This window comes from Aythya marila (genome assembly GCF_965140915.1).
Source record: "Aythya marila genome assembly, chromosome: 2".
NCBI classification, from domain to species: Eukaryota; Metazoa; Chordata; class Aves; order Anseriformes; family Anatidae; genus Aythya; species Aythya marila.
In genome coordinates, this window is record NC_139043.1 from 116,198,463 (window position 1) to 116,342,641 (window position 144,179).

Consider the following 144,179-nt stretch of genomic DNA (forward strand, 5'->3'; position numbering starts at 1 on the left):
AACCCACCCGCGTAAGACAGGTTTTTTAACTGCATTTCATTACTTTGTACTTGCTAATTACGCACAAACTTTTCTCAGGGCAAATGTGAATTACACTGAAATGTTACAGTGGAGATGCTGTTCTAGGACTTGGAGGAGAAAACAATGATATTGACACAAGATATTATTTATAATTCATAAAGTAAAAACACCACAAAGTCGATTTATCCTATCTTGAAAATAAGCGTGGCTGGCTTGCCTTGGCATTTACCTAACCGCAGGATATCATTAAGCTGTAACAACTTTCCAGTCCACTGCTATTTTCTTCAATGTCTGCTCTTTACAAACCAGTAGCTCCCACTGAACACACATACTGTTAAAGACTGCTCTTTCCATGAGCCTGCTAAGTAGTATTAAAATTGTATGGGCTCCTTCAGCCAGCGTATTGTGCTTTGCACTGACCTTTACATTCCAAAGTAATTAGCACAATACAAATGAGGAAAAAAAAAAAAAAAAAAGAGCCCAAAACATTCTACTATATAGATTAAAACTGATCACAAACGTTATGCATTCTTCCTGATTAAAAAGAATAGCTGAAACAGAAAGCGATCAGTGATCATCTATCTCAATGTCATCTTCAAACAAGTTTGCTCTAAACAGAGCACACACAAGTATTCTGCCTTAAATGGTATCAGTATCATATTAATGACAATAATAAAAGATTTTCTATACTAATCCCACATTTTCTATACTTATCCCAAATCTTTATAAATGATCTTAAAAAAATAAATAAATAAGTCAAGAGCAGTGATGATCTACCACAACAGAAGACATCAAAAAGATGGTCAGGACAAAATAATTTTAAACCCCAACATTCTCCTGTGCGTGTTAACAGGATTATGTGTGAGGAGATACCTTCCAGCTAAGGATCCAGAAGCCAGAAGTGTTTTCTGAGCAGCAGGAACCTAAAGCCTTTCAAACAAGAACACGAAGATGGCACTTCTTTAATACCTTTTCTCACACCACCTTTAAGAGGAATAAGCCTGGGAGAAGTGAAGCACCTGTTGCACAGATGTGCATCCAAAGCTCACTGCTGAGCATGTTCATTTTTGGACTCCGGTAAACAAAATGAAGCAAGAAGGGATTTTAGGCACCTATGGTTTCTTTTGGATCTACTTCTTGGACTTCACCCTTCTCCTGCAAGAAAGAAACCGTCCTCTTTACTGCAAAGACCAAGAGCGAGGGGTGAAGCTGCTACCATGGCTGTAAGGTAACATCAGGTGAAACAAACATTTTATTTGAACTCCTGCTGGATACACCTACAACAAAGAAAACAATATTGCAGTTCTAGCTCTTTTAATAAAGTCCAGATGTAATTTGGTAAGTACAGACAGACAATTACCGTATTTTCCTCAAATAGGAATTTTCTTGCCTGTCACCAATGTGCATAAAGATTAAAGGACAAGCAGCATGAGGAAGATCATGCAAACCAATTTCTGCCTGTCCTTTATATATTTTTGAACATATATATATATATTATATACATATATAACATATGTATTTTGCTTTGAACAGAAACAGAAATTTAGGTCTCGTCATCCAATTTGCAATCCTTTTTATCATAATTTTCTGGACTTGTTTCTTTACAAATGCACCCAAACACAGCACTGTCCAAAGTACTCATATCAAACAGCTGTGATTAGTTTGCTGCTCTCTTAAACAATATTTTTTTTAAATAATCAATTATGCATCTAAATAACTTCTGAAGAAGCATTCTTGCCAAAGTTTCTACACATAGGCTGAAAATAAACCCATTCTGCTAATAGAAAAATAAATGTTTTCCAGATTAAGGAAGGGTTATCAAATAAGTTCAATTAAACATTTTTATACAAAATTATGGAGGAAACTTTGAAATGCTGAACAATGTTCTGCCTAAAAAGTGTTTAGATCCATAACTAAACTTCATTTTAAACATTTTTCCTTTCAACAGAAAAGCCACTTTTTCTTCCTTGAACGAACTGACTGGAAAAGTTTGCTCTATGAACTATTTACCAAACACTTATAGTCCCGCAAAGCTCGGGTGTTGTCACACTATTTCAATCTCATGTTAAGACTGCCTCCATCACGCAAAAAACTACCCGCCAGAAAATTCATTTGTTTCCTTTACAGTCAATGAATTTATTCTCCAGGGACTGCACATACTCTCCCCACCCTTCCCCACAAGTCCTATATACACTGTCAGGATGGACCTCCTCAGCCCCAGGCTTTGATAAATGAGATAACGTAGCCCTAGGTACAGCGTGAGATCTCCATCTCTTCTAAAGACGTTGACGTGTTCTTGTGGAGAGTGCATCTGAAAGTACTTCTAACCTCCTGCACTGTTAAAAAGCAGGCTGTAGCAAACCAGTTTTTCTATCATCCCACATATAGAAAAGGTTGTAGTTTTAAAAATTTATTCTTGCCTGCAGGTCTACGATTTACATCAGATATTCAACATCTCAAAATTCAGTTCATGAACAAAATTAATGCCATTCATATGACATGAATTTAATATTAATTTCCCAGCCATTTTGTCTTGTCATGAATTGGTCAGCTTGGTGTCAGCAGGACAGGCCACAACAAAATGGTTTTGCTTATATACAACGTGTAAAGCAAAGTTGGTTTTCGAGCACAGTAAGGAAAAGTGAACAACCAAATCAGATTTAACTGACTATTTTAAGATATTCCTAGAAATAATACCTACTGATAACATCTAAAATACATGCTTTGGGCAATAAAATAAATTGCATTGATCAAAGCTGGTTGCATAAACAAGCTTAACCAATCATCACAAAAGAGGTTACTGCATCCATTAATAAAGCTCCAAAACCCATGACCACAAATTTAGTCCAAGTTAAGAACTGGTATGTACACACCAGAGATTTAGTTAGCAAGCAGGTTCAACATAATTAAATTCAGTAAGGTACCTTGACTCTTTCCAAAATTAGTGAATACAGCAGCAAAAAGTAAATTCCAGTCTTCCAACCGAGCAAATGTGGAGAGGTAAAACACGTATTGGAAGAAGGTGTATGCTTCAGAATGTAATATATATATAATATACGTACACACACACACACACACAGTAAATACATCATTCACATAGGGAAAAAAAAAAAAAAAACACAAACTGATTACCAAAATTTTTAATTGATAGAATTTTAATGTGAACTTACTTATAAAAATGAAAAAATATTTTAACATTCACCATTACAGTTGAGCAACCTGGCCCTACCGACTATTAGCTATAGGAAGGCATTTAAGGAAATGTTGGTTGTGTCAAACCAAAGGCTAAATTCAGGCATGTATGCTGCTTTGAAAAAAAAAAAAAAAAAAAAAAAGGAAAAGAAAAAAAAAGAAAAACAACTCATTTGCAGGAAGCTAGATGCTTAGCCTAGTTTTAAAGCTAATTACAAAATCCACTTTCATACTGGTCCAGATGTCTTGACAATTTCTTCTTCTAACAGAACTGTCAAAAGAAAAGAAACTTTATAAGGTCTTCACACAGCTTATTTCTAAATCCTTGCAAGAAGAAACTGTAATATGACTGTTACATATCCATAGTTAGGATATGGAAATTACTCGTTAAAGCATTTGCTTATATAATACAAACATTCCTTCACTCAAGCATTTTATAGAGACTTCCATAGCTGCCACCTTACAAAGGGTTTTAAGGACAAATGCACTTTTTCTACATGATGCCTCAAACAACTTCTAAGCTTCATGAATTATTTAGATATCTCAGAGCACAGATTTGAACTGTATTCAGTAACAAGATGCATAAAAGAAGATGCATAAAAGATTTTTTTAAGCCATAATCTTAATGTATGCTATGCAACGTGGTTCTGCGGAGCTGCAGCCTTCTTAATATAGACTTACAAAATGAAGATGTCTTGCTTCGTATTGCAAGCCTTCACATCTTAAGTACTAAATTTTAAAGGCTTTCATTCCAATAACATATTTTGCCACTTGATTGGACCACTATGGCTCCTGAGAAGGTTTTTGATTTTGTTGTTGTTTGTTTTATAATCCCCATTTCCCAATCTTAAAAAAAAAAAATTAAAGCAAATTATCACTGTCCTACACTTAATCTGACACAGGAATATGGCAGCAGTTCTCTCTTTTTTATCCTCGTTCTTTTTAGAGTAGAAAATACAAGGAAAAAGCAACACAAGGTGTAAAAAGGCCTATTCCACCCATCAAACCCACCCATCAACAGAGATTAAAAACAGTAGGAATATCTTTGGGTGAAGAATGGGAAAACACAGTGACTAACTTGCCACTTTTCTGTATGGCAATGGATAGTACCTAAATGTCACAAGGTCTAAGTCAATATCCTGATTTTTTAGCCACCCCCAGCTAACCACTTGTGTGTTCTCAACACCTTCAGTCAGTTTTCCAACCTAACACTATTTCACAATATCAACATATAATACCATTAATGAATTAAGAAACTACCACAAGTCAATAGAAACTCAGCTGTCATTTACTGTAAAACAGAAAATTAAGCACAGCCTGGCTGTCTACTATCAGATATGCAGAACAGTCTAATAGTCTTACCTTCCATCTGTTTCCACATTCATTACAGACAACAAATGTTGTCATAGGTTCATCAGCACTGCGTGTTTGAACCTTTAGCAAAGGCAAGAGCCAGAGCAGAAAAGGAAAATTAGTACGTTCAACTTTTGTTAGCATGTGTTCAATGCAAAGGTTTAAAATCAAAGTGTAACATTAAGTAAATACATTTGGATTAAGAACATGAGTTAACTTTTTTTGTACCCATTGAAGACTTTTTGTTTGATTGGACTGCAAAGTGATCATAAACTTACGTTTTAACAGATTTAGAAGCACTAAAATACCTATTTCAACATCAAAACTGTTCATATTCTTCTAGGACAAAAAACTGCAGTAAAGCAGTTCAACTTTATGTATATTTACAGATACAAAGGCTTAAAAGTCTCCCAATAAAAACACAGCTTTGTTTAAAGCAACTAACATAAAATACTAAATTATAAACATAGCTGATCCTGTAATCAAAATTACACACCCTGCAGCACTGCTAAGCAGATTAAAGCACTTCTTGTGCATATATTAAAATAGAAAAAGGTTGCAGGAACAACTGTAAATCAGTGCCTAAAATTAGTCAAATGGCAGGTTATATACATGTATTCACTTCCTCTCTTAGAAATAAATGTTTATACATTACAACCAGCAAATTAGTTCTCATCCATATAAAACCAGATTATTAAATGTAATCAGAAGAATTAGCAAAAAAACAGGATTGCAAAGAAACTGGCATTTCAGTCTATATAAATACTCAGCTTAGATTTAAATACAATCTTTAGTAAATTAATAGAAAAAACATTCTTCGTGTAAAAACATCTAAGTAGATCCAACTGTCTCCATGTATTTCGTAATTTGTTAGTATTTTGTTAAATGTTCATTTTGTAATTAAAACTTTTCTCTGACAATGTTTAGATGTACAGGATTTCAGCTTTGAAGAAGGAAAATGAACAGTCTCAATAGCCACGTACCTGGGTATATGTACAGTTCTTCTTTTTACACTTGCCACACGTAAACAGATCAGTTTGGGTACCTCCTGTTTTAGCCATCTGGTGCTCTCTGATAGCTTCTTTGGTCAGATTTTTGCGCATTTCTTTCAGCTCATCACTTGCCATTTCCTGTTATAGACAAATTGCAGACAGTTTACTAGGGAGTTTTTGTTTTAAAGAAATCATCACTAGCATGCAAACCACACAATTCCAAACGCACATACTATTTCTTATCTAGAATCCATGAATAACTGCTCTATCAAAGGGCAAAGAAATTCTACAAAGTATTGCTTTTACAAAACTTAAGTTGGAATGTTTCAAAGAACACAAGCTACAAAAGGTGTAATATTTTTTTAATGCAGCTGAAGTTCAAACACCTGGAAACATTTATATGCAAACACATTTCTGAAGTTCAGAAGTGTAACAGATACATGGTAGGAGAGGATTTAAAAGGTCTCTTGAGGTAAAGAAAAAGGCCCTCTCCCTAGGTTAGATCTTTGCATAACTATCTCATTGACCTACAGATGATAGTGACTGCAGGAAGAATTTACATATTTGTACAGAGAAATACAACTCTGCCATAATTTACCGCAGGTTAGCAGAAGTCCAAAAATCTTAGTATTTCTCGTTTAACCTTGGAAGTATGCTTCCCAAGCTAAAAATTGTACACCTCATCAAGTATGCACCTCAAAGCTGTTTGCTAAATTGCACATTCCCTTATTACCCTTATTATTGTATACCCTACAAACCCTCTGTTAGATGTACAGTGGACGCATCTCCTGTCATAACAACAAACCTTGTGTCAAGCCTGGATGCCAGGCAGTAACTCACAGAAAAAAAAAAGTCCAAAAATCTGCTACGAAATCAATGCTATCAGGAACACAGGAGGAAAACAGAAAGGAACAGAAGTGTTGTTCCTCACAAAAAGAAAAAAAAAGATCATTTTTCAAACAGGCACAGGATCTGGTTTTAGATAAAATGTTTTTCCATCTGAAAAAAGAAAAAAAAGTCGTATGCTAAATTTAATACTTTTCTGTTAGCTTGAGAGCCTGGATTGCCAGAGACCATGTTTCCTTTTCAGAGTGACTTCTACAAAATATGATTCCAAATAAAGGCTCAGACCGGATTTCTTCTTGTGCTGAAGCACGGTCATGGTAGGACAATGTAAACAGTAATGCCTATTACTAATAATTATCTGTCACCTAATAAGAATTGAACTAATACTTGAAGAAATTTGGAACTTTTTTACTCAGGCTTTTCTTCTTCATTCAAGGCATTGTATCTAAAGCATGTAAATATAAATAGATATTAAATTACATCAGTAGCTTATTCCTATTGCAGTCAATAAAGAAACTGCAAGTTTAATGGTTTAATGTATGTCAGAGCAAAGCTCAACAATGCTCTCCTACCACCACACAAATTTTTTGATACTTTTCCCAAGTTCCTGGCAAAACAGATATTAAACCAGTGCCTACACTCAATGGGGGTAGCTCTACTCAAATGGAGATGTCTCATAATACTGCACAAACAAGCCACCTTCTTTAATTAATTGCTTAACAACTTCTTCTAGTAAGTTTTCCTTTACTTTAAGCATTTTGTTGGGTAAGATTATGTAAAAGCAAACTTTGCTTTGCATAAAACTTCACATGTACAGCTAGTTTCAAAATATTAACTGAAGAGCTCATGTTTACTGTTTGCTTTTTTTGTTTGTTTGTAAATCTTGTATTAATGTGGTTTGACTTCAGAAATCATCTTTTTGATAGAACAGGTTATTTTAGCCATTACATTTAAAATCTTAGTCCAAGACATCAGTTAAAACAAAGAATGGGCAATGGATAACATGAAACATATTTTTGTGCATATTTACATACACATGCATGTAGAATAGAAAAACTCAAAATATGCATTTAACTTACTGCTCTTTACAAGTTCCTTTATCAGCATTCATTTGCCCTGGCCTTGATATAAAGCTTTATAAAAAGCTATTCCTTCAGATCAAAACTAGTCATGATTTTCATTACTTGATTATAAATTTAATTTCTTGTCAGTCTCCATAATACTCCTTTATACCTACCTGATTGTGGCCAGTATAAGGAGGGTGAGAAGTAACAGAATCCAATACATACAAGCAGACGTACAGAACAGAAATCAGATATTAACCATGCTTTTATTTTCCTTTCGTATAACATCTAATTTTTTACTTCAGACTTCCTAGATTTGTTTTGATTCATAAATATAAAGACAGCGAGCATCTGAACAAGAATTTCTATTAAAGTGCTCAAAGTGTTCTTCCAATAGCATAAATTTAATTTGATTCAAAGGGCAATTCTCCTAGCTTCTTTACCCCATCATTTATGTTGTCTTTCTATTTATTGTGAAGAGTTTCCTTCAAAATCATTTCAAGTAATCTGTCAAATTTGAGATAAGCTTTGACTCAACACTGAAAATGCCAAAAGGAGAGGGACTGATTTTTACCAGTGTCATCCCATGCATAGGGGTATAACAGCAGAGGTTAGTATTTGCAAAACAAATGGCAAGACAGACTACCACAGATGGTAGTATTACATATCCAGAAGCATGAATTGGTTAACAGCTTGAAATCACTAGCCAGATATATTTATTTACATCTTCCTGAACTTAAGCTATCACTGATACGTCACGTGGCCCTTCAAAAACTACCCAATATTCTGTGCTTCACAGAACTTGCAAACGACAGCTTACCTGTCCCATGACTCACAGAGAAAATCAGATGTTTAGGAACCATTAACATGGTTAACACTTCCGTTTGCTCTGCACCAATAAAGCCCTGTATAATTCAAACTGTGAAAGCCACAAACAAGCCATAGCCTCTCGAAGTACAAACACCTTATATTAACTGCTTCTGTGGCCAGGACATAAGTCCAATAGGGAAACAGTTCAAGACATATGGTTTACTTACCTCTGCTGTCATTTTGGCAAGCTTGTCAGGAGGTATGTTCCCACATAACACATTTTTCCTTAGGTTTGGATTCTTTGCATCCTTGAGATTTGCTATTCTACTTCGTACCCTATTTTTGTATTTCATATCAGTGTTTTTAAACTCCTGAAAAATTGGTGCTTTGGATTTAAGGAACAAAACATTAGCAAGTAAAACAGAGTGCTAAAGAATATTCTTTTTTGGGGGCAATCTTTTAAAGCCAAGTCCTTCCCCCACCTCCAAACAACAGTTCCTTTCCTGTTCAACAAAGCAGACACTAGTTCACGTCCTGCCAAAGCATAATTGTAATTTAGCACAGTTTGCAAAATGTGAATTTTGTGGTAATAGAATTTTAATCAAAATTCTCAAAAATCAGCCTTAAATTTAAGTCCATCCTGAGGATCAATTAACTTCTGTATGAAAAGTAAGAATAAAAATCGTACACATAAAAAAAAACTACAGGTTTTAAGGTATGTGGTTTAGGCTGTGGTATTTTTTTAAACACTGAATTTCTGAACTGATGTGTTAAACACAGTTTGCTTGTTTTTGTCCTAGGTTAAATAAAATATTCACTATACAGATAAAATAAACTAATTTTTAAGATTATCAATGTTCTCTTATCCTAAAGCACAACAAAGGATATCTTCTTCAATCTGAGAACCCAGCTCTTCCTCATCAGCACCAATAGCAATGTAATCATCTGAACACAACAAAAAATAAAATATTATTTATTAGCACTCTATGATCTCAGCAGTATTTTATATCACTGAGTGCCCATTCAGAACATCAAAATAGAACAAATTATGAAACAAACACAATGAATTTTCTTTTTGATACAGAAAGTTTCATTTACTAAAAACTTATTATCTCGAAACTTTACTTCGAAGAAAAATAAGTGAAATGAAGAACAACAAAAGATTTTTAAAAAGCTTAATAGCCTTATATCTTTCACACAAAAATTTCTGTCTAGTTGCAAACACAAGTAGTAATAAAAAACACTTTGCTCTACAGAAGAAAAAAAAGTCTTCTATTAGGCTCAGAATCTACCCATTTCCAACATGCATCTGTGCAAAAAATAGGTTTTTATAAAAAGAAAATATTCTTTATCAGGTCTTATCAATTCTTTCAGTCCACACAACAAAAGCCACACAACATTTGGCAAGCAATATAACAATATTGTAATTTTAAAAAATGCAGAGCTGCAAAGGGTCGGAAAACATGCAAATTAGAAGAAATAAACCATAGCAATCTTGGTAACATTAGAAAAAGAATTCTTGGAAACCTAGATAAAATTCCAACTACATATAATTATGAAAACTAAGATGCTATATGCACCTTTCTGGTTACAAATGTTTTTAAAGTCTGTGAACTACAGATACAGAGGACCATAAATTCAAGGTCTTTAGTTGGCTTTGATTAGTGTCTGTGTTGTAATTTATGTTCTTTACTTTTAATTCACAAAAGAGTGAAAAGAGTAAAAAAGATTACTCCAGAAGTCTGCTTACACTGTGTCAGCTTCACCTAAGCTAACAACAGAGAAAGAGGAGGTGGGTCATAAGTTCTGGTAGAAGAGAAGGACCCACAAGAAAGAATTCGGGTCATTCTGAGTAGTCCAACTTTTTATTTGCCAGTTTAAAGACACAGAAGTGTACATGATGGGGAAAAAAAAAACACCACACACACACACACAAAAACAACAGTAACAGTCAAGCAATTTACAGATGCCCATAAGGCATGAAAGCTGAACAATGCAAGAATGCTACTGTGATTGTATCAATGAAACTCCAAGGTTAAATCAAAACAAAAAGGCAGCCTTCAGAAATTGGAACCTGAAGGCTCACAGGACTGGAGTAAGAAAGGCAGTCATGAATAAAGTGCCATTCAGTCACAGATAAGACAAAAAATAGCAGCTTCCATTAAAAGATTCAAATGAGGCATTACAGAGGAAATAACTTCCTGAAAAGAAGGTCCACTCTAGGCAAGATATCAGTTGAACAGAAGCTACAAAATGTCCCATATCACCAGCAACAAAAAAGCATTTCAAAACATATCCATACTGCCAAGGCTACCCAGTTTCTTGCAGCTTGGGTGAACTGGCCTACGGGTATTGGGCATAAAGAATACAATAAACAAGGACAGGAGGAGAACAGAGTGGGAAGGACTGAAATGAAAAAGGAAATAGTTAAACTTGAAAATATGGTCTACAAAGCTCACCTCCCGTTCTGAGAGCTGCAGAGAGCATTTCTCTACATTTCATTCGTACAGAATCTGAAGTGCTTGGAGCTCGGGGAAAAGAACGGATGAAAGAATTTGAGGAAGCACTACCCTCCTCCTTCCTGCTGCTGGAATTGCTAGTTGAACTGCTAGAAAAAGGCAAGAAGAAAACTAGTATTACATATTTCTTCCCTTCTTCAGGTGACTTTGTTCTGGGGCAAAACACAGATCTTTTGCTATACCCATTGATGATATTGAAAAAAATAAAAGAGAATACAGGTCACTTTCTAAAAGCTATTTATGGCTCTGGAGGCAGTAAAATTTTAAAATGTCTTTAGAATGTTAGCTAGGGTGTTTCACACAAGAGAGACAGCAGGTATTTCATTCCATGATGTGGTAAGTTTCAATTCTCAGTTCTCTACATTAACATGAAACCATTTTTTCCTCATGGAACTTTGCTTTATAAAACAGTGAAGAAATACCATTCTAATGTTCAGTTTGCAGCGAGTGCATTGCATTCACTCTACTTAGCATACTGAAGTGGTACTATAGTGTAAGGCTGCTTTTGCAAACTGTAAAACTGTTTTCAATTCACTTTGGGACAAATGATTAGAAGTTAAATTTCAATTTGAAAATGGCACTTGTAAACAGATTCACTACAAACAGAAACACACAGGAAAACTAGACTTGTTGACACTATTTTGCAAATGCTCATTAGCTCCTCAAGCGTCATTTACATGGGCTCATCTTTCTGACAACATATATTTTGTCTCTACTAAAAAAGGTGTAGAACAAGACTGTTTATTAAACACATAAGCTAACAGACAAAAGTAGTATTCTAAGCCTCTAGCATATGTAATTACTGCAAGGTCGTAACTGAAAGTTGTTTTACAGTTCTCAAAGCTCAGTGCTAAGATTGAGAAAAGAAAGTATCTGACAGATAAAACAGAATAAATAAACAAACAATAACTAGTCTGGCCTTATCTTGGCCTGTGTCTTTTTTTTTTTTTTTTTTTTTTTTTTTTTAAATATGCCAGCAGCTCTCTCTAATACGACAAATTTGGGCCACAGTTAAATATATATACACACTGGTTGATTTTGCAGGTTAAAGCCAATTTATACTGAGTGAGATTATTTGTCTTCAAGAACTAAGTACCTTTCTTCTCTTGCTTCAGGGCTGTTTTGTGAGGAAGATGCAGACTCCTTTTTCTTTTCCTCAGAATCTTTATCAGTTGAAGGTCCATCTGGGAATACAAAACATGAGAAATTTTTACTCGATAACTGATTTAAAACAGTGGCAGAGTATCTTTGATGGTTTCTTCTGAATCAGTTAGAAATGCTATCAGCTCTCACTCTCTGACTTGACTTTCTCTTGCTGAAACAGCTTTCTACCCTCAACACCCTCACCAACCCAGCAAATGAAATATATGTTAACACTTAGATGCTTCAGGTCAAGACCAATATCTGCTTAAAATGACAGTGAAGACATGATGAAAAGGTAAACTTCTACAATTTATTTTTGCCAATTCTACTGCATGAGATACACAATAACTACTTAAATAGAGACTTCGTTAAGTCTCTGAAGTTCATCTCCCATGTTTTAAATACCAGTTCCCACTAAATGCATTTAATTCTTTTCAACTATATTCACAGTTTCACATTCTGTTCAATTATATTTAAAACACTGAATGAAAGGAACTGTAGGGTAGAAGCTACCTATGGTTGCCAAAAAAATACAGAATACAAAAAGTTTTTGAAGGAGTTTTACAGACGTGCACACAGTATTTTCTGTGATAGCTCTTGGAATATTGTTTAGAAAGATTTAAAGTTGCCTTTCCCCCACACAGGATGTATTTAATGATGATAACATCACAGAAAATAAGAACGGTCTTTTATTAAAAAGGGCAATCACAACACTGATCTGCAGCCTCGTGAACACCTTTTTACTGTAAAGGGCAATTCAGAGTGGCTAAATCAAGCTCCAGCTTTGACTTGCTTTCAGAAAGGTTGACTCTCTCCACTAGGTAGAGAGAAAGATTCGTGTCACCCACCTAAAGCTAGATTTTGTTAATTCCCCTCTGAGCCCTCATAAATCTGGCATTATACATCTGACTCTATAGACTGTTAATATTTTGATTACAAATATATTTAAAAAGAACTAAAACCAGATCAAAATAGGGAAATTTGATAAGGCTTAGTCATTCCTGTCAAGATACCCCAAACCAGGTATCTACACCTTTGCTTAAGCATCTAAAAGTATCCTAATTTCCAAAAGAACCCCATCTCCATATGTCTCGTGGGAGCTTAGTGGTATAGATCACAGATTCAGGTCTCTTATTCGAGCACTTAAAGCACACATCTAATATTCTGTCTCCAGCTGCCTCAAAAAATAGATGCCTACAAAACAGTATGGGAACCAGGCAAATACACAAAATACTTCTCCAGAATATTCCCCCAGACTTCAAGAACTTAAAACTTTAAAGATTTCCTCACTAAAATTCACTAAGCAAATGAGGCTATAAGCTGAACAGATCACAGACGTTTTCTGCTATGACACCCAAGGTGCACAGAGAAAGGAAACAAAACCCATTTTACCATGCATATTGACATGACTACTCTCTATGGCAACAAACAATACTTAATTTAAAAAATATTCTCTATAAGCATGCTGTCTCATTTACCCTCATCTTAAGTACATGATCATTTTTGTCAGAGGTTTTAAGACAAACTGACAGATCAGCAGGTACCCTGGGCTACGCATTTCCCCCAAGCCTCAGGACACAAAGTATTAGAACAAGTCCAGAGGAGGACCACAAAGATGAGGCTGGAGCACCTCTCCTACAAGGACAGGCCGAGAGAGCTTGGGCTGTTCAGCCTGGAGAAGAGCAGGCTTCAGGAAGACCTTACAGCAGCCTTCCAGTACCTAGAGGTGGCCTAAAGGAAAGCTAGGGAAGGACTCTGTGTCAGGGAGCGTAGGGACAGGGCAAGGGGGAATGGCTTTAAACTGAAAAAAGCGGAGATTTAGATCAGATGTTAGGAAGAAATTCTTCACTCAGAGGGTGGTGAGGCCCTGGCACAGGCTGCCCAGAGAAGCTGTGGATGCCCCATCCCTGGAGGTGTTCAAGGCCAGGCTGGATGGGGCTTTGGGCAACCTGGTGTGGTGGGAGGTGTCCCTGCCCATGGCAGGGGGGTTGGAACCAGGTGATCCTTAAGGACCCTTCCAACCCAAACTATGCTATGGTTCTGTGATTGGTGAACATTAGCCCTGATTGCTTCTTTCATTTATGAAGGGCAGAGTATATGTGAGGCAGAGGGTTAAAGTAAGAGGTAAAAACATGGCTCTTTCTACAACTGCAGACCAGTCTAACCAAGTATGTCTCAAACCAACATCAAACTCCACCAGCCAAGACACCTGGATGATCTTCAACAAATATGTATTCAAAACTACACTATCTTTAATCTCTTTGAGAAGAGTTTACACAGATTTCACAGATATCTTTTATTAGAAATCTTTTCTTCGTTTCTGTTTAGTCCAGCTTCAGTAATCTGAAAATGAAGTTAACAATATTCTCTGCTTAGTAGAAATACTCTAAGCCATTCACTTTTATCTATTGGGAAGTACCAAGGACAGGGGATTCAGTGTCAAGCAGCATTTATTCTTAAACTCACACATGAGCAAGGACACTTTATTTTATTAAATATTGTACTGACAAAAGAATAGTATGCAATTAACAGCTTGCTAGACAGCATTTCAACTATCCTTTGGGGAGAGGACAAAAAAAGTTAACCTTGAGAGACTGAAGTCTCTTCTAATTAACTTATTTTACATTCAGTGGTCAGACTCAAGAGCAAAGGGAGAATGACAGCTAATGGAAACTACAGACAACCACAGAAATTCTAACAAAGAAAGAGGGAAAAACAGACTTTCTGTGTAAGACATTTAAAAATTCAAATGAGAACATGATTCATGTCAGGAAATCTATAGAAGCAGAAAAATATTAAAAATATTTAGAGAATTTCAATTATAATTCTAGGTCACTTTAAAGAGGCAAGATTATTTCTTAAACCATTCAGCTATTAAAACTTACCCAAATTTCATTTTTAATTTTTAATTTTTTTTTCAGAAACAAACTGAAATCGTCATCACTTTTAAGAACGAAAAGCATAATTTCAGTTTTAGCTACTGCAGCTTCAGAAGGCCATAAAAAAAAGTTTTTTTTCCTTGTTTAAATAACGTGAAGTAATTTATACTAACGCCTAGTTAACAGGAGGTTAGAGTGAATGGGACTCCAGTCTACAAGAAGTGAAGGAAGAAGGACCTAGGGAATAACAGGTCTGTCAGTCTGACCTTGGTACCAGGGAAGGTCATGGAGCAGACCACCTTGTATGTCCTTACACAGCACATATGGGACAACTGTGCCCAGTGATCAGATGCAGCCAGCATGAGTTTATGAAAGGCTGGTCCTGCTTGACTAACCTGATCTCCTATGACAAAATGACCTTCTTAGCAGATGAGGGCAAGGCTGTAGATGTTATTTATCTGAATTTCAGTAAAGTATTTGACAGCATCCCACAGTATTCTGTGAGAAACTGGCTGCTCACGGCTTGGACAGGTGTACCCTGGTACCCAGGTGTGCTGGCTGAAGAACTGCCTGGATGGCCAGGCTCAAAGAGTCACAGTGAATGAAGTTCAACCCAGATGGTGGCTGGTCACCAGTGGTACCCCCCAGCGCTGGCTTTGTTCAACATTTTTACCTGGATGAGTACACCCTCTGCAAGTCTGCACATTTTAATCTGGATGAGTGCACCCTCTGCAAGTCTGCAGACAACAGCAAGTTTGGCAGAATTGCTTGAGGGTAGGAAGGCTGTTGATAGGGACTGGCCACATCCAATTACACTAGATTCAAAAAGGCTGATTGCCAGGTCCTGCACCTGGGTCATAACCCCATGTGGTGGTATAGGCCTGGGGAAGAGTGGCTGGAAAGCTGCCTGGCAGAACGGGACCCGGGGATGCTGGTCTACAGCCAGCAGTGGTGGCCATGAAGGCCAGTGGCATCCTGGTTTGCATCAGAAATAGTATGGGCAGCAGGACAAGGGAAGTGATTGTCCCCTTGTACATGGCACCAGTGAGATTGTACCTTGAATACTGTGCTCAGTTCTGGGCCCCTCACTAAAGGAAGGATATGGGGTTGCCCGAGCATGCACAACAAAGTTGGTGAGGGGACTAGAAACAATAGTTATGAGGAGCTGCTGAGGGAACTGGAGAAGAAGAGGCTGAGGGGAGACCTCATCACTCTCTACAACTACCTGGAAGAAGGCTGCAGCGAGGCAAGTGTTGGACTCTCTTCTCATGTGAACAGTGATAGGACATAAGAAAATGGCCTCAAGTTACGCCAGGGAGGTTTAGATTGGGTATTAGGAAGAATTTCATGGAGAGGGCAGTCAAGCTTTGGAACAGGCTGCCCAGGGAAGCAGTGGAGTCCCCACTCCTGGAGGTGTGTGAGAGATATGTAGACGTGGCACTGCAGAACGATGTTTAGCGATGGGACTTGATGACCTTGAAGGTCTTCTCCAACCTAAACGATTCTATAGCTCATACCTGATATGTAAATTAAGAGATGTTCTAAAACTATTTTTGCACTTGATATCCTATAAAGACACATACTATTCTTACCTTTAGTAAACACTATTCTTGAACATTCTTAGATTGTCATTTAGGAACTTGTTTTGTCAATAACAGTTTTTCAAATACAATCAGTACGTTTTTAGATGCTCTTGAACAACTTTACCTAATGACAGCAGTAACATACCTGTAAGATAGTCCTAGACTGTACCAGCTTGTTCCAGCAGAATCAAAACCAGATTTGAAATAATAGAAGATAGTATGCACAAATTCCATTGAGCAATACACTTCTGTGTAGTCTGGCTGGCATTATCTTAAAAACATTAAGCACTTATTAAGTATGACTAAGCAATTTTGTTCTAAGATATATATATATATTGAAACAGGTATTTCAAAATGTTCTTGGACCCATTTTTAGTTTTTTGGTATGTGTTTTGTTTTGTTGTTTGTTTTTTTTTTTTTTTTTTTTTTTTTTTTCCTGGAAATATATGATCAGACTTGTGGTTACTGACAAGATTATTGTCCAATCATTCTGCAATTTCAGTCCAGATCACAAGCTTACTGAAGTTAAATTTACTCAGTTAAAGGTCTGGACTTTATTTTTTTACTGTATACTCTTAGAGTTCAGTGAATAATTATTTGTGATAGAGGATGTTAAATTTCTTAGAGATTTTTTTTAATGAGGATAACTTCATAAAAACCCTCATAACCTAAGTGGATACAACATAGGCATCTGTATAACATACTCTACATACTCAACTACTTGGCAAAACAATAGCTACTTGCAAATTCTACGGTATGACTTAACAGTATTTCATTCTGAGAACTGAATTTGCTTCTTCATCTAAGTTGTGACCAACTAGTCTGTGTGGTTTAACGTTTTTATAACAACATCTGAAAGCAACCTTTCACTGTAGTTCATGCAGTGACTCACTTCAGACAATGCCCGTGAGCCCTCTGCTGGGCAGCTTCTGACCCTGCTGAAAAAACATTTGTAACCTGCCATGGTTTCAGGCGAGCCATAAATATCTCTTAACACTCTGGTGATTCACAACCTTATTTTGATTTCTTCTCTGTTCCCCATGCATCCTTAAAACACAAGTTCCAAAAGCATTCAAACTTAGGTAGCACATGCACCCTGAACAGTCAAAAGATTCTTTCCTAAATTCAAAATGTCATTTATAAAAATAACTCACAAAGACTTCAGATCTCTGAGTACAATGCTTGGTACGATTAACAGCTGTCCGCTTCTGTTGCCATCTTTGATCCATACCATTTTACATGCACTATAAACAGCACAATCGAAAATGATTTCTCAAGCAGCTCAACATATGGTATTTCGTATTCTTCTGAGAAAGTCAAAACTAATGATAAAACAGAATAAGAGCACTTTGTAAGATTCCCACCCATGCTTCATGCAGCCCAGATACCCTATCTTCCAGAGTTATGACACTAAGTTCTAATGAACACTGAGCAGTGAAATAAGAAGTGAAACATTTAACCTACTGTGCTTTCTTATATGGTCTACACAGGAGAATTTAACTACATCAGTTTTTTAATATAAGCAGTGTTGTATTTTCAAAATTTGTTTGATTTTATATAATAAATGCACAATCACAACTGTAGCAAACCTAGCACCGTAGTGTACATAGAGCAATATCTGCCCCCGTAACAAAAGTTAGAGAATAAACAAAGGTCACATACCCTCTGCCCCAAGAACATATTCACTTCTGACTGTTGTCAAATATTTGCTATTTACATTCCAGTTCCTCATATTGTTTCTGTTACTGAAAGGGTTGTGAGGCATTGGAACAGGCTGCCCAGGGAAGTGGTGGAGTCACCATCCCTGAAAGTCTTTAAAAGACGTTTAGATGTAGAGCTTAGGGATATGGTTTAGTGGGGACTGTTAGTGTTAGGTCAGAGGTTGGACTCAGTGATCTTGAGGTCTCTTCCAACCTAGAAATTTTGTGATTCTGTGATATTTGACATCACCTGATGAAAGCAGTCTTACAGTAGATTTCACAATTGTCTTAATCTGAATGTAGCAACCATCAAAAGCAGCAATCCCACCTTTCCCCAGCTGCATGTTACTGCCCCGATCCCTGTGCAGGAATCGGGAACTGTAAAAGGGCCGGATCAAGAATCTGACACAGCTGAGATGTAATCCAGAAGAACAAGACGTTTAGTTTACAACTGGTCAGTTCCCAACTCTGACCTTCTGGATAGCCACTTGAGCACTAGTCTTAGCACAGGAAGGAGCAAGAAGGCACCTCTGCAAAAGGGAGGTCAAGACCACCTCTTTCAGCAGCAGCCTACACTCAGATTGACCTACTGTCATCAGAGTCCTATTCCAGACTTCTATAGCAAGACCAGCTTCAGAGGTGGAGGAATAATAATTCCTGTGTTTCACAATGTTTAAACAGTTACATATCAGTCAGCTATAGTAACAATATATTAAAACAAATTTGACTGACTGAAATTATGTTTAAAATAATGAAACAGAAACCTTTTTCTACTGTCTTAACACATGAATTGCAATTCCTTTGCTCGAAGGACAGTGACACCCAGAATGCTTAGCCAGTGCAAAATGCAGTATCTGGGAGAATTCCCAAAAGTTAAGAATTCTGTGGAAAACATTTCTTCTGCTTTGTTGCCTAAAATAAGTTGCACTATCAGAAATCTTTAAAAAAGAAAACAGTAACAGAGCCTTTCTTTTCTTTTTTGAATCATTTATTACATATTCCTTACTTACATGAATAACTTGAGAGCTAGGTCCCCTCAGTCCAGCTGCTGCTTTCAAGTATTTAGAGGAGGTCAAGTTAATATGCAAGTCTATTGCTGCTTTTACATATCTTACCATTTTTATGCATCAGACAGTTGGACTTCAATCAAGATATAAGTGGAAATTTAATCAGAAGTACATGATTTCTAATTTTTACTGGTGACTTCTGATCAGATCCTTTATGAAGTGTGCATTTAATTTATAGTAAAAGTCAGCATGATTTTAAAAGTATTTTGGTAATACTCAATATGCTGGTAAAATTTAATTACTACTACTAGCCTAACGAGTGTTATCTAACATTTTAAAGATACGTTAAAAAATATCTGTGGTATAGAAGTTGTGGCTTCTTATTAGGGTATGTAAGTTGTAGAAGATTAGTTAACACTACATAAACTGTCACCATTTGTCCATATTTACATGCATATACTGACAAAGGGATATAAAGTCATTTTTACCACATTTACAAAAGGAATAATAAAGTATTTAATAAAATACTTCGTAATTGCCAAAATGAGGCTGACAAATGAGACTAACGGAGTTGACAAAATGAGGCTGACTGAGGCTACCCCTAAAATGGCAGCCAGGTATTTAGCATATTTTTCTAGACAGAACATTGAATATTTAAATCAGGAGAAAATAAAACCTGTTTCCTGTTTCAAAATTTTAAGCTTCCTAAAGCTTAAAATGGAATCCAAAGAAATTAAATTGAGTTCAACCCAGTGTTATTAGCAAAAATAGCTCAAAGATACTGCTTCAGATTAGAGTCTTTTCAAACACATTAGAATTAAGTGCTACAAGGCATCCTTGAATAACCATCTATTAACAAAAAGGTTTTAATAACTGTATTCATTGCTGTAATGGAAATTAAACAAAAAGTATTAACTCATTAATCAGTAAGTTATTTAAAACTATTAAGGTTTTAGAGAAATATGTACCATCGGTAAGTTATAACAGAATTTTAAAGGTGTTGTTTTTTAAACTGTTTTTTCTCTTCACATGTCACTTTATATCCAAACTTCAAAGTCTCTACACTTTCATATGAGTTTTGCACAAACTCTTCCGAGTATCTGTTATATTTGACAAAGGAAATAGTCAAGAAAAGGTTCGTTAGTTTTTAGTACTGCAGCACAGTCACTCTAGCTCAACAGCAGGCAATGAGACTTCAGAAATGAGTCATGTTGCAGAAGTTGGTTTCCTACTGTTTGTCAGCCCTAATCAAAGTATATTAACTTTGTTTCTGAATACATTTTCACAGTAATGCACCGGTGATAGTCAAAGAGATTAAAAAAACCCACTACCTTCAGACAAATAGTTTCAATACTTAAGTAGAAGCACAAGTATATCTGAAGCAAGGAAGTGGAAGGATTTGCATCAAATCTGCATATAGCTGAAACATTAAAACAACAAGTAAAAAAAAATAAATAAAAGTTTGTGTCACCTTACCTAACAATTTCTTCCAAGACTTGATCAGAGATTTTGCTAAAGATGTAACTTCTTCATCTGTGCTTTGCTTGCGTATTGCATTCACTGACATTCCGATTCTGGTAGACTGCAACAGAAATAAAAACATACACTATGAAATGTGACATTAAGATAATTAAACAAATATAAATTTCTATGAAGTTGTATTTGGACAACCGTTTTTTTTTTAATAAACTTTTTTTGTTTGTTTTTAAGAATATTAGGATGAAATGCTGCAAACCTTTACAGAACTTCTACATTTTACAGTGAAGCACAACAGTAACATTTGTATACATCACGGAAGTTTGGGGGTGAAGAGGAGTCATCAGAAGATTCCTGTTCCCGAATCATTAAAAAACAAACAAACAAAAAAAAAAAAAAACTCTACAGAACTACTTACCTAAACTAAGTATGGCATTCAAGCCATCTAAGAAAGTGAAAACCTTATATAAATTTTAATATTATAAAAATATTTTAGCAAAGGTTCTAAACTCAAAATCTTATTTTTCTTTGAAGCAATGACTGTATTTATATTTTGGCATGAGCAGAAGGTTGCTAACTGCTTCAGCAACTTCATATTCTTAGAATTCCCATTTACTGGCTATGGAAGAAGCTGTAGTATTAGTTGGGAGTGGCCATGTTTTAGGTTCCTAGCAATTTTAGCAATATTGAGATTCCTTAAAACCTTAAGCACAGAGGTTTCTGCTTTTAGGTAGAAACAGTAAGAACTGCCCACACTTCTGAAAATGCCACGCTGGTGACAGGCTTTAAAACTTCGGCACTACTGCCACCTACAGGGTGAAGATGAGATTTATTTACAATCCATTCCTTCTAACAATTAGAATTTTTTCCTTTTAAGAGCTATGATTTGTGTCCTCGTGAACATTACATTTAGATTAACAGCAAAAGAAGCTTCACTTCAGAGTATTTTCAGCTAACATGTTAATATAACAGAGTATTTCCACATTTTTAGTTTTGGGAAAGGAATAAAGCATTTAACAAGACAAATAAGCATTTTGCTACGATTTTGTATTTTGATTGATGAGTAAATTTTTAGATTGTTCTTAAGATGCTCAGCTTTGCTGCATTTACTATTTGGCAGACTCGTTAAATATAATTTATTCTATGTACTTTTGAAATGGTTTGTCATAGACGTCTTATCCTTTAAAGGAAAACTTAAATCTTTGTGTTACACTAAAAATGGAAATGATTTGTTCCTGTAAATTACTCCTTACAGCCCACACAAAACACTTCTTTGTGCTCCACGGATGTGCTAAGTGATTGGAAATGTACTGAAATATTCAGCAGCTAAGGAAGCACATCAAAATCTCAGGTCTGAACATGAGTGCTAAGCATATTTTAGACTAAAGAAAACAGATGGCTACTCACTTGTATAAAAGATTTTTTCAGGATGGACTCTGCACACTCAGACTAACAGAAAACACCAACTAGATGCAGCAGCTCTTCCTCTTGCTTTCACTTTTCCCCTTCTGTGGTTGAGCACTGAGGACAAGCTAAGGACTTCACTTACGGGCTGGCACTTTGCATTTTTTCCTCTACTTTTGACTGCATGCTCTTTTCATGATATGCTTTAGCCATCAGCAATTACATCACACAAAGGCCTGACCAGAGCAGTACTGACCAACTGCCTTGGCATGTTAAATATATACTCTGGTCATTATGTTCAGACAATAAAAATAACATACATTTGGAAATCCATAAAGTACTTGTCATATCTGAATGAGAAAAAAATGTACCTACAAAAAAAAAAAAAAAAAAAACCTGATAACTGGGTATAACTATGGCCTACTTTTATCAGAAATGGGAAAGGACACCAACCTACATTTTTACTTAATGTAGAAAATCTCAAGTAAAACTCAAATTTAATTATTTTTTTTTCTCTGATCACGAGCAGAACCTATGCTGGTAACTGTCTAAACTCTCAGTTTTCTTGAAGTAGTATGTAAACTCACTTCATTTATTTTCAACACATGATGCGGCCTCACTTAAAAAGACAGGAAGGTATGATCTTCCTACCTATTTGCCTGAAAACTGACACAGGTAGTCACAAGAGGTTATTGTTGTATTCTCCAAATGACCACGCTTCAACTACAAATCGGCTGTCAGCATTTGAAATTCCTCAGTTTTCCAAGGAACTGTTACTGTGAGAGCCATTTTAAGTGGAAGATTGGTACTTCTGTCCAGTCCAATTTAACCTGTGAAACTGAATCATCTCTGTGCCAGTTTATAAACATGCAGGTCTCTGTATGGATCATTCTTCTTCACTCCAAATTCCGAAGCACTCCTCTTTTGCTTTTCTTTAAGAGGCTCAGACTTCCATAAACATCTGTTTTCACCTCCAAAGCATTCAAGCTGTAGGCCAAACAGCCTACACAAGTCACCACAGGTAACCTATACGTGAACCCGAAACAAAGCATACAGTGGCAGCCAAAATGAAAGGAAGAAAGGCAACCACTGAGGCAAGCACTGGTGGTACCAACTTTAAATTGTATGAAAGTAATAGGACAGAGAATCTGTGAGCACTTGGACGAAAAGAAAGCCAAATTCAGTCCTAGAGAATAACTACCAACAACCTCCCAGGTCTCCACAACTTGCCAGTGGACTGGCGAGTCATTAACAAGGACCATAGATCATGGCTTACTTCTGCACAGGGGTGTGTGCATGTGTGCATGCGATTTCCAGTAAAACCTGTTGGTTAAAATAAAGGCTGTCTCTCTTTAGCTGCAGCACTACCCACAATTAGCATCAGAGAAACAACGTCTTTAATATTGTGCAGCTGCTAAACAGATTTGTAATTCTAATCCCCACATAAATCACGTGCTACAAAGGCTACAGGCTCCTTGCATAGCTCAGCTCAACAGCTGTTAAGGAAGCACATTGCCTTGCTCACACATAACTTGTTAGATATGACAGATTAGTGGATGTAATCCCTTCGTTTTCCTGTGGCAGAAGTCAGGTAAGAAAGGCCAATGACACAAGCACAAACCAAAATTACTGCCACGTACCTTCCTATTCCTTGCACTTGTAAATTGTCAGAGGATCTCCCCGGTTCAGACTGAACTGCCAGTCATGTCACAAGAGGAATTGTCACTCCTTTTATTACAAAGGAATAATGAAACTATCACATCAGTCTGCGGTGAATTTCTCAGAGTAGTCCATTTTTGAGCAGTTTTCAAAATGGGCATCAAAGTATGATTTTCATACTTTCTTGTGCTTCATCAGTCCAAACATAGCAACAGATATCTCAACCTACTTAGAGGAATTTAGAGCTCCCACTTTCTCACCATCATTCTCCTTAACATCAGCACACTAATGACCCACCATTTCAACTGGTGCTCCAAGTCCTCCACTGTTTAAGCAATTTTGGGAGACCAACAAAGAAACATAGAACGGATGTTACATATTGATAAAACTCTCAACAAAAATAATATAAATTTGAGTTTAAATGAAATCTTACACAGCCAAAAAGCATCTGGGATACAGCAATGGATACTTCAGAAAAACTTCTTAACAAAGCTACAGTCAGTCTACTAAGCAAGACTAAAATAGCTCATCCCTTTAGACTTACTACTAGACTTACAGAGAAATCTTCTTTAAAAACTCATATGGTGTCCCTCAATGCAGATTAAAAACAACCTGTCATTAGAAATATTATTCCACTTTAAAAACAGGTACCTGTGATGTGGATGGAAATAAATAAGCTTCTTTCAAATAGAATAAAAAACAAGACAGGATTAGTATGCAATCTATAGAAATTAAATCAGGGCCACACAAGTGCCCCAGAAGAGAGACACTTGAGTTTATACTCATCAAGATTTAAAAGTCCCCTCTGTTGATAACACTAGTAAGAAAAGTTTTCATTGCAACTAAAAAAGAATGAGTTATCTGAAGGGATGCAAGACACAGACTCCTGATGGCTCTTGAACAGGAGACGTTTATTGCCCTTTTTCACTACTACATATACTATCCCCATAACCCCACGTGCTGTCCAGGCACCCAAATCTGTCATACAATTGATGTCTGTATAATGCAAAATAAAAAAAGTATCAAATTAAGTTCTAAAGTGACTGGACTTATGTATATCCCTACGTATAATTGGTTAGAGACCCTCAGACAGGCACCTTGAGCTGGTCAGCAGTTAGCCACTGCCCCAGAGCTGTTAAAGCTCGTCTTTAACACTGTAGCCAATTTACTTTATCTCAACCTTGCTCAAGCTTTTGTTTCTACCACTTGTTTCCTCACTATCTCTAATTCAGGGACGTGTGAAACAGCATGGAGCCACCTGCTAATTCCTTTACCAGTTATCTACTTGTACATTCGTCAGATCCTTCAGGTTAAAGGGTAAATAAAGATAGCTCTGCTGTTCTGTGTCAAACTACTCCTGGTCTCATTCATCATACCAAGCACATGAGATTTGCAAAGCAGTATTTACATACATAAAGAATTTATGGAGCACTTACACAGGGATTTTTCATTCCAAAGGGGAAATATATACATATAAATATATATATTACACGAATAGCATTAATAAGATTTACACAAAGAAACTAAAAAAAAAATAGGGTTGGAGAAGGTGTTCTGTTTCTTTGTTTTAGGAACAAGGTTGGACATAGGGAAAAAAGTTGCAGAGTTGTATCAGCCATGCTCATTCATGCATAAAGGTGAAACTTTCAAATTCCTATTTTTTGTGGCAAATGGTTTTATTGATAATGTAACCAAAATAAATATATTTTACAAATATATAGGAAAGACTGATGCTGCTACAGATACTTTTATCTTTGTAGCCAATTCTTTATCTGCGGCCATTGTCACTTAGCAAAATGATACTTTTTAGTCTTTTAGAATTTAAGTGACTACCACAGCAAAAATCAGGTCTTCCACTTAGCCATATTTGCAAATTTTCATAGAGATTGGTAATACCCAGTTAATTTGAAACAGAAGTTAAACACTGCAGAACTACATGACAAACTTTGAAATTTGACATGTAAATGAAGTTCATTGACTTATTTTTTTGAAAAGTTTACAAAAGTAATATACTATGTTAGAGATGTAGAGATAAGCAAAATGAGAGTGTACGCCTGCAAGTGTGAGACAGCACCACACCTGCATAGAGGAGCAAAACCGGTACTGTAATTACCTTTATAACTACACTACTCAGAGTTAGATGGATAAAAAAGGAAATGATCAAATACAACCTACCTGAAGGTATGAACTACTGTTCTCTTCACTTAAAATCCAGCTACAGAACAAACTAGGTAAAAGGAGGAGCTCTAATCAGGTGCATTCTCCCTTACAGAGAGGGAAACGCATCACATTTCTGGTAATAAGAATCTACAAATGTAAGTAAAGCAAATCTATTAGCAGTACTTTTCCTTTGTCTGTAACTACATTCATTATTTTTAACTCAAAAGATGACCTTTAAGAGTGGAAGCTAAGTCTTAAATGCCCTGAATCAGGGTGAAATCAGACTACTTATCCAAAATAACAGATTCTTCAAGTGCTTTCTCCACGGGAATCTATTTTAATTAGCGCAACCTTCCAGATTTGCTGGCCTCACCTTCGTTATTACGGGGTTAATTTTTGCAGCATAACAATAAAAAGTCATACCTGTAATAATTCAAGAGTCATGGGAATATTCTTAAGCTCCTTTAATAAATCAAGAGCTCCAGCCTGCAAAAAGGAAAAAGAAACAGTCAATTTAGTAGCAATGAGGTATTTTAAAAATAGTATCAACAACATACTCTTATGTGCCTTAAAGGTCCCAGACTGGATTCAAACCATCAGTTCCCAATTTATCCATGGAACAATTCTGGGCCAAGGAATGTTCTGCTTCACAAACTAAAAATTAACTCAGATTTCAAAGTATTCACCGAAAGACTAGGGACGTTTCATCCCATATAATTCAAATGCCAGTCAGAGCATCCTGTAAATTGCCACTTAACCAACACACACCCTCAACAACAGGCATCCACAGGCACATTTTGCTTAACAGCATCAGAAACAAACCAGACAACAATTGGTAATCTACAACAAGCTCACCTGCTGTTTTAGACAAGAATTTGAGTTGGGAAGCTCTGTACAGCCCGTCAATAATGCAGCTCATTATAACTCACTTTCTTAACTGTATTTATAGTGATGTGGTAAAGACATAAAATTACGCTGGTTTAAAAATGACAATCTGATTACGCTATTTGACTAGACACAGGTTTACTGTCCCCCATAGAAATGACAACTGTGTATGCATGTCTGCTAACTAATGCCCCAATTAAAAAGAAAAAAAGTTGAGCAAGTCTTGCTTTCAAGTCTTATTTTCAACTACTGACCTTAAATATGAATTCAATGAAATATACATACTAGACTGCATAGGTTAGTGCAGACAGATAAGAGTATTTAGCCTACACCAGACAGGCCAAGCATCAACTTTTTCCAGACTGGAAGCCAGAGCCCATCCTAATGCACTAGAAACAACTGAGCTAATGCTTTTGTTTATTATACAGCTGCCATGCAGTTTTCTTTATTCCTCTTCCACTGCTAAGATAAGGAAAGGTATAAATTAACATTATGAAAGCACTAGTTTCCTAGATAGATGAGTTCATTTCAGAGATGATACTCTTAGCTGATCTGCTAAATATTGATGACAATCTATATACACAGCTGCTCTAACAATTTGTTCATTTGTGATGCTGGCCTCACTTAGAAGTTTTCATAAATGCAAGCAATAGGCTTCCAAATTTCCTCACTCAGGCAAATCTCTGCACCATCCACTCCTTGCTACACATGCGTTGGCAGAGCACAGCAAACTCCCAAAGGTTAAGAAATGCTTGTTGTTATTCAAGTGCATATGGTTCTGTACCTGTGACCTAAGAACAGCAAGAAGGCGAAGGACTTCTCATATTAGAGGCCACTCTGCCCAGACTAACCCCATTACCTTATTGCCTTTTTTTTTTTTAAATAATAAACAAAAATCGCTGAGGTTTAGAAACCAACTCCACACAATTTCCATCTTTCCATTCTTTGGAAATCCATCCCTTTCCTTACCTCTCTCTCAGCTCATCCTATTTTATTTACTTCTATATGCATTTTACATATTCACAAAGTATGTATTACAACATGCATTTTGCATCTTTTCATTTGCATGGGTCTTTGTTTTTAACTTCTTCCCAACCAACTTCTGACACCTGTTGCAAAGGAACTCACGTAATCTGCTGCTGCACCTGCACGGTCTTCCAACTTAACCGCTAAAGATAGCACATAAAACAACCACCAACAGGCTGAGTAAAACAAAAGTGGCATTTTAAAACTCACATCCACACAGGCACACGTTCAGATGCTTTCAAATGTCTACTACAACCTTTGTTTGTTTGTTTCTAAGTGTGTGACAGCAAAGAACCATCTAAAACTAAAAAATTCAGTATTTCCCACCTCACAGAAACCCAATTCACTCATAAAACCAAAGCTTTAACATTTTGCTGTCCCAGGAAAAGAGTCTAATTTTTGAATAAAAGTTAAATAAAACTCCCCCGGAGGACTTTTAGCAGCAGTGGTGCAAGGCCAGTAAATCTCATGCTGTTTTCAGGTGCTGAACTGAGTTAGTATACTAATCCATATCTTTCTCTAAACAGTCATAAGCGTGTTTGTTTGTTTGTTTTTCCCCTGTGCAAACACAGATTGAAGTGAAACAAACCTATTACCTTTACAGCTACAAAAAAAAAAAAATCAAATTCAAGAAAATTTTCTTAGCCAAACAAGCTACAAAAAACAAAACGTCATTTTCAAAAATATAATCAGGTAACACTTACCTCCAAACCAATTAACTTATTAGCAAACTGTACACAGTTTGTGATTGCAAAACAAACTCAGGACAATGTAGTCTGGTACTGCAGTCAGCTTAACAATGATACTGTAATACAAAGTAGGGATTATAGCACTCTTTTTAACTCATCTTGCAGGCAAAAATGTCAAATGGAATATATTTCTAATTGTTTTTCCAACTGTAGGTATCAAAACAATTCCATTGTTCCCAGCCTAAATATTTTCCAAACCTATATATTGAGCTGTTAGTTTAACAGGCCATGCAACAAATCACAAAACAATGCACTCTCTGTCCAGTACCTACATTTCATGCTGTTTTCTGTACTAAATTGCCAAAACCTCTAATGCACTGGTGTTTTCTAAGCCTTAACTCTTCTCTAGTCAATTGCTTCAGGTGTACTAAAAACTAGATGCATTAAATTTAAACCAAGTCCAAACTGTATCAGCGACTAAACAGATTTTCACAACCACTTTCCTTATCATAAAGTCGGACATCCTCTTCAACCCAAAGCAAAGTGGATGCTGTAATTCCAATTTTTCTAGTGTAAGACTGCCCTGCTTTAAACACTGTTACAAACATTATTACAAATCCTTTTTTGCAAGACATTTCTGTAATTCTATAGAAAGTGAAAGGTAATGCTCCAGCCCCATTCCTATTGGCTTCCAGTTTACCTGACCTTTAATCTACAGCCTTCATAGACCACTCCTTTCAGCTTCCCTCAGCTGACGAGATCACAGCAGCAGAATGATGTTCTGTATGTATATTTTAAAGCTATGCTTCAGGCTATAGAAAATGGAGTACGTTTCTGAAGACAACAGGCCTATATACATGTAGTTATAGATCTGTTCCACTTAGGGAAGCAAACATTTAATAACATGGACAACTTTATTCCTAAACTTACTCAACTGCTGCTGTTTTGTTTGTGTGTTTTGTTTGTTTGTTTTTTTTTAATCCATGGGTGCAACCTTATCTTTCATAATCATTCATTAAAGTAACTCAGTGAGAGAAGAGTGTACTTACATACAACAAAAGCTATAGGAAGGCCCAACACGCATTTTAACGAAACCACATTAATTTTAGAGGAGTGGTGATATCTATTCCCAATATGCAATCAATACTTGAAGTAACAGCAGAAATATGCATCTCATAGTGTGCTAAATACAACGTTGCTCGATTATTTCGTCCTCCAAGAACTGTATTTATCGCTTCAGTAAATAGTTGTGAAATCCGCACAGCTGCAATTAAAGCTTTAGTCAAGGCAAGTCACCAGGAACCTGACTCAGGAAGGGTGTCTGCACTGGCTGCCTTTTCATCTCATCAAAAGAAATGCCAAACAGGGCTCTGTCACAAACCACACGGACACCTCTTGTATGCGAGATTGAGGTGTCTCTTGCCAACTTCAGGGTGAAAAGGTATCAAAGCTTTTCTTATTGATGGGTTTCATCAAATCGTTCTCAAAGACACACACCAAATACAGAGAAACATAAATAAGTGTTTTAGACTTGAAAACAGGTGCTTGGCAGCATAAGGAAACTGTCTAAAATTTTCCTGTTCATGTTGAGTACAAATGGGGAAAGGAACATATGAAGTTGTCAGGAACATGATCGTCTAGTGTGTGCTTATGTAAGAGCACATTTCCCAACTCAGCTCCATCTTTGTGAGACAACAAAGTACCTCCGTATAGAAATTACCTCAGTCACTTTGCTAAAGTTAGCATTTTAACTGCAGAGAAGGACTAAGTCCAACCAACACCTTACAACTGACAGAGACCAGCATGAAAAGCACAGAGAAAGAGCTGCCGAGTTAAATACCGATGCACTCCCTCTCCTAACACCCAGCTCAGGGTCGCCACCACAGCACACACACATGCTTTGGATAGCTGATACCCTCTCGGTGCTGGGCTTCGCAGCATCCGACCCAGGCTGCCCCCATGGAGATGCTGTGCTGCCCCTACAGCTGTGAGCTGCCTGCACCGGGTTACCTGTGCTGCAGCACCCGCCTGCGTGACCCCAGCTGCTGCTAAGGATTACAGCCCAGACCCTAAAGCCTCCCGCATCACCACAAAATGCCCGGCCGTCACTTAGCACCTACGGTATTGCCCCACTGATGCTCCCCAGCACCAGCAGTTGTTTCCAGATTATCAGGGAGGTTTTTTTTTCTTCCTCTTGTCAGAAGTCTTCCAAACAACACCGCACAGACTGTACTTCACCATTGCTCCTCCTGCGATATTCAAACATTTTGCAGTCTGTATGTCTTTATCACAAAACCACAGAATGGTCTGGGTTAGAAGGGACCTTAACGCTCCCTTAGCTTCCTCCCCTTGCCATGGGCAGGGACACCTCCCACCACACCAGGCTGCCCAAAGCCCCATCCAGCCTGGCCTTGAGCACCTCCAGGGATGGGGCATCCACAGCTTCTCTGGGCAGCCTGTGCCAGGGCCCCACCACCCTCTGAGTGAAGAATTTCCTCCTAATATCTACTCTAAGTCTCCCCTCTTTTAGTTTTAAGCTGTTCCCCTTGTCCTATCACTGCACTCCCTGAGAGCCCCTCCCCAGCTTTCCTGTAGGCTCCCTACAGGTACTTGAGGCACCTGAGATACATCACAAAATGAACCACTGCTCCAACTTCAGAACTGAGAAAGTGAGACCACAAATCCTTTTGTGCTTGTGAGTAGGAGGGAAAAAAGAAAAGGAAAAGCTGTGAATTAGCACATCCCAGAAAAGCCTGTAGACTAGTTTCATAAGGGTATGAACTGAGATGTGAACACCTTCAGTACGGGAAGGGAGAGGACCACAACTCCAGCATCCACTAGCTTCAAGCCCCTGTCCTTGCCGCCAGCTGTTACTGAGAGCACCCGGTGCCGCTGCTTGCTGTGAGGAGATTTGGGACACGCAGCAGGACACACACAAACCTCACCAGTTTAATGCAGGTGGTGCTCCCATAGATGGGTAAGCATTACTAAAAGCGTTATTGGTAATTTATATCATCTTAGAGAGGAAAAAGTCGTTGATGTGGCTACTGTATGGTACTAAGAAGTTGCACACAGATAAGTTTTGAATTAGAAACATTGAATTGTGAAGGTTGGAAGAGACCCCCAAGACCACCTGGTGCAGCCACCCCCTCCCACCAGTGCCACCCACAAACCCTGTCCCCAAGCACCACGTCCAGCCCTTCCCTGAACACCCCCAGGGACGGTGGCTCCACCACCTCCCTGTGCAACCCGTCCCGGTGCCTGGCTGCTCTTTCTGAGCAGAAATGTCTCCTCGTTTCCACCCTGAGCCTCCCCCGGCGCGAAGGGGCCGAGGCGAGGCCGGTGCCGGCGCCTCACCGCGTTCTTCTTCTGCACCATCTTGTCCATCTTCTTGGCGATGCGGATGATCTCGTCCTCCGTGGTCATGGCGTGCCCCCGCCAGGGACGCCCGCTGCCGGGGCCGCGCCGGGGCTCGGGGCTCGGGGTCGGGGCACGGAGCCGGAGCCGGAGCCGGTCCCGGAGCCGGAGCGAGGCCGCGGCGCTGCCTCCCGGCCCGCCCCAGCAGCACCAGCGATGGGCGCGGCGCCGCCAGGCAGCGCTCGGCGAGCGCCGGCCGCGGGAACCAGGCAGCGCTAAGGAGCGCCGAGAGAGCGTGTGTGTGGAAAAATGGGGCTGGGGGGGGACGTTTCTGCCCCCAAGCAACAGGCAAAGCGCAATGAAACGCGCTCCCGGGGTGTGCCGCCCCGACCCCAGGCGCTGCTCGCGGTGGTGTGCCCTAAAGCTTCAGCTCAGCGCCTGCCGAGGGGTTGGTTCAGGCACGAGGTGCCCCAGCCGCGTCAGACATCTTAGGGCTGCGCCGCCGCCCTCAGCTGCCAGCCCCGCTGGCAGCGTTCAACCTGCCTGGCTTGGAAAAGACGTAAAGCCCTCCCTCCCCGTCACCGAAAAGGCCTTTTAAAAAGCCCATCTTTTCTATAACATAGAGGATTTCAGATTTTAGAACAGATTCAGGGTCAAGAACCAGTACAACTGAAAGGCGGATGAGGAAGAAACTTTTGCGTTAGCCACATACCACACTGTAATACCTCAGCTCCTTCCCAGTGTTTCAACCAGCCTGAACTTTGTATATGGTCGACTGAGATACACAAAGTTTGACATAAACGTGTAATATGTACTGTCAATTTCTGTTCATGAATGTCTTTTTTTTTTTTTTGTAGTTAGGAAATAAAAAAAAAAAAAAAGCAAACCACATCATTGAATCACAGAATTGTCTAGGCTAGAAGAGACCTCCAAGATCACCAAATCCAACATCTGACCTAACACTAACAAGTCCTCCACTAAACCATATCACTAAGTTCAACATCTAAATGTCTTTTAAAGACCTCCAGGGATGGTGACTCCACCACTTCCCTGGGCAGCCCATTCCAATGCCTCACAACCCTCTCAGTAAAGAGGTTTTTCCTAATATCCAACCTAAACCTCTCCTGGTGCAACTTTAGCCCATTCCCCCTCATCCTGTCACCAGGCATATGGGAGAACAGACCTCGCTACAGCCTCCTTTAAGGTACCTGTAGAGAGCGATAAGGTCGCCCCTGAGCCTCCTTTTCTCCAGGCTGAACAAGCCCAGCTCCCTCAGCCGCTCCTCGTAGGACTTGTTCTCCAGGCCCCTCACCAGCTTCGTCGCCCTTCTCTGGACTTGCTCGAGCGCCTCGATGTCCTTCTTGTAGCCAGGGGCCCAAAACTGAACACAGTACTCGAGGTGCGGCCTCACCAGAGCCGAGTACAGGGGGATGATCACTTCCCTAGCCCTGCTGGCCACACTGTTTCTTATACAAGCCAGGATGCCGTTGGCCTTCTCGGCCACCTGAGCACACTGCTGGCTCATATTCAGCCAACTATCAACCAATACTCCCAGGTCCTTCTCCGCCAGGCAGCTTTCCAACCATTCCCCTCCCAGTCTCTAGCTCTGCTTGGGGTTATTGCACCCCAGGTGCAGGACCCGGCACTTGTTGAACTTCATGCAGTTGACCTCAGCCCATCGGTGCAGCCTATCCAGATCCTCCTGCAGAGCCTTCCTACCCTCGAGCAGATCGACACACGCACCTAACTTGGTGTCATCTGCAAACTTACTGAGGGTGCACTCAATCCCCTCATCCAGATCATTGATAAAGATATTAAAGAGGACTGTCCTCAGTACTGAGCCCTGGGGAACGCCACTAGTGACCATTTAACTACTTTCACTGTAAAATCAAAGTGTTTACCTCAAGAAAGCAATCAGAATATCCACACGTTACATAAAGATTACATGCAGCTTATCCCCTACTAAGATTCAGGATGGTGCTTATGTGTGCTTCTGGAAACTATTATTAGTAAACCGTCAAATGCTGTGGGTGCATTTGTGGGTGAGGGCTGGAAAACACCAGCATTTTGGAGAAGAGGTAAGATAGGCATTTTCCTTGAGCTGCCACTCAGACTACTGACACTGCAATTACACGTCATGTACTTTGCAGCAAGACTGACTTAAATTCTGAAGCCACATGAAGACAGGAGGTTTTAAAGCACTTCTGCATGATGCTGAATGAACAATGGTCGCAGCATCTGCCAGTTGAAGGGTCTAGACATACACAGACATTTGAAGCAATAAAAATAATTTGGGAGCTAGACAGGATCTTCCCAGATGGTAGATCAAGGGCGTGAATTGGATAAACATACTGAAATCTTGTAGCTTTTTCCTTTAGTATATGCTCAAGGGAAAAAACAAAGTTACCAAGAAACCTTTAGAAGATTACCTTTGCTTTCATGGACAGATTTTGGAGAAAAAAAAAAAAAAAGTATCAATGCTCTCAACATTTAAGGGTTTGTGACAGTTCAGGTGTAGTTCATTTTGTCTAGATGCACTAGCCTAGTACAAGTAATAACTAACTCAGATTAAATTAGATGCTAACTTCAAATGAAAGGTGTTACTGTTTTTCTCACTACCGTATCAATGATAAAAACAGTACATGGCATGTTAGCAGCTGAGAGCTATTGCTATGCTGTATGGTAAACAAGCTTGTTTGTGTTCTACAGTACGTGCAAAATAGGCCAGAGACAACACTATCAGAAAACCAAAAATCTCAAATCTGTCAGTATGCTTAGTTCAAACGTATTTAAGTTCTGAAATCAAGTCTTCCCATATTAGTCTATCTAAAAACAAACAAACAAACAAACAAAGAAAAACTTTCAATACCTTATTCTTTGGAAATGCAAGGAAAGTTCTAAAATGCAGATTAAATCTTATTAACATTCAAAATGTATCAGGTAAGGAAATCATAAATGTAAATCAAATGTGATGTAGCACTTACAAGGGGCTGCAGCAGGACTGTAAGGAGAAAGCAAATCATACATTTAACATCTAAAGTAATGAAAGGAGCATCAGAGAAATATTTCAGTAGGGAAATCAAAGACTAACCAGATGGTAATGCGTATCCTTTTCTGCAAGCATCTGCATTAAAAAAAAATGCAGCTCACATAACTGATTATCATTCTGATTCTGTAGCACATAGTACAAATAAACTGAACCACTGCTAACAAGATTCTGTATATTAGCTGCTCTGTCAGCCTTACTGACAGTGATTCTTTATTGAGAAGAAAAACACAGCACGCTCCACGGTTGTTCTTTTAGATGACCCTTTAACAAGAAACTTTGTACAGCATCAATTTCTTCTATAATGTAACATTTTAACTCCAAAGAATAGGAGAGGGAAAAAAAAAAAAAAAATCAAAAGTTAAAACTATGCAACCTTTCTGTTCAGAGCTTCTTTCTCCTAAATAACACATTGGAAAGAAGAAATAGCATACCACTTGTTGCAATGCATTTACCTGTTATAGCATGTTTTCACAGTTCTTTTGTGACATTCTCTAAAAAGTACCGTACGTATGCTGCTGCGAAGAGACAGTCCCTAATTCAATAGTGCTTCTCATTTGCTGGACTGCAGGACCTTCCATAATGTCAAGATTTAAGAGACAGAAAAGGTTCTCCAAAGAGAGGGTGCACCTGTGAAACGTTGCAGACTTCTGCTAACTAGTCTCTTTTGCTATGATACAACATAGCCAGAAATTAAGGGGGAGGATCACAACAGTAGCACACAAAAAATTTGTAGCTATGGATCTCTAAACCCCTCCTCCACTTAAAGCCTTCCATTTTCAGGACTAATATTTCATATGAGAACAGCTCCTCTAATTTTTGTTAGCACATCTACGGAAAATGTAAAATTCACAGCATTCCAAAAAGTTTTATGTAACCACAAAACATACTCATTGTGCCCCTCCTCTTTATTTGAACACTTCATAAACGGTGGTTTCAGTCTATCAAAACAGAACTGCAATCGGTCTGCATCAGCCAACTGACCCTGTTCTTCACAGAGGAAAAAAAAAGATTAGTACAAGATTCAATTCGTAACAGGAGCTGTAGCAACTGGGAGTTGTGATTTCTCTTATCTGTGAGATTTTCCTCCAAACTTTCGGAAACAGTAACGTGCATCTTGAGTAGTTATTTCTATTGTTCTTCAACAAATAGGGTTTTTGAATTCCTTGGACTAGCCAAAGGTTATAATGGTGTGACCTGAAGTTAGACCAAGCGCCCCTACTAGTTCCAAAACACGATTTATATACTTTTTGATGACAGGACCTCCCCTTGTTTCCCCACTGAGTGGGCAATCCAGGTTCACCATCTCAATACCACATTCCTTTTAAAAACTCTGATGTGTCCCCAAGGGAAAACCACCTTGCCTACACAGAGAAACTAAACCTCTCACGTTGATGCCTGAGGTAAAGCTGACTACACCTCTGCAAACTGGCTAGGAGTTTTAAGTTTTACAAGTTTTGCAGATTAAAAAGGAGGAGGTTGTTCTTTTCCAGGAAATGGAACTAAGAGAAAATCGTTATCTACTGATTTACTTCGTGGATGCCAATTAAATTATGGAAGTACTTCATTTAAATCAGCTTTAATAAGTTATATCAAAGGCATGTTTCACTCAAGGAGAATTAATAAAACTTGCTATCCTAAAGGCAACTGGTGGTAACGTGAGAGTGGCAATCAAAAAAAAAAAAAAAAGTCTTCAGAGAATCCCATTTATAGGTTAAAGAGTTGTCATGCTGAGAATTTTGTCACTTTCTTCATTTACCACACCAATGGTCTCATACCGTGTTGGATAAAGTTTAATTCAATACTACACTGTAATTTTTTACTATGCTAATTCTAGGCAACTTTTCTCCTCACAGCTGTATTGCTACTGAAAAGTATGCCATGGCTGAAAGCAAATGGGCACTGAAAACTAGTCAAAATTTTTCATAAACTGACAAATTACTGTGTATTATTGCATTTTTATTGTTACCAGCTGTATTTATATCCATAAGTTGCCACTGACTATTCACATATCTGCCTCTAATACACATTTCCATACATTAACTTCAATGTACCCCATGTGAATGTGTTGGCATCACTCCATGCTGTGCTGGGTCTGTCTGGGCTGGAGTCACCTTTCCCTGCAGCATCCCACACAGCGCTGTGCTCTGCACTCGTAGCTGGAACAGCACTGATATCACTCCAGTGTTGTGTCTATTGCTGCACAGTGCTGGCACAGCATCAGGACTCCCTTCAAGCCCCCAGGAGCCAGCAGGCTGGGAGTGGGCAAGTGATGGGGAGGGGACATTGCCGGGGCAGCTGCCCTAAACCAACCAAAGGGATATTCCATAACACCTGATGTCACACTCAGCAATGAAAAGGGGGCTCCTGTGGGGTAGGGGGCTGTCCTCCTGAACAACCACTACACATTTTGAGGCCCTGCTTCCCGTTGATGGGAAGTAGAGAACATTTTTTTTTTCCTTCTCTCTGTGCTTCCTTGAGCTCTTTGTGTTGTATTTTCTCCCCCCTTCCTCTTTGAGGAGAGGTGAGAGTGAGAGAGCAGTTGTGGTGGAGCTCGGCTGCCCAGCTGAGGAAAACCACCACAGTCCTTTTTGGCACCCAACGCGGGGCTCGAGGGTTGAGATAACAGTAGAATTGATTAAGGTATTTACAACTAATATAATGCTAGTCACAATGTTGGGTTTTCTGTTAATATTTTTGTGCTGTATGTAGTCCGTTCTCTGTTCTCTTTTTTCCTCTACATCCGATCGGAGAACATGTTGAAATCTGTGTTTGGTTTCTTTATCATGCTGTGCCTCCAGTTTCGTCTGGTACTCAGGCCTTGCATTGTTATCATTCTAGGCTCCTGGAGATTATCTTTTTGGAAATATTAAGAATTACACTGCCTTCTTTTTTTCTCCCCTAGCAGTCAATCCATGAATAGTATCAGGGGTGGTGCCTTCTTCTTTTCTCCTTGGGGGCTAATTGCAGCAGCCTTTGAGTATTTTGGCTACCCTTGGTCGGATGTTATCCTATTACTAGTTCCAGTGTTTGTCTTCCTCCCTGAGGTCAAACAATTTATTAAGAATATCATCCAAGGACCTGCCCCGAGACAAAGTAGTTGTGGGTGGCAAGGTGTGTGGGGGGATTTGGGCAGGTACCTGTCACGGTTTTCTCCTCTGATGGTTCTTAACTTCACCCCAGAACAAGTGCAAAATCCAAGAAAACTGGTAGAGCGTTTGAAAGACGTATGCCCTGACCCTGGCAATACCAGAGAACTCCACCAGCTTGCTGCACTCTGCTGGGGTCTGGCTTATGCCTCTCAAATGTCAATTCACACTGCCCAGCACCCTCAAGGAGACAGGGAAGTTCCTGAATTTGATGACAAGATCACACACACTGTGACCACCCCAAAGGACCAACCAGCTACGGTATCAGTCGCCCCTACAGTCAAGACAAAAACAATGGAAATGAAGTAAGCTTGTTGAGTAAGGGAAGAAGCTCCTCCTAAGGACGAGGGAGAAGATGAAAACCACCACATATGCAGACAAGCAGACATTTAGTTTCTTCAAGCTGCTTGAGGGAGGTCTACTTTTACCACATGAAGACACCATTTGTTCTCACGTTTCTTCAGCTAAACTCTTCACAGTATTTCTTCCCAGATAACCTCCATGTTTTCTCGTGGGAGTGCCTCACACTGTGTATACCGCTGTTCTGCCTCAGATTTCACAGTCAGCCTAAGGAGCACGTAACCCCTGACCAGAAAACTGATTCTTTAACAAGTATATAGAGTGGTACGTATGCTAAACATAACATAACTTCGAAGGGTTCCCTGACACTGCAGAAGCCCCAGGGAATGGTTTAACAGCACACAGAGAGAAGACTTTGGCTCCTCAGTGTCCTACAATAAGGGCACTGGAAAATATTTTAATTTCCTCTACCTTTCAAAATTACTGCAGATTCCAAGGAAGCAAGCTGAAATAAAATTAATAACCTAGAATATGAAAAAAAATAATAATTCATGTTTAGCATTCTTCTCAAAAGCAAATCATTACATGTTTTGTTTGTTTGTTTGTTTTCAGTAACTATGAATCATCCTTTTGTATTACAGAATCATGCATCCATTACTCTGCAGTACATTTGCAAGAGGTCTCCACGTGCCTGTTTCACAGCACATGAAAGCTCGACTTCTTTCAGGTATGTACGGAAAAACTCGTTAGTACTTTCCCAAACACTGATTGATATTTATTTCACAATGATAAAAACTGAAAGATTTTACATCTTCCCTACTACAGAAGTAATTTTCAAAGTTGTGTCCTTATCACAAACTAAATTACATGTTAAATGTTTATATTAAATATAAATGGCTTATACCTCATAACACAAAGAGCAAGTGTTCAGTATTTCTTTATAAAATTTAAGATATGCAGGCCTTGTACATATGGCTTCATTAACATATACAGTTTGTTATTAGTCGTATCCATTAACAGAAACAGTGCCCCTACTTCCAAGATTCAGCCTAATAATTTTAATGAAGTTCAGTATACCCCATTAGAGAGAACATGTTTCAATTAACAATTCTAATACCAGCGATGATGTACAGTACTTTTTACCAATCTACTGTGTTGTAATTGTACACAATAGGAAGAGACCAAATCATACAGCCCTCACCACAGTACATTTACTTCAGGAATGGCTGGAAGATTTGGCTCACAATACATGATTCAATGTGTTTAGTTAAAAATGGGGAACATCTTCTAAAAAGAAGTCAGAATTCTGATGTCACAAAACTGCAGTCAAACTTAATTTTGAATGTGAAATTAAAATGTATTGGGGAGCTCGATACCCACTGAAATAAACTGATCTGCAAGCAGGACATTTTCACCTCAATGCTTAAACAGGCATTTTTAAGGCATCATCCCATTTCAATGAAGTTCAGCAATGCAAAAATAGAATTAATTCTTGGAGATTTTCAAGTCGTAGTTTCCGAGAACAGGATCTTCATATTTAGAGCACTGACAGCCCAACTTCTCCATTTTAATAGACTGTTGTGAAAATAAACACACTGGGACAAGCTATCATTCAGCCTAAAAACACATGCCAGCAAGGACATCATGCAACAACCCCAGCATCAAATCATGTCAGGTAGTGACTAAGTTCAGCTAAGAGATCACACACAGCTTTCCAATGAGCTGGGAAGAAAAAAAAAAAAAAAAAACTAGAGCTCAGTATACATACACTGCTATTGGAAGAAATGGGGCAGGCTTCAAATACATCTATGAAATTTCCTCTGGTTTCTGGGCTCTTTAGAAAACCCCATCTACAACATACACATCTCCCCTGCAACAAAGCATGAGGAAGGACTCTTCTCAGAATAGGAATTCAGAATTAAGTCATGACATTTGCTTACATTTACTTTGGTAACACAGCTCTTTGTGGATAAAGTAAGCAGCAAAACAGTATGAAAAAAACAAAACAAAACAAAACACATTGTTATGCTAGCTGAGTATTTAAACAAAGTTGTCATATAAAGCGTTTCTAAAAGAACATTTCAAAGCATCATGGAGACAATAGCTGAAGCTGATCTAAGTTTAAAATGCAGAATTGCTAGAAGCTGACTTTGAGCTGTGAAGCCCGTGCATAAAACTGAGAAAAGAGTTAAGCTAACAGAATAAAGCTAAGACCAATCTCATTTTAACATCTTAGGAATATTTCTTTTTAAACTAATCGCAACATAAGAAAAAAATGTGAAATGTGCAGACTACATAAGAGATGAACAACAGCAGCTGGACATTGTTATCAATTCACAAACAGGACACAAAAATAATAAAAAAGATCAGAAGGTTATGCAGAAGTTTGGAAACAAGACAGTATTTGGGGAGTAACTTAGACAACAGGGGAGTAGGAATCAATCTGAAAACTAAGGGAAATAACATACTGCTTGACTAAGAAGTTTGCAATTCAGCGGGACTGAAAAATTAGCTAATGCAATTTGGGAATGACTCCAAGCTAGGAAATACAGTTTTCTGAACACAACTTTGGCACAACTACAAGAATATTATGGTTTCTTCAGTGAAAGAAATTAACTGAAAGACAAATTGGCAAATACATAGAACAGTGACTGAGACTGAAAAAAATAATTAAACTTCAAAGTTAATAGACTCCTCAGCCATGCAGATAGAATTTCTAGAAGTGTCCCAATACTGTTCAGAAAAAAAAAAAATAATCCTTTTCAATTGAGATATTTAATAATCCAGAGAAACAGGATTAGAAAAGAAAAATAGCTTCCTCAAAATGAAGTGCACTACGTATGAAGAAAAGTAATGAAAACTGAGAACTCAGACCAGGTGAACAAGCCAGATTTCTGGCAGCAGCTATGTCAGAGGGATATACATACATAATTCCTGATTTATACATTTGTACTGGCAGGTTCCTGTGATGTAAATCCAAAAACACTGCAAGAGGACTGCCTGATTAAGCTGGGCGAGTAGAAAGTACCTTATCTACAGGTATGAATCACAATGCTGACAACACAGATGCATCCAAAACAGGAATATTCTTTGCTTGCAAACATATTTCAGTATAGAAGATTGTTAAGCAGCTTATTATGTAGTAAAAAGCATAGTATATTTTTTTTAATATCTCTAGTGTGGTGATGGCCTCTAAATGCTACAGAAGAACAGCTACTTCCAGAAAGTGAATTACAGCTCTTAACTACAAAAAGCATGCATTGATTTCTGTAATCCAGTGTGTTCTAGAACTTTATGCTTCTAAAATAAGAGACATTCTATATCTTGAACATTTTTTTGCCTGTAGTAGGTCTCCACATTCTTAGGCTACATTGATCCAGGGAAACATACAATCATATATTTGAAAATAACATTCTGTTTTCTTTTCCAGAAAAAATCTCAAGTTTTGAAATGAAATAAAAGAAAGTATTAGACAATAACAATTTAAAGTTATCCCAATTCCACTGGTAGTTCCACAAAAGAGAATCTAAACTGGTCAATGTCTATGTTACAAATGAGACTTCAACAATACACAAAACTAAAAACTACATGGCTGCACTGTTTTCAGTTAGTTACTCCAAGGCAGCCAGAAAAATCAAAACTGTATGCTGGAATCGCTCATGTAAAATATATCATGAACATTTCTACATAAATGAAAGCTACAATGACTAAAGCATAAGATGAATGTTCAATATCAAAACAGGATTTTTTAAATGAAACTCATATTAACCTTATGCACTTCTTCAGAATTCTGTTCCAAGTCAGTATTTGACATCATTTTATAGTAATCTAAAACAACTGGCAACAAGACAGCAACGAATGATGGTGTAACAAGTACTGAGTCCCTTCATAATGATATAACTATCAGTATATACTTGTATGAAAACAGTTAAAAATTGTGGTGTTTCAAATACAGGATATACCTCTACTGACTAAGTCTTTCTAGGAGAACCACCCTTCTATCTGGTGTAAGAATTAACATTTAACATTTCAAGGTTTGTCCTCAGTAACATTTATTCTACCACCATATGCCCACTGTTACATACTTTTATACATTTGTTGTGTACTTTATGCATCCATTACATAAACAAAATGTTTTAATTTATTTTCAAAGAGTATTAAGAACAAACATGTCTCAAACATACTAAACTGGTCACATTTATGTTGTTCACATAAATTTAGTCTTTGATTACTTGTACAAATGGTTCAAAATTTTGCAATCAAAAGTCAGGCATGTCTTTAAAATAGTATGCTCAGTTTACATTCTATCATTGTTACCTAGCTGCCTCATTCTTACAATTTCATCAGTGGATGATCAATACTAAAAAGATTATCATTTCTCGCACGTGTGTATTATTTAATCCTTGTCCTAAGTATAAATTTGCAACACAGTAGTAACACTGTAGGTACAGAAGTAATGCTTCCTATCAGGCATGTGAAAAGATTAACGCTCTACCACAGTTGATGCTGGTGTATATTATGTAGAAGGCTTCTCACGTATCATTTCAGTCTACGGGAGGTAGATGTTTGTCTATGAACTGTTTTACATCCATCATCTCCTGTTCAAAGAGAAAGGTATGCATTAGTTGAAGTTCACTACTAATATATTTTCAGCTACACGAAATAAGGTTTCAAAAATTCAGTTATTGTGAGCAGCTGGGCTAGAAATACTGAATATTCAGTTAGTTACTTGATATGTTTTTACCACTTTGCACACAGCAAATCAAAGCAGGTAACTTCAAGGCAATAGATATAGCTTTGCTTGGAAGAGGTTAAAGCCAAAGGAAAAGGACAAAGGCCACCTTTTTTCTCTGTGAAGTTGAACAAGCAATCTACATATTAATCATCAAGTAATGCGAACAGCACCAGGCTGAAAATGGACTGGCTTTGAATGTAGCTAAGGCTGTAGGTTCGTGCATACTTTAAACCTCTGCAAGTTAACGGTGGTGTGAAAACCCAGCAGCATCTCCTCCTAGCCAAACAACTTTACCTTCATGATACTTCCTTTCTTAAGGAATGAAAAGCAACACTGTGAAACAGACTGGGAAACCAATCCACATAAGAAATAATTTAATTTTTATTATTACTTTTTTTTTTTTAAACCAGGGAAGCTCCTTCATAGGAATACGCAATATACGACAGTAGCACTTTATGCAAGTTTAGAAAATGCATGACTGCCCCCCCGCCCCAAAGAAAAAAAAAACACATCAAAAAGTACTAATTGTCATAAGAAAGAACACATACATTTGCATGACAACCCAATGCTATTACTGTCTAAATGTAATAAAACTGCATAAACCTCCCAAAGAGATGCAGCTATCCAAATTTACAAAGTTACTGCTGCTGAAAAATGGAAGACCTGTTCGTTGCTGCCTATTCTGTTTTTTGCTCCTACCATTGTGTGGGTTCAGATGCTTCAACTCACTAAGGCAGCAAAAGTTAAGCCAGCAGCTTTTACCATTTTAGCAAATTCAGAGGGTTCAAAGAAGTTTCTGATCAGCTCCAGAGCTGGTGCAGGAAGAGAGGGCCACAAGGTCAAGAGCAGAGGAAACTAGCCCACCCCATTCTGGCAGCAGCAAGCCATTACATCAGCTCAACTGCTTGCTGGGCCAGAACCATAAGCACAGATTTTGAGGCTGCCTCTTTCAAAATTGCAACAGCCCCCTCCAAATTCCTCTGATGTCTCCAAAACCATCCACAGAACGTGCACTTCTCCCCAGAATGCCAAGCTGTACTGATGCTGTGAGAATTCAATCTGCATTCCATTGTGGTGATTACTTTAATAAGCAAGCAATAAAAATTAGGAAAAAAAGTGTTTTATAGACCAACCAGCCTAGACCCAAAAATAAAGTCTTCCAATGAAATCCCCAACAGTCATATAAACATTTCCCTGGGATGTTTTTTTTCAGCCAGGCATTAACCTATTCAGTAAAATAAGTCAATAGAACCATGCACTTTTAATTAAAAATAAAAAATAAAACAACCAAAAAATTGTTTGGAGGGAAAAATAAAGTGCACAACTAAAACATCGTACATTAAGAAAATTACCTCAATACATGAGCTATGCATCATGCCAGAGTAAGTCCTGAAGGTTACATTGGCTGGATTTATCATACTCTTTAGCTTCTCAACAGTAAGAGAACCAAACATTAAAGGAACAAGTGGGTCACAGTCCCCATGGCACTGAAGAACGGGAATCTCCTTGTTGACACCACTGATAGTGCCCTGTCCGGAGTGAGATTTAAAGGGGGGGAAGAGAAGAAGGAGACAGTAAATGAAGTAAAACTAACATATTTGAGATAAAATTACCCCAGGGCACTACTCCCTGTGACATGACAAAGCAAGATGAATTCTCAAGGAAGAACATTATGAATAGCATGCAAGTTCCCCATGAAGTACATTCTATGCCTGACCACCCACCCATTAAATTCAACAACAACAACAACAACAAAAACAGGGAAAACACACCTGCATGTAAGATTTAGGCACTCATTTCAAAAAAGATCTTCAAAAAATGTGACTTCTAGACTATAGTAAAACAAACTGATACTTTTTTTTAAATACCTAGTCTTAAATAAGACTTGCAGATGGAATTAGTCGCAAATAGAAAATTCATCTTCAAGGAAAATCTTGCCATATCCTGTACGTTTCCTCCGAATGTTATTTTAAGCAGAGGTAGCTACTGAGTTCTTCCTCATTTTCCCAACTTGCCTAACTCTAAACCTGCAGTGCCCTATTTCACAAACTTCGGAGCTATCTAAGTGCAGGCAATACTCAGTAATGACAGCCACTAATTCCTGCACGAGATACAATCTTCAGATATACTAATTTCACAACTGCAGAACACCTTAAGAAAGAAACATAAATACCTGAGCAAAGGAAGTTCGTAGAGGAAGCCAACAGCTGAGGGCTACAACACCTGCTAATTTTTGTTGTGTTGTAAGAGCTGTATATAATGATAAAGCACCTCCCTAAGACAAAAAGATTAGTATTAGTATGGTGAAGGTAACGTTCCTTTTCATGTTTCTTTCAAGATCTTCAGTTTCTCCTTTAAAGAACTTTTTCCATTCCAATTTATTCTTCCTCAGAACCAACAGTAAGAGCAATATCAAGTATTCTTATACACAAAGATACAGATATACAGTACACTTATTGTATTTTCCCCCCACTTCCAAGCCCATGTGATCAATTCACAAGTAAAACGGCAAATTTACCAGAACTAACAGATGAAACTTAGACTTCAAAGCTAGACATGAATAAAAAGCACTACCACTCATGACAATATCATCATTATTTTGATATTTTAATTCTCTTTCACATAGACAGTTGGCATATAGACCCAATTGGTCTATAGGACATTGGCCTGTTATGATATTTTAGAAGCCGCAATGGTCGAAATATATTTCCCAAACAAATCCAGACCATGAAATACCTACCAAATTGAAGTTAAATTAAAAATACTACCAAGATGTTCAAGAAAAGAGATTTTCAGGCAACACTACAACAGACTTTAAACAGCCTATTCATTTTAGGAGCTTTTTCCCACATGTTCATTTTTCAGTGAACAGTAATTATTTGCTTAACATGAACAAATTAATTTTTTCAGTCAAAGAGAAACCGACACTTTAAAGTTTCAGAAACACCTATCATCAGCTTTTCAGTTTGAGTTTGGATTTCCCACATTAGGGTAGCTAGGTTATTTCCCTAGAAAGAGACACAGTTCTTTCCAACCATACCTTACCTGAGAAAAGCCTCCCAGAATAATTCGATTAGAAGGAATCCCATTTTTTACTTCTTGATCTATCAGTGCTTTAACTGCAACACAAATAAAGGCCAGTAGTGAAAATGCATTCCACTCTGTAGGAAGTCTACAAGAGAGGCTACAAGACAGTCTACAAGTTGGCATCTCCCTGATGACAACAGAAAGCTAACAAAAGGAGACTTTCATCTGCTTTGCAGTAAGAATTATCAAAAAATCTAGGACATGATTAAAAAAAAAAATCCAGTGCAGCTATACAATTTCCAAAGAGGAAAACATGCAAGGAAGTCTTGCAAGTTTCCCTGCTAGGGAGATAGTATCCTCTTCTAACTACCCAGCAGCACAAACGGAAGACTGTTCTAACTGCTATACTATCCAGAGGTTCTTAAAAATAACAAAAAAACAGCACACTAGCTCCCATGTACATTTTATCATCAAGAATATGAAGTGTATGAAGTGTTTATACTGATGAACTACCTACTCACTCATGAAGTTTAAAAAAAACATGCAGTTACCTAAACTCAAATCAGCAGTAACGCAACACATCGTATTACCTTGCCCAATGCTTTTGACTTTGTGAATCTGTAGACTGTTTCAGACTAATGATCAGTTTCAGAATACAAAGTAGTACTTTTAAGACCTAAAAAGCGTTCCTAAACATACCATTCTCTGCTGCCTGCTTGATCCCAGCTTCATCTTCTTGTGAATCTGGAGAAAGTCCAATGATATCAAACCTTACAAAAACATCAACAAGAGCATTACTCATTAGAGCATCCATTCCACTTCCTTAAAATACAAATAGTAAAAATTAGATATTTTCCAAACTAAAATGCTTTTTTCCTAACAAACTTATTTCCTAAGAATCGTCCATAGTTCACAAGAAATTATGGACAATCTGTGGATGTAGATAAAATGCTAGATCTAGTCAAAGTTGTTCAGAGTTTTGCTACCTTCTGTAATTTACTGCAGGTTCAGCAGCTCAATTTTGGTTTTGTTCCAAAAACATCAGCAGTCATTTCAATTTAATAGAATCACTGAATCATCACAGAATGGCTTGGGTTGGAAGGGACCTCAAAGACCATCTAGCTCCAACCCCTCTGCCATGGACAGGGATGCCACCTACTAGATCAGGTTGGTCAGGGCCTCATCTAACCTGGCCTTGAACACCTTCCGGAGATGGGGCATCCACAGCCTCTCCGGGCAATGTGTGTCAGTGCCTCACCACCCTCTGAGTGACAAATTTCCTCCAATCACCTCCCTTGACCTGCTGGCCACTCCTCTGTTGATGCAGATTTAACAGGTCTGTGTACAACTTCACAGTTTTATGTACAAAATTAAAATACTGATTGGAGAAATATACAAAAAACAAACACAAGTTACTTGAGAAAAAAATAAAAAAAGGTAAACACGGACTGGTTTAAGTCCATTTAAATCTATCAAAGTGTTTCCACTTTCTCTTGAGAGTGGATGTTCTAAATTTTCTAGATGTTCTACTGCCACACCAAATATTGCTCACTAAGTAGCAACAGTATTTTCATTCCAAATCTCCACTACCGTTGACTACACACAATACAGACTATAGATTATACTTCTAAAATAAAATGGTTTTCAGCTGTTTTCTTAAGACATGCAAGTTAGTCCTGAGGAGTAACCACTACCACACAGGGAATTTAGTGTCGTCATGAAAGCCTTTTTAAAGAAGGGAACTGAACCAAAAAAATTTGATACTTACATCCAATTAAAACTAGTCATTTAGGTTGTTCAGGATTTTTAATTAAGAACTATGAGTTTAAACCTCAAGAACTGTTTGCAGTTTAACAAAGTACTTACCACGATGGCATAGCCATGTTCATGTTTAAAGAAACTGGCATAACTGGCCTAAAAGTGAGAACAGACAGAAGTGACATCAGGTATACAGTGGAATTTGGTAATACAGATGCAGTTACACCATTAAATTATATATCTCTAATTCTGTCTCACTTTTAAACCATAATTAACATTAGCTACCCTGTAGCATCTCTTCAAGAAATCTCCCTTGAAATTAGTGACTCCAAGTGTTTATTATTCAGGGCTGACTTATCACCCTCGATGGAGAGGAAGCAAAACACTGATGGGCTCCTTTATATATGTATACATGCACACGTAAAATCCACACATATATATGCCTTTTAGTTATTTCTAAATTTTTTTTGCAGTTCCACAGACATTCTCAGTGAATGAAGGTACCTTACACAGCAGCAAACCTACAGAAGCAGCGAAATGCAGCAGAAAAGGCCAAGTCTGGCCATATTTGCTTCTCTCAACAATAGAAGCTATTTAAGCAATGCCTGACTCCTGCAAGGCTCCTTCCACCCTTGTGCTGCTGCATGGCATCATCTCAGACAACTTCATGCCAGGGATCAATACCGGCTGCACTTTTAATCTACTGAAAGGGAGGAAAGTAAATTCTGTGGGGAAGACTAGAAGATGACAAAGGGCAAGTGAAAAGAACAGCAGATACTGCTGAGTCCTTTTGGAACAGCTCACTAAAGCCTGGTCACGCAGTAAAATATATAAATAATTCACAGCCCAGTAATCAATTGATACACACTGAAATATCATTTACCTATCCTCCCTATCACTCCTGCTCCGCATCTCCTAAGACTGTTAGAGCAGAAGACGACGTGATTTTTGTGTTAAAATAAATTCAGAAGACAGATAGATCTTAATGCTTTGTTTACTGACTCCTGACCCTGCTCAGAAGTATTTCACTTCTCAAACTGCATTATTTGCTGAAAATATGAATACGAATATCCTGTTAATCTTTGAAATGTGCTGTACATCATATGCAAATTGCAGCTTCTATACACACACTTGAGTTTAAGATTTGCATTTACATAATGTGAAGCATTTCTAAAGGTCAATAAATACAGAAAATCACTCCTTGTTCAGAATGGCTTTTAACAAATGACCGTGGGGGAGGGGTCATTTCACTCAATGCAGTGAAAGCATAAAGTCAAAAACAATTCTACTTTATACATAAAACTGTCCAATTATTTTTTCAGCCTGAATTAGTAACAAAAGGAAAACATGAATAAAAATGCAATTTTGTCCTGAAGTAAATAACCTGGCAGTTCCTAAAATTAACAGCATCAAAATTATTTTGAATGTTTTCAGTTAAAAAAGAAAAATAGAGACATACAAATCCCATTTGACTTCATCATCTGTGCAAGCATCTTAAGATGTAACTCTACAGAAAAGGCAAAACAATAAAAGTCACAAACTTACGCATGTGGGCAAATGTATTTTACATGGGGGCTTTTGATACCTGCAAGTGCTTCTGACCACCCATGCCTGTTAACGAAAAAAAAAAAAAAAAAGCATGTTAAATGTCATTTATGTTTTAGCTTAGCTCTCACTTCTATGTTGCTGCAACAGCACAGAGCAAGTACGAGATATGCTGAATTAGGTCAGTATTTTTAGAAAAAAATTACACGTAGTACAGTGTGCCACAAATATCTTGCAATACTAAAAAGGTTTATTCTGTCTCTGAGTATTTGTTGCATATATACAACCAGGGACACTATCTAATTTGAGTACCAGAGCTGTGGCACTGCTGCAGAAATGTCACTCTGCACTATGCAGAGCCTGCTCCTCACCTGGCAAGGTTTAACAACTTTGGCACTAAAACACACGAGCATAGGTATGTACTGCTTCTGGACTCAGTGCTGGCCCACAGGCCACTGTGCTGCTGCTGTAGAGCTAAGGCAGCTTTTTTCACAGGCAGCTTTGCCATTTCTGAATCACATCTCTTGGTGTGGCAGAATAGCAGATTGACACCTAACCTAGCTCCTTACAGGGTCACCTAACCGAATCAAACACATTAACTTTGGCTTAGCTGGAACGCTCTCAGATTCAGGCAGTCCTGAACAACGCTCCACATCCCAGGTAAGTTTTCAAATCTCAAGCATGTGCTGCATGAGTGCACAGAGCCTGGGATTTGCATAGGACATGAGCTGTCAAGCTTCCTACAAACCAGGAAACTGAAACTCGTAATTTAAATAAAGAGTTCTGCAAGACTCATGCCAGGGCTCATCTAGACTTGAACTATACTGGACCCAAACCTGAATCCACGCAGCTTTCCCAAACGTTTAGTAGTACCCGTATTTCCTTTTTTCCTGATTTTTCTCATTTTATAGTATTTACTCACACAGTAAACTAGGTAACAGAAAAGTTGATTCTAAGCAGCACACATCTATAACAAATTCATCAGTGACACAGCTGAACTAACCTGTCCAACAGCAGACAAGCCATAACATCTTTTAATTTTAGTATCGGCCTAAGAAGTCAACGTATACTACATGAAGGTAACGAGGTTTCAAACACAGGGAGAGCATGGGCATTTGAAGCTCTGTCTGTGCTTGTCAACCTTCTCCCTACCCATGCTTTTACATATACTAGTAACAAATAGTGGGTGATCATCTTACTTGCATAGTATGTTCAATAAACCACAAAATAACCAAATAAGAACCTAAAGGAGATATATGACTGAGAAGAACTAGTTAGATAAGAATTTGGGAACTTTTTTCCTTTAGCCAAGTATGAAGACTATTGTGACTAATTTGAAAAACTGCACTGTATACACATTTACACTGTTTAGAACAATCTTCTATGTCGCACATTTTCTTCAGATTATGATGAGTATGTACAAATCCTTGTGCCACTTATATAGAAATGAAAGAATACAACCTCTAACATGTCAGACATCTCAGAGCAAGAAAAATAAAGTTGGTAAAATTGAATTCAGCAGTTTAAAAATTCACATGAAAAAATCCAAGTCAGTTTAAACTGCAAGAATTTTAAAAATCTTTATTATGTCTTTTCAAACAATTATTTATTTATTTATTTTTTATGTCCTATAACTTTTTTGGGGAAAAAATGGCAGTATGTTCAAGCCAGCTTCAGCTAATCTAACCTGCAGCGGTCTAGAGGAACAACACAGCAAGTCGCCCTATTTCCACAGAGGTGTTACAACTTCAGGAGTACGTTCTGGTACACTCAGAGCATTTGCAGGCTGTGTGGCAGCTTTGTAACTAAAACAGAAACGTCACATTTGCATGAGGAAAACTATTTATGTTAAGGGGCAAACTTTTATGATTTTTCTCCCCTTGCCAAAATCATCAACCGAATTCGCAAGGACTCTAAGCCAGAAGACCCAGAAGATTCTGCAACCCCTCGCTGAACATTTGGTGCCAAGATGCAGGAAGTAACTGCAGCCTCAGCTGCGTCCTACCAGCAAAGAGGAAGAGGGATAATTCAAACCCGGTGACGAATTACCAGTCAGCACAATAAATGAGAGCAAACATCTCCGCTTGTAAAATATTGCCAAATGCACAGACTTAACTCTTTTTAAGTTACTAAGTGTCCAAGTTACATAAGTTTCAGTTCTGACAGTTGACTGGACTTCTTTTTTTTTTTTCTTTTAAAAAAGCTTATTTTTTTAAATTTAAGCACTGTCAATTTCAACCTAGGGGTGACACTGAAGTTCTGGGTAACAAAAAAAAGAGTTCTTAAAAAAACCAAAAAACTATGTAGTTTTGTCCATAAAGAAAGCACAATTGACACAGCATTCACAGTAACTATTTCCAGTTCCCAGGTGCTTATTCCTTTAAAATCCTCTAGAAAAACAAAAAAAGTTTCAATAGCATGTTAATCCAATGGCTTTAACGCTAGAGAAGAATGAATGCATGCTTGTATCCTGCCACACACAAGCCTCAAGCAGGAACATTACACCACTGCTAGACTCCTCCCAAGGACTCCCTGCTCTTCTTATTTCCATTCCAGCATGGAATTTCCAGGGGCAAAGGAAACCAGGTGTTTTATTTCACAGCCTGCTTGTTGTTCAGGGTGGAGGGTTTTATTGGTGGTGCTTTTTGTTTTTTTCTTCTAAGAGTGTTAAGACCATACATCAGATAGAGAAACCTGTAGGCAGGAGGTGACTACCTAGGAGTTTGCTCTGAGGTGTTAAAATTCAGACTTTCTTGATTTCAGTGTCACATACTGAAGAACCCGTGAACTAACTGCACCTACTAGCAAACTGGCAGTCCACAAGTCTAGGAAAAAAAAAAAAAAAAAAAAAAAAGGAAAAAAAACCTTCTAAATTTAGACAAACACAGGAATGACCAGGAACTACTCTCCGGAAAGAGAAACGTCAGAAACACACGGGGCTTCTTTTTCCACCAAATTTGAATCCCAAAGCGTCCCGTTCAGACCAAACTACGCGTTCGAAAGGCGGTAGAGGAAGCTTTTGAGGTTCTTTCTGGCTCTTTACACCAAATGGTTGCCAGCGTCGTTGCAGCATACGTGAAGTTACGGGTAAAACACCACCCAAAAAAAAAAAAAAAAGTTTAAATCCCATCAAGTCGCACCCAAACCCTTATCACTACCCGCACTACCAGACCGGCATACGCACCCGGTATCCCCCAATCCGTGAAGAAAAATCACCTGGAAAAGAGAAACAGAGCGGCGTTAGAGCCCTAATGACGAGCGCCCCCCCCTCCCCACCCAGCCCCATCCGCCATGAGGGAGCCGCCGCCAGGGCCGCACGGTCTACCCAGCCACCCGACCCCGCCGACCTTCCCCGGGGCCGGGAACAAAGCGGGGAAGGACGGGGGGAGAGACGGAGAGGGAGAAGGAGACGGAGAAGGAGCCGCCTGCCTGCCCAACCCGCCCCAGTGCCCCCGCCCGCACTCACGGCGGCCGTCGCCTTCCTGGCGGCCGGGACGATGGCGGGCAGCGGCGCCGACATGTTGTTGCCGCACATGCACGGCGCTGCCGGGCGGCCAGCGGGGCGCCGGCCAGCAGCGGCGAGGCGGGGCGCGGGGCGGGCACGGCCCGCCCACAGCCGGCCGTGAGGCGCGGCCGTTGGGGGCGCTGAGGGGAAGGGGCGGCCGCCCACCCTCCCCCCAGCTCCCCCTCAGCCCCTCTCAGTCCCTCTCAGCCCCCCTCATCTTCCCCTCAGCTCCCCTCAGCCCCCATCAGTCCCCCTCAGTCCCCCTCAGCTCCCCCTCAGCCCCCCTCAGCCCCCCTCAGTTTATGGTTCGTTTCTTCTCAAAATGGCTTTCCTGATGTTGTACAGAGCTCGGGGGTAAAGGGAAGTCCCCATACTCATCATGCAGTCGATATAAAATGGTCACAAGAAAGAGCGAAAACACGAATATGGCAAAGGGCATCGTTAGACGGAACTCATGTGTCCCTGTCAGATCAGGTGCCTCCATCGCCAAATTAAATCTGGCTTATGGCCAAAGCGTGAGTGGCTCTTACTCACCCTGACACGCATCAGGCTGCTCAGGCACTGCCTGCCGAGCTGCTGCACTGTCCCAGTCCATTTTTAACACTTAGACCAGCTCCGGATAAGTACGGCGAACACATTTCTGCCCGAATGAAACACTCGGTTCTTTGTCCTCTACTCCATGCATCTTTGTCAGATGCTTCCTCCCAGAAAGTCAATCCGCTCATTGTGTTCTGCAGGCTGCGATCTGGCTAACACGGACGCTATTTTGGCAACTCAAGCAGCAGCTGAACTCATGCTGTATTATGTGAAAGCACATCCTTCCCAGTGGCACACCCCATACCAGGCAGGGATGGTTTTCTGCAAAGAGCAAATTTTGCTCAACAGTGTTAATATTTTTGTCAGTGTGGCTGCATAAAATATATGCGAGAAGACTTTGCACCAACTAAGTAACTTTAAATATATGACCTCTTTTGCCACGACTATTATATTGCTTTGACATATAGTACTGATGCCAAGAGGTCCTGTTATTGCTGAAATTGGATTATTTTAACGGGAGGCTTTTTAGTGTTTTATCTCTGCACTTTAGTGTGTGTTCTTGCCTCATGCCTTGTGACTAGTGCTGTTTAATATCTTTATCAGTAACATAGAGAGTGGGACCACGTGGACCCTCAGCAAGTTTGCAGATGACACCAAGCTGAGTGGTGCAGCCAATACAACAGAAGGAAGGGAAGACATCCAAAGGGACCTGGACAAGCTAGAAAAGTGGGACCATGTGTAATGAGAAGTCAGAAAGTGACCAGTGATAGGATCCACAGGAATGGTGTCAAGCTGTGGCACGAGAGGTTCAGGCTGGACATCAGGAAGAGGTTCTTCACTGAGAGGGTGGTCGCACACTGGAACAGGCTCCCCAGGGAAGTGCTCACTGCAGCAAGCCTGTCAGAGTTTAAGAAGGGTTTGGACTGTGCACTTAGTCACATGGTCTGAATTTTTGGGTTGACCTGTGTGGTGCCAGGAGTTGGACTCGATGATCCTTGTGGGTCCATTCCAACTCGGAATATGATTCTATGATTCTGTGAAAGTGCAAGGAGCTGCACCTGGGTCAAGATGAGCACAGACTGGGAGAAGAACTCACTGAGAGCAGCCCTGCAGAGAAGGACTTGGGGGTTCTGGTGGACGAAAAGCTCGACACGAGCCAGCAGTGTGAGCTCACTGTGCAGAAGGGCAACTGCATCCTGGGCTGCATTGACAGAGGAGTAGCCAGCAGGTCAAAGGAGGTGATTGTGCCCCTCTGCTCTGCCGTTGTGAGGTCCCAACTGGAGTGCTGCATCCAGGCCTGGGGCCCCCAGCACAAGAAGGATGTGGGGCTGTTAGAAGGGGTCGAGAAGAGGGCCACAAAGATGCTCAGAGGGCTGGAGCACCTCTCCTATGAAGAAAGGCTGAGAGAGCTTGGGGTGTTCAACCTGAAGAAGGCTCCAGGTTGACCTCATTGCAGCTTTTCAATACTTAAAGGGGGCTTATAAAAAAGATGGAGAATGACTTTTTATACAGGCAGATAGTAATAGAACAAGGGGGAAAGGCCTTAAATTGAAAGAGGGGAGATTTAGATTAGAGGTTAGGAGGAAATTTTTCACTCGGAGGGTGGTGAGGCACTGGCACAGGTTGTGCAGAGAAGCTATGGATGCCCCATCCCTGGAGATGTTGACCTGATCTAGTGGGTGGCATCCCTGCCCACAGCAGGGGGGTGGAACTAGGTGACCTTTAAGGTCCCTTCCGACATGAGCTGTTCTATGATTCTATGGTGCTGTGATGTACCCAATCCAAATGTGTTACAAAAATGTAGTTCATGAATAAAAGATTCCTAAAAGATCAGGAGCTTCACGCTATGTCAGCTGCTTATCAAGCAAGATAAACCTGATGCTTTCTGTAGAGGAGGTGAAAAAATAGTCTTCCCTTTCCACCCCAGCATTGACTACACTGTCACTTATTTAGTGTATGGAAATGTCACGAGGCAGCCTGCTGGTGCACCTCCTGCTTCGAAGGTCAGCAGTCGGCTCATGACTGGAGCAAGCTTTCAGTCGGAGCGATCTCACAGCATGGTCGGGGCTGCTGCAGGCACACAAGCTCCCAACAGGGCATGGGGCAGATGGTCTGGGGGACTTAGATGTAGCTCCTAAAATCCCAAAGGAATCGGTGACAACATCTGGGTTGTGAATCTTTACAGCCTTGTGAGTTGGATATCTCTTCACAGGGGTCTGCATATGAATGTTTTCTTGGTAGCCTGAGGCAGTGCAAGCTTTATGAGGCAAAACACTAGGTATTATAGTAAAACAAAAAAATATGTATTTTCGTTGCCCTAGTGATTGAAATGCACTGAGATGGTTCCCCATAGCACTCCGTACAGCTGTTTTGCACAAGAAACTTCAGATTTCACCCTGCTGACCCCCTCCCACTTTATAACCCTCCCTCCCCTCCCTGCCCCCCCCCGGCCGCCATGTCGGGGCCGCGCTGCCCCGCGCGCGCTCCCGCCTTGGGGGGGGGGCGGGAAGCGCGACAGTGCTGCGCGGCGCGCTTTGCGGCTGCTGCCGTAAAGCAGCCTCCCCTCTCCCTAGGCAGCGGCGCTGCCGCCCTCGGGCCGGGATGAGCGGCCCCGGCGGGAGCAGGGCCCTGGAGCTGCTGCGGGCGCTGCCCAAGGTCAGCCTGGCCAACCTGAGGCCCAGCCCCGGCTCCAAAAAGAAGGTGAGTGCCTGCGGAGGGCCGGGGAGGGGTGTGGGGGGTGTCGGCGTTGTGCGTTGTCCCGCGTCCTCTGAGCTGTCCCCGTGGGAAGCTGGGCGGTGGGTGGCTGGGTGGTGCAGCTGGTACAACGGAAGGAAGGGATGACATCCACGGGGCCTGGACAGGCTGGAGAAGTGGGCCCATGTGAGCCTAATGAGGTTCAACAAGTCCAAGCGCAAGGTGCTGCACCTGCACTGGGGCAATCCCAGACATGAGCACAGACTGGGAGAACTCACTGAGAGCAGCCCAGCAGAGAAGGACTTGGGGGTTCTGGTGGACAAAAAGCTGGACATGAGCCAGCAGGGTGTGCCTGCAGTGCAAAAGGGCAACTGCGTCCTGGGCTGCACCAACAGAAGAGTGGCCAGCAGGGTGAGGGAGGTGATTGTGCCCCTCTGCTCTGCCATGGTGAGGCGCCACCTGGAGTGCTGCGTCCTGGGGCTCCCAGCACCAGAAGGATGTGGGGCTGTTAGAGTGGATCCAGAGGAGGGCCGCAAAGATGATCAAGGGCTGGGGCACCTCTCCTACGTTGAAAGGCTGAGAGAGCTGGGATTTCTCACCCTGGAGAAGAGGAGGCTCTGGGGTGACCTCATTGCGACCTTTCAGTATTTGAAGGGGAGCAACTCTGTTCAATCTGATAATGATAGGACAAGGAAGAATTGTTTTAGACTAAAAGAGGGGAGACTTGGATTAGATATAAGGAGGAAGTTCTTTGCGCAGAGGGTGGTGAGGCCCTGGCACAGGTTGCCCAGAGAAGCTGTGGATGCCCCATCCCTGGAGGTGCTCAAGGCCAGGCTGGATGGGGCTTTGGGCAACCTGGTTTGGTGGGAGGTGTCCCTGCCTATGGCATGGGGATTGGAACTAGGGGATCTTTGAGGTCCCTTCCTTTCCTGTTAGGAAAACATGTTTTTTTTTTTTTTTTTTTTTTTTTTTTTTTTTTTTAAAAAAAAAAAAAAAGAAAAGGGTCCTAACTTTAAAGTAGAGATTTTTTGTATACTCACTGGGTCTTTTGTAAGTAACTTGCAACTTCAAATAGGAAGTGAATTGCAATTTTTTCCCCATGTTAGCACAAACTTCAGTTAGAGCTTGGACAGATGACCTCAGCTGTCTTTGTCAAGGAACCTGACAGCTTTAATCTGTGATTATTCTGCCCACGTGAGTGGGTTTAAGAGCATTTTACTTCACAAACAAGTTGCCGAAACAACCCAGATGTTTGGATTGACTTCACTGACAGCCTGGGCAATATACCAGTTGCTCTCTGGTTTTGACCCCAAATCACCCGTGTGTTTGTGTTAAACGAAGTCACTGTGTACACGGCGCTGTGGGCAGGTTGTGCCCTCCCTCTGCCTCTGAGTGTAGGGAGCCAGATCCTGGAACTAAACCTGATGAAAACTAATTAGGCTAAAAGTTAGTTTTCATCCATTTTAATTCCCTGGTGCAACGCAGAGGCACGTGGCTCAAGGGATCCTGCAAGTAAAGCAGCAGAATGTGGGTGAGGGACGAGACAGCTTCCTTTGGTGGCAGGAGTAGTCTGGTCAAGCGTAAAGCTTCACTTGACCTTTCCGCTGCTCAGCATTAATACAGGGAAGCTGTGCATCTTAGATCAGGTGTTCCAAGCATATCCATGCATTTTTTTCTGATGCACGTCCACGTTGGCCTTCTTATTAATATGGCTGTGCAGTAGGTGGTCGGTAACTTTGGAAAACTTGCAGGCACAATAAAAAGCATAAAACATCAAACTTTGTGGTGGCAGGCAAATAATCAGGTACTGTGACGCACTGAGCAGTTTTCAGACCTTAATCTCACCAAATGTGCTGTGCTGCAGTGTTACTCCACAGCAAGAATGGCAGGATATGGGGTGCCCGCAGTTTGGCTGAGTGTTGGACACAGAAGAATAGAATGTGAAGAAACTGGCTGTAGTCTGTGTTTTCAGTAATGACTTCTTTAAATTATTATTGATCCATCAGGGACTTAATCAAGGTTAGCTTGTAATCACAAATGCTGTTTAAAATGTGTTTCTTTATCAATTCAAGTTGAGGAACACGACGGAAAATAGCAAGCGTGTGTATTCTGTTGTGGAGATACGAGACTTAGCGATATGGCACTGCTCCTTCCACGTGTGTTCGCAGTCCAGTGAACGGTAGCTTAAATGGGAAAACTTTGCGAGGCCAAACGGATGCTTCAGAGTGGTGCATGGGTATGGTCGTGCCTCTTGGAGCTGAGCAGAGATCCCTTACTGCGTTCAGCACAGCAGTGAGGAATCTGGAGCTTGTGGCTTATCCCCAACAGAGCGTAAGGAAATTAAAGTGATCCTCAGTGCTGCAAAATCCTCAGGGCATGAACTACAGCCGTCTGACAGGAGGCTTCTGATAGCTAGCTCAGCGTGGGCTGGCACCGCTTCATTTAATATCTGGTGCTCCCAGGTGCTTGTTCCCACCATTGTTTACCGCCTGTCTTGTAATGCCACGGATACTGGCATACCTGTGTTGTACTGAGTGGTGCAACTGATCTAAATTTGGGAGGGGAAGGGAAGTGGTTTTACCTTTATCTTTGATCCTGTTCACCATTTAGCTATGCAAGTGCTTTTCCTACCACAAACAGGAGGTGAGTGCAAGAGGATTGCTGAAATGCTGTACTTACAGCTGCAATTCTAATTTAAAGCACTCAGTAAACTAATTGCTTAGTTTCACGGTCTTAATTTAAGCAGTAATAAAGTTCTGAAATATAATCCTCTCTTCTGATTTGTAGCCAGTGGTTGCAGACTTGCTAACAAGTCTGAGTCCATGAAAAGAGCTATGTGTATGTGTAGTGTGTGTAGTCTGTTCCCTTGATGTGATTTTTTTCGTTGTTAGTGCTCAGAAATTTCTGAGCAACTTTCTTACAAAATAGCAGGAAATATCAAAGGTTAATTCAGGGGAATAATCAAACGTGGAGAGTGCAGGATATTAAGAGGTAGGATTAAGTACTGGTATTTCTTTTGTGCAACACCTGCCTAGAGCTGTGTACAAAAATGACATTGACTGCTCTTCTGAGTATTTTTCCCTTTAGAAAAGAGTTATTTCTTTTTTTTTTCTTTTCTCCAAGAATCAGCATTTTAAGTTGGTTATACCTCTGAAATCTTCTGTTTTATAAATGCTTACCTACAAAGTCATTGACTGACTGTGCTGTTGTTTGTTTTCAAGGAGAAAAGACGTGGCCGCGGAAGATACGGAGGTAGAAAGTGTGGCAGAGGTCACAAAGGAGAAAGACAAAGAGGAAATCGTCCCCGATTAGGCTTTGAGGGTGGCCAAACTCCATTTTATTTGGCCATACCGAAGTATGGGTTTAATGAGGGACATAGGTAAGTTTCTTCACATATAAGCAGGCTGATTAATTTCTGAGTGTCTTAAGTGTTCTCCTGAAGCCAGAATCTCTCTAATATGCCAAAGCAGGGCTAACTGAAGATGAGGTATTCCTCTGTGATCGTTAGCTTGCCTGTCAGCACGATCTCTCATTTCTTGTGAGATTTTAAAATTTATTTTAATTATTTTTTGTTGTTTTATTTGCATAATTCTTCATGTGTTGCATGTGCCCATGCTCCTGTAGCTGAGCACATTCCTTTGTCTTTCTTTGTTATTTCACTTTGCTTTATTCACTTGAAGCCCTGATCTGCTGCCAGCCAAACAAACCCGCTTCTCTTCATTACTGTACACTTTAGCCATGCAAAGCTGCTCTCTTTGTCTGGGCTCCATCAGTTCCACCTAGTATCTTAACAAACTGTGTAATACCAAATCTGTTGTAAGAGTCCATTAAGTCATCTTCTGCCATTGTTCTCAGGCATTCTGCCTTGGCTGTCACTTCTGTCCCCTTTTCACATTATGCTTGCTTGTGCCATTGTCCATCTTCCAGCTTTTTAAAATGATTGTTCTAACATGTCTTTTCCCTAGTGTTTTCCCTTTCTTTTTTTTTTTTTATTTATTATTATTATTATTTTATTTTTAATTGTCTATTTTTGTTTAAATCTGTTTTTTGTTTCCTAAGATAGCTTTCATGTTGCCTTGGTCACTAACCATCTTGTTGCCTTTACATATGTTCTCAAACTTCTGTATCCATACAATGCTGCTACAGGTCCTAGTAACAAAAACGTGCCACATCTAGCAGACAGTTCAAGAATGAAAGTACTGATGTGTACTTATTCATCAGTTGTTAAACTTGCAGTTTGATTGCATGTTTCATTTGCTGATATAACTTCAGCAAATAGCTGCACATTTTTATAGTTTCAATTTATACATGAAGTGTAACTTACAGACCTGTCCTCATTATTGAAGGTTTTCTCTGCAAGTCTTGTTAGTTTTGAAGTTTTTTAAACTATACTTCCAATTACTGCCATTTCTCCCTCTTAATTTATTATAATAGTAAACAAGAAGTGCTTTTGATACACAGAGGATGATCTGCAGAATGCAGATGCTGATCTTATGTTAACAGCAATCCCAAATTTATTCATAAACAACACAAATCCAAGCCTCTGCAATGAAAAAAATTAACAATGTTTTGCTGCTTTTTAACCACATCTGGCACACGTGGAAACAACAAATAAAATAGTCATAATTTTTCAATGTTTTCAAAACTCCAGTGTGAGACTACTATAAAAGTTCTTTTGGTGGACATTGTAAGTGCAATCGAGAGACTGTTGGGATAGGAACATGCTGAACAGTGTCTCTACCTGTTTATCTTCACATTGCTCTTTTTTTTTTCCTGTCTGCAGTGGTGTTTCTCTGCTTTTTGAACTCTTGCTCTGTTAGGAACTGTCTGATGGGTAATTCTGCTGCTTGGTTGTTTTCTGTTTTGTTTTGCTCAGCATACCATTAAAGCTTAATAGATAAGCTTTTCATTTTTTCTACTAACACAGATTTCCAGTAGTGGTGGTGAAATAGATCATTTGAGAAAGTTCTGAGCAGCAGCATAACTGGTATGCAGGAGGTATAGAACCAGGAAGGACTACCCAGAGGATTGGTTTGTGCAATAAAGTTAGAACTTCATAAAATGCAGCAGCAGATTCTGCTGAAGGTGATAGCTACTGACAAAATATTCCATTCTCCTTTGGGGATATAGATTAATGTAGACATTCTTAATATTTCTCTCTCTTGGAGGATGTTCAGGAAGATTCCATTTACTACTTGTTAGATGTCAGGTGCAGTGGTATGAACTAAAAAAAAACTTGTTGGATAGAGGCAAGCTGTGCAGGAGCATATACTGGGTTTGGCTGCTATTCTGACTAAATTTCTATGGAAAGGCAGAGGTACTTTTTATTTTCATAGTGAGCGTTTTTTGTTTGTTTGTTTTTATTCATTTGTTGTCTTTTGGTTGGTTGGACTTTTTTTTGGTCAGATTTTCCAAATGCATCACCGAGGCTACCAAGATGGATTCACTTTGAAGCTGATAGTTATTTAGAATCTTGTTGACTTACCAAGAAATGCTGATGCTTCAACTTCTTCATGTTTTGCTGCTTCCTTTAAAAAAAAAAAAAAAAAAAAAAAAAAAAAGTCAGCAGATACAGAGGTATTCTGGAGTAAATCGAGCTCAACAAAAGGATTAATGTCATATTAGGGGTGGGAACTGAATGTGTAGTGCAGTCTTGAGCTCTAACTGGGGCTTGTAAGTTCAGTTTAATGCAAATATGATTTTGGCTTATGGATGACTGTTTCAAGCATTTTCTTGGTTGTTTTAGGACTGGGTAGAAAATGGATTATGTGCTGTATATCACTGACCAGTTCTATTAGAGTTTCATAAATATCTTTGTTCCTTTTTTTTCTCTCCCCAGCTTCAGACGTCAGTATCAACCACTCAGTCTTCAGAAGCTGCAGTACCTGATTGATCTGGGTAGAGTTGACCCCACACAACCAATTGACTTGACACAGCTTACTAATGCCAGAGGTATAACAGTCCAACCTCTCAAACGAGATTATGGCGTCCAGCTCGTGGAGGAGGTATGCATACAAAACAGATCTATTGTTTTAGGCAGTGTAAAGCCTTGAGTTCTCAGTTTTTCCACACCAGGCTATCCAAATGTCTTTCTCCTTCCTCTGTTTTTGGAAGCATCTTTGTTTTTCTAAATTAGTTTTCTGTGGATTTTTTTTGCGATATTAAATCCACTAGAGGGCACTGTTTGTTAGCAAAATAATAGGATGGTGTTTCAAGACCAGAGAAACTACAAAAATAATAGTTAAGGGACATATAACGAGAAGTCTTAAAAAGTATCTTAGAACAGAAGACTAGAATGTACTAAAAGAAATGTCTGAAAAATTTGGACAGGCAAGCTTTTTTACTTGAACCCAAGTGACTGAATGAGAATATGTTGACTGTTCTTGGTGCAGCAAACAGACAAATCATAATATTTCACAGGCCTTAATGTTTCTTGTAACTTTGCAGAGAGGAATGAATGTGTGCCTTAAAATAGTCATTTTAATATTACTCTAATGTTTTTTGAAACTTACAGGGTGCTGATATTTTTTCAGCAAAAGTAAATATTGAAGTACAAAGGGCATCTGAATTAGCAATTGCAACCATAGAAAAAAATGGAGGTGTTGTTACAACATCGTTCTACGATCCAAGGAGCCTGGGTAAGGATTTCCAGTTTCTTCTGTCTGTGAGAAGGTGAAATGATCCAAATCTCTCCAAACAGTTCTTACTGGATGATCCTCCCCTTTCTCTCTTCTGAGACATCCAGCAACATATATAACTGCTGTATATATAACACTATGTGTTTAACTGTTTTTTTAAACTATTCACCTGTTTAGGCCTCCTAGTGTTTATAGTTATTTACCAATCAGCCAGTTAAAGAAATCTAAGTAGCTCTGTAGCTAGAGGAACTAATAAAAGATCGTTTCTTTGAATTTTTGTATTTCAACTTTTCCACACATTTAATAACCCTAGGAAAATTCAGGGACTTATATGGACTTAAATAACAATTGGTTGTTGATATTTTTTTATTTAAAATACTTTTCCACTTAAAGTGAGGAAGTAACTAAGCTAGAGAAGGTCAGAATCGTTCCAGTCAAAATGGCTATTGTTTTGAGAACACTTTCACTGAAGAATGTGGCTTTGCTTTGCTTGAGGCTGCATCCTGCCTAATATTCATTCATGCACTTTTTATTGGCCATAATGGAGATCTCATGTGTGAATGAAGCTGAGCACAAGAGGAACAGATATTTTCCAGTGCGCAAAATGTGTTACCCTGGACTGATACAAGTTTGTTTGTTTTCTGATCCAGAAAATGATCTAAATATTGAATTTAAAAGGGTCTGAAAAGTAACTTCCCAACTGTAGCAAAATTTGAGGAGAAGATACTCTCACAAATGCCTAAAAAGAATCACAGAATAGTTTGGGTTGGAAGGGACCTTAAAGGCATCTGGTTCCAACCCTCTGCCATGGGCAGGGACACCTCCCACCAGACCAGACTGCCCAAAGCCCCATCCAGCCTGGCCTTGAGCACCTCCAGGGATGGGGCATCCACAGCTTCTCTGGGCTGTGCCAGTGCCTCACTGCCCTCAGAGTGAAGATTTCCTATATCCAGCCTAAATAGGTGTACATACTGTTGATTCTTTATTTAAAATACTTACAAAAACACAAAATTCTGTACTCGTTGACTGTGTAAATAGACACTTCTAACCTGGAAGTCCATCTTTGGAATAAGGTGCCATCTTCTGGTTTATTGTATATTGTATATTTCCAAAGCAGGCATTATAAATGCATTAGAAATAATGATTCATCTGGATTGTTTTAACTGATCTTTGTAGTAACAGTTGTCACTAGAGTTGTTTGGGTAAGTGAAACTTGTAAGTAAGTATTTAATTCTAAACAAGAATTTAAGATTTTTTTTTTTGCCTGATGTTCTTTAATAAATGAGTTCAACGACTTATTTAGCACAAAATACCCAATGAAAAAGTGTGATGTCTCTAAACGTTGATTTGTAAAGCATCGTATCTAATTTTGTCTCTTCTCTGCACACAGAAATCTTAATTAAGCCAGTAGTGTTTTTTCTGCGTGGCCAGCCTATTCCAAAGCGGCTGCTTCCACCTGAAGATCTAGTTCGTTACTACACGGATGCCAATAATCGGGGGTATCTGGCAGATCCATCCAAGGTTGAAGAAGCCCGGCTTGAACTTGCCAAGAAATATGGTTATTCCCTACCAGACATAACTAAGGATGAGCTCTTCAAAATGTTAAGCACGCGCAAGGATCCCAGGCAGATATTTTTTGGTCTTGCTCCAGGATGGATCGTAAACATGGCAGACAAGAAAATTCTGAAACCAACCGATGAGAGGCTGCTAAAATACTATAGCTCATGAATTCAGGACTAGAGACAACTGCAGGTGTACAGGAAACATCTGGGTATGAAATAATGGATACAAAGTGGTGTTTGTTTTTTTTAAGACTCCTGTTACACCAGACAAAACAAAAATTATTGTTTATGTAATCTACTGGTGTGGCTCTCAATTTTTTTATTGTCACAATACTGTCCGTAAAAAATCTTAATGTTTGGCAATTGTGTAGAGTCTGACATAAATAAAGTGTGTGTTTTGGCACTTTCTCTTGCTATGATTTGCCATTTACTTTTACAGAAAAAAATATTCCAGTGCTTCATCTGTTTCAGGGGATGATTCCAAAGAGTAGCTTGACTTCATAATTAGTTTGTATTCTTCTCCCTTCAAATAAAATCCAAAACAGGGTTGTTCAAAACAATATTAAGTTTTACAAGTGGTGCATAAAATTTTCTACAACATTAATTGAAATAGCATCTTGAATACCTCTGAGAAGTAAACCATAATTTTTTGTTGGGGAAAATTAGGAACAATTGAAAATATCAAAGTACAGAAGAATTCATTAACCTCTTCAAGTCCACAGACAGCAATGTTTTGCTATTGATGGCAGTGGCAAAACGCAAAAGTGGTTGAGAGATCTTTATTTACTTACTGTCTTATACTCATCCCTTCACATGGAATTGAGGAAGTCATGGTGTGCAGTTTAAACATTTTATCTAAATTAAAAAAAACAAAAAAAAACAAAAAACAAACAAACAAAAAACAACAAAGGATAGCTGTCCTAAATCAATAGTTACCTTTATTCAAACAGCACTTTAAACCTATCCAGACACAAATGTAAGGTCACTAATAAAAACGCATAGCAGACGCCAGTGTCAATGAATGTCTGTGCATCCGATGACATTAGATCGTGATGGACAAAACACACAGTAAGTGTTCAGTTTTCAGCTTGGTCACAGACTGTCGGTGGCAGTAGACAATGAATTTAGGTGATGTAAAAAATTATCAACAAATTACTTTTATGGGACATAGTGTTGATAGTGTCAATTATCAATCTGGGTAAATAAATTTTCCAACAAGTGTTTGTTTCATCAAACTGTTCATAGTACTATATTATTCCTATCCTAGGTTTCATTTGTGTGATTAGGATTGGGCATTTGGGATGACAAACCAAGCAGTAAATTGAAAGATGAGTCTAAGTTCATGCGTAAGAACTTGATCTGACTCCTCACAGGTTAATGAGATGCTTCATAATGTCTTGAACCTTTAATGGAAGCTGAATTTGGCTTTAAAATGGGGATAATTTGGATATCAGGATGCAGGAAATGGTCCGGAAGACCAGAACACAAGAATAAGTCTTGCTTTCCAATTTTTTATGTGCCTTTGGAAATGCTGCTTATAGTTTCCTGTAGCTGCCAAACCGTCCCATCTCCTCGGGAAAGCCGTCCAAGTGCCAGAATCTGCTTCTCCTGTGTAACACCTGCAGTCCAGTTGTGTGCCCCAAGAAAAAATCATCTGCGTTTTCTTTCAGAGAATAACATGAAGCAGATTAATTTTTTTCTTGGTGTTTGTCAAGCCAACCCAGGTTGTTGCATCAGTCAACAAATGGCATGTACAATTAGTATGAGGATCTGTAACCCAAAGCAAAGTAAAATATCTTTCATTCCATTGCTGATAAACTAGGATGGAATCCAGAGATTAACAATGAAATACAACTAACTTTTTGAGAATTTACTCTTCAGCTTCTGTTGTTAATGTGTGCAAGATGCTATTAATAACGGGACCTGACTTGTGGTTTTAAGTATAGGTGAAGCATAGCAAAACAACACCGATACAAAATTGGATTGTGAATAGGAGGATTTTGGTTTTAGTGGCATTAACATCAGTATTTTTTAAGGTGCACAATGCTTTCTTGGCACATTAAGACTAATACCCTGTGCCAAAACACGTATAGGTAGTGTTAACTTGAATGTGAAGTAAATAACTTTCTCACTTTAGATGTATCCTGTTCTGCATCCTGATGATTGTTGGTTTGGAAACTTAAATGACAAGCAATACTCTTTTTTTTTTTTTTTTTGGCCTTTATTTTTTTTTTCTGTTATTACAATACTACTGCCTCCATTTGGAAGGAGTTGGAGGGGGGGGAGGGGGGAAGAGTATTTATTGCCTTCCCTTATTTGTGCCATAATGTTTCTGTTTTTATGAATCAATTCACAATTGTGTTAGGTAGAGGTGGTGGTACTCAACAGGAAAGCTACTTAACTGGAAGCAAAGAAGGAAGTTAGTCATATAAGTGAAGACCAGAAGACAAAAGTGTTTATGTATCATTGTGTATTTTTGGGAGGAGAAGAGGGGGGAAGGCAACTGTGTTTCCACTCCTGCTCTTTGTATTAAAATTCACAAATTGCTGAGAGCAATTTTTTTTTTTTTTTCTAAATCAACTTCTTTGATACACACAGGCTGGTTACTATAGGTTTCTAAATGGTTTTCAGGTGAAAGGGTAACTTGGATAAAATGATAACAGTGAAAGAAAGAATGAAAACAGGAAACAGATGTCTGGTGACGTCGAGTGATTGGATAGCACTTATTCAGTGAACGACGTCTTAGTCACAAGGCAGCTGTATCCTGGCTCTGATACTATAATGCTCCAAGTACCTTGGAGCCAAAACAGCCACGTTCCACAAAATCCGGTCATTCTACTTTATAAAGGTGATCTTTTATCATCGTATAATTGGAGAGGGCAAAAAGGGCTGTATGTTGCTTTATTTAAAATATGCAATGCTTGTCTTTTTTTTTTTTTTCCCCTTTCTGTTTACAGTAGCTAGCATTTTATAACACTTGTTCTGATTTTATTTACTAGTGAAAAAAGTGACAAGGCTATAGAGGATTTCCTGTTCATTTTATCTCGTCAGGAACACAAGTCTCCCAGCAACCAAACACAGAATTATCAAAAGCACGAGTAAGTTATTGACAAGGTTTTTAATAAATGCACAATAAACAACCTCCCAATGGACTATCGCTTACATGATGGTCAGGCTCTTTGATGCACTGGCATCTAAAGCCAATCTCTTTACCCAGGAATTTGTACCTTGTTCTCATGTTCATAAGATAAACGAATGCTTTGGATATCCTGTTCTGATATTATTTTTTTTTTTCCTTATGCAAGAATGTGTTAAACAGCAAGAAGCATTTTCCATAACTGGAAAAACATCATCAAATACCTGAGGAAAAGAAACATTTGTGCTGTAAAATACTGAAAGTCATGTTAATTTTAGCAATAGCATCGTACTCTTCAATTGTTCCTTGATAAAACTGACCATATATGTGAGACTGAAATCAAAAGAAAGGCCTCTGAGCAAGTACATGGCTACATAATTAGAAACTGTCTATTTGTAATGAGATGGACCCTACTAAGAGTAGCTAGTCAGTATTGTACTTGCAGGTGGTTGACTGCAGACTTGAAGGCCAAATAAATGTATTTTTCCTTCCATTTATATGTACAACAAAATACTTCAAAGAGCTACTGACTTTTTATTCACTATAGTGCATGCTGTAGTATTTGTGTTGAACAGCCAACAGATGACCAAACCATTTGCTGATTTCCAAAAAGTAACAAATAAATAAGTTGGTGGCCCTGATCTGGATCTTCGCTGGCAGAGCGCCAACATTGTTTTGACATACAAGTGTAATTGATGTCAGTGCTCCAGGAAGTCATATAAAAGTGATCAATTATGAAGATAGCTTCCCATTGCTATTTTATTGTTTTCTATTTCATTTCTATTTCATTTCTATTTCAATTTTTAAATGCTGATTCAAGGCTAATTTTGTACTCCTGAGCACTCACAAGTTCTGTAAAAATGTGTCTCTGTATTAATTTGAGATAATTGCACAAGTTTTGTATTATTTTAAATAATAATGTTATTCTTAGATATCTCTAAAATAGGAGAGATGCAGTGTCTGTCTGAAATGGACAGTTTAGTATTCCAGATGCAGATTTCTTTCTTAAGTTTTCCCAATCAGAGATCAAATGGGAATAGTTTTATGGAACTCCCAATCTGTATTTCAGTTTATTGTGTTGTGGTTTAATATGTGAGAAGTTGTACTTGGAAGTCCTGGTGTGCCAGAATTCTTACCCAGCAGAGGAAGGTTATGAACCTTAAGCTCCTTCATCTCCTAGCCCAAGTGGCCACTTTGGTCTTTTGTAGCAGAAATGTCTAAATGGCATTGTCTAAAGATCTGCCAGTTTCTCGGTGGAAGTGAACTGTCCTCTGATCTATTCTGTCTCCTTCGGCTACGCTCCCTCTGTTGCATCTGCGCCTTTCAGCCGCCTCTTCCCACTTCTCCTCTTGTAGTTGTGGGAACTACAGGGCTCAATCATTCTCACAGTGTCATCCTGTCTGGCCCACTCCAAGTTTGAAAATCTGGTTGTTTTATGTGCCTCTGGAGCAGGAAAAGTGTTGATCATTCCTGCATCTGTTTATACGAGGGGGTTTTTCGTGGCTTGAGTTTCCTGGACTGGTGTTGCTTTTGTTGTTAAAAATGTCAACAGCGAAGTTGTTTACTTGTTAACCTTGTAGATTCAAAGACACATGCTGGCCGGTGCGTGGGGCCCTTTCAGCAATGGATTTGGAGCTTATTGAGAGTCAAAGAGCACTCCTAGAAGGGTATCCGTGCACTTAACTCAAAATTACACACACTAGGTGTAAGTCTTAATGGGGAGGCACTTCTGCAATTCAACACATCACTGCCCAAATCAGTCCCTCCTTGCGCTTTTGGAAACCCAGCCTCTGTAAAGCTCATACTAGTCTCCTGTTAGGATTGCTCTGTCTGGTATCTAATCTATAAACATGGGCAGATTTGCCAGAAAGCCTACCATTTCTTGGTGCTTATATTTTTATTGTTCTTCCCTGGGCAGGGTAATGACAGCTAGAACAGTCTATGATAAATAAGTTGATAAGTTAATTTACAATAAAGAAGTTCTGTGAGGACTTTGGGATTTATTTATTTTTTTTCAATGCTAGTATAGTTTGTCTTGCACCCAATGCTGGAATACTTAAAATTAAGAAAATAAATTCAGTCTTAATATCTAAAAAAGGAAGATGTTTTCGTTACTTGCTTGAATGTAGCTGTGGTTCAGAGCTTCAAATGGTAGCATCTAAGTCCCCTTTATAGTGAATATTATGAGATACTTTTTTAATTTCAAAATTTATGCAAGTCTAATTTTATATTGCTCACAAGCAGATGATTGTTTAGTTTTGTAGTCAGTAGAAATATGACTTGAAATCTTGCTACAATCAATGGAGCCCAGAGAATCAGTGCGTTTAGCCTGAAGCAGGCACCTGAGCTGCTAAATTGCTCTCTAGGCTCCACTGTCTGCAGCAGTAGATCTAACATACAGCACACTTGTATACAGCCAAACCTGAGGTATTTGGAGCTGAATCCCACTCTGTCTTCAGTGACCCATGATGCTTGAAGTGTGAGCTTGGAAGGTCTCCTTAAGGATCCCAGGTCTAGCTCAGCGTTGGGAACTTCTGAAGCCTGATGATGTATTTGTCTTTGAAAATAAACATACTGATTTAAAAAACAAGTCAGAGGACATCGTAACGCCACAAGAGGTGAAATGCTGGAAGTCATATGATGTGTGTTATTTTGCAGTTATGGGAGACAGCAGCTTTTCTGAGTTACAGAAACCATTGACAATCCCTTCCTAGAAGTCTCTGACTCTTTCAGGGCTCCCCGTTCCCAGATCTGCAGTGGTACTGCCATTCAAAAGTTGCTTATCTTCTTGCCCCCCCTGTGTAATAGGTTGCTGATGTTTGTGCTAACTCTAATGGATGTGTTTCCTCTGTAAGCAAAGCATGGAAATTAAAGCCACCTGCACATGTGAATCAAAAAAAATGGGAGAGGAGGATGGTGCCCTTCCAAGCAGTCTGCTTCAGCAAGTGGTGCTTGTAGCTCTCAGAGGTGACAGCCATTTAGACACAGGTCTCTGAGAACATACAGCCCAGTGTGTCTCTTAGGGACCCCCTATAACTGCTGTGATGGGTTGTGATGTCTGTATAAAACACACATTTAGTACTGACCCTTGTACAGACTTTGACTTGCCATTTCTTCCATTTCCAATGATTTCTGGGTCCCCAGCACCCCAAAGACAGGCTTGTTTTTCAGTGCATAGGCAATCATTTATCCCTTCTTTTTCCTTTTTTTTTTTTTTTTTTCTTTCCCCAATGTAAATAGCACTAATCACCACAGCAAGCAGTCTGGGTATGGGCCATGTAGTAGACTTGAGACTACTCCAGTCAAAATATTGTTCTACTTGTTTTATGTTGGGCTTGGCTGGCATGACTTTTCTGCTGCCCTGACTTCTAGGACTGGTGAAATGCCTGTTTTAATTGTGATTTTTTTTTTTTTTTTTTTTTTTTGTTCATTGTAGGAAGGCTCCAGCAATCACACGTTCATCATTAAGGACAGGTATGTACTAGGGAATGATCATGAAATGAATCATCATAGTGTGGATGTGAACATGTTGCAAAATTCTACCCATGCCAGTTTTTCTGCAATCATTTGTGTGCATCTGAGGGAATCAAAGCACTGGGATGCTCTAATTTTGTCTTTATTAACTGTGGAAAAGCTTCTCTGTCCATTAAGAGAACCTAGGAAGAAAATGGAAGGCAATGATCTGTTAAGTGATTTTTGTTGCACCATGTGAAAAGTGCATGTTTTCCCACTTTAAACTATTGCTCTCAATGAGGTTGAATGACTTTGCTTGCAGCATATTAGGAAGCCATGCACAGAACCTGCAATGGTCCCAGATCACTATGGGCATTGACATGCAGCTATGGCACTCTGGTTGGCCCTAGTAGAAGAAAAGATCATTTTCACAGGCTTGTGAACACAAGAAAAAAGGTATGAAATTCTCCATCTGAAGAGATTCCAAAATCAGAAAATATCCTACTATTCTGCAAGCCCTACTCAAACTCTGCTGCCTGCTTAATTGCCCTTTATTTTTGCTGACTATACTGCTACGGACTGTGAGTGTTCAAGAAATCATTTAAAGAATACATTTGAGGTTTTCTTTATTGTTCTTACAGTTTTCAGCCCCGCAGGAATCTTGTTTCCAAGCATTGTTCCTGTATCCAACAAGGCTAGAAACAAATTTAAGAAGTGGGAGCCAGCATTTTTATGTGATGGCATTATTCCAGGAACTGGTGCTTTAGGATAAACAGTAAATATTGTAGGGCTTGCAAAACAGTTACTGATTCATTGCTTATACCCTGCTGATTTTATTAATTGCCTGAGAGCATAACTCTGCTGCTGTATACACAGTTGACCTCTGGTCACATCCCCTCAGCATGGAAGTAACATTCAATGCTCACCTTTTGTTTCCAGCATCCAAACCTGAGGGCAACACATGCTATATGAGCTGGTGCATAACCATCCCACACAAACGGCTCCCCTTCCCCAAATTACAAGAATGCTAGGATGATTTGTAGTGCCGAGAGTTGCATGTGCTCACTGGGACAGGGACAAGGTCCCGTGTCCTTCTGGACAGACAAGGCTGACACCTAGTGACGGGATGGATTTATTCCTAAGGGGATTCACTGAGTCCTGGTTCAGTGACTGTTCAGTCATTTCTAAATCCGGAAGGTTTAAACTTCAAAGTAGGTAGTTCGTTTGTTTCATCATCACTTTTGGACTTTGTTTTCAGTGTTTCTAGCGTACTCTTCTAAAGGTCACGTTAAGGTGGCTGAAAGCTTGTTTAAGTATTGGAGCCATGAAGGTTCTGTGTGTGTTCTGAGAGCGGTACCCTGCGGCTGCCCAAAGCAACTGGGAGATGGCTCATAGCAATCAGTGGTAAGTTCAGAATATGGTCCTCATGTGTTTCTTGCTCAGTGAAATCATGGATGATCTTGGGTTTTAGATTCTTTTTGCTTTTCCTGTTGTAATGAATCCAAAATCAAACATGATGGGATATTCTCTGGGTTGCAAAATTTCCTGTCCGCTGATGTCTGCTGACCAAGGATAGCATCTTACAAGGACACCGCCACCTGAAAATCACAGTCTGTCTCATCATCACTGCAGATTCTGCTGGAAATAATGTGAGATCTGTTCCTTAGCAAACTGCATGTTGAAGACAAAAAGTAAAAGCTGCTAAAAGGCACTTCCAGAATGCTTCTGATCTTTTTTTTTTTTTTCTTACCTAGATTAAAATTTTGGAAGCATAGCATACTTCTAAGAATTGTGTGCGACCTTTATGAAAAGAAGTAGCCATATGAATCTAGGGAAACTGTCCCCCCCCCCCCAGTGTGAACCAAAGTAGTCTCTTCTGTGTAAGAAAAAGAATTGACTCCAAAAGGAGAATGCAGAGGTTCTCAGTGGTTCCCCAAGTTAATGGGTTTCACATGAAACCATAAACTGTAGCCCCGAAGAAGCCTTCTTGGATCAGTCCTCAGGACGGGAGGAATTTTTATTTTTTAAATGTCTTTTAAGTGTTTCTTCAAATGTTGGAAATAAACATTTTGGTTGATTCAGCATGACTCTTTGCTCGTAGCACTGTATTTGGCTATACAGGGAGTCAGAGCTCAATGTTTTTCTGTGGCTGAAAGGAAACTTTGATTCTTCCTGAATGAAATAACTAGGAACTTGCACAAGCCCTGTGTTGTTGAACGGAAAAAGCAGGCTTCTTTTCCTTCAGATAATCTCTTGTATCTGACTCAGAACTTTACAGGCAGCTCAGATTCTGTATCTGTGGTGTGTTTCTAATTAGCCTGTGAAAAATATAAAGGTTCCGTATGTTAAAATCCACTGAGTTTTCATGCACTAACTGTTTCTGATAGGATGTATCTCTGGAGAGAGTGCTAACAAATTCCCGAGGCAGAAGTCTCTGCCAAAGGCAGCAGAGTCCAGTCCCCAGGCAACACAAACCTCCAAGCAATCCAAATGGCACTCGCATATTTTTTTTTTTGTCAGAGGGGAAAGAACGGTGTTATACGTGTTTGTTTGGGCAGGCTTGCTGTTTATACTCCTAGTGTCAGGGCACCGTTTGTACAACTTGGTGGGCGTCCTAAAACTTTCACCCAGCAATATGTGCCTGAGCAAAAATTTGGTGTGCTTTTCCACTGATGTTTGCAACTGGCCTTGGTTTCTCTCCAGAAGGAGCTCAAAAACAAAGCAGGCTGAAAAATAATTCATCTGCACCATCAGCATGCATAATTATTTTAAAAATTCATGAAAATTAACAACATAACTTCATTCACACTGAAGACCTCATGAGCTGTGATGAACTGTGACTCACAGAATAGGTAAAATGTAACTTCAACCCATTATAAGTAATGAAAAGGGTACTTATTCTTAATGTGAAAGCTAAGTATTGGTAACTTTGAATGTTGTCTTTGAGTTTAGAGGAAATGCAGTGTTTAGTGAATGCCCCCACCCCCTTTTTTGGGAGTTGAGTCTGTTAGTTGATCAGACTAAGCCAGTTGTTTTCCTTATTTCAAACTGCTAGCACAGGATTCCTGCCCCTGTTCAGAGCAGTGCCATGGGGAAGAGTGAAGTTCTTTGGTATCAAAGTAGCATTTTGTGACTACAGGGAGCAAAGGAGGACATCTACCACAGCTGCATCTCCATAGGCAGGTGCAGGTCACTGCACCCTTGCAGTACTCTGCTCAGAGCAGTTGCCCTATTGAAGAGCTATCCATACATCTGCTCTGAAATACCACGCAGCATGCAGCTACTGCAGTGTGTGTACAGGTGAGGGTGCACAGAGAGCCCCACGACCCAGGCATGTGCTACCATATCCTCCTCATGCTGTTGTAACCTGGATGGGGATCAGCTTGGGTGCCCCCCCAGCTCACTGAGTTAAACCCATTTGCCTCTTGCTGGGCTGGGAGCCAAAAAGATGGCCTTCCCAGGATGGGTTAAAGCAACAGCAGGCAGATCTCATGCATGTTTGGCATGGAAATCCCCATCCTATTGTCCTGCCTGAACATCAACAAGCTCAGCAGTGGAGGCACTGTTCCCTTTCTGGAGGAAAGCTGTATGGTTAAAACTGGGACAGATGCTGAGAAGGGATAGCTTCTAAAGAGAGTTGGCTTTCTCTTCTAATATTTTCCAATCAGCTACTGAGATAATGTTGCCCTGTGGGGACAGAGACAGTGACTTGTCCGTTCACTATTTGCCTGCCTGTCTAAAGTCTGATGTTCCTGCAAACAGAGGACATTTTGGTTATGCATTATCCTGAGGTCACGCTCATATTTCTCCTCCAACAAACTCACCTGCAAGGGTCCCAGTATTAGCTGCCACCCTGCAATGGTCAAGAGTTACATTTCCTTTTGTCAAATAATGGCAAACCCACCCAAACAATCACAGGCCTACCTCTGCCTGCTAATATGATGAACTAACATCATACCAAAGAGCTCCATGAATGTCTTTTTGGGTAGTTGAGCAAGACATGTATGTTCAAATTATTATCAACAGAAACACACTTACTAAGTTCTTACTAAGTTCTTACTAAGTTCTAACGCTTACTTGTTCTCCCACGTGCCTGGTGACAGGACGAGGGGGAATAGGCTTAAGTTGAGCCAGGGGAGTTTTAGGTTAGATGTTAGGAAGAACTTCTTTACTGAAAGGGTTGTGAGGCACTGGAACAGGCTGCCCAGGGAAGTGGTGGAGTCACCATCCCTGGAGGTCTTCAAAAGATGTTTAGATGTAGAGCTTAGGGATATGGTTTAGTGGGGACTGCTAGCGTTAGGTCAGAGGTTGGACTCGATGATCTTGAGGTCTCTTCCAACCTAGAAATTCTGTGATTCTGTGTAAAAGACAGAGAGGTCAAAAAGATATAAAAGTCTCATACGGATGAAAAATGTCGTTATGACATGGAAAGAGTTTTAGAGGCTTTTTGTTTTTCCTATTTTTCTCTCTTCACCCATTTCCATCTCTTCAGTGCCATCCTTCCTAGAAAGCTAAAGCCTCTGACCACATGAGAGGCATGTCTGTGGGTTCCACGGGGCACAAACCATCTGGCTCACGACACAGTTCAGTTCTGACTAGTCCCTGCATGCTGTTTTTTTTTTTTTTTTGATCATTTAGATTACACAACTTCTTTGTTGTTTTTAATTTGTTTGTTTGTTTTCTACATCCAATATAAAAACAAATCTACATCAGGGTCCCTTATTTCTTATGAAAATATCATTGCTACATCTCGACTGATGATCAAAATTTTGTTTTGGTAAAAGCCCAGTGCACATAAACCAATGTTTTTGTCAAGGTTTGGCCTGGAGAACATAAAGGCACCACCCCTATATACAAACGTTACGGAGTTTCAAGTAAAACTTTGACCTGGATAGCCTACAGTAGTTCTGGAAGACAGGTGGAGGTCCATTGGTCACAATGTTTGGGAGGTACAGATAAAACAAGAGATGGCAATGTCTGCAGAGCCACTTGTTTGATGGGCAGCAATGCTCTCAGCTGCAGATCCACCCACAAAAGAAATACACTTCGGTAGCTAATACCAGATGCCCCATCCCTGGAGGTGTTCAAGGCCAGTCTGGATGGGGCTTTGGCCAACCTCTTGAGCAGTTCTGGTTTTGCCTGACAGAGGAGTGGAGATGTCAAAGAGAGGGAGCTCCACCAAGCCCCATGAAGACGAGCAGCCAGACAGGAGCAGAGGCCAGTGTGCCCCCACTGATACTGAGGCTGAAATGTGAATTCTTCTCATCAGGCACCAGCAAACGTAGCCCCAGGCTTAACCTAGAGAAGCTGGTCTGCAGCAGGGCTGCTGCCCAGAAGCCACGTGTCTCCCATCCCCAGTGCTGTTTGAAAGATGCACACAAACATACTGAATGGAGAGGGGGATGACGCAATCAAATCCACCAAAAAATCCCATCAAAAGTAAAATTGAAATTATTTTTTTTTTCCAAATATCTTTCAGTTTCAATCTTAATATTGCTTGTAACAGTAGCAAAAACAGTACTTGTGGTTGCAGTATGACTTATACAAAGTTGGCAGCCCTTTAAGGGGCTAAAAAAAATGATAGTTGGAAACTTGTTTTCACATAATCAAGTCCACACCTTTCAAAGCAGTTCATAGTGTATTTAATTACAAACTCAGTTCAGCACACTGAATTATTACACGCTGCTTTGTTCCGGTTTTGTACCTGCCTCCACTGATGGTCTGACTGCATTTTTTCTCATTGCCACTTCGGCAAGAGAGATCTTGTTGATTAATATCGGAAACATCTGTAGAGCACAAACTTAACAGAGAATGAGAAAGATTGGTAGCTGCTATTAGCCCAGGGGAAGATTTTGATAACAAGATAACGCCCTAATTTTCTGAGAAGAACATTCACTTTTTACTAGCGTGCTGTGTTTGACTTGGTGGTGACTTTTACTGGTTACCCAGGCGAACATAAATAATGCTTTGTGTAAGCGCATTTTGCAGATGCAGACTGTTTCCAGATCACCTAAACACATCTCTCTCACTTTGCTACTAATTTTCCCTGGGAGAGGAACCAGCTCCTTTCCTGCCCTGGCCGGGGCAGGGAGCATGCACCTGCCTTCCTTGCCCAGCTGGCTGCGAGGAGGTGAAGCAGCTCTGCAGGGGCCAGAGTGTTTCAAGGAAGGGGCTGGCCGCAATGTTGGTGACTTCCCAGCATGTCCCTTGGGGATGTAGCCACTGAAATGTGCTTGTTCCTAAAACACCAGCATGACAGAGGTGGGGGTCTGGGGAGCACAGGCAAGGGGTGAGGAGGAAGCAGGGGGTGGGCAGCAGCCTCCAGCTTCCGTGGGGTTTGTGCCACCAGGGAATGAGGTGATCACTCCGAAATCCTGCCCCAAAGCCTGTCCCAGGCTTCTGCAGGGCTGTGCAAGTATAGTGTCGGCAATCCTTGTTTACAGGAAGATCCATGAAGTTGTGCAGCAGGAGATATACCCGTGAACTCCACTGTTTCACACGAAATGAGAACTAAGGTTGAACTATGTATGGTTGGTTTGGGTGGTTTTTTTTTGGTTCGTTCGTTTGTTTTTCCCCATAAATTAACATGGAAAAAAATAAGTTGGAAAAAACAAGTGCCAGGACCGCTGGGGGGAGGTGTTATCCCGGTGATCCTGGGCCGGCTGCACCTCCTGCAGCTCCCGGCTGCAAGTGCTTAGTGCACTTTGGGGTAAGGCACTGAGAGGAAAATTTGCTTGCTTTAGGTGTTCCCAAGCTTTAATACTTCAAAATGTGCCCTGCACCAGAGCAGAGAGTGCTGCTTAAAAAGTCAGAAATGCCCTGAAGTGTCTTTTTGTAATTAATTGATCATAAAAGCTTTTAACACTTTCAGTCATGCATGGAGATTAATGAGGCAACAACTTTAGGGGATGGCAAGGAGAGTTTTAAAAGATAATGGTTAGTAAATGGGGAAGCTGCTGGTCTATTACCTTTGCATTTCCTGGTGTTAAAAACTGCAATCTTTGAGGATATCTGTGAGTCAAAAGGGGAAAGATGAATACTCCTCTTACAATGAAATAACTGAGCTGTGGTAAACTTCTTCAGTTTGTCAGGAAAAGAAGCAGGAACAAGGCAGTATGCAAAGGTACCTTGTAAAGATACTTTTTCTTTCTTCTGCAACATTTAAATGGCAATTAAAAGTGTTTATTAAACATGGTAAGTTTGGATCAGATCTCGAGGTGTCTAGAAGTATGTTATGCTGCATTTCTTGATACACAGTCCCGGTGAATTTCTTCTGCAATTACTGTTTTGTGGGAATAAATTTATTCCCCTAGAGCTCTGCTTACAAATTGGAGAACTAAAGGTATGCTGTGGTTTAGTCTTCCAGGTGGGAAAGCAGTGTGGCCTTGAGGAATCAGATACAACACAAACGAACAGCATTTATTTTCATGTGCGTTTCTACAACTGAAGTACCATGGGAAATGAGTTCTGTGATGTGTGTTCAGTGTCTGTAATACGGCAAGAGGCACTGTAGGTACCCCACTGGTAGGGGAAATGTGTCTATTCTCCCTTTCACCTTACAGTCAAGTAATGCATCCTGTGGCCCCAGGCACAAAGTGACCAATTCTGAGGTCTCCAGTATCACAAACAGTCAGAGCAGCATATTTCTGGAATACAGCTGTGTCACCTTCTGGTTGTCAGTAGTCAGTGTTAAGCTAAGTATTTTGCCTTTACCATCATTGAAGTATCATCTATTTCATTTTCATATGGTGTTCAGCAAAGATCTGAATGGATAGTGAAATTATATCTTGAGATTTCCCCAAACTTAGGATATTTTTTATCATAGTACTGCAATATAAGTGTGTTGGAGGACTGTTTTGTTCTTAGCTCTGCTGAGAACAAGATTTTGTCTTCTGGGTTTTGGCAACCTGATATTTCCACAAGCTCTGTTGCTTTCCCAAAGTCCACTATGGTCAGACATCTTGTCAGAGGGGAACTACAATGCCAACTCCATGCTTTCCATTTTCTTCCTTAAGGCACAGTAAGGGCTGGAGCTCCTCCAGTTAGAGCCATGCAGAAATGAGACAACATGGGCTGCTAAGATCTGACAACAGTCACAGTTGTCTTCCCCATGCTCTCCCACAGGATGAAGCACCTGTGATGTTTCAGAGCCCTCTCACAAAAGAGAAGTTCCACACATGGCAAAATCAGATTAAGTTTGCTAATTTTAAAAATGTTCCAAAGCAGGAGCCATCTTGCTTGGTTTTGGTATTCCTCCATATGCAGACAGAGCATAGTAGGAGCACCAATCAAGAGAAAAAATACACTTTATTCTATTCCTTTTTTTTTTTTTTTAAATATATATATAGAAATAGTTATTCACAAAGTCAATTGCTTTATTTTCTCCAATAACATATCCAGGGAGTGATGAGCCCAGCTCCAACACAAGACCTCTTTTCTACACATTCACTGCATAAAAGCTTTGTCCTTAAGTTTATCTTGGAACTTCAGTGGAAGGTTTGTGACTGAATTTTGCTAGTACAAGCAGGGAATCAACATCTATGTGATTCATCTTCCTCATGGCATAAATAACAGATTCCTTATTTTTTTTTGTCATGTTCAAAGGCTAACATCACTGCAAAGTTTGTTGATTGCTTGTGCCCTACCAATTGCAATGAGCTTTAGGACACAAAAAAAGATCCTGGAGCATTCTGGAATAAGGTGAACCAAGTTGCCCAGGAAATCCCTTTACCGTGTATGAATCTTAAATGTGAATCTCAAATGCATAACCAAGGTTGGATGATTTTATTTCTTACAGATGATAGCTCTAATTTACATGACATAAGCATGAGCAATAGCACGTAGAAACTGATGCTGTTCAGCATGTTCAGAGCATATTCTGCCCTGTTTAAATCCAGCCTTACAAGCTTAAAGTCAAAGTGCAAGAAGAGACTTGTAGAGATTTTTTCTATTTCTGTTTATCTTAAATGACTGTGAAAGAAGAGAAAGAGCTCTTGGCATGTGGAAATACATAAGCCCTATCTTCAGCACAGTGGAAATGGGTAGCCATTAGAAATATAAGGTACTATGCTCTTACATGATGAGTGATGCAGGAGATTTTTGTGTTTGAGTAAAATGAATGCAATTTATTGTTTTGGAAGAGATTCTTCTAGTTTCTATCAAAGAAATCATTATCTCTTTAAAAAGATCAATCAGAATAAAATCTGAACAGAGTAATAAAGGAATTCCCAAACTTTTCCATGACCAAATGAATTTGATATAGTTTTTTTTTTTTTTTTTTTTTTTAAGTAGAACTATGAATCACCAAGTGAGATGTGGCCCAAATTAAAAGAGGAGTTCCCAGGTATCAGGAAGCCTGGTCCTTGAACTTAACTGAGATCTTACTGTTTAATTGCTCTGTTTAAGAAAATAAGATTATGTTTATTTCAAAGGTAACCTCAGCACTTCCACGGATTTTGCAATACTGCACAACGGATGGGGTCTTAGAACAAAAGCACAAGAGCAGATTCAGTCATTCTGAATTCAACCCTGCATCTACGCAGAGACTCTTGTAACATAAAGAAAATCCCTGCTGAGACAATCTTCTACTTATTTATTTCAGGATCATATGAGCAAGCAGAGAATGTCCTAAGCTTTGTTCCTAGCACCCAGGTTGACAAGCTGTCCAGAGTCAGAATAACCCTGGCCTCATACTTCTTGCTACCGTCTCCTGCTGAGTGTAAAATATGGCTGTCTTGCAGTTTGAATAAGGCTTTTAATATGCCATGGGATGTCACGGTCCACAGAAATGGAATACAGTGTTCTGCTTGCTGTGAAATAGAAAAAAAGCTAACCAAACTGGTTCCTTCCTCCTGAGTACATAGTGACTGATTTGAAGTTCAGTCACTGAGACTAAAAGTATCAGCCTTGATCACAAAAAGAAAAAAGCACTTGACAGATGGATTTAGTCTTCCCTCAGCATGAACATCTATTTGCCGCTAAAAGTTTGGTTAGTATATTGAAGCCGAATAATGCGATCTCTTCTCTTAATCCATCATTAACAGACTGTGGCATGAGACGGATATTATTTCTTTGAATTGAGCTCTCTGGGGGGAATGTTCAGTGCTCTGGTAGAAATCATGCTATTTGGAAGGGTGTACATGGCTGGGGGAAAAGAAAAGTTTATTTGAGAATATAAAGAGAAATAACTCTTAACAGCAGGGCTTTTTTCCACTGCATGGCTACATTTACTGGAGCTGAAGTGCTGACTCCCTGTCCTCACACCCACAAATACAAGCACAGATTGCTCTGATGAGACCAGTCAGTGCTTTGTGGGATGCTGCAAATAAATACTAGTGAATATAGAAGTGCTACAGGAGCAGCAAACACAGAGTGTGACATCAACATCTCCAGTGTCGTTGGGTATTCCTACAGATTTCTCACCACCTTTCCTCACCCTCTTCCTGATGCAGTGCTACAGAGGAAGACGGGATGTGAGACAGGTAAGTGCCTTGTTCTGTCCAGCCCCAGTGAAAGGGATGCCCAGGGTCACAGCCATTAGTTGACGATGAGATTTCAGAAGCAAAGTCAACACACTTTGCCTTGGGTAAAATCCTGTTCAGTGGACACAAAACTGGCTTGGAGAATCCATAGTGAAGCTGGAGACCATGTGTGCGAGTGTTGAAGCATGCTGTGGAGCTGGCGAGACAGCTTAAAGTTATTTTCTGGAAATCTTTGCTCTCTATCGCTGCCTGTACCAAGAAAGTCCTTGCCATGGCCCTGATTTTGAGGATGATAGTGCTTTTCACTATTTTCTGACTTCGAAGCCAACACAGAGCTGTGTTCTCTTTCAAGCCCTACAGTGTGCTGTTTTACCATGTTGGACTCAACTAAGGCGACTGTCCAATTTTAATAGATGTATTTTCCACAGGAAATTAATGTATTGTTTCCCCAAAGCTATTTCAGTCAGTAAACTTCACTGCAGCCTGACCAAGTCGCACGTTACTTCAGCCAGCCAGATGAATTGGGTGCCGTCGTTTGGTCCTCTGACTAGTTTTGGCCAAGAGAGTTGTGACAGCCTCAGGCTGCCAGCTACCAGGTGACAGCTTGCAGCACAGTCTGGTAGCCAAACATCCCTGTGTGTTGTTTTTGTTTGTTTGTTTCTCAAGGAAAACTGTGTATAGAGATTAATTGTTAATTAATAATTAATTGTTGTGTTGCTTCTTTGACTATCTATAGTATATATAATTGTATAGTATGTAGATAGGACATATATAGTAGTATGTATATCATAGTGCCAGGGTATGGGATGCGGAGTATATGCTCTGCATTTGATTGTGGATTTCTATTTTTTTTTATATTTTTTTCAGTAGATTTACAATTATTATTTCTTTCTCTTCTCCAGGAGGTACTGCAAAAATAAGAGTGAAGGCTCAGCTTCACCTCTCTGGAGATAAAACCTTGCAAGCAGCCACAATCCCTTCCCCGAGCCTCTCTCTGTCACGATGACAAGCAGCTCACTGCTGTCAGGCTCGTGTAGGAAATCCACACAGCGACACGGAGAATGTTTATTGTGGAGGGAGAACTTTTGCCCTGTGAAGTCACCTCCTACCAGTCACCAGTAGGTTTCTGATATTCTATCACAGGAAATTCCTGGTGGACCACAAAAGCAGTCCCCTGAGTGCAGCTGCTGGGGGGGAGAAGCGGTGCGTTGCGCCGTGGGGCCGAGCTGCGGCGGCCAGGGTGCAACCGAGCACCTGTGCCCTGCAAAACGCAGACTGTGTGCTCTTCAAACAATGTTCCAGTGAGCTATACAGGGGGGCAAAGGTCACGCGAACCATTATTGTGCTGCATTTTATGCAAACAAAAAAAAATGTATTAGAGGATGTGCTTTGTATTGTAACAAGGTACTGTAAGATTATATTTAGGCTTCGTGGCTTTGAAGCCCTTGGTAACACAACTGTATAATCACAGCTCTTGATGTTAATGAGGAAGTTATATCATAAGGTACTACAACTTACTGAGAATGGTGTAGGAAAAATTAATAACCTTTAGGAGAGCCTATAAATCCAGCTACCGAAGCCTCGAATGCTGGTTGTATGAGATAGATACATATGAGATGGATATACATGTACATATACATCTCATATACATCTCTGCAAAGCAGAAAGAATCACAGAATCACAGAATGGCTCAGGTTGGAAGGGACCTCAAAGGCCATCTAGTTCCAACCCCACTGCCATGGGCAGGGATGCCACCTACTAGATCAGATTGCCCAGGGCCCCATCCAACCTGGCCTTGAACACCTCCAGAGATGAGGCATCCACAGCTTCTCTGGGCAACCTGTGCCAGTGCCACCCTCGTAGTAAAGAATTTCCTCCTTTATTCTAAATGTACCCTCTTTAAGTTTAAAACCATTCCCCCTTGTCCTGTCATCTCCCTGATTAAAAAGAAGGAAGATACCAACTGGCAATTGCTGTTCTCACCTTGCTTGTCAGGCACCTGTTCTCCTTATATACCTCAGGGTGCGGAGTCCTCACGGGCACATCACTTTCCTCTGCTCTTCTGCTGGGGTTTCAATAGGGGATCACAGTAGCTACCTCAGCAAGCGAGCAAGACCGCATGAACCTTTATCTGAGTGAGTTACTGCATGATGGGGAAGCAGTCAAAGGGTGAACACCATGTGGCTGGACGCTACAAGACTGCAGTTTCCTTGACTAAAAAGCAGACTCCTCCTTTCTTTTAAAGATAGGGATGCTTTGGAAAGAAAATGCTAACTGGCACCTGCTAAAAGCAGACTGCATGCTTCCAGAGAGCTGCTGTTAACTTTTTACCAATGTCTGATTTCTGTCTCTAAATCTGCAGTACCTTTACTATAAGACAGAACTTGAACAAAACAAGAATTGACCCAAATATAAGCTGTTCCACTCATACTCATACAACCCTTCTACAACAAGAAGTTAAACTGTTTCTCTTCTCTTCTCTTCTCTTCTCTTCTCTTCTCTTCTCTTCTCTTCTCTTCTCTTCTCTTCTCTTCTCTTCTCTTCTCTTCTCTTCTCTTCTCTTCTCTTCTCTTCTCTTCTCTTCTCTTCTCTTCTCTTCTCTTCTCTTCTCTTCTCTTCTCATTTAAATATTCACTTCTCACAGCATTTTCCAACTATCCCAATCCCCAGGATGTCTAAATCTTGCCAAAAGGGCTTGTTTTGGGTCCCCATAGGATTCTGATGCTGTGCACATTTGCTGTTCCTGCAGTGCTCTCTATTCAGTGGTGCTTGCATCACCACGCTGTCACTACCAGCCTTGTCAGGGCCCACTGTGTGTGTCGGCATAAGGAGCAGGGAGTCAGCATTGGAGGCATCAGCTCCTTGCAGAGGGGTACAATCATGTTCAAAGAGGTTGTGTGCTTTGGGGATTAGGTGGGTTTGGGGTTTTTTTATTGAGTTAATGAGCGTGACTATCTTCTCCTCTTTTGAAGGAACTATTTAGAAGGTGAACACCAGCATTGTGCCAGCCTGCAGTGGCTGCACCAGGTTATTGCAACCCCAGAGCACGTAGTCTCCAGACCTACAAGCAAGGGATTATCAAATTATAAAAAGGGATTACAAACCCTGTTTTCAGAGGGTGCCCATGTGACTGAGAAGCATATGCACAGTTTTTAAAAAGTGACTTACTGAGAGATGATGGACTCGGCAGAACCTGCAGAGAAATCAGATGGGCATTTTTGAAAACTGTGCCCCTTATTTTAAAAGAAAGGAAAACGTGAGGCAATCGCAGCTGATTCAGCATCCGGCAGTCTCAGCCAAGTCATATTTTACCTCTTCCCTTCCCTCCCCGTACAAAACTTCCAGGAAAACCTGCAAAGAAAAGGCATATGTGGGTAGGAGGAGACCTGCTTTTAATTTCTGTACCTCCTATTCAACACAATGCCACACAATGCACAGGATGCGAATATCCCAAGGCACCTTATACAATACAAGTAACAAAAGCACACACACATGCACAAGAAAGGGGGGAGAAGCAAGTATGACAGAGCTACAATGCAAAATACAGGTAGAGCTGTCTTTAAAGTGCTTACATGGAGGAGCTTCACGAAAAACTCATCTCTAGAAAGGAGAAGTTGGGGACTGGAGAAATATTCCAGTGATTGCAAAAATTGGATTTCCATTTCAAAACATGATTTATCAGTTTTTCTCTGTTGTTTTGAATGTAGTGGCCAGATATTTAAGGCCCCTTCCAACCCAAACCTTTCGATGATTCTGTGAGACTGTGATCTTCATTACCAACAGAGGAGGACTCTAATGCAATGTGTCCTCAGTGTAATGTCCACTGATGCTCCTATGGTATTATCTATAGAGCAACCTGAAGCCAGCACCGAGTCACATAAAGGCAGCAACGATAGCCTGCAGAAATTGCTGTGGTTAGAACTATATAACAGCTGTAACTGTTTTGGCTATCAGGGGATGAGTGCATGTAGGAGGTGCTGACTCCCACAGAAACACCACTTCACCTGACTAAAAGAGATCCTTCAGGGAACAGGACTGCAACCACCATCCTGGTAAAGTGCTGCAAAGTGTTTAGAGCAACGCCCAGCATTAAGGCTGCTGTCAGCACTAAATGAGTGCATCAGAGCCTGATCAAAGAAATCTAGGGTTTCTTGCAGCCTCTTGCTGAGGCACTGCTCTGCATTTCCATGAGAATGACAGTGCTGTGGGTGAAGCACCTGGAGCCTCACCTGGCCTGCTCTCAGCTCAGGCACAATTCACTCAAATTTTGTGAGCTCACAAAATCCATGAAGGAGACACGATTTCTGAGCCAGCCACTCTTCAACATTTTTCTGGAGTTGCCATGAGACTTTTACAGCAAGAATGTATGCTGTTTTCAGATAGGAACAATAGGAAAAACAAACAACAACAAACAAACAAACAAAAACAAAACAACAACAAAATAGTTGGACAAAATCTTCACAATCTTTACATATATCTAATATTAGAAAGATTTTATTTTATTCTTATCATTTTTAATAGAGGGCTTTCATAGGAAAGCCTAACTGACTTCTAATGACAATAATGTTGGCTGGTGCATCAAAATCAAATGTGGAAATACAGAGGCAGAGAGTAGAAACTGGAGGAAATATAAGCGGTCTATAGCCATGAATCATATTCTCCCTATGGAATGGGGTCACTGGTGTAACACATTATGCATTACCTCTGTGTCTGAGAAAAAATGAAGCTGGCATTTATTTATTACATTTACAGTGTACATTTACGGTGGACAGTTGCTATAAGTATAGTGGTAGTAATTATAGTTGGCAAAGAGGAGCATTTTGAGTATCTGAGCTGCATAATTCTGAATCTACCAATACAAAGCTCTCCCTTAATCATAGAATGGCTCAGGTTGGAAGGGACCTCAAAGACCATCTAGTTCCAACCTCCCTGCCATGGGCAGGGATGCCACCCACTAGATCAGATTGCCCAGGGCCCCATCCAACCTGGCCTTGAACACCTCCAGAGATGGGGCATCCACAGCTTCTCTGGGCAGCCTGTGCCAGTGCCTCACCACCCTCTGAGTGAAAAATTTCTTCCTTATATCTAACCTAAATCTCCCCTGTGTTTGTTTAAAACCATTCCCCTTTGTCCTGTCATTATCTGACTGAGCAAAAAGTCACTCTCCATCTTTTTTATAAGCCCCCTCTAAGTATTGAAAAGCTGCAGTGATATCTCCCTGGAGCCTTCTCTTCTTTAGGCTTAACAGCCCCAGCTATCTCAGCCTTTGTAGGAGAGGTGCTCCAGCCCCTTGATCATTAATGGATGATCAAATACAATAATACCAGATCAAATACATGCTCAGTGTAATGGTACTAGGAAATTCACTAGAAAGAAAGAAGAAAAGCAACAACAACAAAAAGATCTTTATTTTTTTTTCTTTTATTATTTTCTTTTCTTTTCTTTTCTTTTCTTTTCTTTTCTTTTCTTTTCTTTTCTTTTCTTTTCTTTTCTTTTCTTTTCTTTTCTTTTCTTTTCTTTTCTTTTCTTTTCTTTTCTTTTCTTTTCTTTTCTTTTCTTTTCTTCATTGTGAAGTGTGACGAGACAGAGGTTTTGTATAATGACCTTTGAAATTGTCACCAGTGGAATCAGACGTCCTAGACCTGTCAACAGTGATGGCACCTCCAGGTTTGGTGCACAGAGCTGCTTAGAACTGCAGGAAAAGTTTGTGTGAAGGACACAGGTTTGTTATATATATTGTATACAACCCCTTCTTGCATTTCTGACAGGATTGCACTCTGGCTTTTGATTTTATTTTTCTGAAAATAAAAAATCAAACAAATGTGATACTGATGTACAAAGGAAGGATTATCTTAGCTGCATGCAGTAGTATCTTTTACAGCAAGAATGTATTTAGGATTTTCTAAAGGTACATATAAAAATTATTTTGCATTAGCTGAGTAAACATTATTTAAACAATTGGCTTATCTTTTGTGTGCTTTATTGGGAGGTTGGATAGATAAATAAACAGTTCTTCCTTCAGCAGGACCAGCCCCACTTTGCAGCAAGCTCCTCACCTTCCCTTCCCTGCTCCCCCAGCTCTGTAGATCTGGCTGCCTCCAGCCTCAGCTGCCAATTCGTCACCCCGGCCGGCTCAGGAAAAGGAGTCATTTGTTGCCTGAACATTGGGCCGAGTTGGTAAAAGTGACCGAAAATGAATCCGTAGGTTAGTTCCAGTAAGTGATTTCATTTTTCTTGTTTTAAATGTGCTCTTACCTGGCTAAAAGCCAATGGTTTGCTTAGAAACACGCTGGACACCAGCGATGCCTGCCGTGAAAGTCAGCTCATGCCATGCACCACATCCTTTTAGCACGTGCTGATGCCTAAAAGTGTGCACTCAGAAACAAATCTTTTTATAGTAAAATAACTTCCAAATTTTATCCCATAGACACTCTGCACCTAGTTTTCTTGCAGAAAGCAGAGCTCTTATCAGTGTGTGAAATGTGCTGATACATTCCCAGTGACCCAGAATCCAAACTCCTGCACAGACATGTTGTAGGATCTCCAGGAAATTTTTGCAGGGTCTTGGATCTTGGATAGGGATTGGATAGGCGGAACAAAATTTATCTTTGCTTTCTGCTAAACTTTCTGGCAGTTTTAAAAGATTCCTGTTCTGCAATGATGAAACCAAGACCTTTGGTGAATAGGGTGGTTTTTATTTGTTTAAATTTTATTTTTATTTATTTATTTCTGTGTGTGTGTGTGTGTGTGTGCATGTGCATTTGTAAAACCAGAGAGACTTAGGCACTTTGAAGTAGTCCTGGGACCTAAGACCAGGAATTTAAGTACTAATCAAAGTCTGACTTGATCATCAGAGTACTCATTGCTCTATAGGGAAGCTCTCACTCACTCATGGGCTACAACACTGGTAAACTACTTTAAATAAAAATTTACATTGTGGAGAAATTAGTTATCTTATTTTCCTTCGATCTACTTTTGAATGCAAGATAGCCTTAGTCAGCACAGATTGCAAGCTACATTTGATCTCCTGTCCTGTAATTCCAAATTTCCTTCATCAGAGTTTGGGGGTAAAAAGGAACAAACTATAAATTGCTGACTGAAATATCTAAAACCCAGGTATTGAAAAGCTGGCACATATTTAATCAATCTTGAGAGGAGAACGGGTTTTTATATTAGGCTGTAGAGAAAGGAGAAAGCTTTGGGTATGAAGGAGCAAAGGTATGGTGAGAAGTTTGCTGAGATCTTTGTAGTGTAATAAACCATAACTCAATCATGGCTGATGACTTCACACTGCGAAACAGGTCTGACACCCTGCGTGCCTCCGGCATACACAGAGTTCTGACACTCTCCCAGGTTAGATACAGACCCATAACCCAGATGAACAACAGTCATCAACATGAACCAAATTCGACAACCTCAGCCTGGCATGACAGAGGGAAAGTGGTAAAAAATTCAAACCCTAATTTTGTAGTTTGCTCCAGAATCACAAACACCCCACTTTTTTATTTCTCTTTTATTTTTTAATAAACAGAACCTAAATTCAAAACTTAAGCTCATAGCCACTTCTTTTTTCCCTTCCTCGTCTTGTTTACATTTGCTTCCATCAGGGTCTCACACTATAACAACAATAGTGATATTTGTTTTCAGCTATCTAGTAATATCTTCAAAGTAGAAGTACAACTTTGGGAGCTTGTGACCCATATTTGATTTTGACTAATGTTTGTATTTCCAACTAATGACCTCAATAACCATAAATAAATACATAAATAAAATCTATTTCTACCCTGCCACTGCAGCACAAACATACCAGATGAGATCTTCTTCTAAAATTGCTGGTAAAGGATTTTGTGTGCTTTCAGTTAAGAACAATAAACACAATGAACTTCAGTGCTTATGCTGATTGCTACTGGGAGGAATGAACAACTGATCAACTGTGTTGCTCACTGCCAAGTCTTTCAGGAGCTCATTTGCTTTGACAGCTATGCTGTGAATTTGAGTGCCCTTCCTCGGTCTTGATTAATTATTGTTGGAAAGGTGGGACACCAAAGTATGTCCCTTATCTGCAGGTGGAGATCATGGGTTATGCTATTTTTAATGCAGGTTTTGGCCAGGAAGCTTCATAGCCAATGGACACTCTCATAATTGTATCATTAGAAAAAAATCATAGTGTCTATCCCAGAGTGTCTGGACAAGACTTGGACATTATTGTCTGGGTTATAAAGTGACTCAGTGCCGTAGGAATGTCAGCAATGAAAAGAGGAATTCTTTACATCCCACCCAGGGGAGTAAGAGGGAATCTCTGGCACATCCCTGCATGAAGTCCAAACAGACAGACAGCTTCCAGCTGCTGGGCATGGCTCTACTTAAAAGAGAACTACAAAGTAGGGGGGGACATGGGTGTGGTTTGTTTTGACTGTGTTGTAGGGCAGAAAGATCTAGTTTTCCTCCAAATATTTTTTTTTTTTTTTTTTACACCTCCCTCCCTCCCCCCCCACCTTCTGTTTGCATTTCTTCTGTTTGTTTGTTTGTTTTTTAACATCAGGACTTTGGACTTTGCCTGTCCCTGGAAGACTCTGTGGCTAAACAGAAATAACAATATGGGAGTGAAAGCTGAGAAAAGGAGTGGGAAGGGTTTCTGCAAATGGGGCAGCCCCAGCATTCTCCAAAAGAACTTAGCAGCCTCTGCCATCGCTAACACCGTACTGACTGCTGAGCACTGAATTACTTGGCCATGAACCTGTGCAGACACCCAACCACATACTCTTCTTGTGGGCTCTTTGTGGAGGTGCCACCAGGTGTCTCTGATCCCTGGGGCCCAGGCTGCCTCCATAAGAAGGGTGAGTAGATGTGGGTGGTCTGCAGAGAAGCTGCCACCATCTCCAGAGAGAAAGGTAATGTCAAAGAGGAACCTGTGCTGTTGTTTTGCTTCCTGCAGCTATGGGTTAGTGAGTGCCATCGGAGGAGTGGTTGCAGACTTCTGCAGTTCAGCGAGCTGCCTCTGCTCCTGGGAGGGATTTAAAAGGTTAGCTGGATAGAAGTGTGTGTGCCAGAGCGGCAGGAACAAGCAGTCCTCTTGTAAGTGCCTGACAACCTCACATGAAGAACAAATTCCTCGGCACACCCAGCAGCTGATGCTGGTTCACCGCAGCCTGGGGTAGGCACCAGGGTCTGTAGCACCAAACAGGGTGCAGAGCATCAGTGTTGAAGTAGTGATGTGGATTCCGGGCTTATGTGGGTTTTGGAGCCTGGTTTGGTACATGCATCAATGAAGATGTCTTTCAACAGCCCCGTGTTTCTCTCTTAGGGGCATCACTACTACTTTATCTCCTGAATTTTAGAGTAAGAGCTCCAGATATGGGTGAGGCTTTTGCTCTTTGAAGTATTGCATGGCAAGATGGAAGAAGGTAAGAGCAGTAGGTAGAAGGTGAAGAACTTCTTAGGCCTTCATTTCAGGCTCCTGATTTCCCACGTATCCATATTGTAAAGTCCCTTTCCAGCTGATTTTCAGTTTCTCTGTAATGAAAGCAGAAGCATTTTGAATATTGGCTTTCCACACCAGAAGAGATTAGATAAAAAGATGATGCAAGCTCACTTTAAAGTAAGAAAGAAAAAAAAAAAAAAAAAGACCAATCAATCCCTGTAACCTTAGGAATGATTATTAGATGTAATCTTTTCTTGTTTGTTTGTTTCTGTGTCATTAACTGCAGGTCACAATGTACTCTTAAGGATAACTCTTTCCACAAAACCCTGAAAAGCAGCTTGCAGTAGCGGTGGTGGGTTTAAGAATCCAAGAGTAAGTAGTAGCTGATCTGGCTCAGCAATTTCCTAAGTTAGCATTGATTAATCCTTCTTTCTAATGTTACCTGTATGAAACAAATAGACCTTTGCCATTTCATTTGGTGGCCGTCTATGTGCTGCTAGTTTAATAGCTAATTTAAGCTGTCCTGCATAAGTACTGCCTTTATTTTCTGTTAGTTATCTGTGATTTTGCTGTTTTGTGTACCTCCAGGTATTATGTGTCACTACTGAATTATTTTCTAAAGAATGCTCTGGGGAAGCTTAGATGTAACCTGAAAGGTGAGACCTACCATTGAATTCCCAAACTGTCAAAATCTTTGTATTTAACCTCTGCTTGAGCTTTCTAGGTATTTTGGCTATGAGGTTTTCCACATCTTAGCCAAGCTCTTCCCAAAGCTAATTGTTACTGCCGCTGACCTAGAGTGAGTTGAATGAAGATCTTGACAGCTCTATATCCACTTTATCCTGATTTTTTTTCTTTCTGATTTAGTGTCTGATGTAATGTGCAGCGCTGAATACCAATGGTGTCTCATTAATGGATTTTTTTCCTTCCTGTACTTTGTTTTGTATTTAGATATAATAAATGTGGATGGCTGCCGCTAATGGATGAATTGGCAGTCCACAGTCTTTGTTGACAGATTCAGCCAGCAACATATCTGTATTTTTTTAAGATGTTAATCAGTTGTGTGGTCACTAATGACTTTTGTGACTACAAAAGTTAGGGCTAGAGTGATGAGGTAAGTGACATACTTCCTAGGACACGCTTCCTAGCGTCATGCTGGTTTTCAGTGCTCACACTTATCATCAGGGGTACAAGATGTCTTCACAAATTTAATAAAAATTGATTATTTGCAACATCCATGAATAAGTTTTTGCATGGATGGGTGTCTGCCCTGTGTGGTGGGGTAAGAATCATGTCTTAAACGAGAATGACCTTCATTTATCAAAATCCCAAATATGTCCCTCTGCTATACCACTTGGAATTCAATTCAGTGGTTATTTAGTTTGCAGCTGAATTACCTCATCCCATGCTGGCAAGGTCGGGCCACCTGGGGACTCCACCTGGGTCATGGGCGCTCCAGGAAGTGTGGGTGGTTGAGCGCGGTGGGTGGCACGCTGCCCGCTGAGTCACTGCAGCAAGGCCTTCACAAGGCCATGGGGCATGAAGGGAGGCATCTTTCAGAAGAGAGACAACGCTGACCGATGGAAAATCCAAGGTGTTTTCTCACCAGAGAGAAAGCAGTGTTCTACCTAAGGAATATGTATGTGTTTTGCTGTTAGCATCTCTCTTGTACTGCTGAAATAGACGTTAGTGTGCTGTTCAGTAGCTTTCCTATTTAGGCATAGAGGCATAAAGGGTGATGTGATTCACCAGAGAAACAAATGTGTAGCACTCCTGCAGGTGCAGTTACTAGCAAAACATTCAAGGGTTTAGCATTATTTCACTAAACATTGTTTAAGTTCTGAGAATATACAGGGTAAAAATATTTTGTTTTACTCTCCAAGGAAAAATGTTTGAGTTCACGTTTAACTATTATACTAATAAAACCCAGCCCAAAGTCCTCTCTTTTAATCAAGACAATACCCCAGTGCAATACCCCCAGATTTGAAAATGTGGCTCCTAACTGGGCTGCTGAGGATAAATACTATAAATAGCTCGCCGAGCTCCTTTTCATGTGCTCAAATGTGTTCCGCAGTGAGCCTGTGCAGAAAATGTGAATGTACTCAGCATATCTCAAAGTGATCATCACAGCTTAACCTCCAGTTAGCTTTTGCAAATGCTATAATCTTTGGTGGCATCTTTACTTGCTTCTCTCACAATGACTTTGATTTCTTGACATGTTCTGTCAAGGGGAGAAGGATATCTCTGGTCTGGCCCCAGCCCCATGGGTCTGCAGCTGCATCACTCCACACTCTGGCCTCAGTGGTCTGGCTGGTGTAAAGCATGCTGGCCAGCAGGACAAAGTGAGCGGGGGTCCAGCAGCAGCCAGAGGAGCAGCAGAGCAGCTGAGGCAGCCCCTGCGGTCTCCTGAGTCTTTCTCCTCTCCAAGCTCTTCGGCCTCCCGAGCTCAGCTCCCTCTCTTGTTGGAGCATGCACATCCAAAAAGTGGTATGGTAGAGAACAAAGTTTAAAATAAAGATGAAAGTTTAGATTTGTGAAATAAAAAGGTACTTGACACTTGGCAAAGGGGGTTGTGTTGTTTATTTAAGTCCTTGAAGGGCTGTCCATTCTGTTGTGCAAATAAAATGAGCCAAAAGGTGAAAAATACCTAAAATGGCAGAAACCGTGTAATCATCTGTTTGAGACAGACTTTTTCTTCTTTTATTTGCATGCTGTTTACCTGGGACTGGTGACTCCAATAGAAGTCCATCAATACAAAGTGAAATAGCCTGATGTTTCAGTGCAGCTGACAGGCACGAGCACGCCTTCTGAGCATGTGTATCGTGGATAACACACTTTTAACCCTACCTCCACAGAAGGGCTTTGCGTTTTTCCTTATTACTTGTCTCTATCCAGTTCAAGTTCACAGTGATAAATCTAGCTTATAAGGCACTTACAAAGATGGGTGTGGTGTGCTGATAGCATTCATGATTAAGTGCTTTCCTGTGTCAAATATAGCCTGTAATATACTACAAACAGGCAGTCGATTTTTATACAAACTGATCTGGCTGCTATCAGACTCTGACATTTTATACTAATACTTAAAATAAATCTAGAAACAGGAAAGAAAGTACAGAATTATTGTTTTAAGCAAACTGTGAGGGCTTATCTTCAAAGTGGCAGAGTTTCTATTGTATTTAAAGAAACTGGTCCGTATACTGGTGTAAAGGTTAGAAGTACGCATGAAGCTCGAGTTAACTTCCAGCCTCAGTTTTCACTTTTGATATAGATCCTCTAAGATGCTTTTTGTTTTAACTCAAAGACTTTAAAATATGTTTGCCTTATTGTATTTTTTCCAATCTTGCCAACTTTGAATTGAAACCTACTCCTATTGAAATCTCTGGGAGTTTTTGCCATGCATTGCAAAAGGGCTGGGATGCAGCAGCGTGCACTAAAATGTGTGTGACTTGCTCAACACCACAAGCTACTTACAGATGAGCTGAGGACATATGAGCTAACTTTAGCCGTCTTTTCATTGTGTGTCTCATTATATGTAATGTCCTCATGTCTTTTGAGTTACCTGTTTTAAAGGCTAAGAAATTGTTTAGAGTTTGGTCCCCTTGCAAATCAAGACTGTTTTTGATCTGAATGTGCTCACCTTAGTGGACTTCAGAGAGAAGGCACTTGAATATAAGGAAAAAGTGTAAGGGCTAAGGAGGAACCAAACCCCAAATAAAGCTGAAGCCAAAACTGATGAAGTAGAAAACATTTTAACAGAGGACATATTTCTCATTTGAGATTTTGACAAGATTCTTTTACTGCCTGCTAAGGCCATTTCCATGACCCTACCTGAGTCTCAGAATGTCAACCATCCACATGGTTTATGCCCATGCTCACACTGGCTATAGGCTTGCTTCAGCTGTGGTTTGCTAAGGGGAAAGCCCAATCACACCTGCACTGTGATCTGACCTGAGCTTCCTTTCCCACCGTCTGGACAGATCAAATGTGATATGATGGTCCCCAGAAGATATTTTAAGGGAGTTTGAGCTCCATCTGGACTAATAGGCAGCAGTTCAGACTGAATATGATCCAGGACTGTGGAGTTTCCCATCGTGAGCCTATATTTGAGGCTGCTGTTGATTTTATAGTGTAAATGCTTGTCTTATCTTTTCTCCCACAAGTGAAAATGACTAACTGTGGCATGTCAATGTCAAATTCTGAACCTAGGGAAATGCGAGACTAACAAAAAATGACATTTCTATAATGGAGAAACAAAAATGAGGAACTTCTTCAAAATGTGAAAATTCATGGACTTTAAACAACTGAGTGACAAACTTTATAAGATAAAATCCTAAACAGTTTAATTAATTTAATAGTCATGGTCTTTTTTGTTAGTAATTAGAGCATGCATATATCCCACCAGTTTAAATCAACCAACATGAACAATGTTGTCACTCCAACCTATTACTTTCTGAAGTCATCTGAATAGTTAAAATATAGCTTTTTATTTATCTATAAATATAGCTTTTTATTTATTATAGAATTATAGAATTTAAGCTAAATGAAATAGATGAGAATATTTCTAGTCTGAGTCCTTCTTTTTCTCTCTCTCTCTTTTTTTTTTTTTTTTTTTTTCCCTCTTGCTGACTGGTGTTCTTTCAGGTTAGAACTATGAATTTGTGTGTAATTGGTACATTTTACTTGTGCAACACTGCTTTCATCAAAGGTACACATGACTTTCCAAGAAAAGAGAATGTTTTAAAAAAATCAAAATTATTGCAAAAATCACACTCCTGGTCTTGGAATGTGGATGTTTGGTGAATCCTTGCAACAGACTAGTTTTAACACACTGTGATGACAAGGGGTGAGGGAAAAATGAAGGAAAAAATACCTGACTGACAGCACTCCACCCAGATAAGGCCACTGCTTACAGAAACTTGGGAATTGCTCAGTGCAAGGGCTGTGCCAGGAACACACGCTCTGCTGCATCCAAGAGTGGTTTTCAATCATTCAGCCCCAAAGAGGTCAGCAGTAGGAACAGCCTGCAGGCCTGTCCTCTCACCACAGGAAAGACTCATGCCACTCCTGAATCTGATTTAGGTCCTTTTCCTTACAATCTCTACCTTATTTATAGAATAACAGAATAATTTACATTGGAAAGGACCTCTGGAGGTCATCTTGTCTGACTCTCTGCTCAAAGCAGGGCTAACTTAAAAGTCAGATGAGGTTGTTCATAGCCTTGTCTACTCAAGTTTTGAAATTCTCTAAAGATGGAGATTCCAAAACTTTCTGGATGTGTTTAACCACTCTTACCTGTTCTGTTTTATTTATTTATTTATTTATTTATTTATTTATTTATTTATTTATGGTTGATTGATTGGTTTGGTTTGGTTTTCTGTTTTTCTTTCTTTCTTTATATTTCCTTCTTATACTTGTTGAGAATTTCCCTGGCAGCAGCTTGTGACCATTTGACATTTCTCCTTTGGCTGCACACCTCTGAGAGAAGTCTGGCTCCATCTTGTCTGTAGCACCCTTTCAAGTAGTTGAAGATTACCATCAGGTCCCACTCCCAACCCCCAGCCTTTTCTTCTTCAGGCTAGCCAAACCCAGTTTCCCCATCCCATCCTTGTCTGACCTGCACCACAGTCCTGGTGGCCCTCCATTGGTCTAAGCCTAGCTTGCCAATGCCTTTCACAGGGGAACTCAAAACTGGACATGACACAGTATAACAAATGCAGCCTCAGAAATGCCAGTTGGAGGGGAATAACCACTGTCCTCCAACTGCTGGCTGCTCTCTTGCTAATGCAGCCTGGCATGTGGTTAGCTTTCATTGCCTCAAGGGCGCACTGCTGATTCGTGTTCAACTTCACCACCCCAGGTACTGCCCTGCAGAGCTGCTCCCTCCCCAGCCCTTCTCCAGCTTGCACTCTTTCTGGGGCTTCTTCTCTACCATGTGAAGGACATTGCATTTGTTCTGCTGAAGTTTATGAAGTTTCTGTCACCCAGAAAGGATGTACAGTGTTACGCAACATCAGCAAATCCATCATCCTTTTCTCCAGAGCAAAGGTCTTGGCTTTCTCACTCTTTACAGGAGCCCATAGATGAGTACCTAGCCTACATCCCATAAAACTGGTTCTCAAACAGACCTGCATCACAGCATCTCTGTGTTTTATAATCAACCTGTACACAAGTGTGTAGTGTCAGACACGATTTATCTGATGCTCAACAGATGAGGCTGGGCATACTGTGTTGTGTCAGGTCAAAAAGGAGCAGAATATTGTGAGTGGTTGTCTCATTGGGCAACATGAGGAAAATAACAGGGAATATGAAGGACACAACCCTAAACAAACTATTTTCAATCCTCTGAAGAAAGCATTTAATAGTTAGGTGAACTAGACAGAAGAGTTGACGTATAAGACATTGTCATCATAATGGACAAATTAGTTCCTCCTGACCTTTCTGATATCATTCCATGGAAATGTGCCAGAAGCAGGACCTTATTCCAGCTCTTGATAGGGTGTGAGAATCTCTCTTTCTTGTGCTTTGGAGAACAAGAGAAATTTCTGGGCCTACACACATGGGAATTTAGGAAACTATTTGTCTAGAAGTTTTTTTTTTTTTTTTTTTTTTTTTTTTAGCACAGGTGGCAGAAAATAAACACATGGGTCTGAATTTCTTACTGAATGCCATGTCTCTTTTTCTGTTGATAGTATTCAGGAGAATGCTAATGTAGTCTTTTGGGAAGGTAGGATTTTGAGTGAAACCAGGGCTTTTACACTTCCCCTAGTGGAATTTCTTCTAGGCTTCTCCCTGGAGAACAGATAGTGGTTGGCCACAGACTGAGAATCAAACAGCTGAATACACAGACCATGGTCTCTGAAAAACCTAGCTTGTCTCCTAAATTCTCAGGCAAATTTTGTATAGTTTGTCCCCAGATATGTCCCTTGCTGTCTATTTAAATGTGATGTGCATCTTATGCAGTACTTTCTAAAAGTGTGTGGAAGTGTTTGAAATTTTTTTAAAGGCTTCTTAAAAGGCTAGGTCATCAGTTGTTGTGTCAGGAATATGTGGTTACTGTACTAATTAGAAAAGGCCTGGTATACTTATTAAAATCTATGGGAGTTCTGCTTTTAAATTCAGCTGGGACAGATTCAGTATCCAAATCATAACTAAACTTCTTCAAGGCCAAATAACAGAGGTGAGTGGAGATGAAACTGTTCCCATCATCACAGTTATATCTGATTGTGTGCCCATCCTGCAGAATGGAAATACTTCAGAGCAGGAGATGTACGTGGGAAGCATGCCAAGTCCTGAAACCCTTTGTTCATTTCACCACAAGGAGGAAATAAGGAAAACCCTCAGTGTCTGACTCATGGCAGACCATCAGTGGCATCAAGTTTGGAGTGAAGCAAAAATTATAGTTGCCTAAGGCAGCAAAGAGAAATTGCAGTCAAAGGCATTGCTGAGGCTGGCTTCAAGGATCAGACTCTGAGGTGACAGACTGACCTAATTTCTGGGATTTGACAAAAACAACACATCTACATTAAAAACAAAATATGTGAGGGAAAAAAAAGGTAGCTTAAAGTGTCTGAAGGGCTTTTGCCAGACGTTCTCAGCACTCCAGTTCTCACTGTTCTGGATCACTTCTTTATTGTTTATCTTAAGTAAAGCCCTTTGTAATTAAGTTAATACTGATTTAATCATGACAATCATAGCTGGTAGATATCCAAGCCAATGATAAATAAAATTAAGCAGTGGACAGATTGCATCTATAAGAGATTGAAGAATAAAAGAATACTGCAGGGGCAGGTCATAGTGCAGTTTTCCTACTGTAACTACTGTTAAAAACAAACCCAAACAAGGCAGAAAGCTAGAGCTGCTTCTTCTGCAAGTATTTAATCATGCTTTGTGTAATAACGTTGGACTAGTTTGTTAACACAATCCCATGTAGTGGTGAGGATTTGACAGCCACTTCATTACATTGCAACTTGGCTTAAGGATGGTGGGAGACGCACTCATTGTGTTTTAGGTAATTTGTGTTCATTAGCAAGCACAAAGCCATCAAAGCCATGTTTGCCTTCTCCTGCTAAGCGAGGCTACAGCTCTCTCACCTGGACTCAGCATCATCCAGATATGCAGCAAGGCTGTCCCATCTGATGCCTCATCTAGAGAGAATGAGTTGGGATCATGAGGCATTAGGCACATCTCCACTATTTCTTAATTTCCTTTAATTACCTGGCGAGTTGTCTGCCCAACAGTAGCAGCAGATTGGAGGGGTCTTGGAGGCAGGTGGCGGAGCCACTACCTGCAGTGCCAGTACAATACTTCATCAGGCTTAGGTCCCCATCCTCAGACCAGTGCTTGCTCAGATAAGCTAGCCAGCGCTAGCAGAGGAAAACCCTTTAGCATGATTCATGTGTTACCTGAAACAATGTCACAGCCCCATTTCAGATTAGAAAATGTAATTACCCTGATCAGTTGTTTACTAAGAAATTGTTTGAAGCTTTCCAAAGACATTGTTTGCAGTCAGGGCAGTATCACTTCCATTGTGTGTTTTGTGTACTGGCCTGGATAGATAATGATGTGAGCTCCTAGAAAACGACCCTCCCTCAAAAGCACTGAAGTTTAAAAAGAGTTTACAACCCAGCTGTAGAATCTTGTACAAGACACAAAATGTATCAGTCTTTAAATCCATGACTATTAAGCTCATTATGTTTTAATTTGAAAATTGGACACTCAATGTTTCAATGATTTATGACCTTACCCTGCACACACTGAAGTCAGTGGGAGTTTTGTCCTTGGCTTCATTTGGAACAGGATTAAGTTCTTGTGATGTAATGTTTGATCTCCAAGCAATGAACTCAAGAAATAACTAGATCTGAGTAGTTATCAAGATCACTTAGAGCTAATCAGATAAAAACACTGCAATTTTGAGGGAAGGAGGGAGGGTGCCAGAAATTCAGGGCCACTGACTGCCATGGGAAGACATGGTGGAGAGCATTTCTGTGTTGACTAAATTTAAATCACAGTCACAGCTGTTCTAAGCCAGCCCAGGCTGGAAAAAACCTTGGCTGACTTACAGAGTGGAGCAGCTCTGAAGGACTGCCATTTCATTTCAAACTGAAGTTCAGAATTGATGCTGAACTTAAATGTTACATTGCACTGGGCTCGATACCTCATATCTCTCACCGGTACTAACCTGGAAGCAAAATCTGGTCTGAAACAGTTGAGTACTGGGGATTGATACCTTTGAACACAGACATGTTCATACTTTTTTTTTTTTTTCCCCCCCTTCTTCACACTAATGTTAGGCTACTGGAAGTGGAGAAAGGGTGAAATTGGCCATAGTTCTCCCATACTGATTTTCCAAAATGGGGATATTTTCTACAAGGGAGGAGCTTTCTAAATTAACACAGTGACACAGTAACACAGTACTAACACTGTAACTGTAACACAATTAATTACTGTATTAACACAGTAACACAGTGAGTTAACACACTGACAAAAACATTAGAAGACACAGATGAAGAAAACATCCTTAACCTTAATTGTGCTTTGATACAGCTGATATCACAGCTGATGTGACCACATTCTGCACTGACTTCCAGTGTTTTACAGACGTAACTTTTGAACTTAAATTTATCCTTATATGTGTGTGTCCTTATACACATCCCAACTCCCTTTACACTCTAAAGGTGCTTGAAAATGGCAAATCTATCACATGTAAAAAAAAAAGTGATAATTAATTCACTGGTATTCAGCTTTTTTGGAAGAGCTTCAGGCATGCATAAAATGTGCAGATTTCAAGTGGATGCCTTTGCTATGAGGGAAATGCTGAGTGTAGTGCATGCTGCTCAGGAAGCCACCAGAGCTATTAGCTCAAACTGCCAGCAAACTGATGGCTATCCTGTGACAAAACTGGATTGTAGTATTTCTTCTGGTTATAGTGCTGGTGGCACACAGCACTATAACCATTGCATGCTCTGCACTGCTGTGGTGCTGGTGGCACACAGCTGGAGCAGAGGTTCACATTTGCAAAGTCTGGGGTGCAAAACTGAAAATAACTAGCATGAAAGACAAACCCAGGGAAATTTGCTGCACAACATTTAACTAATGCTTTTCAGTGGCAGGGAAGGGGCATTTATAGCTATCCTCTTTCACCTTTCTTTGCCTGGAAAAGCAGCAGTGATTTTAGCTTTCTCTGAAACCCATCAGATTCCCTGTACGTGTGCAGAGGTGAGAGAGCTGCTGGAGCCATGGAAACATCCCCATACAATCCCCAAGGACTAGTTTCAAGGATCTCCTCCCCCTTCACTCCACCTTTCTCCTCCTCCAACCAGCCTCCAAGGGCTCCCTTGCTGAAAGCTGTGCCAGAAGGAAAGTGCAAATCTGTATTTTAATTTACCATAAAGCCTGGAAGGGCTATTGATACACCCTCTTCCTACCTGTCAGAGATCTGAGAAATGCCTCATGTTGGAAGTATTGGGAATAAAACATTTGCTGCAATTCATCACGTTGGTTTTACAAATCCAGAGCTTGGTCTCACCTTCTCCAAAGCAGCGGCATGGAGATGTCTCAGCTGGCACTCCTGAACCACGGTGCTGCTTCATTGCAGATCCCATCACCAGCCTTCCACCCCATTTCAGTAATCAGATTACAGCGTATACACGTAGATTCAGTCATCAGCAAGGAAGTAGTGATTGCCTCCCTTGCTCATGACGGCATCACATAAATCCACTTCCTACACAGAGAATAATGAACCGGAATCTTTCCTCGCGTGGAAGGCCATATCCTCCCTCCAGTCACATGCACAGAGCCTGGACACCTAAATGCATGTTGATTGCAGGGCCTTCCACAGCGTCTCTGTCTGAAGTAGCCATCCAGGTGGAATCATTTGTGAAATCCAGATTTCTTTTCTCACATGTGAAGTAGCTTTCCAGTATCCCAAAAAGGAGATTTATGTGGAATGGGATAGAATAAAATTCTTGCAGAATTAAACCCATTGCTTTAAGCTATTTCCCCCACTCACAGGATAATGCAGACACAGCTAATAGATGCCCATACAGGTACGAATGTAGCAAGAATATCCAAGTGTTTGCAGCACTGGAAGACACTGAAAATGTGAAGGGGTCTGAAAAACTGGTATTTAATGCACTGATCTTTGGAGCCTTCACAATGAGGCATTGTTAGATATAGGATCTGCTAAACAATGAGTCCTTGATAGGACATAATACCTATTCAGAAGCTCAGCTTTGCACACTTGCTCTTAAAACATCCTTAGCTCAACTTAAATTTACCTTTGTTGCACACAATGCACATGTGACAGACGGTTGCATTCATTCATCTACTTTATTTAGATCACTGACCAGCTTACCTACTGTCTGCTGTAAAGCTGAGGTTGTCATGGGTTCTTGAAGCGGTGCTATTGATAGCTGGTAACTTTCGAAACTGTCACTGTCAGATGCTTCCCTGAAATAATGTTGAGGTGAGATTAAAGCTTGGAGCTCTGCAAGCACAACCTGGTTTTGTCTAGTTGCTTTTTGTGCATACCTTATATGCCCTGTTTGGACAGTTTCTCCCTGTGAATAAGAAGTGCAGCTTACAGCACATGCTGTACTTGGTCTACCAGTGATTAAAGATCCGAAAGTACTGTTTGTTGTTAGCAATCGGTTAGGCACCTCCTATTACTGTGGGCTGATAGCCAAGCTTGCAGGTCTGGAAAAGGTAAGAGAAAGCAGGACACAATATCCCAACTGTACATAGTGTACTCTGCCGCCTGAACAGATTTTCCTCAGTGAGCTCACTCGTGTACAACTGGCATTCCTGTACTACTATGGCACATGAAGGTGACAAAAAATGGCAAAGGTTTTCACCAGAAATGGTCTGTTCTGCCTTGGATTCTGATCTTGGAAATGTCTCACAAACATGCTTTAACAAACATGCCTGCTCTTTCAAAGTGTGTAAGTTCCCCCTGCAACACCTGAACAAAACTGACCATTTGAAAATGGGTAACCTTTTAACATTTCATACACTGAAAATAGAAATTTCAAGGCACCAAAATCTGTAGAGGTTTGTTTGTCCATTTTTCCAGCTGATTTTAGATTTGCTTTTTTTTTTTTTTTTTTTCAAAATCTAAAGAAAATTTTCCAAAACAAAAAATGTCAGTGGTGATTTTAATATAAAATATGTGTTTAAATTGTAGCTGTTTACAGCAATTTCTGGGGACTCTTTCAGCTGGAAAAATACTTCCTACCTGTATGAGGTGTTGGGGTGCTGCAGTTCCAAAGAGTAAAACCCATCGTGTGGCCAGGCAGTACCTCGTAGCAGTCATGGGTTTAATCAAAGGCAAATGCTACTGAGCTCATCTGACACAAATCTTCCCAGAGGCTGAGTGGATCACAATTCACACTTCTGTATGCTGCAGTAAAGTTGCAATGCTAATGGTAGGGGAGAAGAAGAAAGGAAGGGCCACTGAGTGAACAAGTTCATGCTTGTCCTTTGGACAAGCCTGTTCTTGCTACCCTAACAAGATGGTTTGCATGGTGCTTAAAGCAGGAACAGGAGGCTGACCTTTCAAGGAGGGGAACTTGTGCAGTAGGAGTAATTAATTGCATGTGTGATGGGCCAAGTGACCATCAGAATGATCTACAAAGCCCTTCAGCGTGACCGTGGTTTGATCAAGCGTAAGGGTGAGGAGGAAGTAATGTATTTGCACATGTCCCTTGTCTAACTGTTAATGCAATAGATGTAAATTAAAAGTAGAAGTTGTGGAAACTCCAGGAAGCAAATTTGTTGCCTTTTAGCCATCAGGAAATGAAAATGAGAAACTTAGCTCAAAATTGGAACAGCTGAGATTTCATTTGGCTCTTGGGATCCCTATCATTGCTCACATTCACTGCTAATTTGGGTGCTATAGGCTGATCTAGAGACAGACTGTCCCAGGTTTTACAGTTATTTTTGAGTCCTTTGATAACTCCCACTTATCCCTCCTCTTCTACAGCGTTTTAAAATGACATTGGGTATTTACATTTTCAATAGTGAAAAATATAGGCCTGCCTTTTAAATGGCCATCCCTTTCTGTTACCAGGCAGCCTGATTGCCTGTGATTGAAGACAATTCTGCATGTAAATTAGGTGCTTGGAAAGGTGGCAGACATAGGGTCTGTGGATTGGCATGCACAGCCAGCAAGGTGGAGACCAGAGTGGGGACACCGTGACTCATCTGCTTTGCCTGGGAGGCTTAAAGTCCCACTGGAAGGGACTTGTTTCTCTATGGTGTCTGGCTACATCCCTTTTCAAGCCAAGGAAAATATTCCTGGAAATTAGGCCATCCTTCCTGTCAAATACGTATCTTAAACATCTTTCTTATAGATCCATAGGACAAGTACAATTGCACCTAGCTAGCATGAGACCAAGCACTAATGTATGTTTATTTTTAGAGAATTAGTTAGCTGAATGGGAATTTGCTTTCTGATTGTGTTGTTTGCACAGTGTTTTCAGACTTGGTTTCTTAAAGGTTAAGGGAGATCCTTGCCAAGGCTTTGAGCACAAATCTCAGCCACCTCTGCAGGGTTTCACCAGCTCTATGGCACCTTCTGACAGGGATGCAAATCTCAGCACCCATCTTTGCCTTCCCCTCTCCTGGTACAAACCGGTATAGAAGGACCCAGAACTTACTACGACCAGGTTTTGCAGTGCTTTCACCCCACACTGGCTATCAAAGGCAACTGGGATAAGTCTGCCTGAATTATCAGAACACTAGTGCATGTAAACAACAGCTTGTCTGATATCTCCTTTGCAAAAGAATCACTTGGTAGCAGAATGGAGTATCACTACAGAAATATATATCTTTGGCTTTATGGCTCATGTTTTTCAGTGCTATATGTGTGTAGAAGCAGTGGAAATTAAAATTTAAGTGTTCTAAATCATTTCTGCACCAAAATTGCAAAAGCCTTGGCGAGCTTTTCGGTTAAAATTATCTGATGTTGATGTCTGTTATTTGTTAGGGCTAGTTAACCTTCTCATACACTGAAGTAAACTGTATTGGCTGGTCCATGGTTATAGCATCCCCAACAATTCTACCCGAGCACTTCATAGACTCCTGTTACTTCTTTCATGTATCTCTTAGAAAACAAAGGAAGTGTTCAGTATTTCTCTTGTAGTCCATGGTCTGATTCAGGTCTCTTCATGAGAAATCACAACCCACTGTGAAAACTATTTCTGTATTAGAGAATGGATCTAACAGCAAGACTGGCACCATGAGGATAAGGGCCAGAAAAGGCGGAGGTGACTGACTTATTGTTAGTGCTGTGAGTCACTGTTGAAAGTCAAGGCCAGCATTTTGTCTGGGGAAAGTGTTTTCCTTCAGGACAGGGGGCAAAGAGGAGCTGACTTTATTGCTGCATCTTGCAACAGCTGCATAGCTAGGAGTAGGGTTAGAGGCAGCCAGGTGAAATACCCCATTGTTGGTTCTGTGAGTGCTAGAAATCTCTGTGGTGCAATTCAAAATGAGCTGGAGTGAGAAGGAGGGCCCAGGGTACTACAACAAGCCTAGAGGTAGGTTGTTGTTGTCTGTTTGTTTGTTTCTGGATTCTATAAGAGCTGTAACCTCTCTAATGATAAGTTCAGACAGCAACTTTTGGAAATGTATTTGGGTCACTAGACAAAACTGCTGACTCCAGCCTTAGCAGTATACATGGGCCAGATAATTTCATAATGGTATATAACCACTTGGTTATAGTCATAAAATGGAAACTGCATCCTTCTTTATCTTTAGTCATTGCTTTGAGACCATAAGAGCCCTCATTCTGGCTCTGCAGCCACCTCAGTTTTTGGCTTCTGTTGTTCTATTTGTTGTCCATGTCCAAAGCTCAGCCTTACTTTGGCTTGTGAAATGATCGGTGGACTCCCTGTTAACAAACTTGAAGCCCTTTGTTACTGTCTCCAGCCTTTGCTAGGTTTTGCAAGCTTCCTTCTGCTCCAGCTAGTTCCAACCCTACTTTAATAGCCTATTGAGACCCTCCCTGCCAGTGCTGGTTGTTTCAACACCAGTCTGCATCTTATTCACTTCCAGCATCTTATTCACTTCCAGTTGGTGCCTGCCTTCATCATAGACCTCTAGTTATTGTAGAATTTAGTGATAAAGCAATCTTTTCAGTTCATGCTGTGCCTGACCAGAACACAAGCCCAAATCTAACTGTAGGGTAAGGTACAGCACAGCAAACTCAGAGGAAGTAATTTACCCATTTTGGCTTAGTCTTCATCCCACTACTGCAGCTTTGCACATCAAAAATCAGCTCTGTCCTGGACACAAACTCTAACCCCAAGATGAGACTGTAGTCCATTTTATTTGTTAGCAGACCTATGTGCTTTAACGTATGCTTTTTGCATCAATGTTTATGCTGCAAGCTACACAGGGTCACTCAGCTACAGTTAAGCCTTAGCCTTGAGTATCACAAAGGTGAAGACAGCTCACTGCTGGATCCTACTGTCCCTGCAGGGCTGGGATGAAAGTCCAGTCTGACAGGTGAGAATATTTTAAGGCAAGTTTTAAAATGTTTTGGGGTCATCCTAGGGCTGGGTCAAGTTTTTCATAACTAAGGATGGAAGCTGTATGTTTGTGCGAGGTCCTGCTAGAGTCACAGCTCCTGTGGGCATAGACAGAAAGATTTCTTGTTGTGGATACAAGTCCTTGGGATATGGATAAATTATGGTAAGGTTAAAGAGTATGTAAAAGAAGAATGAAGAACTGAATTTATTAATGGATGCTGTATTGCTGGTCTTGCTGGGAGAACCAATGTGAACATTGTGTTGGGGAATCTGTGATAGCCAAGAGTTACGTGAGTGTTGGGTTGGGTTTGGGCTTAGGTTTAGGATAACTCCAAGACAGGTAGCTTTGTAGTTGGACAGATAAAGCTCTCAGAGATAAAGTGAAGATGAGGCCCATTAACATATTTAAAGAACAAATAAGTGCTATTTTTATTTCTGCTGTAGAAAGGATTTCTGGGCTGCAGTGAGGTTACTCTGGGGATTAGGGTAAGGATTTTGGACAAGTAGAGGTAGGTGTATTTCTGAATCATACAAAACATTGCAAGGATGTAGGCTTTTTCTAGTCATGATAAAAGCCTTTTGATTAGTTCTGGGGCAGGTACAAGTCACTGGGATAAGGTTCAAGGTTAGTGTATGCCTAAACACAGCTTTATTCTCCCTCCATTTGCCTGTGGATAGCCGAACATGCGCTTCCTGTTTGTGACTTTTCTAAAAATGAACGGGAACAGTTCAGGTCTGAAGGGTCTCTGGGTTTTGAGCAAGCTGGGGTCTCTGAACAATGTGGTCCTGCTCCCATCCATCTGAAATTCAGAAACATTAAATGTTGGGTGGGAAAATATCTAGAATTTAGTGCCTTGCTTAAATGCTTGTTTCTGATTTTTCAGGAGCAGGATTTGAAACAGAACAGTAGTTGTCTTTCCTGGTGCTTGTTTAAGCTGTGCTTATTTTGTTAGAAAACAGCCTAATTGCCCAGGGTGAAGAGTTAAAGTTTATTTTTATGCCTCTCTGTTTTTAGCTGCAGGTTGACATAACTGGCTAGTAGTGGAAGCCTCTTTGTATGAAACATCCCTTATCGTATATGTCCCTTGAGCATATTACGTGCCAAATTATCATTCCTAATAGGCTGGTTGACTTTCTGGACAGAGGAAACATCTTGATAAGTTTGCTAAATATGTTATGTCAGAGAAAGTGTATCACGGATCTTTTATCATCCGCACAGGGACTTGCTCAGTTCAGCTCTGAAGTGCCAAATTCCCTAAGCTCACCTGTTGAGCAGCATGTTATTCACAGCATCTGATTATCCAACTGTGTACACTTGGCTGCCATTTTTTTTAGAGACACTTACGCAGTGGCGTTGTGCAATGACGTCAATTCTTTTCCTGCCTGACCTAGAAGACTACGGTGACTCAATGTTGGCTAGGCACCCTTAAAGATTAAATCGAGGACACTAGTTTAATTACTTTAACAGTCCCTTTAAAGGATTTCCCAAGAATGAGAATCATGACAAATGGTAGCTTAGGGGATTTTAGTAATTCCTGAAACTGAAGCTAATGATGCAACCCAAGATACGTTCTGCATTCCTGTTGATGCACTGCAGATTTCTTAAAAGAATAATCAGCATTGGGAAGACTTTTGTGCTGCAAAACCTAAATTCATTTGGAGCTTAATTCTGATGCACTTATTTTGAGACTAGTCCTGCTACTCAGCTGGAATACCTTACCCAAGTAAGACTTGCAGTGTTTGGCCACAGTGAAGTATTTGCAAAATAAATCCAAGTCTTTCTTATATTTAGCCACAGTAACTTGTGTTAAATTAAAAATAAATAAGAGCTATTTTCATATATTTTATCACTGTTGGTCAAAGCTTTAATCTAAAACTATCTATCTTCAGATTTCATTTTCATCTGCAGAGCTTTGTCACAGAATTTGGAGAAGCTATACTTGCAGTTTTTACTGTAGTGAGTACCTCTTTTTGTCCCTTTGCTAATTAACATAACAGACCCTGATCTCTGCTACTCCTTCAGAAATATGAAGTAAAATAAGTGATTTTCACTTTATTGCTCAAGCAATACTGTAGTCTTTATATATATATATATATATATATATATGTCTAACTTGGCATTTATTACATTTGAACAGAAATACTATTTTTTTTCTGTATTTTTTTTTTCACAATAAGCTACTCTGTATCACCATTAGAACATCAAAAACATTGAGTCATATCTTTGCTTCAGTTACACTGGTGTATTTCCAAAGTAATTTTAGCACAGTTAGTGATTTCACCGAACACTTATACTGGAACAAATAAGACAGATTATTAGCAACCTAGTTATCATTATGATTGGAAGAGAGAGTCCATCACAATCTTGACCCTTGCAAAGTCTGCCTGGATTCTCATCATTTATAGTCAGTCCAGCTTACAACCTCAGATCTGCAGGAGGAAGAGAATTTACTCTAGCAGAGCTAGAGAGAAAGGAAGATGAGTAAGTCTGACAAAATATTTTGGACTTCTGTGCAATGCTTAAAACTTTCTCAGCACCTCAGAAGAGCTATCTTTTTCCTCCATGTAGCTCTCCTAACCACAGATTAATTTTCCTTCCTGTAAACTGTAGAGCTGTTGGGGAAAAAAAGCTAAAGTATTTTCCCTAAAAGTAATTTGCTTAAGGTAAACTAGGAGTGATAATATTTAAAGGTGAATAAAACATAGTAATGCTTGTAAGAATACTGAAGGCAGTCATGGACTGCAGTCTCCAGATGCAGCAAATTCAAGGTAAGATGCAGTGAAAAGATGCTTGCATTTGAGCTAACAAGATTCTGATCCACAAGGGAAAACAAAAGATTTTTGAATGTCTTAGATTTCTGTGGTTAGTTTTGTAGTTGTTTGACTTTTTATTTAATGGTAGGCATTATCTGTGTTCTTTAAAGCGTAGCTTCCTAAAACACATAGCAACAAACAGAAAGTGGGCCAGAGTAACTACTGGATGGGAATGCCTGGCAGTCAGCTAAGTGGAATGTCCTTAAAAAGGCAAAGGAAAACCAGTAGTTTGGTATCATCAGTTAAATGTGCTTTTTTTTTTTGTTTTTCCTCCCTGTCTTGTTAAATTAACTAATTCGAAAGGATGCAATATTGAGTTTATGATAACCAATCAAATACTGAAATCATTTACAATGGTTATAAAACGTAGACATGCATGTTTTATCTTGGTATCAATCTACCTCACAAAACTCTCTGAAGACAAAATACCTTTCACAATGTGTTAGCTTAAAAAGTAGCCCCCGAACGTGTCAAGAGAACAGCCTCTCCTCCCTGGGCCGGGGTCCTGTGGCTTGACCAGGATTTTAAGGGTATCCTCAAAAAAACAGGAGTACTATGAAATACCCAACCTATTTACTTTTGATAAGAGCAGCAAGAAATGCAAAGAGAATTGTTTGCTCAGGGGGAGAGGCAAAGCTAGATGATCTGAAGAGTTTTATAACCAGCTGTGTGTACGGTGCATCCTGAATTCCACAGTAGCCCCATTTAGCAAGGCTGGAGATTGCTTCTTTCCCAGTGCTGAAAGCTTTCTCCTGCTGCCTGCAGATTCTTTCATCTAGACCAACCACATTCAGCCTTCTCAGTAACATTTTTAGAAAGTATACTATTGAAACAAAGGGGTGATCCTGTTAATCCCATTATATCCATGCATCTTTGACTTTTTATTGCTTTTTAGTTAAAGTGAATGACTTATTTTGAAGGAAATTAATATATTGTGTTATAAAATAATTGCTAAGCTTGGGTTTAACCAAGCTTATGTTCAAAGCATTAGGGGGAAGAAATTTTCAAGGATGCTGTCCTGAGATTCAAAGGAGTTGCCTTGGACTTCTCTGGGAACAGACGTAGAGGAAAAGAGCACTTTTGAATAGTTTAGTATCTCAGGAGCACACTAAAGTATAAAAACTAGCTTTGAGGAAATTGCTATGTCCTGAAATGCAGTCATTATTTCTAAGTAACATGAAAGAGTCACAAAGAGATGGCAGAGCCTCTGAAGTCATGAAATGTGCATACGGCATATTGGGTGGAAGATAGCTTCTGTCCGAAAAGATCTTTGCCTTTCTTTCTGACTTGTCATACACATGAGGTATTAACAAAGAGTAATCAAAATGAACTTAAACCAGGAATAAACTGATATATGACTCGTCATGAAATATTCCTATCTTCACAGCTATTGTGCTCTTTATCTAATTTCCATAGCTATCTGATCAGGGCTGTTTATTTCACTGTTGAATTATTGCTGAAGTCTGAGAGGGCTCTGTTTTAAACAATGGAGCCAGTCGGCAGTGTTAGCAATTCATTTCCATAATATCTAGCCCTGTGAGGGTCTGCAAAGTCTGGATTTGTCCTTGAAGCTCTCTCTCATACCAGATAGCTTCTGTAGATATGGCCAGGATAGTGCTGGTTTCAAGGACAGCAAGACACATACTGTAGTGGGTTTCCCTGTGATGAGTACCTTTGATATTGTTTTGGGGTATGTATTTGCTACTGATGATGGATGACTGTTAAATTTGAACTACAAGATTGCTTGGGTTTGAATAAATGAAAGAATGCTGCCTTCCAGTTGTCAGAATGCTTCATGCGACTTTCTAGGCATTTATTTAGTAATTATCTTCTGGTTTAAACTGCAGGGAGCTGACAATGGGGAGTTCTTGTTTTAAGCATCTTTTTTTTTTTACCAAATTAGGTTACCTGATGCTGTCTCCAAAGCCTGAATTTACTATATAATACTAAAGCAGTATTGCCATGGTGGGTGTAGAAGGGAGGGACAGATGGAGCTCCCTCTTCTTGACAGCTGACTGAGCAGACAATGCAAGATGCAAGGATATATATATATTTTTCTCTCTGCAGTGTTGCATGCCATGATGCTCATGCTATATATATATATTTATATATATATATATATATATATATAACTATATATCTGTAAATTTGGCAGGTCTCGACAATTTTTCTAATAATAAATAGTTGATGCCCCATACTTACCACTCTGAAAAAATACAGGTACTACTGGTGTGTGACCTGATGTTTTAACATGCTGTGAGTGAGGTGCCTGGCAGATGGCAGCAGGGCTATTCCAGTTTGCATTCAGTGCTAGTCAGTCAAGTGGGGAGGTATTTTTTTGGATGGACATTCTCCAGCTTTCCAATGTTCTGAGATTTTACAAGCTGTTTTGGCAGAGTAGCAGACCCTTACGAAGGATGGATGTGAAAGGGTACAAGGAACTGCTACTTTTATGCCTTATCTTGTCAAAGGAAAGCCCACTGACATTTTCATGAGAACATGGATGGGCCAAGACAGTTGATGCGCAGTGAAGCACAAGTGTCAGTTACAACCAAGTTTTCTGGAAACACATTATGGGAAAGCTGTTGACCTGATATTGCACTCCCAGTCTGAGGAGCAGGCTCTCAAGCTGCTGCTCCCAGTGAAGGGATGTGTGACACCAACAGAGAGGTTGGCTTTTGGGAGCCCCCAGAGGGATGTGAGCCCTGCTGGGATGCTCAATTCCCTGCCTGTGTTGCCTGGCAAGATCCACTGAGACCTCATCCATTTGTCATTTTATCTCTGCTCATCTGACACCAGAGCTGGGCTGGGAGGTACAGTTTCTCAGCTATTCTTAGGGATTTTGACACCTGCTGCTACTTTGCGCATTGTTCTGGTGGGCAGCTTCAGCCTCTTCCCTGGACACGGCCTGACTCAGTGAAAATAGAAGGGAATTTCCATGAATGTCAATGAGGCTGCACCCTCATTAAGCAGGAGCTGCTTTTGACACTAATTCTTTCTTGAGGAAATTGTTGGTGATAATCAGTGCTGATCTGTAATAATCACCTTTGTGCTCTGCCTGTGCTGCACCCACACCTCTCATGTGTGTCCTCTGGGCTTGGGCAGAAATAAGGCTTTAAATGTTATTGCTAAAGGAGGTTTAGCTGGATTTACTTTGCACATAGAGAGTGCTATTTGAGTTTATTATGGCTTGATTTGAAAATCTGATTTGTCAAAGAAGCCAAAGTTCCTGAAGTTTTCCATCAAGGAGATTTCAAAGGTGCCTGAAATAAAACAAATTTCAGTTGTGTGGATTCAGGATTATTCCTATACGCTGTAAGCTCAGGGAGATGGCTACAATACCTATAAAATGACATCTTGGGGAATTATCAAGTATATCACTTGTTTTTCATCCTGAACATTATACAGTACAAATAGGAAATAAAGTATTATTATTGGCAAAGAGAGACGACAAACCTTGTTTTTTTGCTTGTACACAAATTGTTTCCATGTTTCATTAGCTTCTGGAGGTATTCTGCTTCTTTCCTCTCCTTGGGGACCAAAAAAGGAACTGGAACACAGAGTGTAACCCCTTCCATGCCATTCCTCCACTGACTGGACAAAGCCTTTTAGAAATTAAAAAAAACTATCATGACTGATCTGACTGTTACTTTGCTTTATATGCATGCAGGATTTAGGAAAACATGAGGCAGGATGGAGATAATTGTAAATGAATAATTACAAAGAATAGACAGGAATAGATGGATAATTACATAGCTTCTCTTAGGGACAATATTACTTGTCATTAAATTTGATGGACTGATTTTCTTTAGGATAAACAGGCAAATGTGCCTTCCTAAACACTTAAAGTTACTTCCTAAGAAACATATGTTTTGTTTAGACAAAATTAACCCTTTCTGAGAGGAATAAAATATTGGTAGAAGTAAAATTCTTGACTAACTTTCAGCAACTTTTGTGTGGATTGAAGAAAGCCAATCACATAACTTTTTAATCTCCCTTTTCAAGAAATAGGACAAAAAAGAAAAAAAAAAAGAAAAAAAAAAAGATTGATTTACTACTTTGATTTCATAGGAGCATGCTGATTTCCTCATAAGTCTGTAACGTTACTTGTTTTGTGATGCTTTCTAAGATAGGCTGACCTGAAGGTATTCAGTCTGAGCAACCACAAATATTAGAGGAGTATGAATCCAGATGTAGGTCAATATTTTAGATTTGGTTCCTTTTGGACTGGAACCAAATCTGAATATTTCCCTGAACTCTAGAGAAGTTTACTTTCATGACTGGATGAGCATCCAAATATTGCACTTCAAGCAGCAAAGGGTGAAACACAACAGAAAAGGTATATAAAACCTCCAATATGCTTACACCAATGATTCAGTCAATTTTGTGTCCTGTGTCTCTGAAACTGTCAAAAATCCAGTACTCCAGTTACCAGAATAGCTGCCCCCAGGGGCAGCTTTGCTCTGATTGCTGAGCATGAGGCTGGGCTCCTCACAGTACAGAGGCTGGGGTCTCTTATGGAGTGGTGCTGGATGGGTAGTGGTGGCAACATGGGAGATTGCAGGAGAGTAGGACACCCCACATGTGAGGTGGAGTGGCAAGACCCAAATAAATCAGAGCCACCATGCATTAGAACCATTTCAGCATCATTTGAATAGCGATGCCTTAAAGCATGGAGGCTTATACATTTTGTCAGTGCTAGAATTATTATGGTGGATATCCCCATCCACACAAATATCCAGTCATTGTAAATCCTACTAATTGGAAAAGACAGCCTCCCAGAACCGTCATTTACAATAACAACCACAGTGGTTAAAAAAAAAAAAAAAAAAAGCCAATTTAAAAACGAAACAAGATAAAAATATACCTTAAGACAAATCTGTTGTTGTGTTGCTGTTGGGTGATGGATTTTCCACCAACATGCCCTTGGCAATACTGACTGGTGAATAACGTACACATCCCAAATGCCTGGCAACACCAGTGCATGAGTATGTGTATGTGCGTGCACCGCCCCACACCACTGCAGCCTGTGCATGGAGATAATTTTTTCCCCCTCCAGGGTCGCAAAGAGCAACTGTACAAAAGACTTTTTTAATAGAATATGTTCTTATCTTTCGTAAAACATGGACCCACCCGACACTTGGACTGGTCTGTGGGCCCCACCCTTGCCCTTTTGTTTGGAGCCTGGGATTGTAGGATGAACGGGGTTTGTAAGTTGCTGTTTATGTTCTTCAAACCTCATCTATTTCATTTTACAAGAATACACCAAACTGCTGTGGGCTTATTTGTGCTGTGGTAAGGGAGTATTAGTTGGCGGTGGGGAGAGGGGTCCAGAAAGGGGAAGGAGAATGATATCCGTCTATCATGATCCGCTGGTGATTCCAGATGTGGGGCTGGTGACAGCATGATGATGGTGTTTTAAAAATGAAAGGGCTGGTGTCTGAGTTTATTGTTCTAAAAATCAGGAGCAATTTCACTGAAATTGCTTCTCAGAAGTGCAAAATGTCTTCTCAGAAGTGCAAAAATAATGTGTCTGAAAACAGAATCATGCCTTTGAACTCCTAGATTTTCGAAAGGAGTTGCAATGCATTATGATCAGATGGTTTGTGACACTTCAGCAGGCACCTGGGGCATGTAGAAAGGACAACCTTGGCCTGCTTCTGATTCCCAGTTTAATCTGTTCCCTTCACCAGACTGATGTTTGGTTCACAGTGGTGTTACAGAGGTGTTTCTGGTGCCCCAGATCCTGTGCTGAAGCTCTAATGCAGAGCTTGGAAGTTGTGCGTTATTGATCGTGTTCTGGTATTTGCCACAAAACACTTTTCCCACAGGACAATGAGCTACTAAATCAATACAGTCAGACTTGGTGCCAGACACATGGAGGCTGATGGCAGGGGCTCGGTGGAGCCAGTCGTCACAGAGGAAGACTCGGGAGGAACCTTGTCTCCAGAGATATAACCCTCTCTGTCACAGAGGACAAACGACCCAGCTGTAGGAGAATGGCTTTATCATCTGGTGCAGACAACAGGCCAAGGTAATGAAGTAAATAACGGCATTTCTGGGCACCCTGCCTCATTTGGGTAGCTAGAAGCGATGGGGAATAAGGAAGGGAGTGCTGTTGCCCTGCCTGGAGGGCAGGGCCAAGTGTTGTGCCCAACATTTTTGCAGGAGGGTGCAAAAGTTACACCAGTTCCCTACACATGCAGAGGGATCCTGCGTGGGCTAGATCACACGGGAAAGCAAGGTTTTGAGTCGGCACTGGTGTTCACTTTGGGCTGGTTTTGTCTGCTGCTTTGTTAGCCTTCTTGTCTGCTGTGCTTACAGTCCAAATTGCATTTCACACAACATCACAGCAGGGTGTGTTGACAGGGCTGACAGCTTGGCACGAAATGTCTCCTTACCTCCTGCCACCCAGCCACAACACTGACAACCATGTCAACTTTCCTGAGGCTGCAGGGGACCCGGGGTGAGGGGAGATGGCTCTTAGTAAGGTCCAACACCCAGAAGCTCCTGGTCTGAGTGCAGATCTAGGAGGCAAGTGGTGGTTGATGGTGGGACCTGGAATTGCCATCTCTGCACTCTGTGTGGTGCATGACCAGAAAGCCTTGGGGCATTCCTCCTGGAGCCAGCATTTTTGGAGGTGCCTTTGGCACAAAGAAGCTGAGTGTGTTGTACCAAAACTTCAGACCTTGGAAACACTGAATGGTCAGTTGCAGCATACGTGTATTTGAGCTGGAGCCCAGGACTCAAGAGAGCACTGGTGTCCCTGGCCCTAAACTGATTTGTAGAAATGGCTGTAGTGTCCCATTGGGTTTGATGAAAAGTTTTTGAATTCAAATGATTATACATGAAGCATTTTATGCTCCACAAAATCTTCAGTTCTAGTGCTGACATGTATTGAAAGTCACTTTATGTTGTTTTGGCAGACACTGGACAGCATAGGTGGTATCAGCTAATATATTACGCAGTCTTGAAAAATCCTAAATCCTAAATTTGCTCAATTTCTTATTTTGCAAAATAATCAGATTAGTTTAGACAACAGAAAGATAAAGTGAATTGAAAAAAAAAATATCACTAACACTTGCAGCATTCTTGGACCTACCAAAAAAAGATTTATAGAGTAAAATGAAAGTATTTAGCAGTAAGGAATAAAATTGTAAACTAAGTATTGCTGTGTCAGTCCTGTGGTTTACCTGTTTCAGAGGCCATCTTTTGAAAATTTGTTCCAGCCGAAGCCACACTTGATTTCAGTCTGGCAGGATAGCCATGGTAACAGTGTGCTTCCAGGTATTCATCAGGGTGGGGTGAAGAGTTGGACACACTCCAAAATTCTGCTCCGTGCTTTATTAACACCCTGAAACCCGACTTGCAAGTACTGCAAAATAGGGGAAAATAAGGATTGGAGCTGGAAGAGAGAGAGAGAGAGAGGAAAATAGCTGCAGTAGTTAAATGTTTAACACATTGTTACCTTAATAAAATTACAAGTAAGATTTCTATATCTTGTGTGAACCCACCTTGTATGCAATAATATGACTTCAAGTTTGCTTGCAGAGTATATAATTTGGGAGGCTTTTGATGGGAGTAAAATAGAGGATGGTGGAACAAACAACTCTGAGAATACAGAGACTGCCACACACGCTTCTCAGTTTGCTTATTTATCCCTTTTTGTTTCTTTCATGTTACTGTTCAGAAATTTTCTACATCTTATTGCTGTATTGGAGATACAGTCCCTGCACCTGTGTATCTCTGCACTCAATGGGACCAGTCAAAATGTACACTGTGCAGAGATACCATGATTTAATTGATTTAATTTCGTCAGGGAACATACCTGTATATGTTTCCTTATTCACCTTTTCTTTAGTGCAAGAAATGGCAGTGAGAAACAAGAAGCATGCCAAAACAAAACAAAACAACAAACAAACAAACATCCATTTAGAAAAGCACCAGCTATTTGCAGAATTGAAGTATCAAAAGCAAAACTCTGCTTATTTAACATCATGGGGGCCAGTGGAACTGTTCCTAAACAGTGTTGGGGAAGCAGTGTAAAACAAACAAGCAATCAAACAAGCAACCGAACTATATATTGTCCATTTAGCAGAACATATGTACCTAAGAACTATGATAGTTGCTGGTACCTTGGTTGACACACTAGGGATCACACTGGATATTTCAAGTATGAGGTACAGAGCTTGAGATAAAGGTCAAAGGCTTATGTACCAGATACTGCAACAAGTGCATATCCCTAGAGCTGCACACAACATACCTACAATGCCTGTTTCATGCAAAGTGCTTAGATAGGTTGTTTCCCAGTGTGAGGGTCTGGGTTCCTTGGACTATCTGGCAAGACACATACACTCTGCGTTGGACTGCAGAGCAGGAGACAGGGCAATGTGGATGCATAAGATATGTGTGTGTGTGTGTGTGTGTTTATCAGTATTTATTTATTTTTATTTATTGATTTTAATTAGGTGTGGGGCATGTTTGGGCTGGTCTACTGTTAGTAAGATACATGTATAAATACACTTTCCAAGCTAGAATCTGTCCAAGTGTTCTGAAGAGTAATTTCATTTTTAATGGCTTTACCACAACAATTGGCTTTTATTTATTTATTTTAATAGGTAGATTTGCATGTGTCAAAGCACTCAGAAATGAGGGTTGGAGAAAGACGCCAAATTTGATTGTGGTCAACACAGATATGTCTTATGGAAAGGTTTGCTTCTGATATTTCCTTTCTTAAATTTATTTTCATGTTTCCATAAAACCATATGAATTACAGGTAGAATATATTTTTAAATATAGAAAAAAAAAATAAAAGAAGGAGGAGTATTTTATGGGTTTAATTCCTGTTTTATCTTCTCATTTTAAAGACACTGCAATGCTTGTCTTACAGGGCTGACCTTTTTAGCCTTATCAGCCTTGCTCTGCTACAAGACCAGGCACCACAGACTACATCTATTACTGGTCACATACTGAGTTCTGGTTTCTGTTTTGTCACTAAGAAATTTGTTTGCAAACCACAGTGGTTCAGAAACTGCTTCATAAGTGGCTCAGCTGTCTGGGCAGTGATGACCATCACAGGAGATGGTGAGAGAAAGCCAGTCCATTCCACCAGGAGCACGACAAAGGGACCTAAACCAGGAGAAAGGTGGTGGTAAGATCTGGGGGGAGCAGAACTAGGTAAATACCAATGCTTCCCAGGCAACACTTTTTGGCAAGCTGCTCACAGTTATGGGTACGTGATTGAAAGTGAATGAGTTAACACATTTATAGGAGTCACCATCCCTTAGCAGGAAGTTATTATCCTTCAACCGAGGAACAGCGGCTGTGTGTGTTCTGTTTTATTGTGGCATTCAGGACAATAGGTTAGTTTAAATCATCTTAAAGCATGCTATTTTGATAACTTGCTTCTGTAGGAGCAAGCCCTGATTTTGCATCTTTTAAAAATTATTATTGCTATTATTATTGCTATTATTATTGCTATTATTATTATTATCAAGGGAATACAAACCATTATAAAGTTTTACAAGGCCTCTTTTGAGAGGAGATGTCCCACTGATTCTCATAAGGACTTTGACTGGTTGGCCTTGTTTGAAGAACTAAACCCCAGTTTAGAGGCTTTCAAATTCAAGACAATTTGAATTAACCTCAAAGATCTAGTAATACAGAAGCTCTTTTTAAAGGGACATTTCATTATCATGTAATTCTAAAGTAGTTGAAGAGATTTCATAGAAAAAATAGAAAAATGTAAACGAGTAAGTTTTTGAATAGAATGAAGAAAACTTCCCTGAGAATGGTAAAGTTTTCTATTGAGAAGAATATGAAAATGAGGATTTTAAATAAAAAAAATTAGAAAATTACCGTTAGCTGAAGCAATCAGTGTAACTGTTTGTAGTGTGAATGACCCATTTATTTTTTTTTCATATTATCTTTGTAGTGAAATTATTATTTTTTCTTTCTCTCTCCTTTTTTTTTTTTTTTTTTTTTTTTTTTTTTTTTTTTTTAATGCCTGTGTCAAATCATATCCTAATTCCTTTGCTCATCCATTGAGCTATACAATAATGTAGACTTACTCTTTGGATTTTCAGTTTTGGATCCCCTAATCCCGAACTGAATGGAATTCAAATAAGCATATATCCTGGGAAGCTTAACTATATAATAAAAACAGTCTTTTCCACACTACCCTGCTGAATCAATCAACTGTAGATATGAAGGGAAGAGAAACAAGGTCCTTATGGTGCAAAAAAAAGCCATGAGACCTCCAAATGAATCAAACCCATTCATCCAGCTGCTTAGTGTACTTCTGTTTGTGTTGTCCAGAGAGAGGGAAATTATAAACCTTACACAGACTGCAACTGCTGAAGGTTAAAAATCTGTTCCCTGTTACTTTTAATGTGACTTACAGAATTAAAGTTTTATGTGAAAATGAATAAACGGTGCTTTGCTGGATAGAAATGAGATCTTTTTTACACATATAGATTTCATTCATGTAGTGGGATCTCTGCTCCCAATTTTCTGAAGTAGAATAAGATAGCATATTGAAAAAGCCAGCAGATAACATTTGCAAGACAGAGCTGTACAAAACACCAATACCAGTTCTAACATACGGTGCATGTGTGTGTGTAATTTTATAATTCGATCTTCCCTTAAGATGAAGAGCTTGATAGTTGAGAAAAGAAGCTTCACATGGGGGACCCACTGGCATGACAGGTCAGATATGAGCTTATTAGTCTTTAATGGGTGACAGGATGGGTCCTATAGCTCAGCGATAACTAAGCGATACTGTTCTACTTTTCCATAAATCAAATGCAAGTTGTGTTACATCAGTCTTAGTTACAGCCATGCCCAGTACTTCTGCACTGCTGCCTTCTCCCTGCTTGTGTTGTGGCATTGAGCTTTGACTAAAAGGGATGTGCTGAGCTTTGCAAAGAGCCCTTCTCCCATCCTGCCTCTAATCTCTCCCTTCCTTGCTGAGACCACGGAGGGTGAGGGTGGCAGTAGTTCTCTCCAGCTTGCAGCTGAAGGAGCAACACATTTCCAGTATCAGTCCCATACAAGTATTGTTATTTTTCCTGTCATGTTTGTTGGGGTACAGCTTTTCATTTATTTTTCTTGCAGAAAGACAGGAAAGCTGATCTGGAAAAAATACCGCTTGCTTGTCATCAGTAATTACTTGGCCGTTGTGCCAGGCATTGGCTTGCTGACAGTTTCAAGGCGGAGAGTGGGTGAGACCCAGCTGCAGCCAACAAGAAGAAAGAGGGAGAGAGATCTTAATCTAGCTTGGGCTTCACTCGCCCTCCCTTCTTTTCCCCTCCATCCTTCCCCTCCTTGGGGAGTCACAGCTACTGCTTCACACAATTAGTCTTCCCCATTCTTTGCAGGACTGCCTTTCTCTGGCTTGTGCAGATTTCTGTCTTCTTTCTTCCACTCGTTAAATGTAACATCTACAGAAACAACCTACACTTAGGAGGGAAATGCCTTAGGAGGGAATAGAAGCCTTGCCCACATCCAGGAAAAAAGATAAGTAGTTTAGTCTATAGAGAGCATGAGAGCAACAAGAGGCACCACGATTCTGCAGATAGTTTCCAACAGCTATTTTTAAATTCATGCGGTTTGTGAAATGTAATCTATAATTTACTTGATAGCTTAAAAAATTAGCTTGTTCAAGTCATCGCCTAGAAGGGATGAATAACATCCTACGACAGCTCAGTGTGTCAAACTAGAGTATGATACTGATGGATCCAGAAATTGTGAGTGCCTATCATTGCTCAGGTGGGAGGAAATATGATGTATGGAGAGGCAGCACATAGTGCTCTTCTCTCTCTGACACTGTTGAAGTAAAGCCACAATTAAGGTGGGTGAAACGATTTCAGGATTTCAGGAGAAGAGGCTCAGTGCTTGTACAGCACAGGCCTGCAGGCTGGCCTTGTGCTGCTGGCTTAGGTAACCTCTGGCTTTCAACACAGCCAGGCTGTGAGATTTTCAATTCCCAATGCAAAGTGAGGAATTATACCCCTTGATGCGGGTGTATACCTGATGGACTTTCTGAGTCATATGGTCATCCACATTTGGAGTTAAGCCAGGATCCTAGCATGTTCAGCTGCAGCGCTGCTAGATTGCCACCTTCTTTGATGTGGCTTTTGAGTTGTTTCACTGTGGTGTTGAATGTTGCTTTCAAAAAGTGAAAACGTCAGGTGCTGGGGTAATCCTGCAAGTGGTAAAAACTAGTGTCATAGCCATGGTTTCAGAAATCCGGCAGGAAAAGTAAAACCAGCACAGTCAGTGTGTGTAAGCAGTTCACACTGCAGGGAACACAGTTTTTAAGGGTGCAAATTTGTACTCTTTCCCTTCTCCTCCAGATCATCCAGAAGACCTATTGCAGAAAGCTGGCCCCACAAGAAGCAGCGCTGATGTACTGCTGAATAGCAGTTCCTGTCCTCTTCCTCCTCTTCACTCAAATCTTTCACTCTTGCAGACTTCTGCACAGCAGAAATCTTCTCCCACTACCCCAAGGTGATGACAAAATCCCTACTAGCTATAAGAGAGCATACTCTTGGAGAAGAAGCTGTCAAAAAGAGTTTGCCAAGAGTCTGATTTTAACACAAAGATTGCATCCCCACTTCTACAGTCATTTGAATGACATCTTGCTGACTGGACTCCTTTTGCAATTTAGGAGGTTATATTCAAACACAACCCTCTGAAATCTTTTCCTGTCTTGACATCTTCCCCTTCATCACCTGAAAGTCATGGCTTATGGATGGGAGGTTTGTTGTTGTTTCTCATTTTTAACATAATAATTTCTGTTTTGAGGAAAAAAGTCTAAATAATTCAGAGGGATTTACAATTTGAACTGAGAACACCTGGCAACATCAGTTCAATTGAATTTTTTATGTGACAGAAATGAGACCATGTTTCTCTGTGGTATGTGCTGAAAGCCCAGCTCAAACTGAGAACTCTGGGTGAGGATCCCTTTTTTTCCCTGGCTGCAACACCACTGAACTGTCTAGCACTTGCTGTCATGGATTTAGATTGAATTGATCTTAAAGAACAAGAGTGTGACAGGATGATATTCTCCACTCTGTGCAAGCTGTGTCTGGGTTCAGGGAAGAGGAGATCTGGGGAGCCAACATGATTAAACTGTGAATTAAGTCTGTGTAGACATAATAAGAAAAGCTAAATGCTAGGTACTTCACTTGTTTTTGTTTCTCCTTTAAATATACTTATTTATTAAACTGATTAAAATACTTCTTGTGGGTGGACAGATCTTCACATGCTCTGCACACTGTTATGTTTCAGCCATGTAAGGAAAAACACAAGACTGCATGAAGCTTAACATGGGTAAAACCTTTTAGGCTTGCAGGAAGGGAGTTATAAATTTGCAACTGGTTCTTAACAGCAAGAGGGACACGGTAAATCTCTGTCAGCTTTTAAGCAAGTGATAGAGCTGATAATGCAGATGTGTTAATATCAAACTGCTATCAGTACCATGTCACTACCTATCTGTCTCAGAATTTATAACCTGTTAACAACAGGGAAGTGATGTGGTCTAATGACCTGAGGACAGGACTATGAGCCAAGAGGAAGTGGGGAAAGGAAGCTGCATAGAAGAACAACTTCTCTGAACAGGATGTCTGGTCCTGCTGCAGCCCAATTTTGCTATATTTTCCTTTGGAGTTCAGTACATCTTGGAGGGTCATTCTCCTGACTCATTAGGCATGTTTACAAACTAGCATATTACATTGCTGACCGTGATATTAATTGGTGAAACTTGCTCTTTTTCTGGTCATTTAATTATGGTTGCCTGGCATATTATTAAGTTTGTCTCTGTCTCTCAAGGTTTGCCTCCCTTGGAAGAGCAATCAGGTATCAAAATTACTTTCATTGCAACTCTTCAAAGCCTTATTTTAGCAAGACAGCTTTCCAGTGTGAATGTAGAAACCTTTTGCTTCACCTCTGGTTATCTTGAGAGATTTACTGGGATCTCTAAAAGTGAAAACTCAGATGTTTTCCTTTTGTCTATCAGTTTCCTGAAAGTTTCTGAGAAGTACTGCTTCTGGGGATAGAAAACTTAGCTGTATCTGAGTTAGAAAAACCCTGTGTTTCTCCACAGGTTCAAGAAAGTGGAAAGTGAAAGCCACTTTCTTCATATAACTTAGAACAAGCTGTGTAGCTAGAGCAAGCTCCAGGTATAGACAAGGCTGGCAACTGCTAAGGCCTAAGGTAGATTGACCATACTGCAATGCCTTCTTTGTTTGTACGGGACCTGCAGAAGACAAGACTTAGAAGCAGCTGCTGCTCCTCCACCCAAGAGAGAGTTTCATGTCCACAGGGCAGTTGAAGCAAGGAAGGCTTCTTGCCAAAATACCCAGGGCTCCTCTTGACCATTCTAGATGTGCCCTTTCCATTTTCCTGTTTCTTATAAAAGGAATAGTCGTGGATTTGTCTTGTATTTAAGAGCAGAAAAATTCAATGCTTCTGAGAAGTATTGAGTCAGCTCTGTATACCTATGCCTAATGTGAGAGATACTACTTTGTAGTGCTGTCTGCTGACAGCATTTACAAACATGCTACATGAATCACAGAGGACATGCAGAAGATGATCCCAGCCTCACTAATGTTTGTATCACTAATAAATGATGAACTTGATGGGCAAATGAACAACAGTCTGAACACTAAACTGGAGAAATTCAACAAGTTTCTGTTAAGGATGATGATATTATACTATATCCACTCACAGCAGCAAGGGTCTTGGCCCACTGGCTTTAATTAAGTTTTTCCTGGTGTACAGCAGTACAAATGGCAGAAAAAAAAAAAAAAAAAAAAAAACAGCCTTGGGAGAAAGACAGTCAAGCAGTAGGAATGCAGGTATGATATATAGGATTAGGTATGTAGGATTAGGATATGGTATATAGAAATAGGGTTAGGTATGGCTGTCCAAGTGTTTTTTAGTGAGTTTCTCTGCTCAGTGTACGCAGAATTTCAGTGAAGCAATGTTGTAAAAAGTTCCTTCATCCAGGGCTTGTGTCAGGTTAGGGTGAAACTGGACAGCTAGATTGTGGAAGGTCATTCCTATCTGCTAGAAAGAGCAGCATGGAAGAAGGTGCGGATATGTTTGAGAGATAAGAATGAGAAAGGAGTATTATGTGAAGGACAACTGATGTAACAATGAAAACATTTGCAGTGATGTTGTTAACAGATGTAGGAAAATATGAATATTTTTTTTTTCTTGTTCTTTAATTTAAATTCCTGTTGTTTTCTTTACAGTGCCAATAATTCCTTAGTCTTCCTTGTCCTTGTATTATATGAGATTCTCACAGAAGAGATGCTTTGTGCTGCATCTCACTTTTATACTGTGATATGTGAGTTTTTTATACTCTGGAATGTATTTCTGGCAACTTGCCATGCATGGCAGAAGGAGGAAGAGAAGCCCTTTTTGGAGGGCTGAGAGCTGGGACAAGGACTGGGGCTGGTAACCATGAGCATGGAACATTCCTTGCTACAATTTTTTGACAGTTTGTAAACAAAATGAACTTCCTAATTAAAGCAACCAGTAAACCGTTTAACTTGCATAACTAGAACTGACTCAGTACATTAGCCCAGGTCTCACTGACCCTGGCAGAATGACAGGACCCGTATTTTGTGTGGATGAAATGTTCAATAATTTTTCCAGAGCATTATGTGCAAATGGGCTTTTCTTTAACAGCAGGCATGCATGTCTTCTCCTTCCACCTTCCTGTTTATTTTATCAGTCAGCAGATCTTAGGTGGACAATGTGAGAAATCATTACTTTCTCTTCATCTTTTTGTTCCTGTAAGTCAAATAGAGTATAGCATGTTTATACAAAAAATTAATCAAGGATTCTAAACTTGCCATATTCTATGTTTAATTTTGGGGTCTAGGTGGAAACTCTTTCTGGTGTATACACTAAGCAGCTGGGGTTTCTTTCACTGTTACTTCAAACATTTGGTGATACTCATAATTTGGTGTCACTCCCTTTCAGAAATTCTGGGTGTATATATGCCTACATCCTAAGTGGCAAGTTTGAGAGACATCTCATCCTAGTAGTCTGAATTAAATATCAGTAACTTTATAATCTACAAGGGGCAAGCAAATAGTGATAGCAAATAACCATCATGGTGCTGCTGAGCTTGGCAATTCATCTCTTTTCTGTGTGTTCTGGGCTTTAGCAACAGTATGTGGAGCTTACATAGCTTTTTCATGCAAGCACCTCAAAATTACATTGCAAGCATTGCAATGAACACTTTTAGAAAAGTAAGAGTTTCTATGTACTTTTTTTTTTCTTTTTTTTTCATTGACAGAGATCCAGAGAACCTATGGAAGTCCTCCAAAGCACTATGTGCTCCAGTTAAGACTGAAGATCTTAATTCCCTAAGCTGGGTAACTATACTGGTTTGGGTGGAGGAAGTAGGGATGAAAGGACAGAAAGAAAAGGAGAGGGAGGACAGAAGCCTAAGAGAATGCTTTTACTTACTGCACTAACAAGTGAAGATAAAAGATGGAAGGAAAGGAGAGAGACATCAGTTAAGACAATTGATGGAATACTTGCAATAGGAAGCAATTCATGATATTTTGGTATGTATCCATTGTATTTTTATCTGTTATCTTTGTAATGTGAATTATTAGGTTCTCTCTGTTTCACAGAAGTGAATGCTAGGTACTCCAGGTACACATGTGATAAACCTCAAGTCTGTAAGACTGGTCTCACTGATATCAACAGAATTCCTTGTGGTGAAAAAATGAATGCATGCTATCATAGAAGGGAAAGAGGGCGGATGTATGTCAAGCTATTTCCATAGACCTAAGACTTGTAGTTTAAATTGAGAGGAACGCTATAGGTCTAAAACTCATGGTGTAAACTGAGAGGTAGGGGGATTCCACAGTGCCTGAAGAATCTCCTATTCTCCTGTGAGAAGAACTCACTGAGAGCAGCCCTGCTTATAAAAAAGATGGAGAACAACATTTTACACAGGAAAATAAAGATAGGACAGGGAGGAATGTTTTTAAGCTAAAGAAGGGAAGATTTAGATTAGATATAAGGAAGAAATTGTTCCCTTAGAGTGGGAATGAAGCACTGGCACAGGCTGCCCAGAGAAGCTGTGGATGCCCCATCCCTGGAGATGTTCAAGGCCAGGCTGGATGGGGCCTTGAGCAACCTGATCTGGTGGGAGGTGTCCCTGCACATGGCAGGGGGGTTGAAACCAGGCGATCTTTAAGGTCCCTTCTAATCCAAGCCATTCTATGATTCTCTGATTCTAGGATTCCAAGATTCTAGGGATTTATTCAGTCCTTGTGATATGCCCTACAAGGTCAGAGCATGTTCTGGCTCTGCAGTCTGCATCCAAAAGTGTACCAGTCAATGCTGTTTGGAGAAAGGCCAGTATGGCTGACCACATTCGGTGGTGCTTTTCCCATATGCTTCCTAACAACCAAAGATGTTGTATGAAGGATATACAGGGACACATCTCTGCCTGTTCCTTTCAGAAGCTGTTTATGGAGCTGTTTCCCATGAATTTGTCCAACACATTTTTGAACCACTGCCTGCCTCCACAGCCTCCAATGGAAGCAAATTCTCAAAGTTTACAACCTGCTATGGAAAGAAATACTTTATTTTATTTCTTTTAAACACATCTTACAGTTTCAGTAAGTTTCCTCTCATTCTGCTACTGCCAAACTGATGTTTAACAATTCTACTTTCATCACATGCACCTTATCCACCATCTTCATGATTATCTCAATAATATCCTCTTCAGCCTTGCCTTCTCCAGTCTGAAGAGAAACAATCTTGTTTTCAATCTCTCCTCGTAAGACAATTCTGTGTCTGATATAGTTTATTTGCACTACAGTAGAAGCTATTAGGCCTTGTCTGCAGATGGATTTCCTAGCAGTATAGTTGGTGAATATTAATACTTCTTACGGCAATGAAGACATTGCTTCAGTGTCTGTGACTTAAACCTGTAGTCCCTCTTCCTTTGAAGTATCTAGAGGTAAGAGACAATTGTGTGGGACAACTGATTTCTACTAGGGTTCACAACACCTACTTGCTCCTAAAGAGGAATTGTTCTTGTAGTTGCTCTCTGAGTTTGCCAATCAGCAGAGAATCAGTCAATGCAAAGATAGGGCTTTTCTGTGCTTCAAGCATGGTTTCACTATAAAATAAATAAATAAATAAATAAATTGCCTTGAAAATAGATACTTCATAAGGAGAAAGTGAAAAAATTTCATATCAGACCCATAGACGGTATCTTTGAGCCCAGCTCTTGCCCTAGTTTCTCCATTTTGCAGCAGTTGAAGGCCCTCGATATATTTGTCAGGTAAAACTGTGTTTAATCTTATGCTATAAGGCAATCATTGCATAGCTTAAACTCTCAGCTAGGCTAAACAGCAGATCAGTCAGAGAATAATTTACTGATGTTAAGGCTAACAATGTCTTGTGTTTCAACCATACATTAAAATTCTATTAGCCTCCTCAGGTCTTGATTTAAGAAACAGAGACTTCTCTATCCTCTCCCTCTCTCTTCAATTGCAGGCCCCACAAAGGTACTGTTTTCTGCAAACAAGACAAAACAAGGAAATGGGCTATCATCCCTGCCTTTCAATGCAGCGTGTCCTCTTGACAGGTAAATCTTGCGAACTTGTTCACCAGGGATGTGATGTTATTGTTTCACATTCCTCTTGTAACAGCGTGTGATCACAAGTGAATCTGAGATACTTTGGAGCAGTACAATAAAGACCCTGTTTGTTTGCTGTTGTACTGTCAGAAGGAATATTTTAGCACCTGATAGCACTGCATAGATTAGGTTCGAGAGGATGTCCATCCCTAACTAAAACAATAGTAATCTGCATCTTTTCTATTGATGACTTCTCCCTGCACTCTGTACCTGATTCACTTCTAATCAAGAAGGCATTGTATTGGTGCTGCATGTATAACCAGGAAGGTGAGTGGACTGTGGATTAGCTTTGCTTTCATCTCCTAAACTTTTTAGAGGACTAGAAACCTAAATTAGAGTAAGGATGCATTCTAAAGGCTTTGAAGTACTTGTTAGTAAACAGAAGTTTGACATTTCCGTCCTTCACTAGAAAATGTTATGCATTTCATTAGTGTACCTCCTGAACTATTACTCTGTACTAATGTATATCTTTTATTATTACTTTGTATTAACTAGGTATTTCTTGAGATGTGATGACAAGTAATTTATTTCAAAGAATTAAAAATTATCAACATGCATGCAGAGACAAATGAATTATCTGAAATGTCACCTGGATTTTTTTTTCCTTTTTTCTTTCTTTTCATTTCTCTCTCTCCTTATGTACTGAAATTTTTGCTCCTATGGCTTACTTCTTAAAAAAGTAAAACAACACATACATATGTCCATAACAGTTGCTATTTTGCATCAGAACAAGGTCTGCTTAAGTATCCCATTTCTGGCAGAGGCCCAGAGCAGATGCCCAGGAGGAACTTTAAGAACAGGACAAGCGTATATCTTATTTTCCTGAATGCTCTCCCAGTCTCCAGCCATTGCTTGGAGATTTCCTGACCCGGACAGGGCTTCTGTATAAGTAGAAACCTTTCATGAATTTCTCTTCCTCTGGTTTTCTCCCTGAACTTGTGTGTCTTCCATCCAGAGAAGCTTTACAATTACTGCATATTTGAGAAACTTATTGGATCAAATATATATATATTTTTCCCCAGTTAAATAAATGGCTTAGTAATATAAGATTTTAAAATCTTTTTCTGTGCAAATCTTGTCTCTCTCATAGCCTTACTGCTGTGATGAGGGCATTGCCACTACAAATTAGGACTATACTGGAAAGTCTTTCCTAATGGTATTTGAAGCTGTTCATGGGATCTGTTTAATAGCAACAAGAACATTCATGCTGCCCAGTTTTAGGCATACAATTAAGGTTTCTTACTTGCCAGTTAATCTCCTTAAGTTTGCTTTATATTCAGGGAAGAAGGTCTAGTACAGATTTATATAAACTGTATATGTAATGCAGAGCTCTGAATTGTCCTCTGGAGCAGCCAGTCTACCCTTGCAAACAGAGTTTAGGGAGACCAGATGAAGGATCTTAGATTGCTTGGTGTGAATATTTCCACATATGAAAGAAGACATTGATTGATTAAAATTGCTTGATTAAAAATGGACTATATATTCCAACCATAAATGGAGAGACAATATAGATATGCAAAAAAAAAAAATAAATCTTAAAGGGTCTAAACTGGAGTACACTAAGATTAAAAATATTGTGCTTATAAAACATATAATGAAATTTCTTTAGACCTCAAGAGATTAAAAACTTGTCTTGATAACTATTATAATTAGAACTATTAACTAAAATAATTTCAATTACAATTTACAATTGAATAAAAGAGATAAATTATTTTGTGTTGTTAAAAATGTGTCCTTTAGGGGCAGTCATATACCAGCATTCTGTCTGAGCAGAAATTATAAGAATTGTGCTAGCAAGGCTTTTTGAGAAAACAGCTGTATGGAATAGATGCCATATGAATCTTGTTCAAAGCAGCAGGGAGATTTCTAATTGCTATTTAGAGTCTCTTGTTAATGAATCTCTGATTAAGTAATGAAATTAAACATCTACATAGTGGAGACCAGCCTTTATTCTTAATTTATAGAGGTCATAATTTCAAAATTTAAAAAATGAAAGTATGGCAATTATACTACCTTTCACAATGTGCTCTTCAGAGGCAATACTCCTATAAAGGAGTAGTGTTTTTATAGGTATTTTAGCCAGAATTTGAAAATTTAGAAACTGAAAAGGTAACCAAAGCCATGGCTGCATTAATAAAAATGGTGTTCCACTTGCAATTCATCTTTTGAGAGTTTTGGTGACACTTCTTCCTTAGTTGCTTGTCCTCTTTCTCTAAATGGGATTATGCTTAGCATTCAGGGAAGCTGAAGGATAATACTTGACAGGACTGACCAGCTGATCTGGGATTCATATTATAACCCCAGTTTTCAAGAGACGGGAATTGGTGGTGGTGATGAATAAATGGTGACATTAGTGAAATGATATGTTCAAGCACACTTGCATTCAAAGTAATGTGTTGCTCTCAGCTTAGACAATGGAACATTATTCTTCAAAAGTCTTAAATTATATATATATATAAAAACTTATAACATTTCTGATAGTCACATCCATTTTGCTTTAGAGAAAACTTTATAATGACCCCTGTTACTATCACTGTAAAAAGGAAAATGGCCTCAGGAGGTTAAATATATAGCTTTCTATAAAGACAGTGAATTTGATCGAGAGCTTTCTGATTTTTTTTTTTTTTTTTTTTTTAAACTGAAATGCAGGACTTGACAATTCTAATATTAGTCAAGTCCTTATTTTTATTTATATTGTATTATATTATTAAAAAACATATAAAACTAATTGATGAAGTATCTGAACAGAAAGATATAAAACTTCTCATGAGCTCAAAATATTTCACATGTTAAAAATATGGTGTTGACAACATTCTTATGAAATTCTTTATTATCCATAAATCGGAACTTTCCAATACAAGTGTATATCATTTACGATATAAAATTTCTAAGCAGCTGTTAATAAAAGTTACTGGCACATATGATTTTTACTGAGCCACAGAACACAGTGTAATTCATTAAAAAGTGTAAGTCATTTTTATGATATATGATAAATTAAATAATGCAGATAGTGTGATGATTAAATGAGCAGCAAATCCCAGGTGCCTGAAACATACCTGAACTCTGATTCCTTGTGACAGAAGGCAAATTTATGATAAGAGAAATTAGGAAGGTATATTCTCTTGGGTATATTGTTTTATAACTGGATATTTCAAGGTTTCTTAAATTCTCTGAACAAACCATTGTCTCTACTGCAAATTAAGGAATATGCTATACGGTGCATTATCCAACTTACTTTTTTTTTTTTTTTTTTTGTATTTTGCATATTAGGAAAATGTGGATGAGCTAATTATTCATTAATTTCATTCATTAATGAAATCTTACATCAGACATAGCATTCACTGAATACATAACTTGCACTGAAATACAACCTCCACATTTATTAGCTATTCATGTAGTATTTTGAAATGGTATTGTCAGTCACATTTTTGGTGAGGTGAACTTCCCTCATGTGGCAAAACCTCACCTATATGGGCTTTGTGACACTGTAAAATAAGTTTCTTTGGAGTACAGAAATAAAATCATTGTCGATCTTGAGAGTCATCTGAAATAACAGTTTTAGGAGGACAGGTATTTATTGTCTTCTTGACTTTGTCAAACATAGTGAAATGTTTTTATCATCTTTCTGATGATTTTTATGTTTGTTTATTTTTTATTTATTTATTTTTAAAGCAAAGTTTCTAACATGCTCCTTAGTTTTGTCATATAAAGAACAATGCAGCCAGACTCTCCTATTGTGCTGCTCTTAACATACTTGAAGCAGTTTCATGCAGAAAAGCTAAGTCAGGACAAAAGTCTGGTGTTTTGGCCAACTGAGGCATTGACATGAATGTTCAAGTGAATCAAGTTGGAGAACTCGTAGCACTACTTTCCCCTTTCTGACTCTTTGCTTCAGGTTACATCTTCCTCTGTCTTAAAAGTAACATATATATATATAGATAGATATAGAGAGACAATATAGATATGTACCATACCTACTTCAGTGCAAAATCAGCCAGTTTTCTTTAAAACTTATTTGCCTACAGCTTATGCTAAGCCACTTGACTTTGTATTGAAATATCTGAGACATCCACATAAATCTTGTTTCACTGATCTTATAGCAATACAGGGGCACAAAGACACATCCTGAAAACCATAACATCTTATATCAACATTACCTTTTATTAAATGCGAATGTGTCATTGCGATGATAACAGCAGAGCTGGTGGCTGATGTTTGAAATGCAACCTTCAGGTATCAAGTCATTGCATCCATCTGAGTACATCTGCTCCTTTAACAAAATTTATCTAAAGAAAGTCATTTCGTTTAGTCTTCCTGCAACTGGTTGCAGTTTCTGGACTGAGCATCATCTCTTGTTCTAACAGTTGAGTTTACACTGAAGATATCCAGAAAAATGAAGATGAAGAAATCTGGGACTGCTGTTATGAGAGATTTCCTCACCACCTTTAACACCACCTTACAACACATCACAGGTCCTGTGAGCTGGGAATGGCTGCAGGATGTCACAACCCCATCACTGCTGCAGCCCCTGCCATCCCTTGCAGCTGCCTAAATGTAGCTTATCTGTTCTTAATGACATGAAAGCACTACATTTTTTTTTTAATGGCATAAATGGTTCTATTAAAAATATTATTTTTAATGTGCTTTTTTAAAAGGAAATATTTTTCTTCATCTATTTTAGTTGAACTTCTATATAGTGTTTTTATTCAATGCTTTTAAATGAATAATAATGTGTTAGTAGAAGAAACCTTTATGCTTAATGGCAGGGGGTAAGAAAAGGAGAGGGTGGAAATCAATCTTTCCTGAAAGCATAATACAGCAATAAAGGATACCCACTCTTGAACATTGTTGGCTGCTTTATGATTTTTTTCTCAGTTCAAACAAAGCTGTATTCAAAACAAGGATAAACATATCAATGCTAATTTTATATAAGACTCTTCCTTCTATAGTAATTCCACATATTCTATTCATATAGTAAAGAGCAGGATTTCTTTGATCTCTTCCTGCCATCTATGTTTTGCCATTTAGGCTACTACTTAATGTCTTTTGTTCTGGTATATATTTGCTAAAAGTGATGGATCATTCTGTTTATAATCAACAAAACTGTCTATATTTCTGCCAGATGTCAACTACTGCTCTTTCCTGTTAAAGTTCTCAGGAATATATAACGGTAAATAACTCAGTACCAAACAACAAAAATAGGGGATGATGCTTTGGGTTCCCATGTGAAAATCTCAGTATGAATGGGGAGTTTTTAAGCTTCACTCGTAATTATGTACAGAGAAATTAACAAAGAATAGGTCACTTCCATGGGGCAGGATATCTCCCTGGATAGTCACATTGGTATGATTAGGTAGATTTATATATATTTTTTTTTATACTTAGGATCATGAGATATGGTCCACTTGAGATCCATGAGATATCGGTCATAGCGACCATGAAGTGGTTGAGTTCAAAATTTACGGTGACAGAAGGAAAAGTGCCACCAAAACCTCATCCCTAGATATGGGGAAAGCGGACTTCAGGCTGCTCAGGGAACTAGTCAGCAAGGTCCCCTGGGAAACTGCTCTTGAAGGCCTCGATGTCCACCAGTGCTGGTCATTCTTTAAGCGATGTCTCCTAGAAGCACAAGATCAGGCAATTCCTAAATATCGCAAGTCAGGCAGGCGGGGCAGGAGGCCGGCGTGGCTGACCAGGAACATTCTAATGGAGATTAGGCGGAAACAGAGAGTGTTTTGCTACTGGAAGGAGGGCCAGGTGTCATGGAAAGAATACAGGGATGCAGTTCGTGTTTGTAGGGAGAAAGTTCGTGTGGCCAAAGCACACCTAGAGTTGAAGCTGGCTGTGTCTGTGAGAGAAAATAAAAAGGGTTTTTTTAGATATGTGAATGGAAAAAGGAGAACTAAAGAATACATAGGGCCGCTCCTTGATAGGGAAGGTCTCCTCACAGACGATGACATAGGCAAAGCAGAGACGCTTAACGCCTTCTTTGCCTCTGTCTTCAATGCCGATGATGGGCTTCGGGACTCAGGGTGCCCTGAGCTGGAGGACCGGGACGGTGGGGATGACAAACTCCCAACCGACCCTGAACGTGTGCGGGATTTGCTACTCCACCTGGATCCCTACAAGTCCATGGGTCCGGAGGGGATTCATCCCCAGGTGCTGAAAGAGCCGGCGGACGTCATCGCGGAACCTCTCTCAATTATTTTTCAATGATCCTGGGAATTTGGATAGGTCCCGGTAGACTGGAAGCTGGCAAATGTTGTGCCAATTTTCAAGAAGGGTCAGAAAGAAGACCCTAGCAATTACAGGCCTGTCAGTCTCACGTCAGTGCCTGGTAAAATCATGGAGAAGATGGTTCTCGAACTTATTGAGGCGCACCTGGGGGACAAAGCAGTCATTGGTCCCAGCCAGCATGGGTTTGTGAAGGGTAGATCCTGCCTAACTAACCTGATTTCCTTTTATGATAAGATCACCCGTATGGTGGACCAAGGGAAACCAGCTGATGTGATTTTTTTGGACTTCAGCAAGGCTTTTGACACGATTTCCCATAGGATCCTACTGGACAAAATGTCCACCATACAGCTAAATAAAAACATCATACGATGGGTGAGCAATTGGCTAACGGGCAGGGCCCAAAGGGTTATGGTAAATGGGGCTGTGTCAGGCTGGCGGGCGGTCACCAGTGGGGTCCCTCAAGGCTCCATTTTAGGGCCGGTACTTTTCAATATTTTTATAAACGATCTGGATGTAGGAATAGAAGGTATTTTGAGCAAGTTTGCTGATGACACCAAACTTGGAGGAGTTGTGGACTCGAATGAGGGTGTAAAGGCCTTGCAGAGGGATCTGGATAGGTTGGAGAGCTGGGCGATCACCAACCGCATGAAGTTCAATAAGAGCAAGTGCCGGGTCCTGCACCTGGGACGGGGAAACCCTGGCTGCACGTACAGACTGGGCGATGAGACGCTGGAGAGCAGCCTAGAAGAGAGGGATCTGGGGGTCGTGGTAGACAGCAAGTTGAATATGAGCCAGCAGTGTGCCCTGGCAGCCAGGAGGGCCAACCGTGTCCTGGGGTGCATCAAGCACGGCATCGCTAGTAGGTCAAGGGAGGTGATTGTCCCGCTCTACTCTGCGCTGGTGCGGCCTCACCTCGAGTACTGTGTGCAGTTCTGGGCACCACAGTATAAAAAGGACACGAAACTTTTGGAAAGTGTCCAGAGGAGGGCTACGAAGATGGTGAAAGGCCTGGAGGGGAAGACGTACGAAGAACGGCTGAGGTCACTGGGCCTGTTCAGCCTGGAGAAGAGGAGGCTGAGGGGAGACCTCATCACAGTCTACAACTTCCTCGTAAGGGGGTGTCGAGAGGCAGGAGACCTTTTCTCCATTAACACCAGTGACAGGACCCGCGGGAACGGGGTTAAGCTGAGGCAGGGGAAATTTAGGCTTGACGTCAGGAGGGGGTTCTTCACAGAGAGGGTGGTTGCACACTGGAACAGGCTCCCCAGGGAAGTGGTCACTGCACCGAGCCTGTCTGAATTTAAGAAGAGATTGGACTGTGCACTTAGTCACATGGTCTGAACTTTTGGGTAGACCTGTACGGTGTCAAGAGTTGGACTTGATGATCCTTAAGGGTCCCTTCCAACTCAGGATATTCTATGATTCTATGATTCTATGACTTGTCATGTTACATGACATGCAACATGACTGTTATTTCTGGTTGGAACAAGGGATGATAATTCCATTACTGGCTCACTTACTTTGCTTGCCTCCTTGCATAGAGATCCCAGGAGGGCATGACTATTTCTTTTCTGACAACATGATTCATCTGATTCACCCATCAATTTTCTACACTCAGTACTACTGTGTTCAATGCATATGCAAAGTCTTTACGAGACTGTGAGACTGTGTTACTAAAATATGTATCTTATCAAGCATAGCAAAGACAGTAAATCAGCCTTCTTTTTCTTGAGATGAAACTAGGGGATGAGTAAGAAAATATATCTGTGGTTTCATCAACATTTTGTGGATGTCAGGAAGAGGTTCTTCACTGAGAGGGTTGTCATGTATTGGAACAGGCTCCCCAGGGATGTAGTCACTGCACCAAGCCTGATACAGTTTAAGAAGCGTTTGGACTGTGCTCTTAGTCATATAGTCTGAATTTTTGGGTAGACGTGTGGTGGCAGGAGTTGGACTTGATGATCCTTGTGGGTCCCTTCCAACTTGGGATATTCAATGATTCTATGATTCTGTGATCAAGAGGACCAGAGGAAAAAAATCCAAATAAAATATCTTCTGCTCATTTACTCTAACATTTGCCAGTACTTAACATAATATCATTTAGTTCTTTTCATGATTTTATAAAACAAAATGGTAAAAATAATTGCCATGTTACTTGTCCATCCAAATCACAAAAATGATAGCCTGTTTCAGACAGACTGTTTATCATACTCATTGATGGGCATGGCACCATCAAACATGGTCCATGTTCAATACTTGACTAAAATTAAATTTGCTCAGACGTGAATCTCCCATGGAATATTGTGGCCTGTTTTTTCTAAATGTTTGGGACACTCTCTGGTCTTCATCAGCTTGACTTCTAATTGGGTCTTTAATGTGTTATGTTGACAAGCCCTAAATAGCCTACCTCCGTGAAAGCCACAGGTTGGTTCAGTGTGGGACCTTGTGCTGTAAGGAAGGGAACAGTTGCCATTGCTTTTTCTGTAATGGCCTGTCAGTTCAATGCATCTTTTTCTTACCTTTCATGGTTTGAAGTAGTCAAACATGGTGTTTTTGGTATGTTTTTGAACATGATCATTTTGAACATTAATCATTTTTGAAGATGTGTCAAAAGTGTGAGTTCAGGGTGCAGACAAAAGGAGTACTCCATGGGGTGCAGAAGATGCTGGAAGAGTTCTGCAGGTGACTGCAGGTGTGCACTTTCTTCCTGTGTTTTCAGAAAGCATCAAATAGTACAGTCATCTTTCTAGGAATTTAGAGTGTTTTTCCTTGGGCACCTCACACTCCACAGTACCACCTTGGTTTGTCTTGGAGCAGGGATGGTGGGTAACATAGTTGACATAGGAATAATGCATAAAAGCTTAATTTTCACTTCCTCATGGAAAGTTTGTGAATGATGTCATTTTGTTACTAGAGTTAGTTTCCAGTATGTAGACACCCTTGCACTTTTCTCAACAATTGAATTTCATTTAAAAATGCAAAGCCATGTGATGACAAAAGCATTTAAGAAGAGCTTAAAGATCCCATTTTCTTAGAAGTAGCCAGCGGGCACAGGAGAGGTGTTACTGCTCGAATAGTGGATGGAGAAATGCCTGGGGGAATTTTGTGGCTTCAGATCATTATCTGATAAGTCTCTTGAAAGCTCCTTAAAATTCCAAGTGAAATGCTAGTGGCAAACAGCATACCCACTAAATCTTTCACCATACAGTTTTATAACCCTCATTCAGCCAACTCCAGTCTTCAAGCAGAAGGAAAGGGGATTTAATCTTCTACAGTAAACTAGAGGAGAGTAGAAGCCACTCTGGGAATAGAAGATCATTTAGCATTTCATACTAGTTGGAAAGGTTCTGACTTATGGGCTGTGGTAGTTTAACCTTGGTAGATTTACACCTCCTACAGAAGTTAGTACCTGTAGCAGGGTAGAAGAGAAGATCTGTACATGCACCTCGGTCTTTCTCTTTCATGGTGTAATATAGTGGAGCACATCATCCTTCATCAGCTGTTTCAGATTAGATGGTATAAATTGGAATTGCCGAAGGGTAGAAACATGCTCTGGGGATAGTAATCTCTGGCAGACAGCTGGGAGAAGCAAACTGCAGTCATATCTTAAATTTCTGTCACTCTATCCATTAAGCACCACTGAGAAATATTTTAACAGAGGGAACAACAATGCTTAATCCAGCTATGCCTATTATTTAAAATAACATTTTTTTTAACTGAAATTTCTTCTGGTTCCATAAGTGAAGTAAGGCATATTGTTCGAACCATTTTCTGTGACAGCACACAAGAAGGATAAGGTAAAAAGTTATATCTAGTTTGAAAACATTTCATAAAAATGAAATCCAATATCTATGAATCAAAATCAGTTTTTGTTTGACTTTGGGGAAGACCACAGATGAGATTGAGAATATAAGGGAAGAGCCCATAATATTTAGTCACTGGATTAAAGATTTTATGTAATGAAACATATTCCACAGATTTCCATTTACTTTATTGAAGTATTTTTAAGTGTCCTCCACATAGCTAGCACTGCATCATTCCTTTTTCATGAGAAAGTCACCTCATTTGTTCTCTATCTTGTTGACTTGGACTTCATTTCACAATATTTAATTGTGTATACTTGACTATATATGGTATATTATGGTGCATGTACTAGAGTATTGGTTGCTGGATGTAATCTTACAAAAAAATGAATTTCAGCTGTCTCCATGGAAAGGAAAGAGAATGTGTTTATGGTCGATAAGACTGAGAAGAACTGCCTCTGCTGGGCAAATTAGACGTAGAGTAGATCTGTACAGAATATATTTCTGCGTCTGTTCTAGGACTCTGTTACCTGTATACAGAGAAAAGTACCTGTATACAACTGGTAAAGCAACCAGATTTAACTTAAGGTAAGCAAAATTAGGCTAAACTTGATGTCTTTGAATACATAACTTACAATAAAACAATGTAAACAATACAATAAATACAAGGATGTAATGGATGTAATTCTTTTCATTATATATCAGCATTAACTTTATATAACTGCTACATAGAAAGATTTGAATGTATCACAAATAGTAGCTGGCAGAGCTTTTTAAAAGCCTTGTTGCCTCTGACTTGCAGGATTTGTGGGTACACTTTCAGGTCATTTATTTTGGCTTACTCTTAAACTGTACTTTGATGTTCAAGTTCAAGTAAGTGTAAAAATTTGGTGTGAGCTTTAGCTGGTCCTACTCAATTTTGCATCAGTTCCATTTTAATAAAAATCTCTAGATCATGACAGAAATTCTCCTAGTTTTGCTCAAAACCTGATGGAAAATTGGGCCAAATTTTGTCAGGCTCCACTAACTCTCCCATTATGGAAGCGCTACACAATGGTGTTGCACAAGTTTGTAGTTAATGGCAGATACAAAGAATTACTTTCAAGCAAGTACCATGCTACAAACAAAATCCTTCTCTCTGTTAATTCTATGCAAACATGGATAAGGTAATGCAATCACACGATTTTAAAATATGTAGAATTCACCTCTATATATTCCATTCCTTGGTATGTTTAACAAACTAAAAAGTAGTTGGTCAGTTAAAGCTACCTCCCAGTCTGGTTCATTTGTCCCAGAGGTACTTATTCAACCCAGGAAAGGTCTCACTGACCTTGGCAGCTCATATAGGTAATATATTTTTTGCTAAACTGAACTTCTTTTCACCTTTCTCCAGCAGAAATAAGCTTTGACTCTTAATAGGGATGAAATTATACAGTGCCTGAGATGCATTTTCAGTCACTGAATTTTTGCATGTTCCTATGGAATTGGTCAAAACCTTTTCTGATGAAACAAAGTTTTGTTTCTAACTAAACAGAGAAAGCATTCAAAGGCAAAGTTTTTCAGCCTGAGAAGGGACTTAGAAGGGTATTTGCTTTCTGTGTTTTGACCAGACATGCTGACAAACATTCATGCACATTAAAAAATACCCAGGCCATTTCCCCCACAGGAACGTTCAAGTTTTGCCAGTTTTAGTTTTATTATAAGTTCGGTTTTTGCACAGATCCGAAACATTATTTATGGTGATAACACGGTATTCATGGGTCTTGCTGGATGGGCATCTATTCACTTTACATTTCTTTTTCAGATATCATTTTTCCAGTTTTGGGTATCACCTTCATAACCTAATGACATAATCTCAAGTAAAATCTCTCCATCCAAACCCTCCTGAGCTTGGATGTTTCTGACCTGGGTTCACCTTCTGAAAGTCAGGTTCTATTTCAACAAAAACAATTATTGGTGGTCTGCTGTGTTCAGAATGCATAAGTCAGGATTTCCCACTTCCCAGGTCAAGAAGTGGTTTGAATTAGTGAGACTTCAGATATAACAAATTGATGGGTTTCTTTATTAAGGCTTCTGAACTGTTCAGATTCACATTTTTGTTCTACTCAGCAACTCTGAATAATGAAAATTTTTGAAAAACAATAATGTTTTGGATTTGTGAACTTGGGCTTTAAAAAAGCATCAAATATTTTATGCTGGCTACACTCTTGAAATAAAAAGTCATTTAAATTCCCTCAAATCTCTTTCTGATAACTGAAAATGCAGTATTGAAAATTGTTTTCCTTGTTCACCTCTTGGATCTTTTTGCTGTTCCTATTTAATATTTCAGTAATAGAAATGAACTACGAAAGGAGTCTTGCTGTACCATTTAAAAAAAATATTTATATTGCTGAGTGACTCTACAGAATCACAGAATCACAGAATTTTCTAGGTTGGAAGAGACCTCAAGGTCATCGAGTCCAACCTCCAACCTAACGCTAACAGCCCTCCACTAAACCATATCCCTAAGCTCTACATCTAAGCGTCTTTTGAAGACTTCCAGGGATGGTGACTCCACCACTTCCCTGGGCAGCTACAACAAACATAACAAAAGAGACGCACTGTCCTAAGCAACGCAGTGTCAAGAAATGTGTGAAAAGGCAAATAAATAATCCTCATTTATGTGGTCAGTCATAGTTTTGGTACATCTCCTGTCTAGTCATTGTTGCATGACCACACATAGCCATCACAGCAGGTATGATACTTCCTTTAACCTCCACCAGTGCATTCCAGCTTCACACTTCCCATCTCTGTATTACTTCTCTCAAGGATATCTTCCATCTTTCATTTTGCTTTAATTCTTATAAATCTCTTTATTTTCAAACTAAATTTATTTTTTAACACAAATACTCCTCCAAATATCTATTTTTTCCTCAAATTTAACATTATCTACGAAATCTCAGTGAAAATAACAATAAGCAGTTGTTGGCAAACAAGCAAATAAACAAACAAACAAAGAAACCAAAGAAAGCCTGCCAAAACCAAGCATATGTAGCAAAAGCTCCCTAACCTATATGAGTTTGACTTGTGTTCTCTGTTTTATGCAATTGTAACCTCCTCAGAAAAACTTATTTTTCTTCCCTTGCTTTGTACTCCTTTGCCTACTGGATTGACAGTGAACACATAATACAGCAGCATACAATAAAACTTCTGGATTTAACGGAAGAAGTGAAGTGCCTAAAGCATGCAGATCCTTAAGAAGACTGGGACACATTTTCTTATTGAAAAGTTTAAATATTTTCTTTCAATAAATCTCTTACTCATGGAACCTCGTACTTATGGCTTCCAAAAGACAACCCAGAAAACAGGAGACTAACGATTGTCCTATGGCTGAAATAAGTAAAAAATAAATTTAAAAAATAAGTTGTATTTAGGTTCTTTGCTTTTCTCTTTGTTGCCATTGCTTTTCTTAAAAAAAAAAAAAAAAGTTGCAATGATCAGCGTACAACTCTCATTTTTGCTATTGTCTTGGTTGTTATTTTCTAAATTAAAGGTGTGCAGTTGAGCAACCTCACCAGTTAATCAAGAATGAGTTCCTCTGCACCTACTTGGGCCCAAATCCCAAAGCATATGCACAAATTTACTACTGTGAATAATTGTATTTTTAGACAGTTTTTTGGAGCTGGTACTATTTTCAACATCCTGTTTTCATTAAAGTCAGTGGGCACTAGATTACACCTTTTATGTTTTAGATGGCCTAGTACAATAGTAAATTGTTTGCCTTCCATTTAACAATATAAGCATAAAATAGCAGTAGCAAAATTAAAGTCTCTCTATGCCTGAAAGTCATAGCACTGTTGGGATGTGGCCATATATTTTTACACTGACTGACTTAAAGGTACATGGTTAAATGCTACTGGGGAACATTTGGATGGAACATTATTATTATTATTATTATTTTTAATAGAGATTTAAAAAATCATAGGAATATACAAAATTCTACAAAAACAATGGTGGGACCAAGACAGACACTAGCCCAATCTAGGCTAGTTAGTATTCCCTGAACAAAACAATAAGAATGAATGTGATATTAGACGAAGTCTTCTCACTCTGATTTGTCATTATGATCACTGGCTATTGACTGGATCTGAACTCTTTCATGGCCGTCCTATCAGATATCAGCTATTCTAAGATGTTGTCTTTCAGCATCACTTATTGTCTAGAGATAACATCTCAAAACTACCAAAAGGCATGTTGCCAGGCTTCCCCCACACCAATACGGGTGAAGAGCAGAGCAGAACTTCAACCACAGGAGGCAAAACAGTGAACTACTGTAGCAGGTGGCTCTCCTGCTGTTCCTCTCTCTCATTTTCAAAGAAAAAATATAAAATATCTTTATCTTATGATGAGATGGAAGAGGAAGGAAATGTAAATCCACCCACTTCATCAGATGGGAAAACCACTTGCCATTGGGTTTAACTGAACACTTTAACTTACTTTAAAAACCTTTAGTGTTGTAAAACAGAGCAACAACCCTGGGCTTTTCCACTGCATGTGGCTCTTTTGCAAGCCAAACTTAGTAAGAGCTTTCCCTTTCTCCTTAACTTGCTCTCTGACCTTTTCTCCATCGGGAAACGTTGAGAAGCAGGTAATGTTTGGAAATAGAGCAGTACAAACTAAACCACTTGGACTCAGCTCTGCCATAACGGACCAAAACCAGTACTAAAGCCATTTCCTTTAGCATGCCTGGGGTCAAATTGAATTGCTATAAACAGACTGGTCTGCATCCCAGAAATGTTTATGTGAAAAAGTACTTTCCCTGTTGCTTTCCTCTCCTTCCCTCTTCCCCTTACAAAGCTGCTAGAAGCAAAAGGCAAACACAGCAAACAAGGTTTTTTGTTTATTTATTTATTGTTTTATTTATTTCCCCCCAGTAAGCTTAAAGAGACAGGAGCTGCAATTTTGCACTTGCAGCTGTTTATCTTTGGAAAATAGTGCAGTTGTTACACAGCTTAAGTACAAGAGGCTCCGCTGCTGCCTTTGCTGTTGGGTCCTCTCTCAGGCTTGATAGTACTTCCTTCCTGACCTCTCATGACTTCCTGCCTCTGGCCTTATCGCGGCAAAAAACTTGACACTGTACTGGCTGTGCCACTTGGAATGCATTTAAATTCCGTAAATGGAAATACCCTTACCTTTACATTTGCAAACAACTAGCATCTGTAGATCACTCAGTTATTTCCTACAGATACTTGTTTTTCTTTTAGATATACTATATGGAATAAAGGAAAGAAAACAAAACAAAACAAAACAAAACAAAAAAAAAGGGATAAAAAAGGAAAACTGTCTTCTAGGTTTTCTGCATTTTCTGCATTCTGAGAATCCATCTCCTGGGATGCTGAAATCAACATTGCAATAACTTTAACAGCTCTGTGTCAATTTAGATCAGTTGAGGAATATGCCTCTGCTCTAAACACAAAAAAGGAAAATACTGCTATGGCTCTGTAGGTGCAAGAAATGAGGGTGGCACATCAGAGTACAGTGCAATTGCAGCCCAGGTGCTGAAGTTTTCCGCATAAAACACTGCTTTTCTCTGATTCTTTCATAGCTTCTAAGAAGTGCAATATAGGCTTTTAGACCACATAATGCTGGAGGGATGTCAAAATGATTCTATTGACTTAAGTTGGCCAGATCAAACTTGAATAATTCTTTTGAAGCGAAATGCTGGATTTAATGAAGAAAAGAGTGCAGAGCACCTCATACTCTGCCCAAGTAGCTACAAAGCTGTGTGAAGCAATTCAGCAATAGCCAAGCGTCAAAATAATATGCTGTTCAAATACTCTTAAAGGGAAAAATATTTTTTTGCAAAACATTTTTTAATGACCACTAATACAAATTCTGACATCTGCATACCTTAAAAAGCAATAATCTTTCAGCTTAATCACAGTGATAAAGACTTCAGAATATCACCAAGTCATGCACTCCAATGGGCAATGGGCAAGTTAGGGAAGCATTCTAGTTACATTGAGTTCCATTGGTTCCTAGTCATTTATTTTAATTAATTTATTTATTTTTAGGCACTTTCTCTAAGGCCTTCCTTCCAACCTCAACTTACTCTGCTATTTTTAAAATGATGTCCATATCTTTAATTTTTTTTTTTTCTGAAGTGTAATCACAAAACTGGACACATTATTCGAATAGTGCTTTCTTTAGTACCACATGAAGAGCCGATATTTTTATTTTATTCTTGCACTTCTTATAATTCCATATATTCTTACATCACATAATATTTTGGTCTTAGTAATTTTGAATGTTTAAGTTTGGTGATGCTAATTTTAATAAAAGCTTTATGCTTGCATGCATACATGTATGTTTGCATATATGT

The 144,179-nt window shown here is 39.8% G+C and overlaps 2 protein-coding genes and 1 long non-coding RNA gene across 6 annotated transcripts; 2 read left to right on the top strand and 1 right to left on the bottom strand.

Annotated features, from left to right (window-relative positions):
• Positions 1 to 2,655: 2,655 nt before the first annotated feature.
• LOC309875148 (transcription elongation factor A protein 1) lies at positions 2,656 to 52,923 on the bottom strand. 4 transcript variants are annotated; one of them, XM_082754269.1, is made up of 17 exons: positions 52,792 to 52,923; positions 52,510 to 52,541; positions 49,326 to 49,391; positions 47,889 to 47,936; positions 46,722 to 46,792; positions 46,041 to 46,114; positions 45,169 to 45,270; positions 44,348 to 44,524; positions 26,232 to 26,294; positions 20,586 to 20,691; positions 11,894 to 11,981; positions 10,738 to 10,886; positions 9,167 to 9,223; positions 8,506 to 8,660; positions 5,550 to 5,696; positions 4,576 to 4,647; positions 3,166 to 3,484 (listed from the first exon to the last, which is right to left on the bottom strand). In XM_082754269.1, exons 1-17 carry the CDS (start codon positions 52,858 to 52,860, stop codon positions 3,476 to 3,478), a joined length of 1,485 nt encoding a protein of 494 aa, XP_082610395.1. In that variant the 5' UTR covers positions 52,861 to 52,923; the 3' UTR covers positions 3,166 to 3,475. The 4 variants fall into 4 exon arrangements, with proteins under 4 accessions (XP_082610393.1, XP_082610392.1, XP_082610395.1 ...); XM_082754267.1 differs by lacking the exons at positions 44,348 to 44,524; positions 45,169 to 45,270; positions 46,041 to 46,114; ... (3 more) ...; positions 52,510 to 52,541; positions 52,792 to 52,923 and adding an exon at positions 31,766 to 32,013 and having other exon boundaries at positions 2,656 to 3,484; positions 10,738 to 10,883; XM_082754266.1 differs by lacking the exons at positions 44,348 to 44,524; positions 45,169 to 45,270; positions 46,041 to 46,114; ... (3 more) ...; positions 52,510 to 52,541; positions 52,792 to 52,923 and adding an exon at positions 31,766 to 32,011 and having other exon boundaries at positions 2,659 to 3,484.
• Positions 52,924 to 55,924: 3,001 nt separating this feature from the next.
• On the top strand, positions 55,925 to 64,664 carry MRPL15 (mitochondrial ribosomal protein L15). Its single transcript, XM_082753439.1, has 5 exons — positions 55,925 to 56,067; positions 59,283 to 59,440; positions 61,901 to 62,066; positions 62,576 to 62,699; positions 64,090 to 64,664. Exons 1-5 carry the CDS (start codon positions 55,969 to 55,971, stop codon positions 64,425 to 64,427), a joined length of 885 nt encoding a protein of 294 aa, XP_082609565.1. The 5' UTR covers positions 55,925 to 55,968; the 3' UTR covers positions 64,428 to 64,664.
• Positions 64,665 to 115,095: 50,431 nt separating this feature from the next.
• Positions 115,096 to 118,221, top strand: LOC309874312. Its single transcript, XR_014316816.1, has 3 exons — positions 115,096 to 115,127; positions 117,712 to 117,803; positions 118,114 to 118,221. It is a non-coding gene; the product is annotated as an uncharacterized lncRNA (long non-coding RNA).
• Positions 118,222 to 144,179: the final 25,958 nt, after the last annotated feature.

Excerpts from the sequence above, each read along its gene's own strand:
- MRPL15 (XM_082753439.1), top strand. The coding sequence starts at position 55,969 with ATGAGCGGCCCCGGCGGGAGCAGGGCCCTGGAGCTGCTGCGGGCGCTG. Across the intron at positions 56,068-59,282 it reads GCCCCGGCTCCAAAAAGAAG|GAGAAAAGACGTGGCCGCGG; the intron begins GTGAGTGCCTGC and ends TTTGTTTTCAAG. Across the intron at positions 62,700-64,089 it reads CTACGATCCAAGGAGCCTGG|AAATCTTAATTAAGCCAGTA; the intron begins GTAAGGATTTCC and ends CTCTGCACACAG.
- LOC309875148 (XM_082754269.1), bottom strand. The coding sequence starts at position 52,860 with ATGTGCGGCAACAACATGTCGGCGCCGCTGCCCGCCATCGTCCCGGCC. Across the intron at positions 52,542-52,791 it reads CCAGGAAGGCGACGGCCGCC|GTGATTTTTCTTCACGGATT; the intron begins GTGAGTGCGGGC and ends TCTCTTTTCCAG. Across the intron at positions 5,697-8,505 it reads TTGCCAAAATGACAGCAGAG|GAAATGGCAAGTGATGAGCT; the intron begins GTAAGTAAACCA and ends TGTCTATAACAG.